The sequence below is a fragment of the Seriola lalandi genome, unplaced genomic scaffold (assembly GCF_002814215.2).
Source record: "Seriola lalandi dorsalis isolate HSWRI2012SDOR001 ecotype SW California unplaced genomic scaffold, Sedor1 jcf7180002054570, whole genome shotgun sequence".
Taxonomy (NCBI): Eukaryota; Metazoa; Chordata; class Actinopteri; order Carangiformes; family Carangidae; genus Seriola; species Seriola lalandi.
In genome coordinates, this window is record NW_019525123.1 from 4,560,887 (window position 1) to 4,672,527 (window position 111,641).

General features: G+C 39.6%; 6 protein-coding genes across 19 annotated transcripts in view; 2 read left to right on the forward strand and 4 right to left on the reverse strand.

Moving 5' to 3' along the window:
• Positions 1 to 1,307: 1,307 nt before the first annotated feature.
• On the reverse strand, positions 1,308 to 21,851 carry tlcd4a (TLC domain containing 4a). The gene is made up of 7 exons (XM_023417033.2): positions 21,527 to 21,851; positions 16,274 to 16,443; positions 13,085 to 13,174; positions 11,535 to 11,593; positions 11,140 to 11,234; positions 6,497 to 6,570; positions 1,308 to 6,184 (listed from the first exon to the last, which is right to left on the reverse strand). The coding sequence occupies exons 2-7, from the start codon at positions 16,432 to 16,434 to the stop codon at positions 5,866 to 5,868; spliced, it is 798 nt and encodes a 265-aa protein (XP_023272801.1). The 5' UTR covers positions 16,435 to 16,443; positions 21,527 to 21,851; the 3' UTR covers positions 1,308 to 5,865.
• Positions 21,852 to 26,746: 4,895 nt separating this feature from the next.
• phldb2b (pleckstrin homology-like domain, family B, member 2b) lies at positions 26,747 to 68,707 on the reverse strand. 6 transcript variants are annotated; one of them, XM_087176834.1, is made up of 25 exons: positions 68,378 to 68,707; positions 60,791 to 60,847; positions 60,417 to 60,540; positions 58,802 to 58,900; positions 58,013 to 58,096; positions 51,508 to 51,627; positions 49,284 to 49,468; positions 47,673 to 48,890; positions 43,826 to 44,203; positions 43,224 to 43,385; positions 42,824 to 42,961; positions 40,588 to 40,716; positions 39,241 to 39,396; positions 37,895 to 38,005; positions 37,664 to 37,738; positions 36,491 to 36,640; positions 36,133 to 36,333; positions 35,626 to 35,769; positions 34,903 to 35,002; positions 33,323 to 33,473; positions 31,019 to 31,109; positions 30,690 to 30,836; positions 30,018 to 30,237; positions 29,502 to 29,587; positions 26,747 to 29,231 (listed from the first exon to the last, which is right to left on the reverse strand). In XM_087176834.1, the coding sequence occupies exons 1-25, from the start codon at positions 68,408 to 68,410 to the stop codon at positions 29,091 to 29,093; spliced, it is 4,500 nt and encodes a 1,499-aa protein (XP_087032960.1). In that variant the 5' UTR covers positions 68,411 to 68,707; the 3' UTR covers positions 26,747 to 29,090. The 6 variants fall into 6 exon arrangements, with proteins under 6 accessions (XP_087032960.1, XP_087032961.1, XP_023272667.1 ...); XM_087176835.1 differs by lacking the exon at positions 40,588 to 40,716 and having other exon boundaries at positions 68,378 to 68,706; XM_023416899.2 differs by lacking the exon at positions 36,133 to 36,333 and having other exon boundaries at positions 68,378 to 68,705.
• A 3,281-nt stretch (positions 68,708 to 71,988) lies between these two features.
• Positions 71,989 to 87,672, reverse strand: plcxd2 (phosphatidylinositol-specific phospholipase C, X domain containing 2). Its single transcript, XM_023416804.2, has 8 exons — positions 86,814 to 87,672; positions 86,263 to 86,399; positions 85,983 to 86,102; positions 85,220 to 85,273; positions 84,948 to 85,103; positions 82,092 to 82,202; positions 76,112 to 76,242; positions 71,989 to 74,514 (listed from the first exon to the last, which is right to left on the reverse strand). Exons 1-8 carry the CDS (start codon positions 86,914 to 86,916, stop codon positions 74,355 to 74,357), a joined length of 972 nt encoding a protein of 323 aa, XP_023272572.1. The 5' UTR covers positions 86,917 to 87,672; the 3' UTR covers positions 71,989 to 74,354.
• A 187-nt stretch (positions 87,673 to 87,859) lies between these two features.
• Positions 87,860 to 105,225, forward strand: mak (male germ cell-associated kinase). 7 transcript variants are annotated; one of them, XM_023416878.2, is made up of 17 exons: positions 87,860 to 88,769; positions 90,638 to 90,842; positions 90,922 to 91,059; positions 92,322 to 92,376; positions 92,891 to 93,012; positions 94,125 to 94,207; positions 95,031 to 95,163; positions 95,358 to 95,529; positions 98,075 to 98,242; positions 99,316 to 99,579; positions 99,834 to 100,042; positions 100,713 to 100,852; positions 101,741 to 101,887; positions 102,649 to 102,747; positions 103,440 to 103,559; positions 104,104 to 104,199; positions 104,404 to 105,225. In XM_023416878.2, exons 3-17 carry the CDS (start codon positions 90,959 to 90,961, stop codon positions 104,559 to 104,561), a joined length of 2,067 nt encoding a protein of 688 aa, XP_023272646.1. In that variant the 5' UTR covers positions 87,860 to 88,769; positions 90,638 to 90,842; positions 90,922 to 90,958; the 3' UTR covers positions 104,562 to 105,225. The 7 variants fall into 7 exon arrangements, with proteins under 7 accessions (XP_023272646.1, XP_087032964.1, XP_023272650.1 ...); XM_087176838.1 differs by having other exon boundaries at positions 90,638 to 91,059; XM_023416882.2 differs by lacking the exon at positions 104,104 to 104,199 and having other exon boundaries at positions 90,638 to 91,059.
• A 34-nt stretch (positions 105,226 to 105,259) lies between these two features.
• On the reverse strand, positions 105,260 to 107,480 carry LOC111662886 (transmembrane protein 14C-like). Of its 3 annotated transcripts, none has more exons than XM_023416890.2 (5): positions 107,388 to 107,476; positions 106,775 to 106,859; positions 106,415 to 106,516; positions 106,194 to 106,281; positions 105,260 to 105,449 (listed from the first exon to the last, which is right to left on the reverse strand). In XM_023416890.2, the coding sequence occupies exons 2-5, from the start codon at positions 106,848 to 106,850 to the stop codon at positions 105,392 to 105,394; spliced, it is 324 nt and encodes a 107-aa protein (XP_023272658.1). In that variant the 5' UTR covers positions 106,851 to 106,859; positions 107,388 to 107,476; the 3' UTR covers positions 105,260 to 105,391. The 3 variants fall into 3 exon arrangements, with proteins under 3 accessions (XP_023272658.1, XP_023272660.1, XP_087032967.1); XM_023416892.2 differs by having other exon boundaries at positions 107,385 to 107,412; XM_087176841.1 differs by lacking the exon at positions 105,260 to 105,449 and adding an exon at positions 105,485 to 106,021 and having other exon boundaries at positions 107,388 to 107,480.
• Positions 107,481 to 110,905: 3,425 nt separating this feature from the next.
• Positions 110,906 to 111,641, forward strand: part of tfap2a (transcription factor AP-2 alpha) — a 14,100-nt gene continuing 13,364 nt past the window's right edge. Inside the window, exon 1 of the mRNA XM_087176842.1 lies at positions 110,906 to 111,010. Within this exon, the coding sequence (XP_087032968.1) occupies positions 110,978 to 111,010 (33 nt within the window). The 5' untranslated portion in view covers positions 110,906 to 110,977. The remainder of the gene's footprint in view (positions 111,011 to 111,641) is intronic.

Genomic DNA, 111,641 nt, shown 5'->3' on the forward strand with positions numbered 1-111,641 from the left:
ACTTGGTCGGACAAAGGGCTAGCTACATTTAAAGACCTTTACAATCAAGGGACTTTTATGTCTTTCTTTTCGATTCTTTCAAATTAGGCATTTTATTCAGAATCAGAATCCCAAGTTCCCTAGTCGCCCCCCAGAAACTCTATTGGACCGCCTGCTAGCTCTTGATTCCCCCCCCCCCCTTATTAATTATTAATTATTTATTTACTTATCTACTTATTTTTCTTGTTTTGGTTTTTATTTTATTAATTAATTAATTAATTAATTTATCTTCTTTTTATTAATTTTTTCAGTTTTTTCTGGGTTTTTTTTGTCTTTGTTTTTTTTTGTGTTTCCTTATTTGTATATTCGTATACTTGTATGAATTGATTGCTTGGAATTTCTACTTGTTTAAAGATAACTGTTCTCTCCTGAGAGGGGTGGGATGTTGGGAGGGATACATGGAGAGTAAATGGAAAAAAAAAAGGTTGGATCTACTTTTGTTAATATGTAATCGACTTGTGAAACTACCTCCAATAAAAAAAAAAAAAAAAAAAAAAAACAGAAACCAAAGGTAATGTCCTCTAGAGGCCTTACAGTGTAACACCTAGGGTCAAGTTACCAGGGGGCCAGGAAAGGCCTTTAGATGAATCAGCTAGTAAAACCTGTCCAATGTCTTGAAGTATTTATGTCCTAAGAGAATATACCTATAATCACAATCCACCCTTTTTGTCCCATTTAGTCCAATTTGTGAGGTTTAATTGAGGAACAGACACAAATTGTGACACATTTACTGTGTGGTAACAACAGTCATGTATGGTCTATGGCAAGTCAAGCAAACCTGCACTTGGACGTGTATTTACGACTATGGTAAACACATCACTGAGTTTACCCTTTTCATTGATGATGACTAGCAACCAAAACACCTTTAAACTACAGCCCCCTAATGGCAACAGATTTCTCAAGTGACGTCAGAGAGAGTAAAAGTACAGAACAATAATGCCCTCTAGTGGCCCATGTAAGACATTACGTATTATGGTAAAGAACATCTCATGCCAAGCCTTTTAGGTCCACTGGTTTTCAGGACATTTTCTAGGAAAAGTTTTTGAAAAATAAACTACAAGGACAACATCCTTCAATGTAAGCCACAGAAGGTGGTATTATTGTTGTGACCATATACATTTAAAATGGTAGATATCAATGGTGTTGTAAGACTTGGAAGTGCTTTGGTAGTCTTAAGTTTCCTTGAAATATGGCTTATAGAAATTCACCCAACTATGCACTGTAATAGCTGCCAGGAGAAAGTCAGTAATAAAATTGACATAGCAAAGTTCACTCTGAATATTTATTAACAGTGAAATGTTCCGACAGCCTGCTTTCTTCAAAGCAAATCACTTGAGCAAAAAAAAAAAGACAATGATGTCTTAAAGTAATAGTGTTTAAGACTAATTAGGCTCTTATGTTAACATTTCCCACCCAGATGTAGTGACTTGGTTGACTTAGCGCAGTGAAATCCACATAACACATTATGTACTCAAATGCGCCAGCAAACTTTTTTCCTGATTGATATACATCACATCAGTTAATTTGTATTTATTGTAATGAACAAATGAAAATGTAAATGACAAATATTTTATCATCTCCAACACATTCATAGAATGTCACTAAACACTCCACCTACTCATGTCTCTCCTCCATACAGAACAGAACACCAACAACAAACATCAGGTTAACTAGCTGACAGCAGCAACATGCTGTTACCATGACATCTGCTTTGTTTCACATTTACTTCTCTTGGATTAATAAATTAAAGACAATAGTACGCAGATGATGCAGGATGCTAATAGTATTAATGTTTATTTGCGCTGCCCAGGTTATGAACTGTGCTGATTAGTATTCAAGTATTCCCTTACTGATTACCTCTGTGCTGGATATTATACTAAATATCTGCTTTATGATGTTCTCATCACATCATCATCATCATCTGTGGATTACATTATGCGGCACAGTACAAGAATAACGCTTAATTAAACATTATATACATGTACTAAGAAAAAGAAAGCAAAGAACAAAACTTGTCTCGCAAATGTATATGCTATTTTGTTTATAGTGCAATCCCCATGCAATACCACATGCAGTTATAGAGGGTGCATGAAGAAGACCATATTGACCATGCATGACCTTGCATACAGAGCCACCCGATTCTAAGAGAGATGGTAGTCTGTGCTGTCCTGAAACCCTTACATGATTTCCAATCAGACACTACACCCTAAATCCTTTCTAAGATGTGTGATAGTGATATTTTCTTGTAATGTAGATGACTTACACCCATAATGAGTCATCCAGTCCACCCTGTTCCAAACACACTGCTCTGATGGCATAAGTTTTACCAAGGCAAAACTAATCATCATTACTATTGTGACTATCCACAGCATGCATTGTGAACAGAACTGATCTGAACCATTGAATCATGGTTGCAAGTTGGCACTATTGTATTGAAATCCTCATGGAAGAAAAGAAAAAACAACAAAAAAAAAAAAACATCATCCTATGACGACACCATAAGTTTTCACCATGGAGTAGTAATGACTGAAGCATTGGCACATATACATAAATTTTTGAAATTTTAAAAACTAACAAAAACCAAAAGCACTAAAACAACCAGCCATAACAAGCCTCTTGGTTTTACATTTGAAACCGATCAATTACAAAGGCAAAACAATCACATTAGACGAGCATCAGACATGGAAAACACAAGTAAATCACAGTGTTTTGATGAGTTTGGTGTATCATAATATTCACTGTGCAATCATAATTGGTTTTAAAAAGGCAACAAAATCAAATTCTGAACATAGCAAGGCGTACTTTAAAAACTAGCAATCCCTTCTCTTCACAAACATTTGACAGCTTTTGATGTACAGCTCATAAAAAGATACATTTACAATGAAAATTCGAGTACATGTTCTGGAAATCATTAATTTGAACTTTTAATTTGAACAAATGATACATCTGCTTTATATACCTTTGAGCTGAACTGTCTTCAGAGCTGTATGATGGTCAGTAGAATGATGCTTGAGAAAACAATTAAAACGTGAATTTTCACAGCTTTTCCATATATTCATACCTACCGAAAACAAAACACTGTCCTTGTATCCATCTGATGATAAATATGGAAGTGCACATCATGATTAACAGCTAACTGGAAATCATATATAACAGAAAGCTATTCTTATTACAATGCTCTTAAAGAATCACAAAATATTTTTGACATGAACTTTACCAATCCGAAACACAGATTATTGTCTTAGACTTTACACAAAACTAAAATCTGCTGCAACAAACTCATTCATATTTGAAATGAATATACTGAAATCATGTACTAAATAGAATTTCCTGGTTAAACTCCTCAACTCCTCCTTCACGGAAAACACACTATAGCAGCATGCAGCTTGTTGGCAAATGTTGCCCAGGGTAAAATTAACAGTTTGTGCCTAAAAAGATATCATAAATAGTGTGAATATTACATAAACCTCAGATCAACACCTGATGATGGAAAAAGAATAAGAGTGTCAGAATCCTGCTAACATCTCCCATCAAACCTCTTATTATGAATGGAACATTTGAAAGAAGTCATTCTGTAATCTGTGTTTAACTTTGTCAATGACACTGATTCTGTATAAGCACTCCAGGTCAGTTTCACTCCTTAACATGCAATGCACAATGTGAAATAAATATGATGCTGACTCCCATGTCAAAGTGTCAACAAAATATTTTTGTTTATGTAAGGTGAAACATTTTATTTGCATTCTTGGAAATATCTGGTTGTATACACATTAAATTGTGGATTTACAAATCAAATGTTAACAGTGTTAACTGTTCTTGCATTGCTTAATGTCAGAGTAAAAACACAGTATTGACATTCAGTTTCCCTTTTAGCACCTCTGTACTGACGTATCCTGTACATCAGTGTCCTGTTTAACTGTTTGTGTTTTTAAAAACCCATTTGCCTCGATCCCTGCAAAACCAAAGAAACATTCTACAGTGCATTCATATTATCCAGTATCCAGACCCCTTCACTTTTTTCACTAAAATTGTTTAAATTATTTTTTCCCCTAATCAATCTACACTCAATACCCCATAATGACAAGGTGAAAAGAGAATTTGAGAAAGTTTTGCAAATGTTTTAAAAAGGAAAAACTTCACATTGACAAAAGAGTTCAGACCCCTTTCTATGACACAGTTTAGCTCAGATGCCTCCCATTTCTCTTGATCATCTTTGCGATGCTTCTACACCTTGATTGGAGTCCACCTGTGGTAAATTCAATTGATTGATTTGGAAAAGCACACACCCGTCTATATAAGGTCTCACAGCTTTTGCATATTAGAGCAAAAACCAGCCATGAGATGAAAAGAACTGCCTGCAGAGCTTAGAGACAGGATTGTGTCAAGGCACAGATCTAGGAAAAGTTAAAAGGTCTAGGACAACCATCACTGCAACACTCAGCTGATCTGTGTTTTATGGCAGACCAGCCAGACTGAAGCCTCACCTCAGTGAAATACACATGAAAGCTGCTTGGAGTTTGCAAAAATGCTCGTAAAAGACTCTTAGATGGTGAGAAACAAGATTCTCTGGTCTGATGAAACCAAGATTTAACTGTTTGGCGTCAATTCTAAGCGTCATGTCTGGAGGAAACCACTCATCACCTGCACATTACCTTCCCAATGGTGAAGCATGGTGATGGCAGCATCATGCTGTGGGGATGGGTTCTTCAGCAGCAGGGAGAGTGGTCAGGGTTGAGGGAAAGCTGAATGCAGCAAAGTACAGAGATGGCCTTAATGAAAACTTGAAGACATCAAGGGTGCTTCAACTAAGTATTGAGTAAAGGGTCTGAATACTTAAATCAAGGTGATATTACAGCTTTGCCTTTTTAACAAATTTCCCCCAAAAAATTTAAAAATAAAAATCTGTTTTTGCCTTGTCATTTTGAGTATAAATTAATGAGGGAAAAAATGAATTCAAACAATTTTAGCATAAGGCTGTAACATAACAAAATGTGAAAAAAATGAAGGGGTCTGAACACTTTATGAATGCGCTTTACATACAGCATACCAATGCCTGTTCAACCCTACATTATTTAAATGAATCATTCAAATGTAAACGCTACCAAGATTCAGATATTCCAATATATTTCTTAAAGACTGGCTTTCTAAATGAAACTCTTCGCTGAATGACAGTGGATGAATGATGAATCGATTCATTCATACTTTTTATTCTCTGTGATTACACTTTAGAAGATCTGATTGTGACTCAATCAATTCCCTGCAAATTTATCTCAAGGAGGAAAAAAAAGAAGCTTGACCTCTCTCCCTCAACAGGCATTTGACATGATTTTATGGCACTAACCATTATTGTGGAATCACTAAATGTTTTCGTGGATCCCTCAAATCTTTGCTTTGTCATCAACATGAACTTAAATTTTCAAGTCTTTTGTTGAGCAATAAGTTTGTAAAGAACGGTAAACTTTTTGACAATTTGTGTTGTGGTTGGGATAACAGTCCACTGTCCCATGACAACCTCTTTTGTGTAGTGGTAAATTGTTCAAGAGAAAAATAATTGACCATGCACACAGAGTATTGCTAAGACATCATTTCATGGCTTAAGGATGGCCAGTTAAATGGTCCATCAGTACATCTCAGTGACTGTGCCCCCTTGCCAAAAAAATCTGTTTCCCTCATTACATACAGCCCTGTAATGTCACTAGTCCCAGGTGTGTTACTCCTGAAGCAGCTTGACATGTAAGGGTCCAAACTGCTGCTCACCAATGCACTGACAGTGATGTCATTTTGTCACTATTGTGGCATTTCCACACCACTGACACCCTGGTTCCCTTAATCCGTCTTCCCATTCTCCTGAGGTGTGCCAGCTTTGTTCCGGTGTGCCGAACGCAACACCTTGTAGCAGCCGCGGGCAATCTTATGCATCCACATAATGTTCATGATGTCCAAGCAGATACTGGAGCAGATCCAAGCCACACGGCCACCCCAGGGTACAAGGTAGAAGGCCTCAGTGCCATAGACTGCATACATACGACTGTAGTAGACTGGCATGACAGCGATGCGCACCATGAAAAAGACTACTGCCATGGCAACGCCATTTGCCATGTTGGGCCTGGAGGACTTGGGATAACCTAGTACCTCAAAGAACCAGCTGAAACACAACACATAGTTGAGAAAATTGTGTCTAGCAGGATGAAGATGTGAATATGAAAATGTTGAAACATACAGTAAATATAAAAACAGTTACATGACTATGTTAGGCATGACCAGATAAGTGGTTTAAAAAGGACTCAAAGAACCAGATTAAAACAAAGAACATGCAACCAGCAGTGGATTTCCTAAATATGATTAAAATTCCCAACAATTAACACAACCTCAGACAAATAATCTGCAGAAATGTTGTAGAGCTCCAACCATGATTTTAGAGACCCACAGCCCAGATCATTAGTAAGCTGGTACGTACCGCTGGTTCACACATGGTGTAGAAAACTCAGCGAGCAGACGGAAGTTAGCAAAATAAGGCAACATTCCTTCGCCCTGGAAGAACAAGGCAAGAACAGGAAGACAACAAAAAATGAAAGGGACAAAAAGAAGACACTGAGTCATTTGGATCAGCATGCATAAAGGTGATGCACCATCTGCTCCTCAGGGTAACACAAACAGCATTTCTTATCAATATCATAAAACAACAGCAGCAGTTACATACAGCAAAGATCTTGGTAAATCCCCAAAACTAAGGTATGTCTTAAATTCAATAAAGACTTTTTGGGACATAACCATATGATATTTCACATTTTATCACGCAGTTCAAAAAATTAAATTAATACTTTTACAGCATGGAGAACACAGGTCTAAAATTAGATGAAACCCCCTCCAAATTTAGAGCCATTTGGCAGATCTAACAAAAGACAGTTCTCCAGCAGGGCATATAATTATTCCTTCAAGTTTTGCAGGCCAAAATTAGACTATCGTCCCTAATTTCCTTTCCTAATGATTCATTCTCTTCATTTATTGTGAGCTGAAACTCATCCTACACTATGAGTTGGGTACAAAGAACTCATGAAGTACAAAATAATATAAATCTGGACAGTAACTATAGGTAAAAGCAATGGATAAATGGACTGACCAACCAACATATAAAGTGTCTCAATATCAAAGAGAATTAGCAACAAGCTGTTCATCATCTTCTATCCTTCAAAAGCGACAGTACAAGATTCAACATGCACATAAAAATAGGCTTTTTTGCATTTTATTGAAGTAATAATCCCCAATGCATCATCACAGCAAATATGCTAACTATTGCTAGGCTTTTCATCCTGAGAGCAGAAAAACATACTGTTAGGACCATACAACATGATAATTCATCTGAATAACATCTCAACATTAAAAGGTATTGAGCACATATCAACACAACACAGGCTTTGATACATATATCATACAACCATACACACATATATTCAGCCAGCCACTATTTCAAGGAGCAATCAAAAGCCATGCAGAGTAAAAAGTAATATGTTTTAACTGCCAAACATATTGCTGTTTAGAAGATCAGGGCCTGAATTCTACATCATCTCTTGTCAGGTATGAAATAAATGAATTATGAGTGCTTGAGACAATTCCTAATGAAACTAACAATACTGGCAATGATACCTGATTCTAAAATGTAGTTTCTGACCTGGAAAAAAGCTGTTATGAAGCCCTACTATAAGTGATACAAATATAAAATAACATAATTACTTTATTTCCATTCCCCTTAATAGAAATGCACAATTTTCAGCTGCTACTAAATATAATGATGAAATGAAAGATGATTTTAAAACGAAGATGCTTTCAGGAGACCTGATCTTAAACACTGTTAACCTGGCCTACCTTTCTATATAAACATTTAACACTGAATGATGCTGTTAAAATTGTGCCATTAGCCAAATAAATTTGAATTAAATGTTCTGACTGAAAAAGTGTAATAGTGAGTGCTGTTATTTGTATCTTAATTTGAATTACAATAAGATAGTTTTACTCAGGTGTTCTAAACTGAATTTTGTGTCTAACTCCGGACCATATAAACAAGTCAAACTCAAAATTAGGATAAAAAAAATCATGTATTAAATTTGACACCTACACAACATAGAATTCAAGGTTACTTGGCTTGTGGCCCGATTTATATAGAGCATGTAAAAGAAGACTTACCGTCAGGGCTGAAACAAAAGCTGTTCATTGAAACATACTTACTATATGATACAAACAGGGTACATCTGCATTGCAGTTTTTCTACCATATGATGTGATCTTTCCACCTAGCATGAGCATGCTAGTACCTCTAGGAACTGGTAAGTCCATACTGTGACTGGGCATCATATCTGCTCAGTGCAACACAACAGCAATAACAGCAGACAAGACAGGAATAAAGAAGTCCCCATCTAGATCAAGACCTGCGCTGGGTTTCTAAATGATACACAACCTTTTTGGTAGTTTTTGCATGAATGGGGATGACACAACCCAACTTTTTGTTGGTAGTTTTTGCATGTAGGGTTTAAAGAGGGTCTGTTTATGTTAAAGTCAGCGGAGGACACAGAGACAGACAGACAGGTACATTAGAAGAAGAAAAAAAAAAAAAGATGCCACCACAATTGGAAGCAAATAAGAAGCAACACTTACGACACTCAGAAGAAAGCATGCATCTAATATTTACACAGCATGTTTCCATTTTTTTGATTAAGCTATATTTGACTGTTAAAATGGACACAAAAACAGATTATGCTCCATTTAAAAAAATGTAAAATGTCTGACTAATCAACAATTAAAACATACCAACAAGCTCATGTAATTAAGCCGATTTGTATTTTTTTTTTTTAAATAGAAGTTTCCCAACTTAAAGTAAATTTAAGTAGGCCTTAATTTTGTTGTATGTCTCAGGGTTTAATATTGAATTTACTTTTTTGTGAATTTAACATGTACACTTCCACATAAAAACACTTAACACATTAATCAATAAGACTAAGACAACAAATGACAAGTTGACTGGGTACAAAACTAAAGAAAATGAAAATGACATCAAGGATTAGCCAATTTTATTATGGTTTCTACTGCAAATGTACCGTAATAACGCCTACAGTAATGTGACTCGTGATTCGTTTTTTTTCTATCACAGTTGAATAATGCAGAGCATTCATTCTGTTATCCCACATGAATTTGAGATCTAGTCTGAGGAAACCGTCATGATTGTCCAGTAACAGTATGGCCTACTTCATTTCAATTACCTAATTGTTTTAGATACAGGTGATTGCTCTGTTTCTCCAAATGAAAGGCTAGATTTATAGTCAGAAGTAAATTATAATTTTGTTATGACAATGTGACACTATTTAATCTCATTATTAATGTTTAGACACAGAAATGTGTGAAAGTTATAATCCTCAGTAACAATGCAGATATAGACCGATGCAAATATGATGTGTGTCACATTAAAGAAGAAATCTGTAAATCCAGCCACTGACTGGAGCGTTGAAAGGGGTAAGATGTAAATCTGGACTGCAGCATTTACACTAAACACATGGTTGAAACCAAACATCTGTAGTGCTTTACAGCTTTATACCAAGATTTTATGAGTTGCCAATTACAACATAAAACCAAATCTATAGTACAAAGCAATGTAAAGCATTTTTTTTATCCAAGAACAGTTGAAGGATGGTGACTCAGAAGCAGAGCAATGCGCAGTGTAAGTCCTCTTGCATTTTTTTATATAGAAAATATGGAACATTTATTGTAGGGGAACAAACAGGAATGACCTGTAAGTTTATTTAACTCAAATAAAGTGGGTATAAGGGAAAAGACTGTCTTTTAAGATCATTAACAACAGTGATTTCATCAGATACACCTAACAGAGTACATTCAACATGGTATTATAAAAAGCCTTGGCTAATTGGTGATGCACTTTATCATCTGAGGTCATCTGGATGACATTATCTGAGTGGCTTTGACAGTTTTCCCTCATCAGGGAGTCTCAGGAGGAGTGTAAGGAGGAGAAAGAGGAGGCAGCACTAGGCTCTGGCACAAAGACAGACAGGCTGAAGGTTCTGTAGATAGGCAGGTAAGTAATTAGGAGTGTTAAATACTGTTTGTTGGCATGCACAGTAACAAGAAAGGAACCCTGTCTTTATAGAACGCTTCAGAACTGCCAGCATGCACACAGTGGTTACAGTTCAGCATTCGGCTGTGCTAAGCTCAGAACAGCTCAGCTTATGTCACATTCACAAAACATCAAAAGGGGTCAGTAAAACAAACAGAAAGCACAGATATTGTAAGGGCAAGGTGAAGGGGGAGGGTCATCAGCCAGTATCATTATTGAGCATTCCATGCAAAAAATACCATAGTCATTCATCTCTATGATAATTATGCGACAGATCCTGGCGACCTAGAGGGTTTCAGATTGAACCAAGAGTGAATAGCACTGCCCATAAATGCTGAGTACACTGAACAGTCCCCATGTCTAGATAAGCGCCAACTGCATACTAGCAGTGGAGGAATAACCAATGAGTTACTAATTAGTACTTCAAACTAATTTTGAAATTATTATCAGGCTAAATGTTACAAAATGATACTAATACAGTCTTGACACCAAATAGCTGATTTGGTGTATGATGAGGGTCAACCATCATGTTCTTTGGTAAGAGTGCTTTCACAACGCAGCTCAAAAAAGTGCTAAACCTGAGTGAAATGTCAAACTAACTTGAAATCTACGGTTATCAGTCAGTTATCCAGCCATCTAAAAAATACAACCACAGAAGAGGCAAGAACATCTTAATACTCACACATCTTAATAGCGTAAGGGCAGGCACACTGACTGAGGATGATTTTAACCATCCATGAGGTTTCCCTCTCTGATGTGTTTGTACAGTTTTGGGTACATCCTTTGCACAGATACCGACTATGCTGACCTTGCCTTGTGCATGTTTAACTAACCTACATGAGCTGCAGGGCTATATGGGGATAGCCATGGACACTTATTGAATAATGGCTAAACAGACAGTTTGACAAGACACAGCTGTTCACCCTTGGTTGTCTCCTTCCCATCTTGCCTGCACGTTCTGCTATTGGACAATAGGGCACTCACCAGTACATAGTAGTAAGCATACAATGCTGCCAGATGGTGAACTACAAAAAACTTGTCGCCTATCGCCTTCCAATAGTAAAATATTAGCAGCAGATCTGGAAAACAAAAGTACAGGGGAGAGACAGAAAACATGTCATTGGTACATTCAAAACATTTAAAGAACATACAAAGTAATAAAAAAATATACTCTAAACTTTTAATACTTTATCCAAAAATTGTATATGTGTCTGGTTTTTATTTCTGACCAGGAACAGACACACAGCTGGGCCCAAACTCAAGGGAGTCATCTAAGCATCAAGTTTATTGCATCTTATTAACATATAACAAATTACATGCATGCTCTCTGGGTCCCACTTTTACAGATATTACCTGGGTAAACAGGATGTTTCCCTTACCAGATATGAGGTAGCCTGTTGTGATGGCAACATTAGTCTTCACCAGTGTAGGATCTCCCCTATTAAAAATACACATTTGGTTTGATTGAGTATGTGTGATTAAATTTTAAAAGAGGCTATTTGTAAGTTTTCTCTCAGGAGCGGGTGGTGGAGATTGTCGCTTGACAAGAACTTCAGCCATTGTGTTTAAAAGACAAGAGGTTATAATACACACTCTGAGCAGCGCTACATCTTCAGGGCAGATTGGAGGTTACAGTGAGTTGCTATTGGAAAGTGACGAAATGGGCTGGGGTTAGCATGTTAGCCGCATGAAGAAAAGAAATGATAGAAATAGTCAACATTGGAATTACTTTCCACCACTGGGGACAGCTCTTGGCAAGTGAAGGAATGAAGTTTGATGCTGAGCTTGCAGTGTTTCTTCTGCACTGGTAAATAAACAGCTAAAACTATCTATTTAGCAATAGCAAAACTTAGAAATAACTCCTTTAAAGTCATTATGTGTTGGTGTTGAAAATTTCTGACTCTGGGGATTCCTAGTGGCAGTATAAAAGTCAGCACCTGAAAAATTTATGGGGATCATCACATAATCAATTGAAAATAAAACTAATTTCCACTCTAGCATGACACATGAACAGTTTACATTGATAATGGTGGAAGACTTAACACTCAAAGCTCTTGCTTTTAGAAACAATGGGTATTTGATTTCAACACAATTAAACAAAGGCAGGTTTTTCATTTCTAATCAATTTGTCGCAGCTGAAATGACAACTGTGGTTAGCAAATTTTGTCAGCTCTAGTTAGCTAGCAAGGTAGAACTAACTCCTTGAGTTGGCTGACTTTACAATGCTTCTAGTTAGCTTATTTTAAAACCAGAACGATGTAAAAATATCCATGTGATGATTGCATTCTTATTATAATGACTAGAGACTATTGCTAAAGCTACATGTTCCTCAAAAGTTGATGATCCATGTATATGTAAATAAAGAGCAGCATTGTTGGAAGGATAGCTTATCAGCTTTAGTGTTATTCTAAATAAAAATGGAATTAAAATGGTAAACATATCCCAAACAAGGGAACACATTTTGAGAGTGAAGACAGACCTAGCTATCCTTACAGGCTTGGCTGAAGGTGTTGGGGGTGTTAAGTTCCCCAATTCCAATAAAGAACAGGACACAGCTGCTAATTGGCTCTCACACAAGTAACGGGTCATTCTTAAACCTGTTTTTTCTAATATAACCCGTAAACAACATATAGTAATAATGTTTTATGCTGTACGTTACCGCTTGGCCTTCGAAGTAATGCTATGTTACAGTGGGTAGTCAGCTAATTAGCTGGGCATGCTAATGTTTATAGCTTACCTTAAAGCAGGCAAACTCAATGTGTAATCCATTCCTCACACTTCTGCTGTTGTGTTTTTGGAAAGAGTAAAAAAGAGACACCAACCTCCAGACTGTATATACACTGCTTCAGCAAGACTGACATACCTGCCATGTGCACAGTTGCTAAGTATGGAAAATAAAGGTTAACAACAGGGGATTCACAACTCTCACCAGACAGGGTCTTCATTGACGGCATCATCAAAGAACAAGATGTGGAGACAGAAGATTCCCACCAACAGTGCGTGAAACGTTGACACCGTCCTGAAATGAAAACCATAACACACACAGCTGTGATGTTATTCTCCTGTCTTGACACATCAGAGGAATAGTGTATATTTATCTTCATTCATGAAAAGTGCCTTAGACCTGTTTTGTGGTAAAGCGCAGAATTTTAGTACTCACTGTGGATCAACTGATTCCCTGTCAGGTTGGCACACAGATTCAGACCAATTAGACTAAGAGATTAAACACTGCTGAAGGGTCAGGCAGAGCAGCACAGTCACAGTCAATCATTCAAGCAGTGAGACAGTCCAACAATTCTCATCAATCAGTCAGTAAGACAGAGTGACAGCCTGATTGTAAGATGTTTTTATCCCCATAGTCTACTGTACATCCATCTCTATTAATCATTAATTTTTATTGCTCATAATAAAACATGTGACTATATGAATTTCACAAGTGCTCTCATGAGTAATAAGCTGAGTATGCAAGAAGAATGAAAATGATTGATTCATTCAGGCTGGACCAGGCTGGTCTACCATCCTGGACATCCACTGTCCCTCAATCTATAGTAAAGCATTCACTGTTCTCATAGTGCTTTATGATAACAGCAGCCTGTCTGTCTCGCTCTACAAACAAATGCACTCCATCTTTTCATTCCAATCTAGTTGTTCTACCAGCATCTGCAATGTTCCCAAAACAAGTTAGCAGATAAAACAGCAACGTGACAACAGATGACATTTGGCTGTTGTTTGATCAAATTCATCAGTATGTACATGTTGGTTGAGTTAGATCCTCAGATGAGCTTGAAATTAAAATGGACAAAAATGAAACCAAAATCCCAAAATGTTCACACAACTATAGTAGCTGGCCCAAGAGGAATCTAGAAATCTGTGTATGTGTTATATCCTACAACTTCCTATATGAGCCCATGTACAGTATACAACAAAATGTACACCCGAGTGCAATATCACTAAAATGTTAAATGATCCAAAACTGCAAAATTTTACAATATTTGTATTATTTTTTTTAGTAGAGGTGAAGGGTATTTGACCTTGCGTATAATTAAAAACAAACAGGTAACATAGACCACATTTAAAAGACAGACCCCAAATCACAACCTCAATGCAACCAAATTGAGGACACCTGTGATCACTGCAACAAGTAAGTTTACCTGTGATCACTACAACAACGATTGCACCTTCCATCCATCCATTAGCCATACTGCTTATCCTTATATGGTTGCAGGGGGGGGCTGGATGCCAACTGGGCGAGGGTGGGGTACACCCTCGCCCAGTTGGATCCTCGCCCAGCTACTTACATGAGAGGAGAGGGCACACAAGCATCAATAGACTACTGAACATAGGCCGAAACACAGGTGCTGCAGTGGTAAGGAGATATACAGTAGGAAGAGCCTTACTATCAATAACAGAAGGCTCAGTGCCGTCCTTGAAAAATTATGACATGCACAATTTACTATTTACACAACCGGGCTGCCAACATGCAAAATATTTTACACTGAGCTTTCTATCCTGAAATTCAATGGTGCCAACTAGAATCACATTCATGTAACTCCTCCTCCTTAAAAGATTCTGATATGCCATGCCCACAGACTTAAACCCAAACGGTACACAAATAACCCAATAGTCATATCTACTTTAAGAATCTGGCAACAAATCAAGCAACACTTTGGCTGGAACACGCTCCCGCTTAACACCCCAGTATGTAATAATGAGCTCTTTAAACCGGCTAAGATTGATGCCTGATTCTCTGTCTGGGCCAGACAAGGCCTTAGCACAATTGGTTATTTCTATACTGAAGGCACATTCTCCAGCTTTGCTCAGCTATATACTACCTTCAATCTGTCCTTTTCAGGTACTTCCAGGTTCAGCAGTTACTCAAATCAAAAACACCCTCATTTCCAGATGCCCCTCTCTCTTCTGTAATTGATGACCTTCTGCAACCTTCTATATCAGCAAGGCAAGCAAATTTAGTCTCATTTGCCTCTTTAATAGCCCATCGTACAATACTTTTATTATGGAAGAAACCATTGCCTCCATCTCCAACCTCATGGCTGCGAGACACAATGTCTTTCTTGGAATTAAAAAAGATTCAATTCTCCATGCGTGGCTCGACAGACAAACTTTACAGTCATTGGCAACCCCTGATCACTTATGTTAAGAGTCTGTCTTCCCCTCCCCCAGATTGATTACATGGGTGTGATAGCTAACACAATGTAGCAGCTGAATCCTACATTTGGGCATAAAAACGAAGATCTCCCAGCAATCTGTTTTGCACCGCAAAGACTCATACATGCACACACTACACTTTGTTGTCATTTTCTTTTTTTTCTTTTTTTTCTTTACTTTATTTATCTTTTTTGTAATATATCTTGCTTTCTATTTTTGTTGTTAGTCCTTTTCTGTTTGTATTATTTCTCATGTTTGTCAAGACTGTAAGCACAATTCCTTTAGATTAAGAGCAAAAAGGGTCAAAAGGGAGGTGTTGGGTGGGTTAGGGTTATATAGGAGCATTTCATGGCATTGTTTGTTTTTTGTAATGTATTGTGATGTGACACCCAAAATGCCAATAAAATATATTCACAAAAAATAAATAAAGGTGGACCTACGAAATACTGTTACATTATACAATTAAAGAATGGAATTTAAGCTAATGATGTCAACAATGAAGTTGGTGAATAAAATATTTACCAGCATGTCATTGGGCATGAGGGTTGTTAAAAATAAAAGAGAGAGAGAAATATAGGGGGAAACCGTTTTGTATCAAGTATTCCAGTCCAGTTTTTTATGCTTTACAATTTGTAAAGACTAAGCAAGGTTTTACTACATCAGAGATAAAAAAGAAAATCACTCAAAACAGCATTCCATTGAGTTTCCACCATGTTGCCAGCACCTTGAAGCAGTGCCACATAGAGCAAACATAGCAAAACACACAATGCATCCTACTAGTGAGTCAGATACTATGTCACAGGAAATATGTGGGTTGACTGTCAGTGCTTATCTTTGGATCGAGCTGAAACAAATCCCCTCTGTCCAACATCTGAGCTGAGCTTACACTCCCTGCCATACATAGCATGTCAATATTTAGGATCATCATGATCAGAAGTTCAGTTCAGGTCACCTTGAGTTCCATTCCACCTTCTGCTTGTCACTGAGGCTGAGGAAGCCAGGGCTGATGCGCATGGACATCCACGGGCTGACTTTGTGGAAGAGCCACTGGAAGGTGAGGAAACTGGTCACAGAGATGGTGAGGATAAGCTGGCTGAATGGGTCCATGGCCATCCAACCCCACTGTGGGAGGAGGGACAGACGTTGGGTAAAGGTTAGAAAGAAGACTTGTAAAGTTAGTCATACTTAAAAACATACCAAAAAATCATTAGGTATTAGTGATTATGTTTTCTTTTCAGATCAGCTAAATCACAGTTGGTGTATTTGGTGACAAGAACTACAATGCAACTGAAAATCACAATTGTCAGTGGGGTGAGTTAAATTTTATTAACTTAGCTCCAGTAGGAGAGCTGCCACTGGCCTTTAAAAGAAAAGGTAGATAGGCAAAGTGTGGTAAACTACTAACTATCAATAATATTTTGACAGTAACTAGTCATCAACTTTACTCCATCAACTTCTTTACATCTTCAGAACCTCTACTAAATACTTACAAACTGAATGGAAATGTATTGACTTGATTTTTTGACAATGATAAGCTTATGTGCTACTTACTTGGTTTATGTTACAGACAGAAGACAAAAGTATCAAGACATGCATTCTGAAACCAGTCATTGTGGTTTCAGCTCACACAGCTTCTAAACCCACAGACACCTTCTTTCTTAGGAAGCTCTACAACAAAAATGAAGATGTACATTTACATGCCTATGCTGACTGAAGTGCTTTTCAACCCACTGTGCATTTGACCAATCAACACAATAACCATTTTACAGTGTCCTACTTTCCAACTTAAACAAGAGCCACAGTATGTGTACTGTAATTACATTCTGATGCAAAACCCAGTTTCCCTTAGTGTATTACAGGGCAGAGTGTATCTTCACATTAATAGAGGCTACATGCACTATTACCGTGTGGCAATTTAATGACATTTCAGAGCTACTTACAAGGAGTATCTTGAACACAATGAAGATAATATAGTCAACGAATAATAACAAACCATGAATAAAATCAGAGTTATAATGTCACACTCTACCATTGTGAGCGATAAACATTTGGTGGAACACAAAGAGGGTGATTAATGTGAGACATGGTGATTTTAACACTGCATGGCCTATTCAGTGACATCTTGAACTTTTGATAATTTTCAATCTTTTATAGTGGTTTTAACCAAGATCTTCTGCACCATATCCTGTCTACCCTGCTGATTAACATGCTTCAAGATTCTTTTGTGATTGAATTCTCTGTACTTGGGTTCATCATCATTTACAAAAATGTAGGCGTACAGCACATGTTGTACAGTGCTGTGCTCTCCACGAAATCAAAGCTGAATTAGCTTACAGTTGGGCCTGCATGAAAAATATAATAGTACTCATTTGTGAGAGCATCACTAAAGCTGCTCCATTATTTATATTGCATTAATTCCACAATGTAGAGATGGAAATTTTATAGAAACAAACTAAAGAGACCTTCTGTTATATTTAATAATAATACAGGTTAAAACTGGATCATTTTGACAAAATGAAGTGTCATACTGTTTTTGACCAAAAGTTTTCAGACCCATTCAATTTTCTCACATTTTGTTATGTTACAGCCTTGTGCTAAAATAATTTCAAAAATCCGTCATCAATCTGCACTCAATATCCCATAATGAGAAAGCAAAAAGATCATTTTTGAAAATTTTGCAACTTCATTAAAAAGGAAAAACTGAAATATCACAGTGACATAAGTACTCAGACCCTTTGCTATTGCACTTTGAAGGGCCTCCATTTCTCTTGATCATCTTTACACCTTGATTGGAGTCCACCTGTGTTAAATTAAGTTGATTGGACATGATTTGGAAAGGCACACACTTGTCTATTTAAGGGCTCACAGCTGACAGTGCACATCATAGCAAAAATCAAGACATGAGGAGGAAGGAACTGCCTGCAGAGCTCAAAGACAGGACTGTGTTGACACACAGATCTGGGGAATGCTACAAAAAAAAACAGAAGGTTCCCAAGAGCTGGTCTCCATAATTCTTAAATAAAATGAGTATTGAACAACCATGAGTCTTCCTAGAACTGGCCACTCGGCCAAACTGAGCAATCAGGGAAGAAAGGCCTTGGTAAGAAAGATGACCAAGAGATCCAAAGAACCTGTGTAGAGATAGGAGAAACTTCCAGAAGGGCAAACACTACTAAGTGTCATGTATGATTTCCTCCAGGCATGACGCTTATAATTGAGGCCAAACAGTTCAATGTTGGTTTCATCAGACCAAAGAATCATGTTTATCAAAGTCTGGGAGTCCTTTAGCTACTTTTTTGCACTGAGGAGAGGATTCTGTCTGGCCACTCTGCCATACAGCCTATGTTGGTGGAGTGCTGCAGTGATGGGTTTTCCTTTTCTTTTTTCTTTTTTTTTCCTTTTGTAGCTATTCCTAAATCTATGCCTCAACACAATCCTGTCTCTGAGCTCTCTGAGCAATAACTTTGACCCATGGATTGTTTTTTTCTCTTATATAAACAGGAATGTGCCTTTCCAAATCATGTCCTATCAATTGAATTTATCACAGGTGGACTCCAATCAAGGTGTAGATCATCTCAAAGATGAAGAGAGCTGAGCTAAATTTCAAGTGTGATTGCAAACGGTCTGAATACTTTTCGTCAATGTGATTTTTCTTTTTAATATATTTGCAAAACATTTCTAAAATTATGTTTCCACTTTGTCATTATGGGGTACTGATATATATATATTAAAAGGAGGCTGCAGCATAACAAAATGTGAAAGAATTTAAGGGGTCTGAATAGCTCCTGAATGCACTGTATATTAAGACATATTGACAATATTTTCAAAATGCCTACTGGTGGGATTTCAAGACATATACAAAAAAGTTACTTTTAATATGATCACACAAGTAGAAATCAACATCAAATTAATATGTTGAACAGCTGTACTACAGGAAATATTTCAGTTACTTTACTGGTATAACGGCTTTGCTGTAGGACGTCACCCCAGTGGTGGAAAATGAGAGCATAGTATAAATGCTGATCAGCACAGGATGGTGCAACAAAATCCATTTCCTATTCATACATGATTTACTTCAATATCTAGGCCTTAAATTAACATAATGTGCAGTAAAAACATGCATTATGCTCTAAAGCCATTGTTAAATTAAAAAAAAAAACTATCATGTCTATATTTGGATCAAAAGTGTGTGTCTTCTATAACCTCCTAAGACCCGAGCTCTATTCTTTGCTATATAGGCTGATTGGGACCTGAGAAAAATGATGTCCACATATGAGGACATTAGTTTTAAATTTCGATTACTGAGTGGTAGTATAATATCCTCATATTTGGTCACCAGGCCCTTGTTGAGAAAAAGTTAGTATTGTGGTCTAGAGAACCCAAAATGTGAGGTCCACATATGTGGACGCCAGGTCCTAGGAGGTTAAGACAACAAAGTTCCAAAATTAGCAGCTCTACTCATACTCTCACACGCTGGCTTGTAGCCAGTAAATGTATGTCAGTGACAGAGGTCCACTGCAACCACTGAGTCCACACCACTGAGCTGTTTTATGAGTGTTGCATTAAGCTATTTGCATATTGGCAAATTTGACTGTTCCAGCCGTTGGTAAGAGGTCAAGTCTGTTAACTTTGGAGACGTATTTACATCTCCCAAGTAAGAGAACAGGGTATCTTCCAGCACAGTCATACAAAAAACAAACATCTCACTCCCTGGAGCTCTGGCTTTGGTTTGATTTTATACCTGCCTTTGTTCCTGCGTTATGCCAAAGAAATGCTAGAGGACTAACAGTGTGCCTCATGGAAACACTGTAAACAATAAGAAGACACCAGGGAACTGAAAGGCCAATTCCACAGAGCCCTCTCCTTTTGCCTGCCTGTAATGCATTAGTGGGCAGTGTGCTCCAGTACTTAAACACAGCATGCTGCAAGGCAGAAAGACTTTTTGTTATTATAGGGACACTTCAAGAAACCATAAGGTGATTTTGACTCGGTAGACATCTGGGTATCTGGCTAATGCTACTCTCTGTCATGCTTACAAAGCACGTGGATCTGTTTCAGATACACACATACATGTTTGCGTCTGGTAAGTGCCTTATAGGACACTGCTGCCAAGGGCAAATGGTTACAGAAGTTGACTGAAGGCCAGGCTGCAGAAAGGAAACAGTTGAAAAACCATGGCAAACAACACTACAAGTGTATATAGCCTGTCTCATAAACATCTGCTTTTTAACAAGCACATCTGTGGAGTTTAGTGTGTTTCTTCTGCAAAGATTTATCTATTAATAACCCTGTAGAATGAACTGTGAATCGAGTTGAAATGAAGGCTGAATAAGAGACAGTGGTTGTGTCAAGAGAAATCGCAAAACAAGATGTGGAGCTAAAAGAAAGAAATCTGCTAATATACTTCCTGACACACCTGTTAACCTGTTAGCTTGCTTTTACTGGCCTCATTCACAATAGCCTTGTGGTGATAAAAAAATTTTAAAAAAGTGACTGAAACTAACCTCCAATCAAAAGTCAATTATTATGAAAAACACATTTTCCCTTTGCTACAACATACTGTACTCATAAGACATAAATTTGAGTGTAACAACGCGGAAAGAATGAGTTTACAAGAATTAACCCCAAAGTAACTCCATGGTTTAAGAGCAGTGTTATTCAGAGCCCCACTGATTTATTAATGTCTCAACCATTTGGATAGACAATGACATGCTTGGGCCCGCCTCAACGATAGACCCGGTCTAATTAATGTGGAAAGTGATGTCTATTTCCACTGCACAAGAATGAAACTGGTTACTTCCTGGAAGATTGTTTTGCCAGCTTCGTATGTTCCTATAACAACTAGCACGTACGGCTAAAATGCGCTTGCGTAAGACGGGTGGACCTTTTTTTTTTTTTTAAGGGGGAAACGATAACGTTTGATAGCCTCACGAGAAAATTGTTAGTTATGTGCATCACCGGACAGCACTTTACAGATGCTGTCCAGAATCGATTGCCCACAGCACACGCTATCAACCGAGTCATAGAGGTATTCTCATTTTATTTACAGCAAAAATGACCGTATAGAATTGCACACACACGAGGCCAATTCACGCCGCATTGCCTGGTCAGCTGCTATAATGTGTTGAGGGAAAATAACACTGGCCTGGTGGTGTTTCTGTGTACCAGCCGACAAGAGAAAATAAAAGATCCCAAATGTACTTACCTTATGACTTTCATTAAGATGATCTCACTCTCACTCTATCAAGTGGTTATGGTTTCCAGGGTCGCTCGCAAAGCCGTGTATGTTGAGTCAAAGCCACAGCCATATCGAGTCATTTTTGATCAACAAGACAGCCCGCCTCCTGCTCCACGCACACGCTATAAACTTGGGGGAGATGCCGAAGGGCTGCTGTTCCGTGCCTCTGCCACCTTTGCAGTGTTTACCGAGAATCCCATCCGACATGAAACGTGCATAATTGCAGAGGTGCGGATCATGAAGCTCGACGCTCGATTACGGTAACGATATGGGGTGTTGGTGTATGAGCTCTCTCCCTCTCCCCCCATAGGGATCAAATTTCAGCTGAATTCTTAAAGACACACACACAAACACACAAACACACATACACATGCACACTACCACAGTGTTCTGCCCAAGAACACTCACGGAGTCTATTTATAGCCAAGGCTTGTTGAACTGGTCCAGGATAAATCAGACAAGATAGCCAGTACAGCAAACTGCAGCCATGGCCTACTGGTCTTAATATCAATGAATCCGTTAAGGCTTTTAAATCTATCCATTAACTGAATCTTTAAAGCTTTAAATTAATCTCATTTTGCAATATCCTGCACTCTTTAAAATGCCAAATGACATAATGAGTGGCCCAAAGGGAAATGTACAAGGTCATTAGGCTACTACAACTGGTGACAAAACATCAGAGGCTGTAAATATGGTCTGCTTACTCCTTCTTATTCAATGACAGGATACATAGCCCATCCACTCAGCAAAAAAGAAACAAAAGATAAAAACATATCAGGACAGACAATTACAAAGGGGAGTATTAGACAACATACAGCAGCAATTTCAACTCCCAGTGTTAAAACACTGATGTTGTGGTCCGTGTCCTTCCCCAGATGTCGGCTGTAGTGCATAGTCCACCAATACCCATCCCAATACCCACATCTCCTATGAATTGAATGAAGCAAAGCCAGTGTATTTAAAGCACAGACATGTGGTTAGGTCTACAACATTGTGACCTGATTTGCAGTTGTGCAGACTACTGGTTTAGGGTGTCACTGATATATGCATAATATGATTCCACCAGTCCCTAATCTTTTCACTGTAAAAACAATTCAGCTATCCCCCTTATATCCTTGTCCTCAACCTTCTCACTGCTGGAAAACATTAACTCTGATAGTGTTTTTTAACAAGCATTTGTGGACACAGTGATTTCATAAGTTAAACATATAGGTTGTTTGTATGTTACATGTTTGTCAGGTCTTGCAGCTGTAATGAACAAACTCGCCGGGCAAAACCCAACAAAAGAGGCTCTTCATGTTACTTGAGTACATTGTTAACAATAGCTAATATTAGCTTACCACCTATGCTAGTAGTCCAGTAACTCCATCGTTTGAGCTACATTTTGTCGACTGCATAGCTGTGACCATTGACCAGCCTGTTACAATGAAGCAGAGGATTTTTTTGTGGCAGCTTCAGTCTGAAGTGCTGTGACTTCTCTGGTATGCACTTTCACTCGCAACCTGTTTGCACTTTCTCTTGTTCAGGTGTGCTGTTTTTTTTTATGTTACCAAACAGCCTTGCTGGGGTGTTCTCTTCTCACATCTTCTGACAGCGGTGTCGATAGCTAACAAACATCATGGGTATGGGCTTGCTACTTGTGGAGTGCAGTTTCCTACTGAGTTTTAGTTTTTGTGTTTTGTCCTACAACACATGGACAGCTGATAGGAGCTAAATAAAATTTGGGTAGCTGAGTGTGTCTCCCTGCAGCTACAGCTTTACAAGTAGTTAGGACAATTAAGCTTACCTGTCATTATGCTCACCATTTGCAAGTCCTGCTTGAAGCCCTCTCAACCCAGAAGATGGCCATGACACATGCCCTTCGTGTCTGGACATCGAACACTTGAGACAGGGACTGACATAAAATGTCTGTAGGCTACTAGTTTGAAGCTGCATGCCACTTCCAGAGAGGCCTGCTAGGTTTGAAAATGCCAGTACTATTACTGACTTGTATTCAGCTCTCCTTTGGGGTTTAAGCCCACAGGTCAACTAAAGTGAAGCTTCAGGGAACCTTTCTGCTGACAAGGAAATCAGATAACACAAAGAACAGGAGAAAGAGTTCTCCCTCCCTTCAGTGCTGCCACTGTGGAGACAGCTCCCTCTAGTGCTTTCTTTAGATGAGCTCCTCAGCCTACTACTACTATATCTATTTTTATAATTCATAAGTCTGTGCCATATATTGATCAACTTTGAAGGGGCTGGTCAGACTCAAACGCCACCTACTGAGCGACTGCACAGCTTTTGCTGCCATGCAGGATGCTGCCAAGTATGGCCTGGACCTAATGCCAGCCACAGACCTCTCTATTGCTTCTCTGATAGTATCACCAGATGAGGCCTTTAGACTAGTTGCTCACCGTCAACGTCCTTAGTGGTGGATAATAACTTTGCTGACCTACTGATCAAGAGCTATGATATAGCATCTCAGATGGGAAAGCACCCTTTTCCACCTTGCTGGAGTTGATGCCTCGGTCCAGACCCTGAGTGATGCATTGCTTCAAACTTTGCATTTATGACCAGAGGAGACTGTTTTTATTGACCTTGGACTACTGCCAAGTGGGGCTTGCTCAGTTCCCTTGTCAGATGGGTGCAGGACTTTGCACACGTCATCCCAGGCCAGATGTGGTCATATACCTCTGAATGTGGTCTAAGTGATCGGATCTCAATGTATCTTCACCTAAGACACATGTTACTGCCAGATCTGAACAGGGCCTATTTTGCCTAAAGTTGTTCTCATTGCTTTTTCTTTTAGTTACCAGTGGTAGGAGTGTTGCTGCTGGTTGCTACGACTGGAGGGACACCTTATCAGGTCAGAGCAAAAGATGTGCCCACTAAAGCAGAGCTGCAATCACACTACTAAGTTCTTGCCATATCATGGGGGGAAAGTGGGTTTTCTAGTTTAGGGATTTTGTTTTTGTTTTATTTTGTGTTTTCTTTTAGTTTTTTTGATACTTTTGTTTTTGGTTTGTTTCTAGATTATTTAAACTAAGACTAAATGTGACTGTTGTTGATGTTGTAAAGTTAGTAGGTAGTGTTTTTGTTAACCTTTTGTTTCAAAATGGTCTCATCAGCCACCATACAGTATATTGTCCCTTTTTTGTTCAGTTTATTAGGTTAGTTTGCCTTTGTTCAGTCAGTTTGGCCTGTTCAATTATAGTGATGGTTTACTAAGCTAGTATTGACTGAATCTAGTTCTGTTTATCTGAAATTTTGTAAAGTTTTAGATTCTTCATTTTGGGTAAATAAAGAAAATCTTACCTGTGATCCCTCTTCTCTGCCAACGTGTCACATAAAGTATACCTGTGATCACTCTGTTGTGAAGACTATACTTAATTTGAAAACATTCTCTTTGTATGCCAACAAGTGGATGCTCATTTCCAGTTGGTGCAAGCATCAATGTTTGTTGATGAGGTATGAGCCAGTGTGTTGTTCAGTCCCTGTATTGCTTATTTATAAATGTTGTTGGATCAGGGCCTCTCTGTCTCTCTTGGTCTTGAGATGTATTTTGCTGTCATCTCTAAATGTTTTAGATGTCAATCAGACTGTAGGGTGTCATTCTCTGGTGGGTTGTATTCTGAAAGTGGCTGAGCGTTTGTACTTACCACATGTTGTGTGTGTGTGTGTGTGTGTGTGTGTGTGTGTGTGTGTGTGTGTGTGTGTGCCTTCATGGTACCTGCCTATTGTCCTACAGGCATTGTAATGTAGGCAGTATTGCATCTGCAAAGTGAACTCTGTGCCTTGTCTATTGTCAGTAAGTGTTTGCATTGGAAGTGGCCAAACTCATCCTTTCTTCCTAAGAGGCTTTCAGGTTTTCACAGCAATCAGCCTATCACTGTGATAGCTTTCACTGTGCAACCAATGCCAGATGAGCTACGTCCTACTGCTTATATAATATGTCCTGTTGGACCCTGAGAACATATATAAATGTTTCAGCTGGGTTCCATAAGTCTGATGCATTGTTTGTTTGTTATGGAGGGCACCAGAAGGGTTGTGACTTGTCAAAACAGAGACTCTGCAACTGGGTTGTAGATACTATATCCCAGGCTTACAGACTTAAGAGTCTGCAAGACCCCCATGTTAACTGTGATTCAACCAGGGGTGTCTCCACCTCTTGGCCCACTCTGAAGCCTGTTCCATTGAGTGACATTCATGCTGCAGCTACTTGAGCTTCATTGTGTACATACTCCCACTACTACAGGCTAAACATGGCTGCTTCTCATTCTGTGGCAACAGCTGTCTTCTCTCTTGTCTGCAACTGCAACACGGTCGATGTTGATTCCTTGTGATTTTGTGTGTATATACACTGTATTTGGTAGCCTGTAAGAATGAAATAGAACAAGAGTTACTCTGTGGGGAAACAAGTGCTGGTATTAGCTTGCTCATGTCACTGAGGTCACATGTGACTTTGTTAGTATAAGGTCCCCTAGGACGCTTGTGATGCACTTACTCAAGTGGCTGCATCGTTTTGTATTGCTTGGTAGAGATACAGCAAATCTTTGCTCTCTGCATAAAATAACAAAACCCATTTGGACAATATACATGGCCCTGTGTTAAGAGTTAAGAGGTGGTACATCTTAATGAAAATCTCACTCTCAATAACATGGTTGATGTAGCAAACAGGAAGATCATTTTCTATGTCCTGAACTCCTTTTCTCACACCATGCACATGAAAGGGGACAGTGTTCACTACATGTCAAATTAAATTGTGGACTGCAGTATTTATGTCTGTGTCTTGGGTTCAGTTTATTATGGTAAGATAAAATTTTATAAAACCACAATATTAACATTTTAAGTGAGAAATTAGTGTGGTGTAAACTATGTTTAAGGCATTGACTCACACAATTAACAATGAGCTAACTGTTCTAACTTAAATTCTTCTTCACAAGTTTCCAAGTATATTGAATACATTTGCCAGAATTTTTGCATAAAATTTAAGGATTTAGAAAACGTTGTCAGTGCCAACAGTCAGAGGAGAACCAGGAGACTGAAATCCGAGTGTCTTACTTATCAGCAAAACACAGGGTATAGGACTCTGTCAACATACAAAGTTATTGATCAGTGTTTGTAAATAATTATCCCCGACTTCCTCAATGGCTGACTTGATATACATGTACTGATTCCTATGAAAAAAATAGCAACAAACAGCACCTGTTCACCTATTTCATGGCCTCCCAGATTTATTTTGTGCTCAGAATGCAATATTGGTAAAATGTAAGCTACTCAGTACAACCAGAAGGGGTCATTAAGCAGCCACTACAAATCACACGCAGAAATTTCCATATCAGGCCAATAGAATTAAAAGGTAGCAATAGCTTGTTAAGTGAAAGGTATAGTGGTATTATTCGTTGGTTAATGTAGAAATTCGACAGTCACCTGCTGCTGAAGAGATGGTTGTACATTTGACCCTCTAGTTAAAATGTAACAGCCACATCACATGGTAGCACCTTAGAGCACTGTAGTTTATTTTGGTACACAGGGAGGCAGTGTGCTCTTAGAGAAACTGGTGTCGTACAGTTTGGATAATATGAAAAGTAAAACTTATTTTTATATTATTCATATGGAAATACAAAAGATACATGCACTGATATTCACATAAATATAGTAGGATCACCATAAAAATAATTATTGGAAAAAAGGAAAAATTAAGCTCATGGGAGGTTCCACTGTAACATCTCATCTTTAGTTGGTGGGAAACAACCCTGTGCTCAGTGAGTTGTGTATAAACTGATGTAATATTGATCTTATTATACTTAACAAAGTGTGTGTGTGTGTGTGTGTGTGTGTATATATATATATATATATATATATAAAAAACAAAACAAAAGATGATAAATGCACTTGAACTGAATGTTTCTGATGTAGTCCAGATTACGATATACAATATAAAAGCAACTTTAGTGATCAATGTGGAATAGTCAGTTTAACCATACATTAAATTGATAATAATAAAAGCAATGCAATGAGAGCTAATGGACCAAAGCAGCACAACAATCTGTCTGTTTCAATTACTAAATGCCTATTAATTGAGCGTGTACCATAGATTTCATCTGCCTGACACCTTAAAAAAAACAACATAATCCTACAGTCTTTTTCTAACAAACCCACTCAGGACCAAATTACCACATTTGCATGTTTTCCACCACAGACAGTTCGGCATTATTAGATACATGTAGCGCTTAAAAATCTAGATAATATGCATGTCAAAATACTGTCACACAAATATGATAATAAAAATGCACAAGTTGATAATGGATAATTAACTGACATAACTATTTTAAAACAAACTACAACTTAGAAACAAAATGTACAAATATCACAATTCTGTGCCTTATTAAAACCATATAGTCCTCTTATTCCTTAAAAAAAAATAAGAAGTCGCCTGACACTAACATTTCATTTCTGAGCCTGTGGTGACATATAAATTCAGCACAATAATCCATTTTAAAGATGACTGATAATCACCATGTTGATTTTAAAATTATACCCCAATTCAAATCATATGTAGCATGGATTATTAATGTCATTCACCATGGAAGAATAGCACCTTGGAGCTTCATTAGAAGCACAAAGTAAATAGATATGTACATCAAGTATGTGCATTAAACTTTAAACTTAACTTCAAACTTTAGCACATATATATATATTTTCACACTTTTTATATACATTTTCATATGATGCATGCATTCACATCCATGCAAACAGTTAAGATATGAGAATGCCACAGTAATAATGCATGAGATTAAATCAAGATGACAAAAGTTGAAATTTAAAATACATTTGCTCAACTACCTTTACTAAATGAATATGGATAATTTATTCTGTACACATGAATAAAAATTATTATAACACATACGAAATGATCTAACAGTGATTAAACCCATCACAAAATCTGTTCTCAAATCACGTTCTTGCATGACTTTAAAATTGTTTTTTTTTTAGCACTTAGGATTTCTAAACACAGCTACCGATTTACTCTTTTGGATTCCTGATTAATGTTAATAATGAGATCTTAATAAAGACATAACAGAGCTCAAACTGTCTGGCTAAAAAAAGAACTACTGAGTCATAGTCTGCTCTTATCTTAAGAAAATGGGCTACAATAAGCTCATATAATAGTAAAGTCAGAAACAGCTTTTAACATTAATATCACAATTGAACAAATATACCTGAGCCCACTGTGACCCACTGTAGTGCACCATAGCACCAGCACAGATCTCCTGAACTTCATCACTTCTTTTGAACTGAACCAGACTACCTAAAAATATTCAAATTATCTCTTATCTGCCTACAATGTTTCACATGTAATCTCCAAATAATCAGATAAAATGTTACAAAGTTTTCTTGAGTAACTTTAGTAAGGCTGGTGTCAACAAAAACGGTGTTCATTCTTCAGCATAGATGCCAAAAATATCCATCCAGATGCTTAAAAAGTCCAAGGATAAAAATCAAATATAAAAGCCACATGTTGGCATATCCTGCCACCATAACCCCATTGCTACACCATAAACTGGGTGTATCCCTCAGCACCTGTGACAATTACATCCATCCAGATCCTCATGGCTTCGGGAGAGGGAGCAACCATGTAGTAGACCCTGTCATGAGTCTTAACACTGAAGGTCAGGGACGGGTTTGGACTCTGAGGGAGGTAAAGAAGAGGACTTTAGGATGAGTGAAAAGGAAGGGAAAGGAAAGTGATGAGGATGAAACAAGAATAAAAGGAAAAGAAAAAGAGCAAGATAGGGAATGAAGAAAATTAGTGTGAGAGAAAAAAGAGGGAGACAGAAGAACTTACAAGTGAGGATATTCAATGAAGAGATAATAAATCATACTTTTCAGGACAGAAGTTATTTGCATGCTTCACTTTTGTAGTAACATAGAGTAAATACAAAAGGTTGTAAACACATACCTTATGTGCATTCTTCAAGTGATCGTAATAAACTTCTTCAATAGCTTGGAAGTAGATGACTCCTTTCAGCTTGACTTCATGTTTGTCTGAGGTAGAAATAACATAAAAATGAAATGTATAAATGTGCACAAATACGCTTCAGCATGTTCAGTTTTATTTATGTTTTAAATGTATGTAAAGCACAGAAAATACAAAATAGATGTGAATTAATGCTATAATTACATTCAACTTACAGTGTTTTCAAAAAGTATTCAGACTTGTGTTTTAGTTTTATATCTTTTTTATTTTTGTAAATGTATTAAAAAAAAATCAAGATCTGAAATCTCTTTTTTTAATAAATCTGCAAAAAAATTCAGAAAAAAAATGTTTTCACTTTGACATTATGACATGACGATTATGCGAGTGTGTGCACCTATGTATGTGGATGCTCTGTCCACATACACTCTGTTGTCAGTGCATTTGTATCACTACAATTGTGTCTTGTGGTTGCAAGTGTGTGTGCATCTTTTGTCCTACCTGCATAGTAGGAGAGTGTGCGTCTGTTGCGGTCAAAGACAAACCAGCGTTTCTTCCAGGTTTTGATTTTGCCTCCCATCTTGACCAAGTAGCCTCGACAAGTCTTTTCAGAGATGGACAAGTGGAAACATGTGTCTGCGCTGTGGCCTGCCGACTCAATGTGAGCTCGCAGGTCAAAATCGTCCTTTCTCACTGGCAAGTAACGTGTCAATGGCCGGGACTGGGTGGAAAAGTGAATGGGGTCCATTGAAAAGGAAAGGGAATTGGTTCAAGTAACGGCCAATGATGCATTTCTCATCTCTTTTAGTGTTTATATCATTCATACAAATCATGAAGAGATACACATATATATATATACACACATATATATATATATATATATATACACACACACACACACACACACACACATATATATACACACACAGAAAGAAAATGTACAAAAGTTAGCTACAGAAACAAAAGAGCAAAAGGTAAATTCTCTAATAGGTGATATCAAGTTCCAAATTATCTTTAGGTAAAAAAGTACAGCAGTAAAAATCTCATTGGTTGCAGTAAGGGTCATACAATATATATATTGAATAATTACATACTGACAAACACTGCTGCTGTTTTCCAGTCCGAAATTAACATTTCCAAGTGGAGCACAAATGTCCCGTTTATCTTTCTCACCTGTGCCCTTTGTTTCTCTCGCAGTTTAACCTCACGGTCAATTAGTTTTTGGCGTCTGCTCGTCTCGTCCTGTAGCCTTTTCTCCAGATCCTCCCTTCTTCTCTTCTCCTCCTCCAGTGCCTGCTTTCGCATGTCCATCTCTCGCTCCTGAACAATAATTAAATTGTCTTTATGTTTGGGATTTATCACCAAGCAAATTTAATAATTTTGCAAGTAAAGGAAACACAGCCTACTGATTCATATAGGCTTTACATATTTGACCCGTTTACCATTAACAAACTAAAATAGTGAAAACAAAGGATGAAATGATTGTGATTTCTTATAGTAACCTTGTGTTCAAGAAGACGGTTCTTCTCTGCCTGAGCCTCCCTCAGCAGACGCTCCATCTCTTCTAGCTTGGCCACATTTGATGTACTGGCGCTGCAGCACACAAACACAAACAACAATCATCAGAAGAAATGTGGGCAAACTTTTTTTTCCTGTACTGTCAGCCACTTTTTCATACAGTCATAGAAAAACAAAAACCGAATCAACTTTAATGAAGCTGAACATTAAATGCATTGAAAATGTGATGGAACAGAGCAGCTGCCATAAAAACCTGCTACATCAGCAATAAACATGACAAACTGAATCCATTCTGACTTTTCCATGTTGTTTTCATATGTTACATTTTCTGAGACCTCTGGGTCAGTCCATCTATCTTTCCCCTCTCTGTCTCTTCATAAGTTCTTCTGACTCTTTGCTGTACCACTGTATCTTCAGCTTACACCAGCATGCCTCCTCTAGCTTCAGGTCTCCCGGGCTGCAGATTGATCTACGACATGATTTCTTGACCAACATCACAGGAAAGGGATTTGTGTGCATTTTTGTCATGTTAAACAGTATTTTCTCCTGCTCATTGTCTTGCTCAATTTCTCTCTCTCTCCCCCTCTGACATGCAAACACACAGAAATTCTCTCTTATCAGTTGCCAGAAGGAAATGGGTACCCCGTCTTGATCATATCACAAATTGTTAAGATGAATGCTTGACATTAGACTCAGTCTAAACAAATCAGGAAGAGAGGGAGGAGAGAACTAGGGGATCAGAAGTAACAGAAAACAGATAAAAGGGATTTGGAGGGAGATCATCAAAACATTAAGAAAAGACGAAAAGCAAGTGGAGACTCTAGTAATTTTTCATATTGAGTTCCAACTTTTTCCTATTTGATGTCAATCAACACCACAGCTCTCACTCTACATTCTTAGTTTTAACTGAATACCACCAATTACATACTAGTGGATTTTGGATGTGAATATCACCTTAAATTTGTTGACTGTGAAATACTTTTACTGATAGTTAACAACACTTTCATCATAAAAACTACTTAGGCAGAGATGAATATCAGCATGCCATCCAGATTAAGAAATACTATGGAAAGACTTAATTAAATCAGTACTTTTGACTACTTATCTGCAATATTCTAGTCTAGTTTAGTCTCCCTGTTTTCTTCTTATTATTATTATTATTGTGTTAGTGTTATTACTCACAAACATTAATCCAAAATGCTACAACATCATTGTAACATCCATCCTTTCCTCTCTTCCTCCCATTCCCCTTGCGATTCTTACCTCAGTCGATGAGAGGGAAATGCACTCATAGTCATTGTAGACTAGCCCAGCTCAAACCTTTTTATTAAGGCTTTGGTTACTTGAGAAGAAATTGTTTATCTAGCTCCAACACTTGTATCTCCAGAAAAAAGGGACACACCACTGACGATATGACAAGAAATCCAGTTCTATCATGAAACTACTACTTTTTTCACCCAGCATTGATCCAGGCTCCACAACACATCTTCCAATCCAATCTAAGCTGGTACAACACAATCCAAAGCAGCCTGTTACAGGAAAACTTACAATGCAGAGAGATCAATCTGCAAATGGTTTAGGACTGTGCAAAATCTATCTGCAGAAACAAGACCATACCATTCAGAGAAACAAGAGAAGGGGAGACAAAAGACAGATGCAACCACTGTAAAAAGGAGAGAAGGAAAGCAAGCACACATGGTTTTGGTCCATACGGGGAGCTGAACCCCCAAATGTACCTCCACACTAATACTGGTTCGCTCAGTTCGTCTGAACCTGAGGGGGTTGACTGAACCATGCACGCATACACACTCTCTCTTCCGTAACCTGACCCCAAGAACACTAATCAAGAGTTCCTCTGGACTCATAACACACACAGACACACGCACACACACACTTCTACACATCCTAGGAGGCACCATGAAAGGCGGGAAAGCACTCCACACACTTTTTACATTAACTCACTTTCTACTCTTGCTGCTCTTTCCTGCTGGCCATCCCCTTTCTAGAGTCAATGTTTCACATTATGAACAACAAGGGACATTTATTATATCTGTCTCATGTCATATTTCAACCTTTTTGTCAGTCAGTTTTCTCACAGCTCTGATTCAAATCACTTGAAAGTTTAAAGGTTATCTTCACCAGCACATACTTGACAATGGACATATTCAGGTTAAACAAATCCTACAGATAGAATCATAAATACACACTACTAACGTGTTTTTTTGTGTGTGTTATTGTAGTTAATATCCACAGTAATACATGTGTGAACACATGCCAGCGACACTTGCCTGGAGATATTGTCAGGAGAGCAAGCAGAGATGCTTGTTTCAATGGAGTCAGTACTATCCACACTCATTGTGTCAAAGGCCTGGTTGTCACGGTACCCAAAGGCATCGAGGTAGACGTTGGTCTGGGAAGCTGCTCGTGAGCCAGGCTGACCTGTAAACACACACACACACACACAGAGAAAACAAAAAGAAGTTAAGTAGGAACAAATGTTAGTTACTCGTATGCACACACACATGTGCTGTACCTGTTTGCGTCACGTCCTCTGGGACAACAGTGTGCCCAGACAGCTTCAATTTTGGATCACAATGCCCCGCCACTGTGAAACACGCTCCAAGACATTCAGTGAGAAATGAATCCACACCTTAATGGTGTAAGTACCGTGTCTTAACAGTAGGGCAAACAAGTAGATGAAGGAAAAAGGCTTCTAAAAGTAATTCAGTCAGCCCAAAGATGTCTGGGAAGAAAATGAGACATCTTCAGAACTACCAAGAATGATGACAAAATTACAGTCCAGATACTTGGACAAGAGACTAACTGAGCCTGTGGGTACAGGAAGAAACACACAAAAAACCTGATACCATCTGCCCCATGTAGCCGACCCACCCATCTGATGAGCTGGATCAAGGGACCAAAGGGAATGAGGGACAAAATACACGTGAAAGTATCAGGAGAAAAACAGCTGCATGATTACAACACAAGGCACACAATATTCTAAAAACATCACAGAGTACTAAATTGTTTTCTGGATATTTGTCTTGTAAAAGTGCAGTGATTAAACTGTCATCTATAAAAGATTAGAAGTGGTTGATGCTTGTGGCTGCACATAACTACATTTTCACTATAATTCAAAAGACCATATATACACACATCAAACTTGACATGGAAAAAAGGCACAGCTTCCTTGAGGTAACAGATCATCCTTCATCTTTCAACAGTAAAATGTGGGTTCAAAACCACATTTCAGCACACATCTAAACAAAGCAAAAGGATTATACTCTGTGGTGAGCGAACAGCAGGTTTTTTTAATGGTGGGAAATACCTGGTTGACGTTGGTGGTAGGAAGTGGATTTATATCGATATCCAAGTGTCTTTTTTGTAACGGTTAATTGTGAATACATATAAAACACTTCTACCGGCACATAGAGAAAATGTTCTTTAAGCCTCCACTGAATAATCAAACACAAACATATACAGTACTCTATGTCCCTTGACGGGGCAGCCTTCTGCCTCCTGCATTCCTCCACTATCTTCACCAACAGATAAACAAATGACAAACAGTGTAATCTGACAAAACACAATGGAGGTGCACACCCACATACACAAAACCTCTAACAGGGATATTGTTACCATATAAGGCATATTCTCATGTTGCAACCCAGAGTTGTGTTTGTTTATGCAAGAAAAAGAGACACACATAACTGAGAAAACCTACATATGAAGAGAATCCTTGTAGGTGAAGCTGCATGTACTGCCTCTGCCTACATGCTCTCTCTTTACTCCTATTTTTGGTTTCTACGCAAGAGTGTTTGTGGATGTGTGAGCTGATGGGTGTTGTGCAAGTGATGTGTGTTGCTTGCACCTTTATGCAAACGTCGAGATTCAGTTTCCTTGTTGGATAATGAGAGAATTCTTGGAAGAATGCTGCCACAACTTGTGCTCTGTACCAGGGGCTGATGGGACTAGGAAAACCAAGAAGAGACAAAACATTCTACTTATATTCAAAAAACCAATTATAGCTTTATCTAATATGTAATAATAAACAATACAATTATATGAGCCTGTGTATATTCTCATTTGTCCAGGTCATAGTATCCTAAAGGAGTTTTTTTAAATCGAAAACAACTGGACTAGGTTATTTGTCTGGGAAGACGTTTCACCTCTCATCCAAGAGGACGACTGTCGTTATAACACAATAGAGCACTAACGAAGTCGAAACCAATTTTCCACCAACGACAGTCATGCAAACGACTGTCGTTGATACTTGGAGCACAAAAGGGAACCAGTGACATCATCATCCTTGTGAACGCCCACAAGAGGTTAAATACCTGGGTCTCCACACCAGAAAGTAGGACCAGTCCTAGCCTGGTCAGATGCGTACACGAACTGATGAAGCCTCTTGGATGAGAGGTGAAACGTCTTCCCAGACAAATAACCTAGTCCAGTTGTTTTCGATTTAAAAAACTCCTTTAGAATACAATTATATGTCAGATTTGAGGAAATTAGTGCCACACAGACTAAAGGAATGGCAAAAAAAAATAAGTTGATTATTTATGCAGCAATGATCAAGTACGTGTGCGTGTACCTTATTAGGGAAACTGCGTCCGAGTGTTGCGCACGTGAACTGGCGGGTCATGGTGGGAGTGGCTTTCTTCCTGGGTAAAGTGTCACTTAAATGGGAGCCACTATCTTTCTCAGACCTCTTCCTCTCCTCCAGCAAACGGAAATGCTGATCGCACACAGACACACACACAGACACACAATAGAGGGAAGAGATGAACACAGTTAAATTACCAATTATTCATCATTACCATTCATATCAATCAAAATCACTGGTCAATATTATCCAATTTCATTTTACTTCATTGTCCTACTTTTTTTAGTGCCCCTATGTGCGGGTTGTTACTTTGGTGACATCTGGTGGTAGTATAAAAACAAACAAAAAAACTGTATGCTGAAAATTAAAGCCATATTACATATATATTTTTATTTTGATTGATTATCCATGTCAATAAATACTAATTTATTCACATAAATAGTCATTTATTCACATGGCTTATTCACATTATTTTTTATTTACAATTCACAATACCTGCCTGTGATGATGATGGTGTTTTTTGACAGGAAGAGGAGGTGGGGGAGAATCAGGGAGGGGAGAGGGGTCTCGATATGACACCATGTTCTCTGGCCAATGCACACAGGGTGTTTTGGGGAGGGGTCGGGGATTTAGATGGGAGGAGGAAGAAAAGGAGGAAGAGGAGCTACAGTCAGCAGGTGAGGAAGAATAATATAGCTTTGAAAAGAAGAGAGGAACATGTCAGAAAACTGAAATAGTGCAGAAGAAGAAGGAAAATTGAGGAAAATAACACTTATTCACACCTACACACTTTGCATCATCTGTGTCTATGGTCTAAACTACTCACACAAGCCCTTCACACCACTACACACACCTCATCCTCCAGTGGTTTGGGGTTGTCCTCAGGGGAGGGGTATGCCTCAGACTCAGGGGAGGCATTGACCAGAGCAGGGGCAGGGGTGGGTTTTTGGTCTCCTCTAAGCTGTGAGTAAAGCTCATTGATTTCACTGACTGTGACATAGCCCTGGAAAGTATCATAGAGAAATGGGGAAGAGAGAAGGGGTGAGGCATAGCATGAAGTGAGTCAGCCATATTAATATGTTATGGTAAATTAGTTGTTAGAATGATGCAGACTTTAATGGCAAATAGAGCAAAAAGTCTCGTCACTTAGAAACAAGTTACTTAGCCAGACACAGCACTGTTAACAATGATTGAGTGGAGTACACAAGACAATAAACATTCTTACAAGCTTCCCTCAATATTAATATATGAGCATACACTGTACATAGAATTAATTATATAAATCTCTCCTGTAACTTTGTCTCATCATGCATTAAAGGGGTGGTCAGTTAGAGCCCAACAAGAAACCAAAAGGGGACAAAGAAGCAACTAGAATGAGAGGAGGAACAGATGGGGAGTAGAGATGTCTTGAGCCGGTCTTAAGGATCGGGATCAGGCACGATCCGGGCATATTTTTGATGGATTGGTATCAGCTAAAATAATGCAGATCAAAATCTGATATTTTTTATTACTGTGTTGTGTTCACCTCAGCCTGATCTTGTTTCAGCTCCTCTCCTCTAAGACAACCGGGCTCAACAGTGGTGCATCCCACTGTATAAGCCATAAAGTAGGCTATTTAATCAGCATTCAAGTAGTGTAATATAAGTGTGGGATCGGACTTGGTCTCAACAGATAACCAATGGGACAGGGTTTGGATCATGATCAAGGCATAGGAAGAAAGATATGTTTAAACAGACAATTTAGACGAAGAGGTACCTCAGGATTCTTGAGAAAAATAGAGGAAAGGATTGATGAGAAGGTGTTCGGGTTGATTAGAAGAACAAAAATTGTGGCAGATGATTTGTCATGGCAACATTCGCTAAAAGACTGACACACATCAGCCAAAAAAGGCTGTATCCTTGCAAGCAGAGAAGGAAATCCTAGCCATTAAAAATAAGGTAGGTCCATGTCCACTTTAGGAATCATAAAAAGTTCAAAGAAGAGGCTAGTCATTAGTTCTCTTGTGATACCGCTCAATTAAACCTACCTCTCTTAGTGTGAAACCCCGGCCACCAGTGAGGTCAGCATGTTTTCCTTCTAGTGTGGAAAGGTTTTCTCTCTCCTAACAGACAGAAAAAGAAACAAAGATAGTAAAAAGTAAAAAAAAACATTGTTAAAAATAAAATTAACCATTTGTTGATGGGTTTTTAATGATCATTCAAATACAGAAGCAAAGAATGTCTCGTGCATGCACATGCAAACATCAATATCCCAGTACCCTTTGCAGCATTGATTCAAGGTTGCTCCTCTCCTTCAAAAAGCTCTCCTTCTCTCGCTGAGCCTGCTGGATAATCTGTGCTGCCTGCTTCTTCAGTGTTAACATTCGCTCCTGAAAGAAAAGGAAACATGTTTCTAGCTCACTTATAGAGCACGTCATTAACATTAGCTAAACCAAATGGGTTTACATGCTTTCAGACCATTTCTGTCATTTAAACTTTTTTTTATACTTTACTTCCATATTGTGATATTTACATTTGCATTTTTATAATATGTTTTTTTTTTTTTTAAATCATTTTTTAACTTTAAAGGAAAAGAAATCTGAAAGAAATAAATACATCCATTTACTCCGCTGTCTTGTAAATTCTGTCCCTTGATTGGTAGAGTAGGTTTTAACCAGTTCCTTGTTATATGTTCAGCAGCTGAAATTCTAAGTGTGCCTTTAAAGTATCGGTCTATTTCTAGAGTGAGCTAAGATGGGCATACAGTATGTCTAAAATAATACATTTTAGTTCAGGTTGTTGTTTAACTTGAAATATTTTCATCATAGAAATGCCAGAATATGGTGATCTCAAAGATTTTCATTTAAACCAATGTCCTTTAAGTAACCATCTATCGCTGAATGAGATAACACAATGATGAATGAATTGTATTTTAAGGTTTTATGAACTGGGTGTCTGATATGATATGATATGATATGATATGATATGATATGATATGTGTGGTTCAAGTGTAGTTCAAAACAAAACCTGGAATTACCATGTATCGCCATAGGTGTCGCCAAAGACCATGAGATTGCCAATGGTCAGGTGCCACAAGTATTAGGCAGTAAAAGAAAACACATTAATGATTCGCATTCTTTTCACCACATTGAATTGATATTGTAAATTTTGACTCTATTTTTGGTTTAATTTATTTATATATTTTATTATTTATATATGTCTTTATTACAAGTTTTAATCATGAATAATTTTAGATGTTGTTGCCTTTGGTTGCCTTCTCTTTTTTGAAAATGTATTATATAATCTCAGATTTGTACAGTTGTTATCTTATCTATCTATTTCATATTTTTTATGAATTTGTTTCCAGTTATATGAAGTAGCCATGACTAAACTTAAATCAGTGGTTCAAATATGGTGTGTTTCACCACAAACTTTAAGTAAAATTTGAAAAGGCTGCACATACATAGAAACACGATGTTTACTTTTTTTTTTTTTTTAAATGGATTTGAACACTGGATTTAAATCTAAATATAGCATTGTCATATTATACTGCATGCAGTTTTTGCCAAGGTTTGTAAAAAAAAAAAAACACACACACACACACACACAAAGAGACAGTGGTTACCTTGCGAGTCACTGTGCTGCGCTGGTAATCTGCAATCTCCCGCAGAAGCTGCTGGGTATGGGTCTCCTTCTCCTCGTCCTGCCTGCTCTCTCTCTCCAGCTGCTGAAATTCCAGATCTTCAAAACGTTTTGTCTCTGCATCAAGCACCTCACAGTCCTGACGGACACACACAAATACACAGGTAAACTGGCAAGACAAAGGAATGCATGTAAACAGGACAAACACAACCACACACTTCAATAGTACAAAGTATGCAAGTGTTCATAAACAACCTCACACACAGAAACCTGAACCTTTATTTGAAAATTATCGTAAAAATGTTGTAATGATTATAACTTTCCCTTATGTGGTTATCTATGAATTGATGTTCCAACTGCTCAGAGACAAACAGAAATATGCAAACAATCGTGTATTGACAAGCACTTCCTCATCCCTCAGTGCACTGACACAGACAGAGCAAACCAGGCTCAAAGTTTGTTTCATCTCAACAATCAAGTCATGAAACTGTGTATGCAACATGCAACGAGCATTTCCCCAAAATACAGATCAATGCATGAAAAGTTAAGAAATATTTTGCCTATTTTTGCTTTTATAGTGATAGTAACAGTGGAGAGACAGGTAAGGCAGGGGACAGAGACAGGGGATGACATGCAGCAAAGGGCCCAGGCTAGATTTGAACCTGGGTTCCTACTGCAAGGATTCAGCTTTAAGACATAGAATCGCTTTAATCAGGTGAGCTACTGGTGCGCCCAAAAATCTTTTCAAACAACATACATACATACAACAAAACAGGGTGAAGCCTTAGACCCTATGTCCAAATGTCAATGTATTTTTGTAAGAGCCAAACAGGTCTTAAGAATCTAAAGAGTTAGACAGTGAGAAGAGAACATGAACCACATAAAGATCAAAGGTGGACAAGGGGAAGAGAGCAAGTTAACACAGGAAAGAAAATGTGTGCATGTCCACATGCAAGTTCAAGTATGCAAGCATCACATGTCCCTTTCTATTCATGTGTGAGACTCTTCATGCAAACACTATATATCATTATTGTATGTTTGAGTGTGTGTGTGTGTGTATATATGTATGTATGTATATATATATATATGTATATATATGTATGTATATATATATATATATATATATATATATATATATATATACACACACACACACATAATTAAACACAAAAATTATGGTTTACTGCTATCAGTGTATGTATGCACAGCTGCTGCATTTCCCAGTCATACTTGCTAAAGTGTTGTGTTTTGTTTGCATGGATCTATGGCTTATGCACTTAAGTAAATATCTTCCTTTTCATGTGTGCGTGAGTTGTGAGTGTGTACTGACCCTGGCTAGCTGCTCCTGCAGGGGCTCCTTGGTGGCCTCAGGGCAGCTGTCCAGCTGGGAGCGCTGCTCACACACAATCTGAGCCAACCTCTCTACTCTGCCCCTTTCTGCCTGCAGCAACTCGCACGCCTGACATACACACACATAAACGCACACACATGCCCACACAAGGACACATATACCATGTACACGTTTGTTTATGTGTACATATAAATGCAAACACATTCACACACACCCAGGATAGAGAGAGGATGGTAGCGTTAGTTGGACTGGGAAGCCACAGTTAATTACTACAGTGACCAGGTCTGCAACATCACTCTAGAGGGAGGGGAGGGAGGGGAAGCTGTAGAAAAAGTAATAAGGGATGGAAAAATGGGGAGGAACTGAATAAAACTGAAGGCACAAAGGTGGTTTGAATATTGTCTTGCCTTTTTTCCTTTGTTTGTTTGAGTGGAAATGATTGAAGGTGAGGACTGATGGGTGAGAAAGGAGAGGGATATATGGAATGTCTCAGCAGAGGATTAATTAACACATTAATGGTTCTCTCTATAGATACCACACACACACGCACACACACCCACACCACACCCACACCCACACACACACACACACACCCACACACACACCCACACCCACACCCACACACACTGTACATTTGTACAAGGCCTCAACTTCACTTACTCTTAAAAATAATATTTTAAAACACTTATCTAATCATTCTGTGTCTTTCCCTCAGTATCATTACAGGGTTTTACCATGGACACTATCTTCCATCTGTGCGGTGCATGGAAATTTCCGAGTCAGGGGTAGGACTCCAACAGGGGAGGACGTGACAGTGCCAAACCAAAGTATATGCACGAAAACACACACACACACACACACATACATTGGCTTCAGTCCATGCCTCAACCATGCTTCACAATAGGGATGGTTTTAGCAGGGGATAAGCAACTACAAGCCAGATTGATGGGGTGCTGTTGAGATGGTCGTCCTTCTGGCATGTTCTCCCATCTTTGCATCGGACTGAAGCTCTGTTAGAGTGACTGAAGGGGTTCTAGATCTCCTCACTGGCCAAAGCCATTTTTGCCCAGTTATTGGGTTTGGCTAGATGGATAGTTTTATACCCTACCCTGATCTATGCCTAGCCATACTTTTGTCTACAGAGAGGTCTTTGGATTAGAAAGGTTGGATTTAAATTGGTATTTGTCCTGACATTCGGTGTGAATTTGAAATAGGATACATCCCCAATAAATCACTGTGCTGCGCACAGCTCTACACTAAAATAAGGTTCTAGCCATCTGTAAGAGTACAATATTTTCAGTTCATTATGAAACTAATTAGATTGTAGCAGAGCACTGCAGTTGAGTAGGCGGTCCTTCTATGTGGCCCAGGACACATTTTCATTCACACTAAAAGTATGTGTCCACATGTGGCCCGGACCACCTCCGAATGTGGTCTGAGTGATCAGATCTCAAATGCGTCCTTAATGCATCTTGGGTGTGTTCACACCTGTCCTCTTGAGATGTGATCACCCGAGAAGCCAGGTCTGAACAGGGCTATACACACGGTGTTCACCTTTATAAATTATGTCCAATCGATTCATTTTGCCACAGGCCACACATTATGGGTTCTTGAGCATAGACAAATGGCAATTTTATCAATACACAATTAAATTTACAACAAAATAAAGTGTGCAAAAAGGATTAAAATAGGAAGCCAATGTAAATACAGATGGACATACAGTACACATGTGCACTTTCCCCCACAGCAGTGTGTGTAAGATGGGATCATTTGCTGACCAGTGTACCCCATACAGTATTAGCAGATATATATTTGGACGTGACATAGCATGAGAAGGATTAACACCTATCAGTTAGTCACATGACCCCTAAATGTATGAGAGTCTGAGTAGCCTGTATATTTTCAATATCACAAACACACATACACCTTGGCAAGAGAAAAGCAGACTGCTTGCTAAAACCCATGCTTCTTCCCTCCGTCCAACACTAATAAGACTTACCAGCGAGTCAGAAATGAAATTCAAACAATTTGCAGAAGATGCCTCATCAAATGCTTCAGTCTGTGGATTAAGGCTCTCTACATTTTAAGTACACTTTTATTCTTGACCCACCAGTGTGTTAATAGGCTCTTGGTCTCTGTGTTAGCCATTATGAATCTCTGAAGAGTATTCCACACAATCTCAATGTTTTAGAATGAAGCGTAGCCTGTTTAATACCTTTTCTTTTTCCTGTTGGGACTTGGTTTCTAGGTCAGCCATCTTATTGTGAAGTGATTCCAGAGCCTCCTTTTCCTGATGCAGAGCAGCGACCTCTGACTCCTGCTCAGCCTCCACCAGAGCTTGTTCAACCTCCACCTTGGATAAACAAAGAAAGATAAATTAGCCATGTGTAGTGATTCTCTGGGTCTCATTTAGGTTAAGTTCTTTGTGAAGAGAGCTGATCTCAAAGTCCTGGTTTATCCTTACTTTTATTAAAACCTATAATAACGCCATTTAATATCTGTTGATAGTTGAAATTTTAATTCATCTTTAAAAGCAGGGCTTCTAGACTTAACATATAACTAAATTAATTATTACGATGGTTATTATTATCTATCTTTCTGTTTTCTCTCTCTACCTCTCGGGCAGATTCCTCCATTTGGTTATCAAGCTCTTTGATCTTTCTTTCCAGCTCCTCCATGTTGTTCAGCACCTGGATCCTCTCCTCCTCCACCTGCCTCACCTCCTCCTCTGAAGGTCTTGTGTCCCGTCTGTGGCGACGCGCTGCATCATCTATAGTCTGGCAACATCATCAAAAGAGTCATAGATTGTTAATGTGAACAAGTGTTAATCTAAGAGCCAATCAGAGCAGAGTTTATCTGAGTCAATACTGGAACTTTAAGGTAATTAGTTGTAATATTAATCACTGACACCACAGAAAAAGTTTTCTTTTGGTGAAGCAGAACTTTCTCTGGGCAATGACAATCTTACAGCAAACAAATAAGGGTGGACACACACACACACACACACACACACACACACACACACACACACACACACACACACACACACACACCTGTGGCTGAGTGAATTCAGGTATCATTCCCTTATTCGATGCTTGACATCAGCTAAAAGATGTGATAGCAGGGGCACTCCATGTGTACATACGTGGCATTTTTGTATTCACACAAAGCATCTGCATTCTAATTAGCATCCAAATAGACGTCCTATTTCTTATACCTCATTGTTCCTCTGTGTACGTGGAGAAGGTGAGGGGGCAAAGCTTCGCAGACTGATGGTGGGCGATTCTGCTCTATTGTCTCGGTGACTACTTCTGCACCTCTGTCGTAACTGTAGATCATCGTCATAGTAACCATTCTCTGATCCAGGGGAGGTCATGTGTCCATTCCCTGTTGTTTCAATAACAGCTGAAAAATCTGAAAAGACAGACGGTGTGTCGTCATCGTCATCGTTCAGTTGGAGTTTCTCAAGCTCTTGGTTGATCTTTTGGAGATCCGCCACAGCTGAAGTGGGACTTGTAGCTGTGGTGTCTCCATCCCTCTCGGCCTGGCCCAGCTCTGAACATAGAGACAGTATGGTCTCTAGCCGCTGTCGCTCCTGTGTGACACATATATAAACACAAGCACGTGTTACAGTATGTGCAAATGTAGTAGTGTCAACTACTTATTTTTGTACATTATGATGTTGTCTAGCTTAGGTTATTTAAAAAGGTGTAGTTATAAGTGAAAAGCCCTGAATTAATTTTTGTTACTTGTCCAGTGCCTCTTAGACACAGCATGCAGTGTTGCTGATGGGGCAACCAAAATAAATAATTTTATAAACCCCTGTAGTGGTGCTGAATGTGTGCCCTGAATATTTACAGTATTACAAGGTGAGATATCAAACAGACATCAAACAAGGCACTCATTTCAGAGCTAATATAAACTTAATTTACATTTCTATTAGTGTTAGATGTTAACTATTCAAAACCAGTAAATAATGCATTTTGCACATTTTCATACTGACTTTCTTCATGTACATGCATATACATTTTTAAAATCGTTAAAGAAAATGTACAAACTGAACACTCTGTTATGTTCCATAATAGAGATTGTCACAACAGCTCAGCTAAAGTATTATTTATTTCCATCATAAAATTAAGTTTCCAAAGCTCAGGTTACCTGAGGAAGCATTGCAGAAATCAGTCCCTCTTGTTATAATGTCCTTGTTTGGTCCAAAATATACTCAGTATTATCATTTCTTGTATGTCATCTAGTTTAATATATAATTTGCATATCCTAGAAAGAATATTTTCTCTCTCTCTCTGGGAATTCCTAGAGCAAGAGTTCCCCCTTCCACAGATCTGCCTGCCCGAACAGTTAAATGGGGAGCTACAGAGGCTGTTAAGAGTCAAAATACCCCCTTATAGGTTCAGCAGTAACTTCTCTGGAGGGAGAAGTATGTATGCCGCACAGGCAGCCTGTGCAAGTAAAATTAGAGAGGAAAAGAAGGAGGCTAGAAAAAAAGAACGTGAGGCAGGGGTGAGTATATGCGGGTGACAGAGAGAACGAGCAAGCTAATGGGAGGGTGGACGGCTGTCAACCGTGATCAGAAGTATACACAAGAAAAGCAATGACTCCAAACATAGGAATGTGTATGTGTGTACTGCCACTAAGGAAACAAGACACTTTCCAGGGAATTGTACAGTAGGAAGTAATCTGAACCAGGTGAAGTTTGGAGTGTGAAATTCTTGAGACAGTCTTCTGCCAGTTTGGAAACAGATATCCTATTTCGGAAAAGCATTATGGCTCTATACACATATTATATTGCTTATTATTTAACCTGTTATCTTAGAAATTAAATATGGAAATGTAATTTATTCAAATCAATATAAATAATATAAATGATCACAATATAAATCATTCAATAATGTACTTACCACTGATGTACACAGTGAGGTCCAAAAGTTTGATTTTTGGATCACTTTAAAGTGGGACCACTTCTATTCACTTCAATGAGAAAGTGGTCTCAGGCTTTTGGACCCCACTGTATGTGTGCAACTGTGCATGCACACAAACAAACATGCATAGCCCATTTAACGTGTGTAATGTGAACCAGAAGCTGAGAAACAAGACAGTGTCAGTTTGTCACCTTGATCTATTCTAATAGCCACAAGCCTCTGTGGAGCCCTTATAGTAATCAGCTGTCAACTAAGGAGACAGATGGAGAGGGAGACAGAGAACAGTGACATGGTGACTGGTATAAAAAAGGGTGTAAAATTAGTATGAAAAATAAAATGGAGGGAAGGACAGAGTGTGAGGGGAAAAAAAAAAAGAAAAACAAGTTGAGAAATACAGTATGAGCTGGTGCTGCTTTGGTCTAACACATAGTTGACTGAAAGAGGAATTCATATATTTAGCTTTTTCTATCCTGCTCCGCTTTTCAGATGAAGGAAGAGTCACGTTTATTCTAATTTTTCATTCTACCTCTTAATCTCTCTTTCTCCCAACCTGTATTCCCTTATTCCTCATGATTACTTGTCGGTGCCCCCTTCTTAGTAGCAACCATAGTTCTTCTCTTTTTACAAACTATTTACGGAACCAAGACAAGCTGCTGTTGATGGCTGGTTACAAGTTGCCTGAATGCAAACCTACAGATATGAACTGAGGCAATGCCATAACTGACACTTAATCCAATCTCACCAAATACATCTAAACTGTGTTATAAATGGCACAATTGGTACTCCATACTGCTGCTGTTATTGTGTTTCCCTGCAGGTTTCCTGAACTACCACTAGATGGCAGACAAAATTAAGACAATGAGAGATGCTCTCTCAGGACTGGACTCAAAGAAGCTCCTACTGGCTTGCTTATAACACCTAGCCATGTCTGATCAGAACTGCTTAAACAATTAATCCTTTTATCATTGGTTATTTAGAAACAACGTTATTTATTCAAAACATATTCAAAAGTGCTGATCATTTTGGCAATTATAGAAACTCAAATCACTGTTTGAATTTACATGCAAAATTTAATGTCCCTACCAGGTTGCAATCTGTTACATCAGGTCCAAAACTAAAAATAATTGGTTAAATCGTTAATAGTTGGTAAATCAAAGTGACTAAAATCCAGCATTGTGGGGTCTAAACAAATGGTTCATCTTGATATTGGGCAAAGTGCAAATGGCTCTCTACTCAGTGCAGGAGAGGCAGGTCCACAAAAATTCCATCTTGCTATCATAACTGCAATCCATGATATCTGGAAGCTAGCCAAAAGCCACTGTGAAGCCACTTGTGCACAGTTTGGTTTGTACAACATCCAAAAATCTATTTCTCAAAGTTAAAGAGGCACCAGTCTACTTAGCAGAATATGTCTGCGTGAAAGAGAGGGACATATAAAGGGAGAAAGGAGAGCAGGATTTTGAGTCCAGTTGTCATTATATGTTGAGCATCTGTTTGTTTATCCACCTGCTGCACAGTAACTCTGCTCTCTAATCTTCTTCAGTTTCTCTAACCGACATCTGACTGATGTGTTCTGTGGCTCCACAGTGGACTGAACCACACCGGGCGGTTCTCCAGATAACTGACATAAACACACACTACATATACACAAACACACAGACACAATCCAAGCACAGGGTTAAGAATAGTTCTGTTAGTATCGGTTAACTGCCATCTGTGTGAGTGGTAAACCTCACTTTGTGTGTGTGTATGTGTGTGTGTGTGTGTGTGTGTGTGTGTGTGTGTCTTAAGCTCCCTGGGAGAGTATGTTTGAGAGGACAAGGAGGAGGTTATTGATGAAGGGAGGCATTCCTAAACTCATTCCATTCCTTGCGTGCATATGCATGCAATCATACAAACTTCCACTGCAAATCAAAATGTATCTTCTTTCAGTAATCTTAACAGCAACAAACTGTTCACCTGTCAACAGTCTGTCCATCTGTAAGCATAACTAATTTACACTTTGCCCCACAGGATGCAGTCTGTGTTACAGTTTATATCTACATATCTATACACTGACACATGCTGGATGACATGAGTGGTGTTCTCTGTACAAATGGAGACAAACAAACACACACTCTAACTCACCAGTCTCTCCACTTCCTGCTCACGTAGTCTCTCCTCTTTTTGGCGCTGGTGGTAGTCAGTCAGTTCCTCCTTCCCACTCAGTGAGCTGATACTTCCCCTTCTTTCCCTGAACCCCCCTGGTGGAGTCACACCTGCCTTTCCAAATGATGACCTCCTCTCTCCCAACCCCATCCCAGGTTCCAGCCCTGCCCTCCCAAAGGATGACCTCCTCTCTCCAAGACTAAAGCCCGGGGAACCAGTGAGTTCTAGATCTAGCCCTCGCCTCTCCTTGTCCCCCAAAGACAGCTCCATTCTTTGGGAAACACCATGGCTGGCCAACTGTTCAGGGTCTGGAGGGCTGGAACCCATGGAGCTAATGGAACCCACTGAGCTAGAGGAAGTAAGGCTGAGTTTTTTGGCCACACGAGGGGAAGAGGAGCCCCCTGCTCTGGATGGGATGGTCACATCAGGTGGGGCTGGTTTAGAGGAGATGGACGGAGTGGTAGAAGGCAAGTTTTTAGTAGAAGAGAGGGAGATGGACACAACACCTTCTCCCTGAGTTTTGGTCTGGATTTGATTCCTGTTGGAGGTCTGATGGGTAGAGATACTAGAGTTGTGGTTGAGGTCAGGGCTGGTATTATGGCTGTTCTGGCTACTAAATTTGTAACCCCCAGCAATATCGGATCGCCGTGGGGGCAGTGTTGACAAGGTCATCACTCTGTTGTTGTTGTCATGAGGAGATGGGGAGTGGCAGAGGCGTGGCAGCGAACGGCTGTGGCCTCCTGCCATCATCCCACTCAGTGAGCCTGCTGAGTACTTCCTGGTTCGACTGCTAGGTGATGGCTCTTGGTTCCCACAGCTACGACGACCAAGACGGGGGCTTGATGGCATGCTAACTGCACCTCCTGTAGATGGAGTGCGGGATGAGGAGGAGGGAGGAAGAGAGAGGAGGGAGCTATCGCTACAAGCAACAGAATTTGAAGAGCCTCCACAATTCCATGTGGACAGTAAAGGAGAGGAGCCCTGGTTGTGCAACCGCCGGCTATCACCAATAGCCAAGTTGTCCTGGTTGGAGACAACTGAGGTCCGGGTCAGGGGGTCAGATCGACGTCCAGGGGAAAGAGGGGGGGCAGATTTCAAAGACATGGGTGGACGATCAGAGCCATAGAATCGCCTTGCCTGTTCCTGATAGGCTGATGAGGATGTGGTAGGACTCATTACAGGTGTGGTGGGGGGAGACTGAGAGACAGAAATAGAGAAAAATATATCACAATTAGAAATACTTAAAAAATCTGTCTCATCATAAATATCTAATGCACATAAAATGGTTTTAATATGACAGAAGTAGATGAACAGACAAAAATACACATAAGATAAAAGTGTAGCTTGACTAGATTTATGTTTATGACTACATATTGTGTTGCCAGTTGAACAATGTTGAACAATGTCACAGAGGATAGTGGGTAAACAAGGTTAGCCATGTTTGGTCTTACAGGTAGGAAGTAATTAGTTAGCCCTGTTTAGCTCTAAGGCAGATATCAAGGCTACCTGCACAGACTTCACAAGCCTTGTTTGAGTGTGCTATAGAAAGCAGGATAATAAACCCTATAGTGGAACTACATGATGGCTGACCTGTGTCACGCTGAAGTAAGAGGGGTTAGCATTCCCGTTGGCTCTCAGGCTGTTCTCCAGGGCAATCTTCTTGCGCTGCAGCGTGTCCATCAAGTCCCGAAGTTCAGAGGCTGATCGCATGCCCCTCGCACTGCTGGTGCCACCCGCCACTGCATAGCTATAGTCACTGCTAAACTTCAGGTAGTCTGGAGGGGAAGGGAGATAAAATGGAAGAGAAAAAAAATGGATAAAATGGGAAAATGATAGGGTAGATACAACACAAAAAAGCTGTATGACTGGAATAAGCAATACCAATGAATAAAGAGATGGATTGATTTTAAATTATTTTCAGTCAGAAAAAAGAAAACCATTAAAATAAATTGAAGATGTGAAAAGAAGGAAAAGGGGGAGGGGCAAAGATCCATAAATGGTAGCAGAAAGAGGAGAGAAAGTGTGTACCTGAAGCTGCAGCTATTCATACATGTGGCCCTTGGCAGAACAAACCCAACCCAAACAATCCTTAACTGGCAGAAAATCCCCCAGAATAGGAGTCAACACAAACGCTCTATGCAAATACACACTTGCACAAAACCATCCATCTGATCCAAGACAAACAGCTCAACTCTAACTTAAGTTCAGTTCGTTAGTATAGGATTTGGGAAATGAAAAAGACCACAAAATCTTCTGGAATACCCTCAAGAGGCCCCCTGCCCTTCCCAGAGCCTTTTATTTAAAAGGAGTTTCAGCAGTGAGGGGGTCTTTTTCCAAACCTCAACTGAGTCAGTTTTTATTTCCCCCTTGCTAAATTTAACTAGGAAATATCAACCAAAGACTATCCTTTTACATTTTAAAATATCACTAAGATCAACAGAAGTTAATTTGATTGATAGCTCTGGTTTGCTTCCAAAAGGCCTATATATTATCCTGTCATCAGAAATGTAGATAAAAATACTTGGGTAGGGGGAAGCAATATGTGAGAAACTTGCTCAGTTTTTTTAATCATCTGTGGCATAATGTGGAAAAGGAACTATTACAATGTTCAAGCTTAGACCACCCAGAGTTTAACTGCCACACACACCCACACACAAAAGCTTTGGCTCTACCTGAGAGCAACACACAAATGTGTATGGCACATGTGTACATATGCCAAGAGTGTACATATATGTTAAAGACTTTAAGCACAACTGCTCAACTCCTCCTGCTTAGTTGAGTTATATTGTAAGAGAAACTAAACTAAACTAAAGAGTACCTAAAGGTGCACGTCATAGCTGAATATAAGCCTGGCAAAAAGAAATGGGGCAGAAAATGAAAAACATAAGATCTAGAAACGCACACACACACACACGCACACACATACACACGCACACGCAGGGTGTTTGTGTCCATACATGGGCAGATTTATACTGGAGGCCTGGTGTGCATCAACTCTCCTCTATCGTGACTATTTTCTTCTATGCACGGCCACTGTGAGAGTCCTCACTTTAAGTTCACATGTAAGAGTGAGCGTTTTGGCAATCAGAAGGGTAGCAGTAAAGATTTTGGATGCGTGTGTGTGTGTGTGTGTGTGAGAATATATGCGTAAAAGAGATGCAAGTAGTTACTATGAAAACTATGAAAAGAGGCTGGGGGGAGAGAGAGGTGCATTCCTTGTGTCTAGGAGTTTAAAGAGCAAGGATTCCACTTATGGTACACACACATGCACACACACAACACACCCACCTTACTCACAGCCAGATAAATCACTAAGGAGACAACAGGAGTCCAGCTGAATCACCAGGGCAATGGAGGGGCACCAGATGACAAAAACATTCCATTATGCTTTGAATTTAAGTTTTAGCATGTGTTTGACAGTGAGAGCATGTATTTAGGAAAGACATATGAAAGAGCCGAAAGAAATATCTGGCCTCACCTGTTTCTCTTTCTCACACACACACACACACACACACACACACACACACACACACACACACACACACACACACACACACACAGGACTAACATCCAAGTTTCTCACACCTGTTTGCGTTGTCAGACATCACATCAGGAAAATAAGGTGATGGAGGACTACAAGTGGAGAAGAGGTGAAAAGCAGCTAAGCAATGATGAAAACAGTGGAGGTGGAAAAAAAGATGTGGCAGAACAAAGGAAGAGAGGAGGAGCAAAGAAAAAAGAACAGGTATTGCAGTTGTAGCACAGTTCAGGGGTCAGGGGAGGGGTTTACCAGACACCCTGTATGTGTGTATACCTGTGTTGTAGGCTAAAGCTGACACAGGGCTCTTTTGTGGAAGCATGCTTTTCATTCTGCTTGCCTCCTCAGGATGGTTGAACCGGAAAAAGTAGGATTTACCCAGACACAAAGAATAACCTGGAGAGAAAAAACACACAGACACAGAAGGTAAGATACAACTAAAAATGTCAATTTAACTGCAAGTGTGGGAGTTAGTATAACACAGACAGAACAACAATCTTGAAGAGCACAAAACAAACTACACCTTGGTGACATGTATATCAGGTATACACATCATACACGATGTATGAAGAGATAGTCATGAATACAACTTTAAATAGGTACAAGCCTGGAATATTTATTCACAGCCAGACACACACTTGCACAAAACCAGCCGTTCCAGACCATAGTATTTATTCTGGCCATCAATTAAGCTGAGAGGGCCAGGTATTAAACAAGATGTCAGGGTCACAACCTCTGTAATACACATGGCCAGCCACAGCTGTCCAAATACCTCAGAAGGGAAGGAAGAGAGACAGAGCTCACACACACACACACACACACACACACTTCAAACAAAGTGTGTGTGTGTAAGAAAAAAAAAAAGGAGGAGGAGATAGCAAGAAAGAAATGAAACGACTATACTGATGCACATTTTGAGGATTGAACAAAAACAGACAATAGAAAAATCACAAGACTGACTGAAAAACAAAGAGCCCCTCACTTATTTGTCAGTTTTCTCATACTCACATGCAGTATTTCTGCTCTCTTTGTTCTTTCAACCTTCATCCCTTCGGATAAGCATTACAGTAAACCCCCACAATGATTAGCATGTGTGCAAAAGGCTAAAAAAGCACCTCCTTAATAGCTCCATTACAGTTACATCAGATTCCTTGGACCTGAAGCTAGACACAACCACTGAAGCAAGAGGGGGATAGCGAAAGGGTGAATGGAAAAAGACTGAATGGAAAAATGTAGAGACCATTTTTCTTTTGTTTCCCTTCTCTCATTTTCATCTTAACTTTGCCCTTTTCCCTCTTGCTCTACTGTTTCATCAACAACTTATAAATAGTTGAGCTAAAAGACGTCATACTTTTCTCGACATTGCCTTTAGAGAGCAGATTTTTCTTGCTTTCAAAAGCTGCAGTGTCTCAGCACAGGGGGAGACCTGAATGCAGCGGTGGGATGGTGCTAACACCACACACACATGAAAACAGTCTAAGAAATGTTTAGACTACACAGCTAAACTGTAAACCTCTTAAATATACTTTATGTAAACAGTTTTGCAGGTATAGGCACAAACTGTGAGGAAGTGGCATCATGACAGAGAGATCAAAAGATGTGCGTCTCTGTGAGGAAAAAAAAAACAGAAACACACATACACATTAACCTTGTCAGCTAGTGTGAGCAAGACCTAATAATATGTGTTTCTTATTGCCAGGCATGATTAATGTGAGTGCATGTCATCAAAATGCTCTATGTAGCTGTGTGTGTGGGAACATGTCTTGTTACAGTGCCTGCCTAAGGACTCCCAGTAGCTCAGTAATTTGCACAACAGCAAACACACAGGCATGCGCGTGCACACACACACACAGCCAGCTCTTGTAAAAATCTAATTTCCTAGCCTCAATTGCCTCGCCATGTGCAACCTTTAAAGTTGAGGCTAAAGTGCATCACCCTGATTTGTTCACAGCAACCCCGCCCCCGCCTTTCTATGTCTAACCCTAACCCTTTCTATTTCTTCTCAACTACTTAGCTAACAAATAACTATTAACTAATCCTCTCCTCCCTCCCATCCTAAAAATCCATCTGTGATACCCTTTCAAGAAAACACACAGCATCCTATCACAAAACTCTCATCGTAACTGCTTACACACAGACTAACTTTAAGCCTGCTGTCCTAAATAACTTTTTGTACAAGTTAGGACACACACATGCTCACTCCCCACAACACAGTCACACACAAAGACATACTATCCACAACAAAACATGTTTAATCTTATTCACGCGTTTACTCGTTTACCAGCAAATTGAGTTTGCCTCCCATGTGGAAGCATGCCCCCCCCAAACAAATACACATGCACAGACTGTCTTTAACAACAATAAAACTTGAAATTAGCTTGTATATACATTTATAGGATAATTGAAAGTTTGTGATCTACAAAGTCAGACCTCAGAGTCTTTGATGACACAAATGTCCCCTACATCTGTATCACGTCTGGAGTCAATTTCTGTCTCTATATAGATCAGAACGAACCAAACTAGTCTCACCACAATGTTATGGGAGAGGAAACTTCAAACTGTTTCTCTATTTGGTTAACATAAGTGGAGGAACTGCCAATTTGAGACCAGCAGGTCAGAATGAAAAATAAACCAATTACAAAGATCACATGACCTCCTAATTGGTCACAATTGTGTCCTAAGTGATCACAATCAAAAAATTGGAAATTATCCCCCATTTATTTTTTCAAATTGCATGTAAACGAGTTGTCTTCAAAATTTTTCTATGATCCTGAAAATATACATGGTAGTAAACTAAAGCTGAATTTACTCAGTCATAAAGATGTATACACAGACAGGTCCCAGTGGAAGTGTAAATTGGCCTGAAAACCACAAATTAACCCTCTCTGGGGAACAGAGGACCAGCAGTAACACTATAAACACAATTTTTCACACACTCTCTCTCTCTCACACACACACACACACACACACACACACACACACACACACACACACACGCACACACGCACACCTCACCTGCTCAGTAGCCATCTTCTCCCTGTTCTCTCTCAAATCTTACCCTTTAAGCATCAATCCAACGTCCCACCCAACTTCTTTCAAGCAAAGTTCACAGGCCAGGGGACAACCACGGGTAAAGACAACAACAACAACTTCTTATCTATCAGAAAGAAAGGTAAACACAAACTGATAACGTAGGACTTATTTCTCATTTGTCTTTATAATATAAGAGGGGAAATGTGCAAGAGGCAGGCTGAAGAGAGACTTATGAACACAATACATCCAGAAAATTGAAGCAGGTTTTGTTTTCAAATGTCAGGTATCCGGACGACTGAGCCTGTCTTTGTGGCCTTAGGCTAGTTCTCTTTGTCACATACACTCACATCAGTCTTTGAACCTGTCAGCTAATATATGACCCAAAGGCATGAACACCAAGGTTATTTCCATCAAAAGGTGCTGGCAAATTCCAACAACCAACCGTTTGTGATGGTGTGCTTCCAGAGTTTGGCTACAAATAATAAATTCAACTTCCTTGAGAGGGTTGGATTGCATTGAGTATCTGCACTGATTCACAACTCCAGCCCTGCTGAAAGAATATGCCATGTGAAACTGTGCTTTACAGACTTATACCATTTTTAAAAAGTCAAAAAGGTGTTAAAAAAAAAAAAAAAAAAAAAAAAGCATTAAGTTAAAGAGTAAAGGCAGATACACCTGAATTCAGTGATTTTAATATTAACAGCTACTAAGCAATTGCTGTTTATCCTGGTTGGTAGTAGAAGCTTACCCTTATTTAAGTGTCAATTAAGACAATCTTCAAACAATGGTATCGACTGATGATGACAACTAGAAAATGTAAGATTGATAACCTGTTCAAAGAGCTTGTGAGCCTAGTTTGAAAACGTTACCACATACAAGTGGTAAGTAATACTGGTGTGAAGGTAACATATAACATCGCAAATAGGTACAACATAATATTTACTTTACAAAAATTGTATGGTAGAAGGATAACGTAGCATAAAACGGATACAGTCCAGTAGTAGTAGAATTGCCAAAGTAGAAGAGCGTCAAAACCATGCCTGAGTAAATACAACGCTACTTTGTTACATTTGTTAGAGATCACAGAAATCAGTCACAAACCTTTTTATTTCCATTCAGTAAGCACTTATAACGAAAGAAAATCAACGTTCTTCCCTTTAACGTCTCATAAATTAATATAAAGAGCTACTCAAAAGAACTTCTGGTAAGAAAAGAAAAAAAAAAACTATGTAGCTACACCGCTGACGGTCTGTGTTGTTGTCTGGCTCTTATCTCCACGGTAAAAACGCCTCTTCAGTCGTCCTTACTCCGTGTAGAAGAAAGTTCACAAATTTACCGTCCACAAGCCAGAGTCTGGGACTGTACCACTTTTTGGTTAAAAGGGGTTGGAGGCTCAGGATTTACGAGAGAGAACGTTGTAAAATACTGTCGAGAAACCCAATATCACAATTAAAATGTACACCTTCAAAACAACATGCAAAAGAGAAGAACAACGAGTGTAAGTAATTAAAAACCACATGTAAACTAAGAGCAAAATACGCCATCACCCCCTTCTGTAATTGGCAGGTTTAAAGACGATTCGATAGTGAGGTATTTGGTGGACGCCCCCTCAGCTTTTCTTTGTCTACCTACCAATTTTTCTTCTTTTCTTTGAAATACATTGGACCAGTGTAACGCCAAACCAGTTGGCCCATAGAAACCGACTGAAAAACCTTGTAAAACTGGTGGTTTGTTTTTATGCAGACTTTGATCTAATTCATTTAAGAAGTGATTAATTAGACTTCTAAGATAGCTAGAGAAGGAGCATGTAAAGATTTAAGGGTATGTCAAACATATTGACTGGTTAAAGAAAGAGTGGAAGAATTTAGGAGGGAGAGATAACACTGAAAAGCAAATAATAAACTTTAAGATAGAACTTTGCCCCATGGCCAAAGTCTTGTCTTGTCTAAACTGTTCCTTGTTTCTTTCAGATGCTTTGTTATTTGCAACCATTCAAAACATGAACACACAACATGAACCCATTGACAGTGTGCAGGCTGTGTATGTGTGTAGAGGAAAAGAAAAGGAGAGTGGCCATTAGAGCAGCTGTGTTTTGTTCAGCAGATAGATTTGCATTTGCTTTATACCGGTGTGATTGCTGGGAGATTGTATTTTGTACTCAAACTCTACTGACATGTGAACTGACAAGAACATCATGTAAAAATAACTGCAAGATGCAATGGATATAATACACAGAAAGAGATGTTAACCTTTGTAAACTACATTAGAATTAAGAAGGCCCATTATACTGCCTGTTTGTCAGTGCTGTTATTGGGACACAATGACTGTCATTGTCATCATTGCTGTTATTATGCTGTATAACATATTATTATTCTATTCTACAAGTGACTTGTAGCTGTTAGGAGTGAAGCTGATGTGAGTCCAGGTCAAGTCCTAAATACAGAACAGATCACTTCCTAAACATAGCTAATCATCTCCAGACAGCCCTCCAGTGTGTATATGTGTGTTTGTGTGTGTGGTTAGACTAACTCAACCCAGAGCTTATGAGACCAGCATATATTAACAAAAGATGCTGCTCTCTCTCTCTTTCTCTCTCAGTCTCTCTCTGCATAATTTTCCAAACCATGCCCTTTTAACTTTTTTAACCCTTTCAATCTTTTCCCCAACCCCCACCTCATGATCCCCTGGCCTCACGTGATGTCAATATTTGAATCAGCCAGGCACAGCGGGAAGATAAATAAATAAATAGGCTTGTCAATATTTAACTGAAAACAGCCAGGCCAGACGGGACACAATGAAAAGGAGAAAAGAGTACACAGAACAGATGGACACATGGGGAAGGAAAAGTCACTGTGCTGCATGTTCTATGAAATAAGAATGGGAAAGAAAAAAGAAGTAACAGAGGGGGAAGTATCACAGAAGGAAAAACATGTGAAGCAGGAGGAGCTCTGCAGTTGCAAAAATCAAGGGAAATTGGGAGAAGAGAGAAGAGGACAGGCAGACAAGAGATAAACAGATCAAGATACAGGCAGACACAGGCATGTGGCAGGGGCAGAGAGAAAGATAAGAATGCATTAGAATTTGTTATTGCTACTCTGTTTGTGTGTGTGTGTGTGTGTGTGTGTGTGTTTGTGTGTGTGTTTTGCCAGTTTTCTGCAGTCTAATATAATAGAATTTGAAGAGTAGTGTAACCACTTCAGTTTCTGGAAGCTGTGACTCATTGAAGCAGCTAGCTGTTCCAAACCATGACAAATTAAACCAAACCAGAACCAGAGGTGCACACGCATGCACTCCATTAATCAAAACATATACACAAACATTTGGAAATGCTCTCATACACATAAGCCCATACATTTATGTGCATATACTCACAAACACACGCACGCACGCGCACGCACGCGCACACACACACAGACACACACACACACACACACACACACACACACACAGTGGAAGAACATACAGTTGTTCCCATGCAGAATGTCAGCACAACGTTAAATGTGCCCATATGACTCATACACCCACTGAAAGGAATGCAGGTTAACCAAACCACAAACTAACCACTCACTCTCTTTCACACACACACACACACACACACACACACACACACACACACAGACACACACACACACTATGAAATAGTGGAAGAACATACAGTTGATGCATTGAAATTAACTTTAGTCTACCTCTTTACTACTATTAACCAGTAGGTGGCAATATCTCAAAGCTTATACACTGCAGCTCTTACCCTGTGTAAGCGGTGTAGGCACAGTGATTTGGACTCCATCCAAACTGCAGAGGTGACCACAGGGGTCCAGGGTCACCACCCCTCCTGTTATATTGGTAATGAGAAGAGGGTCAGCTTTAAACATACTTTCATTCATACTATCCACTATTAAGATTTTGAACTACAGCTGAAAGATGACTTCTAAAGAACTATCAATTTTAATTATAACATACACATGAAACCACCATCATTAAAAGGCTTTTAGTCTGAAAGCTTCTGGTAAAAAAACATATAAAATGTGCCGCAAAGAAACATCAATTGCATTAAAAGCAAAGATCCTTTTCTTTCAACCACCTAATACACTGTACAGTATGTGTGCAGACAGATACCCAGCTAAATAGTTAATTCAATCCCATATTTATCTTGAAACATACTTTTTCTTAAAAGATTATTCTTATCCAGTGTATTATGGTAATTTCATCTGATTCTGTTGCAGTTTTGTTGTACTATTTAATCCTCTTAAAATGAGACAAAAGAGCCCAGCATTTATTACTTACTGAAACGGTAGCAGATCAGCTCTTTACAAGTTTGACGAAATGCTTTCAAATATTATAATCTCACTTCCCTGGCAGAATTGTTTTCAGTAGATTCAATAGTTTTACCAAAAGTAAGATTATATACTAATATTAAAAGCTTTGTTGATTAAAGGATGAGGCACTGGACTTTCTACACTTAGCAATGTAAAGATGTTTATTCAAGAGGCATGCCAGTTTTATGAATTAATTTCAGAGAAAGTGAAATGACACTAACCTTCATTGATGATGAGACAGTGCTCTGCCTCGATACTAGGCCCCTGGATGGTGATATCTTGAGGGGTTGGAGCATCCTCTCGGCCTATGCGGGTCACCCCTGGAACATCAAGACATACACGTTATAATCAGTAGAATAAGAAATGTAGACAATATTGAATTAAAATCAGGCTTTAATTAGTGAATTAAACATCATGTAGATCCGCATGTCTCTGTAGTATCAAATACTCTTTGACAGCATCTTTACAAGTGAAACTTAAACTGATACCCAAATGCAACTATGTCTTTTTCAACTATATTTGTGGCCTGTGATAAAAGGAATACTGCAGTACTATGAATTTGAACTGGTGCTTCTTCAGTGGACTCATTGTGGAGCAAAATAGAACCCTAGTTCTCCTAACAGGGCTTGCTCACATTGTTGGCATTCCGCACTGAAATGAAAGGGCACACCAAGACGGGATTGTGAAAGTGTGTGGCAACGGTTATGCATCGAACAATGATAAAGCAAGATTTAAAATGTCCCAGTGCTGACTCTGCTATTACATTCAGCCTTTTAACTGTATTTATAAACTTTACCCCTAATTTTAGCACCATTTATACTGTGACTGAAATCACACTTATACTTATAAAGTAAGCAACCGCTATGGACAACAATTAATGTTCTTGCATCCTGACTTTACCTCTAACATTTTAAAAAGTATAAAACTAGTGCTGATATGGTTTTTTCATTGCAAAAAGGACAAAAAAATGAACTTTCTCTGTTTCTGAATTAGAAATACAATGAGAGTGCTGTTATCCATGCAAGACATGTTAACTCTAGAAGTATACATGAGTCTAACAGTGGAAACTGTTATCCAACTAAAGACAGATAATCCCTTTATTTTAACGTTTCTAATCTGTTGTCAATGTATTCGTGTGTGTGTGTGTGTGTGTGTGTGTGTAACATATGAGAAAACAGCTTGAATTTATTTGAATATTGCATTCCAACGGAATAATGTGGATTTCAGTATTTCAATTTGTTGTAGTGGGTGATTTCACTCTGTGTATAAGACACTGTCCTGAAACCATGCAGTGTGAGTCATCACTGTTTTAATATGTTTGGGTTATGGTCTGTTAGCACAGTATTGTCATTTTTGGATGGTTTACTGTGTGTTCAGGCTGTGCATTAAGCAATAAGTGGAATAATTCTCACTACAAGTGAAAATAAACAGAAATTACTGTGTGGATGGTGTAACTATTGTAAATATGGGTTTTCAGTCTTCCTGTGAGAGATAGTAGTATTGGCTCCTTGACTTTACTGTGACCCAGTATAGAGTATCACTTTCCCCAATCACACCATTCGACTCATGCCTCTCCAGGACTCATGAAAATGAAGCGATGGGAGGGCAGAGAGATGGAAAAAGAGAAGAGAAGTACAGCAGAAAAGACAGGGAAACAAAGCAATGAGGGAGGGGACTTTCAGGTGACAGTTTTACATGACTGGTGAAAAATTACATTTGACGATTCCATGATCCATGACATTGGTGTGGGAGTTGAAGATGGATGGCTACTGTTTGACCTGGTAATCCTACCCCAAGGACTATATACTATATATTTCTATACAGCATGTGTGTTACCTTCTTTCAGTGGCAGAAGGGTGATTGCCACACTCAGCCTTCCGCTGCCCAGGCTAACTAGATGAGGTGTGGCTGTCTGGACCTTCAGCCCCTTCCCTGTGTCGATCAGATCTAGCGAAGGAGACTGCAAGCATCAGAGTGGAAAGGTCAGTCTTGCACACAATTTATTTATTTATTTAGTAGATTCTTTGTCCTCTGAAGACTTGAAAAACATAGACCTCCGTGAAATCCGACCCTCAAAAATATTCTGAAGAATGATAATTTATTTCATATTGATTTGGCTCTTTACCTTTGAATAAAGGGTTTTGAAATACATACATTACATAATTTGTTGATGAATGACATAGCATGTGTGATTGTGTATATTCTCTAACCTTGGGTTCAGCTGCAGACATCTGGTCTGACTCTGGTTGAAACATCATCTCAGAGTCCTGCAGTAAATATGGAAAAAAAGCAAATCATGTAAAGTGGCTATGCGGAAAGTGGTAGCATATACACACAGACACAAATATAGTATACATACTGTATAGTACATGTAGAAAGGCAAGAGTAGGGTCACATAAGTACAAATATTTAACACTTCTGCTCAGATGCCACATGAGAGGAATTATCTGTGTGAAAGGGGAAAATACCACACACGCACACACACACACACACACACACACACACACACACACACACACACACACACACACACACACACAACCAAAGCTGGTTAGCAGTGGGAAGAACTGGCAGAAATGTTCCATGAAAACATTGTTCCCACAACTTGTTAATTATGGTCTGCCATTACACTGCCTGGTGCTTTGAATGTGCATGTGTTTTTGTGAATGTGTGTGTGAGAGAGAGAAGGCAACATATGAGGTGTATGGGGAAAGTGTGTTTGTGTTTACATATAAGTCAGTGTCTGTGGATATGTATGTGTGTGACAGATATAGGGAGAGAGCACATGAGATACAAGATGAGGAAACAATAAAAATTAAATATAAACCTGATCATGCCATCCCAGTAAAATGGCAGCTTCGGTTTTTAATGTTGCTATGATTCATCTAGGAACTGTCAGGCAATAATAGAAACTCATATCAAATAATACACAATTATATTGAAATTGATTTTACTATAAATTGGGCAATCCTCTTTTTCACTGGCCCAGTCAGTTAGTTTTGTTTCTATCCAACTGCCTGTAGGACCAAAGGATAGCAATATCCATTAGTTGTATGATGTGTCTGTTCAGCCAGAGCAAGATATCTTGACAACTACAGATCATATTGCAATTAAACATTGAAGAGATATTCCTTGTCATCAGGGGATGATTCTTATGAATTTGAATGTCCCCCTGACATCTACCACCTTAAAACCAAAATTTCAACAAGAAATATCAAAATCCACTTCTAAATTTTCCAAGTGCTCCACAGTTCTGCTCTACATAGGATGAACCCCTACCATTTTAGATACTCCATTAGCTTTCCTCTTATGCCACAGTTCAAATGTCAAGTTATGTCATGACCAATCAAAACATGTTACAATGTAACAGGAAGATGTTAGAAAATTCATGCTCACAAGGAGATAAACCTTTGATTTTGGCATTTCTCTCATACATCCACCTCATGAGAAACTTCTAGCTTTGGTTCTATGACTATTTTTATTTTGTATTGATTGACAATGAGGGTCCCTGATGAAGATAACGTCAAGTTAAAATGTTTGAGTTGGAAATATTGAGGGGACAGTGAAAAGAACAAGACTGATAAACCATTAAGAGGAATTCAAACAGAGCAAAATAAAATTAAATTGAATCAAAAATGCCTTAAAAATGTGTGAGTAAATACAGTGAGATCCAGTGTCAAGGACAACCCCCGCCTTACTCTACAATTCAAAAAGCTTAAAACAGTCCTGCTAACTCCGATTTTCATAAACACCCATTCAATGGCACAAACACATTCACACACACACCCAGCTGGATTAGTAAAATGCTTCTCTCCAAAACACAGATGATTGAAGCATATGGGAAACCACCCCTAACACTTCTCCTTTTGTACTTTCTGTCATCTCTTTCCTTCTTTTCTCTTCACTCTCCTTGTTATCCTGCCCACAGTTTTTACCATTAGTATCTTTTTTTTAATGTTTCCTTCCTTTTCGTAAAATGACTTTTCTCTTTCTCTTACTGTTTTTACTGTCTTCTTTTCTTTTCTATCCTTCTTCTGTATTTTTTCTCTCCTTGCCTCATTCTCCTGCCTTTTTAGTGTTACTCCCCTCTCTTTTCTTTCTTTCCTCCAATCACCAGCAGAGGAAGCGCAAAATCAAAGTCAGCTCCATACCACTTCCTCTAATTCAGTGCCAGCTTCCTTTCTGAGCTCACTTCCTCTACTGCTTTGACACCCCTATTGCTTTTAAACACACGCACACACCATCCTCATACCCTTATTACTCTTAAAAACACACAAACATCCACAAATAAAGTAACACATCAGCTCTTTTTGTTATCACATGAAGATATGAGGCCCCACATTCCACAGATTTTTTTTCCATCACTGGTGTAGACAAAGCAAACACACCATGTATGATGGCAACATCAGCTAGACAAGTGTTAGGAAAACCGAATGAGAAATGGAGGTCAAAGTCATATTTCAAATTCAAGGGAGACTGTTTTTAGTGCAGTGACAAGATTTTATTCTTCTCCTTTCTCCTCCCGCTTCTTCCCTTCCTGTATTCCCTTTTCGGCCTCCTTGACCCTCCCCTTCCCTCACAAATAGCCTCTCCTGTCTTTACTCCATTGTTCCTCCTCATTGTGTCTTGGTTGTTCTCTTTCTTTGTATAGACTCCCTGCTCCTTCTTTCACCAGGTGAGCTCCAGTATGGGCAGGTCAAAACAAGTCTTTGGCCTTGTTGTGCTCTAGTTGAAGCAGAGCAGTGAGGTGTGTCGAGCCCCCTTCTAGATTTCCAGATTCCAGTTCTGACATCCTAAGATTCTCCTCAGTCTAAGATCAAAACACCAAACCTGATGCTATAATGTATTCTGGACTACTAGATGGTTTAGGTAATTGTAGGTATGTAGAATGTAATGGTAAACACAAATAATATGCTTATAAAGTCTTTTGCGGTTATAGCCTTTATCTAATAAACATCTTAGTCATACTTTTCAATGGCAAATTTTTCCTTTTATGGGAAAGCTGACCAATGTGAAAATATCCTAAATAGGCAGCCCTGACCTACTTATAACCCTTGAGCTGGTGTACACCTGAACTAATACTTTAAATAATTGCAGACTAGCAAAAAAACTTTGTAAATACACAAGGACTCAAGAAGAGACAGTGCATGGACACACAATCTCTCTTTGTTCCCATCTGTAGAACAGCTGAGTCTCCCCAAAATGCTTTGTTTACCCTGGATCTGGGGACAGAGATGGAGAAAGAGAGAAGGCGAGAGATATATGGACTGATGGAAAAAGGGAAAGCAATGGAAGATAGAGAGAGGAATCATAAAAAAGGAATCATAAAACAAGAGGGAAAGACCCAGCATTCCTGGACTGTTTTATCTTATCCTTTCATTTTCTTCATCCTTTGCTTTCATCCCTCTGTCTACTCTCTCCTCTCTTCTGTATTTCCTCTCCATCTGTTTTGCCTTTTCTTCTGTTTCATTTATCTTCTGCATCATTTTTGCTGTCTGTGTTGCAGACAGCATTCTCATAACCACATCACAGTACAATTCCCACTGTTGTAAATGTCACTGATTTGGAACAGAATTTTTTGGCGCACTAGTTGGAATGATTGAGATACTTTTTTTAACATTAATTCTAATAACTCATTGATTATATGAGATATCAGCTTGACATTTGAATCTGGAACCTTGTTTCTAGCCACCAGAATTGTTATTTTTGCAATAGCGCCCCTTAGAGGCAAAATTGCATGAAACTCAGCAGTTTTATTCAGGGTGTCAGTCTGTTCAAGTGATCCAAATTTGATTGCAATTGGATAAAGCATTAAAGAATTATAGCACATTGAATTAATTTGTCCATACCCACAAAAAATAGTTAGCCAATCATGAAAAATTATACATGATATCGCAGATCTAAGATAAGAGCTGTGGTCAGTGTCATCTAAACACGATATGTGTTTGGTAAAGCTTGGATCAATGATGAGGGATAGGCAGACAAAAAAGTGTTAATAATTCAAAATGGTGGGAATTTTTTTATGACACAAATGGGCGTGGCCTATAGCAATCTCTTCTGCATCATGTACTGAATCCATATTTTCTTTGCCTAAAGTTTCCCAAGATATTAGCAAAAGTATTGTGAAATATTTAGTGTTTTCTCTCTACATGGTGGCGCTATCGCTACCATTTTTATGCTTTTAAGTTTCCGTGTTTTAGCGTTTTAATTTTTGAGATATTCTTGATACATCATGTTTTCATTATTTTATCTTTGGAACCAGCTGCAAGCGTGAAGGATTAGTGACGTGCAATTACACAATAACAATTACAGAAGGTAGTAAGCACAGAAGAACATGCAACAGGCAAATTAGCAGTATTGTTCTTTTCTACTTTCATTGCAGATATTTAATATTGGCTATCTGCTTTTTCTGTGCATGTGACACACAGCCAAACAATTTACAGCAAGTTTGTCTATTTGGTTGTGATGTGAGTATTAACAGTGTGTTTGTCTATTTGATTATGTTGTGTGTATTTGCAGCACATGTGCTGTCAAATTGATTCATTTGCTTGTCTTTTGTCTAATTGCACGTTCCTTAAGTTGTGGTGGATTAGTAGGTGCATTAGAGAGTGTTTCGAAGCAAACAGCTCCTCAAGATGATGGCTAGGAGCTGGGGTATGATCAGAGAGAATGGATAAATATGTATATGGGTTTTTAGATTGAGGGACTTCAGCTGGCTGTAGACCTCTTTATATACAGTCTATGCTGAAGACATACTACAGAAATAAAATTTGGCTGGTTTCATACACTTGCTTTGCAAACAAAGCAACCCATGTGTTCAATGTGCTGAGCAGTGTGTAGACTTATTTATTGATATGATTAACCTCTCTGCACACATTTTGCAAGACGACAGGACAAACTGACACTACATCTGCCTGAATATGTAGTGCCTGTGTATTTTGTAGTGTTCATGTGTGTGTTAGGTTGTCATATACAGTATGTTGTGTGATTGTGTATGTCTGCTCCTTGGTTTATGAGTAATACAGTTTCCCAAAATGTTGAGCTGCTCTTCATAATGTGAGTAAATGGAGTCACAGGATTGATTGTCACAGGATCTCCTTGCCCTTTGTCTTTATCTTTCTCTTTTTATTGATCTGAAGCCAAAACAACTCTTCTTTCTTCTCTTCTTTCTTCTTATTTGCTCCGTCTCATCTCTGTCCATTTACTTTTGAATATAAAATGAGTTTCATCTGTTCATTGAAGTTCTGCTGTGTCTTGCCTGTTTTTCTGACTTGCCAAGCTGTACTCTTCTTTCAGTCTTTATCTCTCTCTTTCTCCATCTCTCTGTCTCTCTAACATCCCCTCCCCTTACATTCCAGCGTGACCCTCTCCTCCCACCTGACAAAGCCAGTATTGTATCACAGATGCTGTTTAATATGAAGTCTTTCTCTGAGTGGCCCTCATATGGAGCAACTCACTACACTCTCTGTTTTGTTTGCAATAATGTCTTCAACAAGACTTTAATTAGTTTGATAAATGCCTCAGTCACAAACACAACATACACTCACACACATGTAGGCTATACAACTCTGTATTTTTCAGGAACTGATACCATAAGAAACTCTTAAATTTACTTTGTCATGTGTGTGTCTATGTTTGCTGAAAACTTTGCACAACTGAACCTTGAACCCCTGCTGAAGCACAACAAATTTCCACCAGGATTGTTCAAACCAAACCAAACCAAACCAAACCAAACCAAACTCTCTCACACTTTTCTTTCATTTACCGAAATGCAAGATCCTCACAGGAAAGAAAGTCCATTGTTATTGCAGCTGAGTCAGAGTTGGAGGAAATCTAACTTGAATTTCTATTGAGGATGTGTGTGTGTGTGTGTGTGTGTGTGTGTGTCTTTGAAAAAGCCCAGATTACCTTAGCTGATGGCAAGAGATCAACAAATGTTTGGGTTTCCAAGGGGCTGGATTTGACAGATAGACAAGGAGGGACAGTGAGGGAAACATAACCCACATAAGTCACATAGTTGGCATGCTGAAATGAACTGTGACTTATGTAAAGAAAACAAAAGAGGAAGGCAGAAAGATGGAACTTTAGATAACAAGAGAAACAAACCAAGTGTGTGGCTGAGACTGGGAGGCAAAAGAAAAGGAAATGAATGAAAAAACAGACAGAAGAATCCAGGGATGACAGAAAAGATTAGTAGTGGACCAAAAAAAGGTTTCCCCAAGTTGCACCACTGGTCTTCAAAAAAAATGTGGTTGTATATACTGGAATGCTGACACACTGAACCAAACATTTACCTTCATACATCAACATTAAAACCAAAGATATGTTACTACTGTGTTGGACATTTTAGGCAATTTGACTGCAGCCACTGTTCATTCTCAACAGCCAGTGACTGCGCATAACCAAACCTTTTACTTTCTCCAGCTGACACATGCAGGTAAACACACAAACAGTACCCACTCTTGAGAAAATGCTGAAGAGGATTTTCAGTTTGCAGAATGCAAATTTTAAATACTAATAATAATATTACAAATTAAGTTTATTTGAATATCTTTAAACTATCAAACCAATATTGAAACTCCTATTGTCTTGACAACACAGGGTAGAAATATGCATTCCCGACTGAATAGTTGAAAGATTTGTAAGATGGTTTATTTTAGTGCTGTTTCATCTGGCTAAATTCTATGTGTACACGCATATGTGCACATACCACATATCAGATGTTTTCAGTCTCGTATCAGTCAAGTGGTTATGATGAGTCCTTATGACGGAACAGTTGTATCCTCCTGGTTTCCCCATCATGGCCAGAACCAATTTTACATAATGGTTTTAACATGAGCTAATTCTGATGCAGTAATGTTTTTATAAAAACTAGTATAACAGTTATGTTTTGTTAAATGAATATATAAACAGCGAGTTTGAATTTGACTAAAATATCTGATGGTTCACCCTCTGAGGTAAGATTTTTATGTTTCACTCTTTTAAAGATACTTAAGACACAGATGTGTTGTAGTCTGGGTATGGTACAGTGGTTGGACCCATCAAAGATAAATGCACAACCTAATAACAACCTAATATATCTATCTTGCATGCAGACAACTTGTTTCCACTTAACTCACAGGACCAAGATAGATAGGCCACCAAAGATACACATATAGACCAACATAGATACACAAAGGCTGATTTAATGCCACACTCCTACAGACACTCACACACCACAGACATGCATATTCTTCAATCTATACCAATAAATATAAGATGTTAAAGAGGTGGAAGGTGGTAAGACTACATCTCTTTACGTTGTCCCTCAGTCAGATTTCTTAAATTTGTTGGTTGATGTCCATGTTAGGCCACATATTGTAATTCACTTGATTAATTGGTTCTCTTCTGGGTCCTATAATATGTCTGTTTTACTCACTAGTGGTATTTTTGTAATTGTGGTCAACAATAATATAATAAAACATATAATTTCTAGGTCATAATCTCGTATCTTTATATCTATTCATTATCTTTATTTTGTATGTTTGTCTTCAGTGGAATCACGTAGGATAATTCTGCTTTTGTAGGTGGACGTTTAATCAGTAGCGCAGAAAGAAACAAAACTTACCATTTCATTTTCTTACAGCAAAATCTGTAATTATAGTCGGATAAGATTTACCTTGTTGTTAAACAGCTCATTAAGAAACAAACACTGGCAAGAACCCTCTGAGCTGTCGATTAAACATTAATGACATCATAAGCATTTTTTTTTTAAACTTCAAAAATCACACATTTGGATCATTAAATATTGGACTTACCATTATTGAAGAGGGACTGGCCTCCTTTGTCATGATGCCGAAAACGACACAATTACGAAGCTTCTCCACGATCCAGGATTATGTCGCCTGAAAATATTCTGTCACTTTTCCTCTTTGTGATTACAGTCTCCTACTTGACAGCAGATGCATTTCCTGTGCCTCGTGAGAAACCTCTGGATGTCTAGGAAAGACTTCTAATTCCTTGTCATATTGCATTGACACACACACACACACACACACAAACACACACACACTTCAAACATAGCACATACAAACGTAAAAAGCCGGCGGCCTAAGCCAATATCGGCGTGTAGAGGAATGCAACAACAGCTGGAAGTTGAGCTGGAGAGGGAACAAGGGGAGGGAGTCTCTCTCTCTCTCTCTCTCTCTCGCTCTCTCTCGCTCTGTCACTCACTCACACAGAGAGCATAGGGTGCAGGTGTTAACCATAGACTGTTAACAGAACAACTACACTTGATCTCTCATTCTTACAGGTTCAAAGAGAGAGGAAGACAAGAGGAGAGAGGTAGTAAAAGAGAGGGACATAGAAAGATAGAGAGAGAGAGCAAGAGAGAGAGCAAGAGAGAGAGAGAGAGAGAGAGAGAGAGAGAGAGAGAGAGAGAATTCTTTTCAGACCTACTTGGCAGCAATGATAAGAAACCATGATAAGAAGCATGTTTAGCTAATGATATTACAACAGGAATGCAGACTAGTCTCCTTTCACAGAAAACAGTCCAGATCTAATACTGTAGGTTTTGATTCATTCAGTTACATGGAGAAAGATCCAGACTGTTGAGCAAACACCTCATAAAACTCATATCACGCAGCAGTCAAGGGTATGCTGATAAAAGGTTCACAAAATTAAAGCACTTGCAATGAAAGACTATAATATGGATATATGGATATGTCTGTGATGGGCCTATTAAAACAAATGAAGTCATATAGTAACATAACAGGTATGGATATATGCAAGGGAAGAACCAACAGTATCTGTCACTACAAAATCAACTTTTTAGAACCACACTATGCTCACAGCAAACAGATGCAGTTCATAATGATCTTGAAGAAAAAGTAGGTTGGGTAGGTTTATCCCCTAAGAGGATATTAGCGGGATTTCAGTGAGAATAAATTTGAGGGAGAACATATTCTTCAGCCAAGTAAAACTGATGTGGCCTTTAATTTCATCACAAATAGCCCTTATATACAAGAGGAGCTATTTATGTAATTGTATCCTACAGGAGCGCAGGTGCAAGATAGATCTAACGTGACCACCCCCCTGACAAGAATGAACATTTACCCAAGAGATCTTGCAGGTAATGAGCTAAGTTTTTTGGTTTTCTTCAAACTTGCAGCTATATGAGCAAGGTGAAAAAATCATTATGATAAGTAAAGATATAAAAAGCAAAATTCAAGATGATAAATGATCCTAGTTTTCAGCAGCATATCCATATTACCTCTCTAACACATATTGTCATATTTCATGTGTATCTGCAGGCAGTGGTAAATCGCTCTTTGATCTTTTCTAAGTCATATTTGTCATCTGAAAAGTCTCAGCTACATGCACCATCATGCATCAATCTGAAGACATGATATAGGCATGCCAGCAGTTCTGCATCAGAAGTAGGTAACTTTATTTGGCAGAGGTCCATGCATTTCCCAGTTCATAACAGAAGTTTCATAAAACAACAACATGCATAACACAGAACTGTATACTATCTGTGTCCTGCAGAACTTTGTTTAGGCTATGCACAGAGACCATAACTAAAGTAATGTACCATCCTCGATGTCTGTACTCATTCAGGTGAGCTTGGCATGAATAAAAAAATGGATGACATGCAATATAGGCCAGAACTATAGTGCAAGTTAACAATTATGATGCATACATTTTTGTCAACCAATACAACTAACAGCACCTCATCTAGGAAAGCCTCTGAAATTTGCTTCTGTGTGGCAAAATGTCTGCCATGTGGTCATTTTAGTTCTTGACTCAACCTTTACAGATATATCTCTGGAGTCAAGTCTTAAAAAGGGAATAGCTCCATGTCATCAGGATAATACTACAAAATTGTCTTGCAGTTTCTTGAAACTTTCTCTCTTGTCAAGTGTTTCCAGAAGCTATTAAGCTATTATGCCTCCTTGGATGCTTGCCGGCAAAGAGAGCTTTAAGCTTTCCCAATGACATCATCCCAGAGCCTGTGGGTTTGAGAGAGCTGCCGAACCTTTGACAGCATTCCCGAGTCAATTCCACAACTCCCATGTGATCCCAGGAGGCTGAGCAGGAACTCTGGAGCTGTTTGGATTAAGATTCAATTGTTAGGGAGACCCTACTGTGAGAGACAAGTTTCATTCAGATAAACCCTCAAACTTACATTTTGAATAGGTTTTTAATAGCCATTGCTTTAATGCTCATATTCCTTCTCTTTTGAAGTAATTTTTCCAGTCTACAATGCAGAAAATTCTGTGAAACAGTATCTGAACCACTTAGTATCAATACTTTAAATTGAAACCAGTACAAATTGAATTCTATTTCATTGTCTGACAGATCATTTAATCTCAGAGGAATTCCTCATATTGTTGATGTAAGGCTTCAAGCATTTGTGTGGATAGAACTATTCAAACCATTTGCTTTGAATACCGTCTTAATGACAGATAATTGGATGAACCTGACACTGTTTTTGGCTTACAGGTAAGTGAGGTGTGTTTTTTATCTGCCTGCAGTGGTCTGCTGCAGGTCTCCACATGTTTTGTCATGTCTATCTCTTTCTTCATTCCCCCCACCCATAGGATACTGCCAGTTATCTTTACAGCTGTTGCAGTACTCTATTCATTGTGATCTAAACGAGAGCACAGAAAGCACACAATAAATCTGTGTGTAATGATGTTGTGGATCTGGTTGGCTCTGGCCATTGACATCACTTAACACCAGGGATATACAGTGACTTCAGAAAGCATGCAGATCAGGAACATCCTGTTTACTTTAATGAAATATAGAGATGTATCTTGAGATATATCTAGAACTTGAGTCCAGCTGTGGCAAATTGAATTAGGTGCACATAGTTTAAAAAGGCACACACCTGAGTATATAAGGTGCAATAATTCACACTGCATGTAAGGATGAAAACCAAGGAGGTAAAAGGACTTCTGTCTGTTTGATCTCTATGATAAAACTGTGATGAGGCATACATCAGGGTAATGGTATGAAATAATTTCTAAAGCTTTGAGTCCAGGAGCACAGTGGCCTCAGTAATCGTGAAATGGAAGAAGATTGACCATCCAGCCAAAGTGTGTAACTGGGCATGAAGAGCCTTGTTCAGGGAAGTGACCAAGAACCCAACTCTAAGTACTGAGTTAAGAGTTAAGTCTACTTTTGTAAATGAGAGATTTCAGTTTTCTGAGTTTTCTTAAATTTGCAAAACTTTCTAAATCAGTCATTAAAGGTTATTGAGTGGACTGACATAAATGGCTTTCAAATAGCTGCAAGTCTTTACAAACGCACCATACAACCAAAGTATAAGTGTGACAATATTACTGCCACTTCAATGCTAAACATTGTTATTATTTAAGATTGGAAACTGCACCATGTTTGGCTGTGATGAAGGAGGAAAAAATGATACAACTGGACTTTTTATTGTAACCTGAGGTGTAGATGGGGTGTAGAGGGGACTGGAGCACACTCAGGTTAGAGAAACTGCAACTGTGTTTAGTTGCTACTACAACATCTACTAAAATTACTTTGTGCAGAAAATGTTTGTAGAGTTACAGAGTTTTGGCTCAAACACATGTACAAGTGCATTTTGATTCATTCAGGACTTTATTCTTTATCTAGAAAACCAAACTTGAGTTGTTCTCTTCTCCTGTGAAACCTGGGAAGCACGGAGAGAGAGAGGGAGAGAGAAATGCTCTCCATCAGTCAGAGCTGCTTCTCTCTGCTCTCTCACTTGCATGCCACGGTATGTGTAATTACTGCAAAATTAAAGTGTCTCTCTCTCACGTTCTCTCTCTCTCTCTCTGTGTGTGTGCTCCATTTGCGGTGCTTGGAGATCACGCTCAACTGTGTCACACAACAATGTGGCCTGGACTGAACAGGCATTTCACACTAGTGAGTCAAACAATGAAATAAAGGACAGGGTTGAAATGAAAAAAATAATCTCTATGTCCACTTTCTATCAGTCCAGCTAAACTTAATCTCATTCCTCGTCATCTCTTATGGACTAGACAATTAGTCTGTCATTTTTCTTTGTTTCATTTCTTTCACTCTTTCCTTCTCTCTGCTCAGTAAATGCCTCTAACTTTGTAAGTTAATGTCATCTTCCTCTGCTGTCTCTATCTCCTCCTCTTCTGACCACAGGAATGCAGGTCGCCTGTCGCAGCACTGCTGTCATAGTAATCACTGGGCCCACTGTAACACACACAAACACCATAACACACACTAACACATGCACACACCCAGAAACACACACAAACTACAGTATGCTGGCCATTTCTTTCATTGCTCTTTCTCCATGGTCTGTGTTATGGAACCTTCTACATACTTGACACACACTGGACATGGTCATATACTGTGGCTCTTCTATGCATTCCCCCACATTAACAGGAGAAAATTTCTATTTCTGTCCAGTAAAACAATGGAGGTGAAAAAAAATACTGACCAAAGCATTTATAGCTGTATATACTGTACGATGGGTGCATATTTTACGGGAATTGTGGCACAGGTATCACACATATTTGGCTTTAACTCTGTAATTATGCAAGTCTGTGTATTGTATAAAAGGTGTCAGTGTTTGTCAACTTCAAACTATACAGTCAAACCATAAGTTTTGACACAGTGTTGGCACAGTAGGCTCCTCTTCCACAATTTGTGACTTTGCTTAACATAGAAAAAAAAAAATATCAAGAAAAACTACAACCACTACTTTTGTCTCACGCTCATTTCATTATTGAAAAACACCAAGTGCACAGTTCAAAACCAACTTTATCTCTCGGGCCGAGTGTTTACAATTATAAATATGTTTGAAATACAATAAACAAATTCCATTCCGTTCATGTCCGGTCTTGTCTTTCATAGACTCTTAATATATAACAATTTTGGATGTAATTAGCTGTCTGAATATTTTTCGGAATACCTTATGTGTACACAAGTTCCTATGATGTTGATGCCTAAAATACCTAAATATAGTCTTTTAATATCTGATCCAGGCTTAAAACATAATTCAAAATTCAATGTGATCAGTAATGGGATAATAACCTTTGAAAAAGGAACAAAAGCAACTGTTATAATATTGATATCAATGACTGGAAAAAAAGTAAAATCTAGAACCCCCTCTTAAGCATCTGAGATGTTGAACCTTAAAAGTTAAATCATTGTTCATCTTACAGGTAGCTGAGAATGTGGTGACCTGTGTGGCAGTGCCATGTTATAGAGGCAATGTGATATGTTTCCATTTTCCCTCAAAAGGGAATGTATGAAAAGAAATCCCCAAATGAAGTCATGGCTGTGGTCTAACAGGATTTGGTTGGCATCATGAAGATGGTAAAAAAAATGCAACTGAACATTCTTGTTCTTCTCTGACCTAAGCTCTGGCTTCCTTCGCTTTTTTGGACTTTGTGCATGATATTGTGGCAGAAAGTCAGCTGGAACCAAAACCGTGATGTTCAAATTGCCAAAGGTTAGTTGATGAGTTCCTGGAAGCTTTAAAGGCTTCATGTCATTCAAAACATGTAGAGGTCTCTGGCTCATACAGTACCTGTGTATCTTACTGCTCAAGTGTAAGACAATGAAACCTTGTCAGCTAAAGGACGGTCTGTTTACTAGCTGATGATAACAATCCTTATTTGAGTCACTGGTGTCATATAATTTATTGTTATTAAAATTAACCTCGAAGAATGTTTTAAGAAACTGATTGCAGGGACTCCAACCATCCACTGTCCAACCTCCAACACACCGTGAATCAGCACACATTAGTCCCGTGCAAACGTGTCATCTTGGTTTGCTGTCCCGTTCAGACAATAGCTGGTTATTGAGTTTGATGACAATGTTTGCAAAGTCAGTGAGCTCCACAAAGTCAGAGGTGATGATGTTGACCCCGTCCACCCCGGGCCTTTGAACCTCAACCCAGGATATGATTGTAGGCAGGTTTCTAGAGTCACAAAAATGAGAGATGGAGATTAGATTTGGTTAGATAGTGGTGAATTTAGAAAACAGGAAGTACAGAAAATAAGTGTGTGAATGAAACAAGCTGCACTAGAACGCAAACAATTCTATAAATTTCTGTTACCCCCAGAATTCTGTCACGCGAATTTTAATTTGAACGGATTTCCTCACCCTGAAAACATGACCAAAATTTCTAGTGACAAATTTGTGTCTCTATTGGTTTCATAGTTATGGCTACAAAGAGTAACTGAATTACAGCAGATATCCACAATCCTGAATCCCCTGTCCACCAAATGCTGTTGATGAGGTTTTGAAATATCTTGATGACTCACAATGTGCAAAAAATTGACCTGATGGAAAAAGTTAAATGGAGTGATGATCAGTCAGTGAGAGGCCACTGTGCCACTATTGTCTCCAAATCAAGTATCCAAGTCACTTTCTGGGCGGGCACACATACACACATACACACACACACAAACACGCACTGAGGAACACACGCCATGACTCTGTAAGTGTACCACTTCTAACACCCTTGAGTTCTCTGCTATGTTTGAGCTGCTAGCAGAACAAAACCAGGAAGTCAGAATGTTTATCCAGCAGTGATAAACAATCCCATTTCCTCGGAAGTGCAAAATTAGGGAACCTCCTGTCTCGCCAGAGCCTCCATTCAGGAATTTTACACCTCAGAATCAGTGGCTGGTTTTCTCACATTTAAGGGCATGGTGGGTATGTGGTTTACTCAAGTCATTCCACTGTTATTTCCGCTTAAATGTCAGACTCTATGAGCTACATGACTGAAAAGGTTTGTGCAAATAACTCAGTCCTTGCTTAGGAAATTAGATCTCTTATCCAAGTGATGACATGTGTTACTGTTTGAGCCTATGTGGTTTGGAAATTAATATAGAGGATTAGAGATGAATCTCAGTGGAATAAAGCAGTGAAGTGACCGAATATTGTAACAGAGAAGCTAGACATAACAGTTTTTTTTATAATGGTAGTTAATCTTCTATAAGTAAATGAAACACAGTCATCCACATTGGTGTTGCTGCAACATTACAGTACATCCATGTAGAAGACAGGGTAGAAACTGTAAGAAGCCGGAAATTCATTTCACACTGTGGCAGCTCTACCCTGCCATGACACTGTGTTTTCCTTTCCTTTTCAAGGGCATGTGAAAAACTGGAAATCCTCTTTGTTGCAGGCATGTGTTGTTGTTGCCACTGTACTGCCCCCTACTGACCACAGATTAGATTATATAAATGGAACTGAGCAGTAGAGAGGATTCTGTGTCGGTAAGCATTTAATTCCAATGAACGGAGAGTAGGCAGAGATAACTAGTTGGAGTTAGGGTATGGTTGAAGTCAGGTTAAGCATCATAAGACATAATTGGTAAGGGTGAAAGTGAAGGTTAGGTTCAGGTTAAAGTGATTGGAAACACTTAATTTAACCAGAAACAGACTACACTTCCTGCAGAATCTACTCCCAAACCATCAAATTAAGTTATATGTAAAATTTATATATAAAAACTGACAAAGCAGTTGACATGCTATATTTTGTTTATCCACAATAACTTAGTCACTGACCTTTCCACCAGGTAGTTACGTAGGCCCCAGACCAGGCCCTTGGCCACAGTGTTGACCCTGGGCGTGAGGATGGCCTGGGACACATGGAAGGAGCCCTGTTTTGCTCTTTCCTTCAGTGTAGTTTCCAGGAACTAGACAGGATAATGTTAAATGGAGGAAAACTCATCTAAATATTACTTCAATTAGGAAATTTTTACAGTTTATGTAAGTATATTACACATGTGTCAGAGGAAAAAACTGTTCACTTTTGTACACTTTACTAACATAGTGAACCAAAGAATTCAGAGGTGTGAATCTTGAAGTGATTCATGCTCATATTAAAGAAATTATATTCATTATTAAATAAATGGTTAATGTTAGAAAGCCCATGTTGTTATATGCTGTTGCTTGTTCATGGTTATCAGTCATTCATTATGTATCATTCACTGATAGTTTGTTTTCATTGTGATTTGTAATGTCCCACGTAATAGAATGCACCAGAGCTGGGTGTAAATGACAAAAGGTGAGTTGGACAATGTTATATTACAGATTAAGTACTAGAATGTATATTTGTTCACTTTGTGTTTGAGCTGAGTTGGGCGCCATGTGGGGCTGTGTGCTGGAATGCTAGTGATGCTAGTAAGCTAATTTATGTTGCTTATAAGCCTCGTGGGAGATGACCGCAGCAGAATAAATCAGTCATAACTGAACTGGAAGTCCGTCTCTGTGTTCTCTAATCGGGACACACAGCTGTACCTTCTCGCTCTAAACCAGCTAATTTCCTGGAGACCCCACTCTCCGTTTTATGGTCCTTCGAGCCGGATTGGAGCATCAACCAAGGTATGGAACCTACAGATACGGATGACCAGGCTGAATCTGCTCCCCAAAGTGCTTCACAGAGAGAACGGCGCCATCCAGCGTATCTGGCCGACTATGTGGTTGCAACTCTCCCTTCTGAAGGACAATCCCGAACCACTCAACTGGCTCCCTCCTCCCAGCATTCACACAGTGAGCGAACGCGCTCATCCCGGAGGAGCCACAGTTCCAGAACCATGCGCTCAACACGCTCATCGATTGGCATATTCCCCTCTAATGTTCTCTCAGAGCTGGAAACAGCCCAGCTTGAAGAGCGACTGAAGCAGATGGAGCTCGAGGAGTTGCAGCAGCAGCTGGAAGAGGAGCAACAAGCCGAATTTCAATGTCAACGACTCCAAGCTCAAGCCAGAGAGGCCCAAAAGCTACAAGAGGAAGCCCTTAGAGCCCGAGAGTCACTAACCAGACAGCTGGAACAATGACAACGACTAAAGCAGAGAGAGAATGAGCTGGAGATGGCAAAGATGGTCACTTCTCTCCTTAAAAGTAAAGTACAGGAACCTAATGACCGTCCTACGGTGTTCCAAAAACCGATGATCCCCTTCTTTGACAGTGGTAAGGAGAGTAACTTTGCCTTACTGAAGATGGCCCTTGACAACTAAACAGTCATCAGCACCTAAACGAGCAGTACAAGTATCAGGTGCTCCTCGGACATCTGAAACTACAGAGTGCACTTCAACTTGCTAAGGCTTACATGCACGACCTGAGGCCGTACACGATGGCCATGCAAGCTCTCCAGGACAAGTACGAACAACCACGTCAGCTTGTCCAAAGCGAACTGGGTGCCATTTTGAATGCTCCAGCCCTCAAGTTTGGAGACTCCAAAGCCTTCGATGCCTTTGCCTTGTCTATCCAATCATTAGTAGGCATGCTTAGGACTCTGGAGGGACAGAATGGCTACGAATTAAGATGTGGATCCCATGTCGACTGACTGTTGAGTAAGATGCCGCAAAGTTATCGCGATGGGTTTGTGGAACACTGCCTGAACCAAGGTATCCTTCACACGGGTACCGACCAAACCTATACCTTACCTGTCTTAGGGTCCTGGTTACAGATGAAATCCCAGGCGAAGCGAATAGCAGGTAGAGCTGCCGCGCTCTACTACCAGGAAGCTCCCAAACCAACAAAGAAAGACCAACGTACTTTCAACAAACCAAAGGGGAAATCCGAAGGGACGGCCTCCACAACCTAAGTCCTCAGCCAAACCTAAACCGTACTGTCCCTACTGTGACAATAAAGAATATTTCTTGAATGCTTGCACCAAGTTCAAGAAATTGAACACAGGACAGATCGTGAAGTGGCTAACTGATGGACAGCGGTGTTGGAAGTGCGGAAGATCTCACAAACCTGATATTTGCACCCTCAAGCGACCTTGCAATACCTGCCAAGAGCAACATCTGATGGTACTGATGCAGTCCAGCAAACCGAGAAGAGTGTGCTCATGGTGACTGCTCCCACTGTGAAGGTGTACTTAGATAGGCCGAATAGGTCCCCCAAGGTGATGTTGAAGGTTGTGAAAGTCCTACTTCACAATGAAGACCGAGTATTGGAGACTTATGCGGTACTTGACGACGGCTCAGAATGAAGCATCATCTTGCCACAAGCTGTGAAATGCCTGAACCTCACCTTGCAGCCTGAAACACTCACCCTGCGAACCGTTCATCAGGATGTAGTGCAGCTTCACGGTGCTTCAGTTGCCTTTCAGGTGTCCTCCCTGCCTAAACCTGGAGAGAAGTATGATATACGTCAGACATTCACATCTGACAACCTCTGTCTCTCCGAACATTCCTACCCGGTGACAACTCTCCAACGGAGATATAAGCACCTCCGCAACTTACCTTTGCCTCCTGTGGACCACGCACGATCTCTGCTGCTCATTGGATCTCACATGCTGCATCTCCTGACACCTATAGAGCCGGTGCAGTTGGGCCCCCTATGGAGACCCGTTGCAGTCCACAGCAAGCTTGGTTGGTACATTCAAGGTCCTACCAGTATCGACCAAGTCCCTGCATCTGAGCAGCAGTGTCTACTCACAGCAACAGTCTAACCGGCCTGCGAGCTCTTCAAGAACGTTGAGCGTCTCTGGCAGATTGATACGCTGCCTTACATGAGTGAGAAGCAGGTAACCAGATCAAAGGAAGATCAGCAAGCCATGAACCTACTTGAGACATCCACTGTCAGGATCACTGTTGATGGCATACAGAGATATGCTACACCGCTGCTTCGTCGAGCCAACTCCCTGCTATTCGCTTCGCCTGGGATTTCATCTGTAACCAGGACCCTAAGTCAGGTAAGGTATAGGTTTGGTCGGTACCCGTGTGAAGGATACCTTGGTTCAGGCAGTGTTCCACAAACCCTTCAGGCTCCTATGGAAGCAGTGTTGCCGAATCTTGGAAGCACCTAGCGGAGGCTTGGCAAAGACCCAGATCGTGCCAAGGTATACTGCCAGGAGATCAAGAAGTTGGAGAACATAGGCTATGTAGCAGTGGTGCTACCTGAGGTAGCTGCATCAACACCAGAATCCTGGTTTATACCACCCCATATGGTGCGGCATAACAACAAGGACAGGATTGTCTTTAATTGCTCTTTCCAGTGCAAGGGGAAGTCCCTCAACAAACTTCTCCTGCCTGGACCTGCCCTAGGTTCATCGCTGTTGGGAGTCCTCATTCTATTCCGGCTGTATCCAGTTGCGGTGAGCAGTGACATCAAGAGTATGTTTCACCAGCTACGCCTTTTGCCAGCCGACAAACCAGTTCTGCGCTTCATCTGGCGGGACATGCAGAAGACTGAGGAGCCAAGGATTTATGAATGGCAGGTTCTGCCATTTGGCACTACGTACAGCCCTTGCTGTGCCAGGACACAAGTGAATCCAACAGTGACCTCGTTAATTGTGTTGAGCAGTCCTTCTATGCATCCACAGCACCCATTCAGAGGAAGAAGCTAAGGACCTTGTTAATGGTCTGCGCCAGTTGCTCCACATCGGTGGCTTTGAGATACGCCAGTGGGCCAGTAACGTTCCGGCTGTCATTGAACATCTTTCACCTGATGCCAGATCCGAGAGCAGTGAGCTATGGCTTTCTCAATCCAGTATGGACCTTCAGGAGCCAACACTTGGACTAAGTTGGGACTGCCTCCACGACTCCCTTAAGTACAAGAGACACAGACCAGTGGAGAGAGCTGAACCCACATTGAGGAATGTGTACAAGGTACTTGCCTGTCAGTATGATCCACTAGGCTACATTGTACCGTTCACAACCAGAGCCAAGATCCTTGTCCAGGATCTTTGGAAGGAGCAAATCGGCTGGGCTGACCCGATCTGGCCACAGTGCCTGCGAGACAGATGGTTTGCCTGGGAACAGGAGATTCCCGACCTGATCCAGATGGAAATCCCCAGATGTTATACACCAGCGTCCGCAGACGCACCAACATCAAATAGAGATCTACAAATCTTCTGTGATGCTTCTGAGAGAGCATATGGTTCTGTTGCTTATTTATGAACAGAAGATGCTCAGAATGAAGTCCATATCTCCTTTGTCCTGGCCAGATCTCGCGTGACGCCAAAGAGGCAGCTCTCCATGCCTCGGTTGGAGTTGAGTGCCGCTCTCACCGGTGCTCAATTAGCCAGTGTCCTTCAAGCTGAGCTCACTTTACCCATCAGAAATGTCATCCTCTGGTCGAATTCGACTACCGTTCTTCACTGGATCAAGTCAGAATCTTGCCACTACATGGTTTTCATTGGTACACGTGTGGCAGACATTCAGAGCCTTACCAATGTGAGCAACTGGAGGTATGTGGATAGCACAAACAACCCCGCTGATGATATCACGCGGGGCAAGACCTTGAAAGAGCTGTTCCGACCACACCAGTGGCACCAAGGCCCAGACTTCCTGATCACCCCGAGGGTCACTGGCCGACCAGCCCATTAACCTATCCAGAGCCAGAGGATAGCGAATTGAAGAACAACATCCTTGGAAATCGTCGATGGAGGCATAGCCAAGTCCTCGTCGACCATTTTTGGTCTAGATTTGTCAGTCACTACCTGCCCAGCTGACAGGAAAGACAGAAGTGGTGGAAAGACGGGAAATACCTCACGCCGAACCAAGTGGTGCTCATCGTTGATCCTGAGCTCCCGCAGGCTTTATGGCCAGTTGGTAAGGTGACAAATACTTACCCTGGAGTGGATGGACGCATCCAGACTGCTGCCGTGAAGGTCAAAGATCGGACACACATCAGACCAGTAGCCCGCCTGGTCCAGCTCCCTAAGTTCGAAGATGATGAAACCGGGGATCCACCTACCTGAGAGGTCTTTCTACCTTGGCTCTGACTGTCCATGCAGACAGTCGGGGGCGGCTGTGTCAGAAAGCCCATGTTGTTATATGCTGTTGCTTGTTCATGGTTATCAGTCATTCATTATGTATCATTCACTGATAGTTTGTTTTCATTGTGATTTGCAATGTCCCACGTAATTGAATGCACCAGAGCTGTACTGACGCCCCTTGAATGCACCACCTGTCGTGTGTGTTGCGGTGTTGTGAAAGCTAATTAGTTTCCCCCTCCGTGTGGCTGCTGATTGCTGGAGGGTTTTCCCTGGCCAGTAGGGGTCTTTTACCTGCATTACCTCGATTTATTGCTGTGTGTAAATGACAAAAGGTGAGTTGGACAATGTTATATTATAGATTAAGTACTAGACTGTATATTTGTTCCCTTTGTGTTTGAGCTGAGTTGGGCGCCATGTGGGGCAGTGTGCTGGAATGCTAGTGATGCTAGTAAGCTAAGTTATGTTGCTTATAAGCCTCGTGGGAGATGACCGCAGCAGAATAAATCAGTCATAACTGAACTGGAAGTCCGTCTCTGTGTTCACTAATCGGGACACACATCTGTACCTTCTCGCTCTAAACCAGCTAATTTCCTGGAGACCCCACTCTCCGTTTTAGTTAAAATTATGCCCAAAAATTATTTACAATCTTTTTTATCTTGAATTCACAAAGTAATAGTAAGCCATAGATTTCTGGATTGATTTTCCCCCGAAGAACATTTTTTAAAAAGTGTAGGGGGATTTCATGTTGGTATGCCTTTCAACCCAAGGGTTAGGATTAGGGATAGACTGTTTGATTGTGGATGTTCTGACCTGAATGAGCTTGTTGGGTTCAGTGGTGTTTGCCCAGGGAGCGGGGATCTTGCTGCCAGGCCACATTACAGGGATGCCCTGAGCTGAGGGATGATGGTAGAACACTATTACCTGAAGAGAGGAGAGAATGAACGACACTGAATATAAAGCTGAAGTTTGAAAGACAGCAAAGACAGGCTTTGACTTTTAAGTACATAGAATAAACTACCCACATTTTACATCCAAAACTGCTATAGGTTGGTAGGTAGCACTTGGGTCATGAAAATCAGGTGATGAAAATGATTTTGCCAGTTCATTGCATCTACACACATTGTAAGCCTAAAATGTCCATATTTGCAACCTTTACACCAATCTCATTGTATGAATATCCATAACCCAGTATTTACAGTCATATCTACACACCTTCACACTATTGTCCACATTATGGTCCAGTATGCGGTAGCCCGTCTGGTCTACGATCAACCTAAAAGGGCTCATGTCACTCTGCAACTCATCTACCTCCACTGGCTACCCATGGCCGCCCAAATCAAAATCAAGTCATGAATGCTTGTCTTCAGGGTGACTTCTGGGTCTGCACCCATCTTCTTGAACTCAATCATACAGGCTTATGCTCCTCCTCTGCAACTGCATTCCTACAAGGAATGTCATCTGGCATTGCCATCCCTACACACAAGACAATGTGTGACAATGAGTGTCCCTCTCTATCCTCAAGAATCTTTTGAAGACTCTATATTCCAAGAGCACCTCCTCTCCTAACACCCTAACTAGCACTTATTATGCACTTTCGGTGCCCTTCTTTACTGATCTCCTTGCACTTATGGAATTGATGTAGCACTTAATGCTTACACCAAGGTCTCCTACTGCACTTAACCTTTACTGTTGTCCCTCACTTTGAAGTCACTTTGGAATTAAATGTATTGTATAACTGGAAACATAGATTATTCTTATACAGTACTATGTACTCAATAGAAAACTTTGTTAGCATCGGTTGCTGTAATATCACAACACAGAATGTGCAACAATTCTGTTAAAAAGACCACTCCTTACTACAGTGATTTAGCAGTGAGACGATATGAGAGCAGGTTGGATGATATGAGAGCAGGTTGGGTTACAGTGTCTTTTCCAGTGACAAACAGAGCAAGGAGGAAGGCTGCACTCTGCAGCTGGTAATTGTGCAAATCTATCTATCTCTCTACTCTATTGCTATTCTCTGCCTGCTCTCCTCTCTTTCTTTTTTCTTTGCCAACTAAGCCAGTCACAGATTAGGGTCATAGGAGCAGAGGTTTAACTGATAGCAGACAAATGACACAGACAAACTGTCACAGCCAGTGTTTTCCACTCATCCTGCCTCTGTCTCACTCTCCACTCTGCCACACCTCACTCTCCTCACTTGTTGCCCCCAGCTGCACTCCATCTCTAATCTAGCCAGTATATATTCATCCCCGGTTCACTCGCACTTTGCCAGATTGTTTTAGTATTATGCAAGACTTTCCAGCGTTCATCTCCGGACTGGCTTCCCTGTATTGACTCTGCTTCTCCCTGACCATCCTGCCTCGTCCCTGCCCCAGTAAACGCCTCAGCCCTCTGTCCCCGACCACAAGTTCTGCCTGTGTGCTTCCTGGTCCCTGTCTGCCTGTCCCTGTAGCTGTTTGGCATTCTCCAGCTCTGACATTGCAACGTGAGTGCTTCCCTGCTGGTTTCCCGATTCTTCGTCTGACTCCGAACCCGCCTGCCTGCTCCTTCCTGGTTCGTCTCCCCCGCTGACTGCACACCTGGTTCCGATCCTCCTGCACCCTCGACTACGTCTCCAGCCTGCTTCTTAACGGTACCCTTGCCTTCCTACCAACTCATCCCTGTGTTTGTGAGCCTCCCCAACCCGCTCCACTCACCTGCAACGCATCACGGCATCCCCAGCCCCGGACCCCTTCCTCTATCCCCTATACCCACCTGTGTGCAATATCTCTGCCGGTTCTTTAATAAAAGTCATTACCAGCTATTCACCTGTTTGGTTGTGCTCCAATTGGGTCTTACCACACCCCGTTACACAAACAGGACAAAGTAAACACAATGTCACACTATCTGCACCTAAAACAGGAAGCAGGCCACATACACACACAGGCTAAGATGTGTGTGTACATGATTGCTTGCTGAGCCTCTCATCTCTATACATATGTATGTATACATAAAAAGAAAAAGATGGAGAAATAAAATCAAGACTGTGTGAAAGTGTGACAAGATAAGGGAATGATGAGAAATGTAAGAGGTAGAAAAAGAGAGGGGGTGGGTTTAAGTGGAGGAAAAAGTGAGAAATGAAGACAGGCAAAAAGAGACATGAAAGCGAATGTGAAGACATGATAAATGCTAAATACAATGAAAGAAGGAAGGCGGGTTAGATGGTGGAACAAGTGTTAATAGGATGACGCTCACCACTAATTCCTGTCCTGGAGAGTTACAGGCTTCATGGATTACCTGACCACAGGAGTTAAGTGGACCATCCAATACACACCTGTAAACTTCATACTGTATATACATGCAATGTATTTTCATGCAGCCATTCACACATGCTTGTAGTCAACAGAGAGCCCCCTTCCGTCCTAGGTTGCAGATGATGATGATGGTGATAATGATCTTCTATCCTATACTAAGATCTGCAAATTCAAATATAAATAATTTTGATGATATGATTAATCTACTTTAATCTACTTTAAATTCTCAGTAGTGGCACTGAAATTATTACTGGGAAATCTGGTTGAGAAAAATATTTGTTTTGAAATGTTTCAGGATGGTTTTTATGTAATGTTGTACATCCACGTGCAAACTTTCAATGAAAGTTTCATTGATGCATCCAGATCTCACCTGATATTTCTTCTCCCATAGATAGTCAAGAGTAATGCTCTCCACTGCACAGTTGTTACAAAGCTTGCTGCCAAACACTTCCTGGAGCATGTTGATGAGGTAAACATGATGCTCTGCATCCATTGCATAGTAATGGTTGAAGTCCAGAAACACCACCTAAATCCACATTAACTTAGTCAGTTAACAGTCCAAGACTCTCTCCACGCTCATAGTTATGTATCAGTGTTTTTATTATTATGTTGCATAAAAACAATATCAAAAGTCCTTCTTACCTCTTTCCTGTGTCTGCCTAGGAAGGAGTTGATTTCTAACAGACCATCCCTCACCTTTGGGGCAGAACAGCACAAAAGTTGGAGGCCATTTTCAAAATCAAACCAAAAGGTTTGTTGGTCAAACTCTAATTAAAAGGGACAGAGTTTTGGTCACAATTTTAGATCCCCAAAGGTTTCCCTTAAGTACATTATACGTCATGTCCTGCAACACAAAGCAGTATATTGCAGTATAAAATAAGGGATAAAGAAAAAAAGGGAAAGACCAATTGTATTGGCTATGTAATTACAATCTGTTAGAGTGCATGAAGTTGTTGTCCCTATAATCAACAAAGCCTGTATCTAATGTTTTACAGCCACAAGTCCATCTCATGATGCACTATTTGTAGCAAAACACTGTGTCATAAAGCAGACAGGCATGTGTCAGAGTGACCCATGTCAGAGGAGGGATGTTTACAACTAAATACACAGCCTTTGATCCAACAACAGCTGGAAACAGAACACAGTGCTAGAACAAAACATTTACTGCTCACTCATGAGACAAAAAAAACATTTAGACTAGCTGAAATATTTGAATCTATATTCAGATGTAATTTTGGTCATTTCTGGGATGGAGTAAGCTAATCTAGAAAGACAAAATCATTCGGCATTGAGGGATAATACTGGACTGTGACAGTTCAAAAAGAGAACTATGACAATGAATTGTAAAAGACTATACAAAAGGATAGGGAGACTATCGTAGTATGTCTGTATTTCCTATGCTCACCTTGTGTCCAAAGAGGCCATGGATGAAGTAAATCTCCTTTCCAGATTCGCCTGGTTTGGAGGAGACCCTGAGATCAAAGTAACGAATTCCTGCATCCAGCTGCTCCTTAAAAGTCAGGTTCTAGGAACACAGATCAGGTCACATTATACATTACAACTGGCTGCAAAACCCAACACACCTGCTGCACTGCAAAACACACACTTTCAAAAGTTGCCCAAAATATGTCTTCTTATAAATCATCTACAAGCAGCTGGTCTAATCACTAATTTCAGATCTGTACCTGTGTCATGGACCACTTCACCATGACTTTCTTGGCTAAGACACTGAAGACAGTGGCCAGATATTTGACATAAGCCTTCTGATCAGGGCCCACAGGAGCATGCACATCTACCCAGTAGGTGAAAGAATCATGGGACCCTAGAAAAAAGATGATGATGGGGATAGAAAATAAAAACAGGAAAGGGAAATGACAAATAAATAGGCTATGCACAAGGGATGTTAGAAGGGCAAATAACAAAGATGTAGTTACAGATGTTGAGGGGAACTGAAAAAGGTGAATGTGAAGTATGAGAGAACAAAAGACAGCAGGCCAGGACATGCAAGAAAGAAAACGATGTAAGATAAGGCAGCATACACATGAAATTATCAAGATGGAACTAAAGCTGCATGGGAGAAACACACACACACACACGCGCACACACACACACACACACACACACACACACACACACTAACATTTTGACGGAAAGCACAAGATGCGATTGTTGTGCAGTCCTTCAAAAATTTAGGCTATCCATACAGTGGTGGCATCTTAACGCACGGCAGGCTCACCTGGCACAGCGATGTGTTTTAGTGGCATGGCACTGAGCTTGGAGGGGAGCGAACCCATCCAGTCAGCATTGAAATTCCCGATCCCCGCGGGTCTCGTCTTCATGTCAGAAACAGCCTGTCAACAACCAACCCCCCTCAGGAAACCGCTCTCCGGTACAGACGCACTCCCAGTGAGAGATCCCCGTGCGCTCCCAACAGGTAGAATCCACCATAGGTCATCTTGGAAAGTCAGAATAAGTTTAATTAATTTTCTACATCTATCTTGGCATCTGTTCAACTGTGGCCCGTTTTCCTCCCTCGGTTTCCGCTAAGCTATAGCATGGCTTCGCGGTGCGTTGTGTTCCAACTGGCAAACAGAGCATCCGTTGACAAGACTGGCGGGTGGTTAACGACTGCGATAATCCTCTTAGAGCGAAATCCCACTTGTTATCCCCCTTCTCTTGTTTTTTGGTTTAACCTGCCTAATTTGTGTGCGAAGACTACCCCGTGGACACACACAAACACGCACATACAGAAAGAGACAGATAGGAAGGTTGGTCTTTGTTGTAAATTATTGTGGTCCAGAGTCAGCAAATGACGTTGCATAGGGAGACCAATTCGGAACTGAGGGGACAGTCCAGGTCCCGGAACGTTCCAGTTAAATAATGTGAGTACAGTGCTCTTTAACGGCTGTAGGGCGATTTACCAGACGTGCATGAGCAAAACCAACCAGTTTGTCCTCATCCTGAAAGTCTTTTCTCTTGCTAAACCGAAAATAATCTTTGAAAATATTTTATATGAAGCATGAATCCCATTTATGCGTCGCTTGACGTTTACTTGCGAGCGTGGAATTAGATCATCGTTGCCTCTTGTGGCCGATGGGTATAAAGCGCCCACCACAATCATGGTTCTCACGATTAGTGAAGTACCAGCGGGCCTCCGGCCGTAGGGGGCAGTAACGAGTCCATTAGTGCTCGATGCACCAGAACGGTGCGAATGAGCTGCCGTACTCGAAAACATACTAGGACAAGTTAAATAAAGGTGAGACTTATTCTTTGTTGGAAGTGTTGTCAAGCAATATTTATTTTACTGTTACAGGAGACACTATGGATGAGGGTCAACTGGTTGGGTTTGCTAATGTGCGTCTGAATAATCGCCCCACATCAGGTAAAAAGCGGCGCTTAACCTTTTCCCGGCTTTTTCTCTGGGAGGTTTGTGAACGCCTATAAAGCATTAGTCAGCTCTTATTTGTCAAGATATTTGTGACTGCCGAGCCGATTTACATGACATGACTCTGACTCTACATCAAAACATGTGCGCCGACAACAACTTGTAATTGTGTGTTCTCAGTTGTTCATTGGCCGAACAACCATAACACTACAGCACCATCCATTGGTACAGCACTTGAACTACCACAGACGAAAAACCATAACATTACAGCTCGAGGTATTGGTGTAGTACTTGAAATACCAGAGGTAGTAAACCGTAACACTACAGCTCCATCTTTTGGTATAACACGTGAACTACTGTCTCAGGTGGTAGGATGAAGAGCTCAAACTCTGCCACTGTCTCAGACATCCCAAACATTAGTGTTGTGAGTGCTGGAAAATTCGGGAGAAATATTTCAGTTTGACCAGCTGTGTGTTTGGAAGTAGCTATTCATCTTTGTGACTTTGAGTCTGAAATGGGCTGATAAATATTTTATAAATATTTATCGATACACTTCCGCAGTATCGATCACCGATCCCAAGGACAACAAGTCCCACAATACATTGCCCCCGCATGGATGCGCTACTTGTCACCTGGCAGCTTAAAAAAGCGTTTGTGTGTACGTTTCCATAGGGAGCAGTCACGCGCGCACACACGCTCCTTATGGTAAGAGCGAGGATTAAACACTACGAGAATTTTATCTGAAGAAAGCTGGTGTTATCAGCAGGCACAGACAACGGCCGAGACAAAGAACTACACCCTTAAATGGTGAGTTTAAAACTGAAAGAAAGAAGAAAAGGGGCGAAAGGCCGGTACGAAGTGGTTGAGGAACTGAACTGTCAAAGCTGAGATATTGACAAAAAATGTCAACTGTGTGTTTTTTTTTTTACTTTTACACAGCTTATTTTACAGTATTTTATCAATCAGAATATAATGTTTTTGTTTTATGGGTTGCTGTGGTTAAGTGGGATGTGTAGGCTATGTCAGTGGAGTTATGGAAAGCAAAGGGCACATTTTCTTTACCAAGACATTTCACATGATCAAATGTAACTGTTTCTTTTCCACTGTCAGGTTAGCGTCAACGTTTGTTTTCAATATAACTGACCTTGAACAGCTTCCTAATGTCATGTTGCCTGGGCAAATCTTAATTCCCTTCAAATCCCCCCACAGCAGCTTGCCATATGTGAAGGCTGAGTGCAGACCAGCAGTCCCCCTGGCCGGCCTCTCTCCTTGTCTTATAATTATTATCTGAGTGAGACTTGGATATCAAAAAGGTTTTTTTTTTTTTAGAAACATAACATTTGCAGTGGAAAAAAAGATGAATTGAGAAGTCTATATGCAGTCTGCAAAAATGACAACTAAATTTCTAATCTTAATTAAATTCACCCAATAGATGATTATCAGGAGTCATAGAGGTAAATCCAGTTTGGACATTCTCTTTTGATGGGAGTTCCTGGCCCCATCCAATGAAATAAACACTAATCTCATTTTGTTTAGCTGCCCTTGATTCACCTGCAACTGTATTTCCTTTATCCTAAATACAGCAGGTCAGAACTCAAGCAGACAGGTTCTACTTGCTTACCAGCCTTTACTAAAGTTTCATGAAAATAGCTCACAGATGGAATTCAAATCCTTACACCATAATACTCAAAGGCATTAGGCTTATATTGCTTAACATTTTGGTATGCATTTCATTATTATTTGAAACCAATATATCCATTAACCTTTCTTTATTAAAAAAAAATGCCTGGTTTTCCTTGGCATCTCCTCACCCGTCTGAATATACATGCAGTTTTTCAGTCAAGCCCTGCAGCTGCACACTTGACAATTGTTGTTTAACCAGCTCCACCTGTGTCAACTGGCTTGCTCTAGAGAAACTTTACGTGAGTCGATGAAGAAAGGAAGAGTTTTTCTCTTTTGGTCACAGTCTCACTTTTATAATATTTCATCACCAGAAAATGTTATTCAATAGTGCACAACTCACAATCACAATTAATGGGTTTATACCTGGAGGGTAGTTGAAATGGCCAATGCAACTATTGTTTTGTGGAATAAATTTGAGAACACTTTGCATTGATTTTATTTATGTAATTCTGCATGTACTATAAGAATGGGATGTATGCAACACCATATCTAAAAGCTGTAGTCTATAGATTTATTTTTAAGGGTGTTCCCTTATTTGCTTGTTATTGCTTCTCTGAAATTTAAAGAATCCTCATAGAGATTTATATGGCTGAATATACAATCCAACAGTGAGATCAGAGTTGCCTGTGGCGTCAATCAAATCCTCTTGCCAGGCAGGGGTGCTTGGGGAAGGTAGTGGATGTCGGTAAGCATGACAGTGATGTAACAACCTATTTACATCCCTGTTGGCCTAATCTGACCAGGGCTGCCTATGTCATCTCCCTTGGGTAGTTATGTTGGAGCCTCCTACTAGTGTAACACGCACCTACTACTCCTCATCAAGGAAAAAACAAGAAGTGGTTCTAGCTTGTCTTTGCCCTCAGATCACATAAGAATCCTGTTTTCAGGGGTAAGACAAATACCTTGTATTTTTTGTGTGATTTTGTGTATTTGTAGTTAAAATGATTGCGTCCGTTGCTGATGATGTTTTTTTCTTTCCTGTCACTGCAAAGGCTTGCAAAGGTGCAGTTTTGACTGTTGACTGATCTACATCAACAGGATCGGCCCTTTACAACAATGGATCAGTTTCTGCAAGATGAGTTTTGACTTTCAAGAATAGGTTAAACACTGGGACATATTGGCCAGATGAAAATTGCCCTAGGAAAGAACAGTTGAACTGTTCTTGAGAAGAGGCTGGTGAAACAAACATTTGTCAAGGTGAATAGAACAGGAAATTTGAAATACATTTTGATGAATGAATCAGAAGTGTGTTTCCACAACTTGTTTCACAAATTAGGAAAATCAAAAAGCTGATGAAACCATCTTAAGAGATAATGAATCGCTACACCACCCTGAAGCAGCTCGGTGATGGTACCTATGGCAGTGTGCTGATGGGGAGAAGCAATGAGTCTGGAGAACTGGTGGCTATAAAGAGGTGAGGATGATGATCATTAAAAACATTTCTTTTACTTTAAGATTTAAATATTGTCTCTATTGTCATTTTGAATATTGTGATATAGTTAAAGTGTCTTTCTTCAGTTTTAAAGGCTGCTTTACATTATAGTGATAAAATTCAGTCAACCTATTAAAAGTCATGTGTATATGAACAAGCTTGTTACTAATTTTGTCCATATTGTGTACCCTTAATTTATATTAAATATTGCATAAAAAGCATCAACAGTCACCCCCAGAATGTCTTCACAATATATATAGTGATGAATGGAAAAATGTGATGTTTGAATTTCCAAACTCACCTACAGAGAGTGTATTATGTCTTTATTTAAGTTTCCATATATACACTTAGAGAAGTGATTCTGCACTATATTTTAAATGTAGGTTAATTTTGTCTCAGCCTTTTTATACTAATGTGTATTTAATATTTACTACCTAACTAAACAGTTTTATAAGGCAGGTATGATAAATATTCAAAAACTTGAGCTTACTTAATGAATTATACTTTGCCTTGGATAAATATCATACTAAAGAAATTCAAAGTGATGTTTAGGACTGTGAACTACTGGTTTCCTGCCATCACCAAGGCAAACAAACTAGCTTCCATGCCTTTGTTTCAGCAGCATGGCAGCAGTGTTCAATAATAGATGAGAAACCGGGGAGATGTGTCCACTGGTTGATCATTTGGTTTCTGTGCAAGACAATACATGTGGTGACGGTGAAAAGGAGTGAAAGTAGAGGGTGTGTGTCAGGTTGCTGACATAGTGGAACGAACGAACGAAACTGGCGGGCACCCAGAGAGTAGAAAAAGATATGTGCACATTCTGTAACTCTTACATAATTCCACAGGGAGGTAACACTGATCAGGGTAGATAGGCTATGGTAAAGATTTCCCCATATACCGGCTGGGTACTTTTAATGAACATAGCAATGCAAACTGTGATAAGACTGACAACTTAAGGCATCATTGTGTCAACTGTGTCAAAAAACGATGGTGAAGTTTAGAATATCAATTTGTTTCACTTTACAATATATAACTTGCAGGTTTGCTCATGAAATGAAATGATCCGTAGAGACACCTCAAAAGAACTGAATTATTGATGTAGACACACAAAAGAATTTTGCAAAGATAGTGACAGCCCGTGCATTAGATGTAACAAACTGCATCATCATATCTTCTTTTTCTTTGAACATATAAACAGTTGATGTAGCTTTTCCTTTAATGGCTGTCTTTGTGTTTCAAAGGATGAAGAGGAAGTTTTATTCATGGGAAGAATGTATGAACCTCAGAGAAGTGAAGGTAAGGATGGTGATGCTTTGAGTAGGTTGTGGAACAGCTTGAAAAAACAGCACTCCCAGTGCCTGGCAACAGTGAGAGCCATAGGGTGAAAATTTGTTGCTGTGGGATGCAGCAATAATGCACAACAACTCTTTGAACACTATTGCCAGTCACAGTTGTCCAAAAAACTTATTTTGTGTATAGTCATTAAAATTTTTACAATCTAAATGTCAAACTCTCAAAAAAGGATCAAGAAGGATAATTCATTTTGTACACATTAGTAAAATTTGTCTCTTCATTTTACCTTTACCACCTGAAGCTTATACATAACTACAGTATCAGTTACTACATTACTCTCAGCTGTTTGACAGTATTCCTGCTCTCTGGCAATTTGTCTCTCTTTGCAATTTGTTAACATGGAATGCCATTACAGAACAAAGCTGTGCAATATCTCTGTTATAAACTTGTCATTAAATGTACATAAACCTGTTATTACATTACATGAGCACTGTCTTTCTTACCTGTGTCACACCAGTCACTGAAGAAGCTGAACCATGCGAATGTGGTGAAACTGAAGGAGGTCATCAGAGAGAACGATCACCTCTACTTTGTCTTTGAGTACATGAAGGAGAACCTCTACCAGCTTATGAAGGACAGGTAAGAAGTGAAATATCGCACTTTTTGATGCAACACAGTGGTCTACATTTATATCATTACCACAGCACATAGTTTCCATTTGTCAGTATCTGGCCAGGAGCTTTCCCATTGGGTCACAGGCCTGACGTGGCCAATTTGCCAACAAAAGCACACACTGAAAAGGATAGGATTCAATGGTTTCAGTTAACTATTTTATATATCTGATACCACATTATGCTCTCAAAAGTTTGCACTTACAAGGCTTCCCCTTGTACAGTGCTGCCAGCAGACTAACACTTTCTCTGGGAGAGGCCCTTGTGTTTTTTGCTAGTTTGGAAACCCCAGGTGTGCATTCTGCATGTATACACCTGGATTTGTTGTCTGGGAAAAGCAAAAAGCAGACCAATCATTGAAGCTGCTGATGTTTTACAGCTCATTAGTTTAGTAGTTAAATGTGGTTTTTTTTTTCTTTTTTTTTCTTTTCATGTATGCTTTATTTTTTAGCATAATTTTCCAGAGTAGAATATAAACAGTATGCTGTTTATGTAATGATGCTTCCACTAGCAAGTTCATGAGGATTCTATCAATTTTTATGTTTACAGAAAAAAGTTGTTCCCTGAGTCAGTGATAAGAAACATAAGCTTTCAGATATTACAAGGCCTGTCCTTTATTCACAAACATGGTAGGTGTACCGTGTTCTCTTCATGGCTTACAAATGCATGAGAGTGGTTGCATAATGCAAGATTCAACAAGAGTCAAAATAATGTGAGAACTTTAAACCTATGACATTTGGAATATTTCAACCAAAATCCTGAATCAGCAAAGTGGTGGTTAATTGATCAGAATCTTGTAGTTTGTGAACCCTCCACAACTGTCTCATGTAACTTTTTGGTCTGCATTTCTATAAGTAATGAATGTTTGGATACCTTGTATGTTGGGTTGCAAGTTTTCAAAATCTTACTGAAACTTATTTATACAAACATGTGCCATACATACCCATGCTTCCACACATGCAATAGAAGTGCATGCAACTTTTCTTCCCTCTAACTTTTAACTGCTTTTAACTGCTTTTCTTCAATTTATCATTTATCCCTATTTCCTTTCTTTTTCTGTCTCTTTGGTCTGCCAATTAGAGAGAATAAGATGTTCTCAGAGAATGAAATTAGGAACATCATGTTTCAAGTGCTATCTGGGTTGGCTTTTGTACATAAGCATGGTAAGAGGCTTTACTCTGTCTATCCTGTTGAATTCCTTGTTGAAAAAGTAGCTTGGCCTTTAGTGTGGGTGGTGTGTTTTGATATTGCAAAAAGTCAGTGTGAACCTCAGATAGACCAATAATAGTGTATATTGCATGTGCAAATATGCTTGTTTTATTGTTTATGGTGTGGTAATGCATTAGGTTAGATATACTGTATTTTATAGAGATATAATATACAACTATATTTGTTTATGACATCAAATACTGTAGCTCCTTGAGGTCTACTTGATTCATCAAGAGTAATTTACTTTAATTTTACTTAAAAGAATGATGGGATTGAGCTCCCAGGTCTCTTCATGAATAGAATTTGGATCTACAATTCACCTTCATATGCAACTATTTTGCATTGGCAAAATAGATTTTTATAATGTCACCTGGACTATCTTTTTCTTAAAAGTATCACAAATAAAGTTATTATCTAGTGTACCTCCAAAATGCACTGTCAGTGTGTGACAGCTGAAGTACTGTACATTCAAGGTTTGTCATCTAAAATAACTGGGTTAAGGTTAGGCCAAGGTTAAAGAAGCAATGTGGCCCTGGCTGTAAATAATGAAAATGTTGTTGTGAAATACTTACGCAGTGAATACACAGGCCTTCAAACCTGTTGCTGTTCCAGGCAAAGGCAAATATAAACCCATTCACCGGCTCCTCAGTTTTTTGTGCAGTTCTGTCTGAAATTTGTACAGCATTTGCACTAAATGTAAAATGCTACTGCACAGTAATTGTGTATTATTGCAATTTGAGTTCAATGACTAAAAGCTTGATATTAACTATTGTACAGGTTTCTTTCATCGAGACATGAAGCCAGAGAATCTGCTGTGCATGGGTCCAGAACTGGTCAAAATAGCAGACTTTGGACTGGCCAGAGAGATTCGCTCCAAACCTCCTTACACAGATTACGTATCAACCAGATGGTGAGAGGAGTTTCTAGACATCAATAGCCATCAAAAATGAAAAGGAATGCCTATGCTTCAATTACAGTGTGTTAGAGCAAGCAAGAGAGCTTCATCCTTGTAAAATTCACATTGTGATATGCTTTTATGGTCATTGGGCCATACAGCTTGAGTTTTTGTTTATTTAAGTACTGTATTGTATTTTCTCTTTCAAGGTATCGAGCTCCAGAGGTCCTGCTCAGGTCATCGACCTACAGCTCTCCGATTGACCTGTGGGCTGTGGGCTGCATTATGGCTGAACTCTACACACTCAGACCTCTTTTCCCCGGGAACAGTGAAGTGGATGAGATCTTTAAGATCTGCCAAGTCCTGGGCACTGTCAAAAAAGTGAGAAGAAACTGAATGGAGAGGTGGAAATGCTTGACTAGTCAGGTTTTTAATTAATGATTTTCTCAATGACAGGAATAAATATATATTTAGAGTAAATGTGTTGATCAGAAAAAGTGCATAAGTAGGCTAGAAGCAGTGTTCCTCTCTCTGTGGTGTAAAGCAGCTTAAGCATACTCCATGCTCAACAGGGTGCCACTTCATTTCAAAGGCTTTCCCCAAATCCATCACTATTGACTCTGATTGCAAAGCAGAAATCCTTTAGAGCCTTTTTTGGTATGACCAGGTACATTGGTCATGGGTGCGTGTGCTTTGAGGCTCTGGGTTTATTTTTGTATAAGAGAGGTCTAATGTAGGGTTATACATTTTTATGATGCGTTTCATAATTACATCAGAGCCTCTTTCATCAAATTAGTTGTTGGTGCTGAACAGATGTGTTAAGGTGGTGTTGGATTAATTATTAGGGCCCGAGCACTGACGAGTGGTGAGGTGCGAGGACCCTCGAGCATTGACTAGGGGTGCGGTGCGAGGACCCTATTGTAATTCGTTTGTTTATTATTATTCCTGAAAGAAAATGACATTTTTGAGAACTTTCCCATGCTCAAAAACTCATGAAACTTTGCACATGCGTCAGGTCTGGTGTAAAGTTCAATATTTTATAGGTTTCCCCCATGGTCGTGGGCAAAATGTCTGAATAGCACCACCTAGTAATTTTTAAAAATTTAGCCCCCGCTCTGTGTTTCAGATACATACACGAAAATCGGTAGTCACACGCATCATGCCAAGCCTCACAAAAAAACTCTCATGGACCCATACCCTAAACCAAACAGGCAGTGAGTGTTTCTGTGTTAATCAGGACCTGTTGTATTTCATGTTAAATAAAAGAATGAAAGGACCTAACATTATGCAGATCCATATAGTCAGGATATGCCAGAATAATAATATGTAGAATCCCTATGGCCCCTGACTTTGCAGATTAAATTTATTTTCTTCTAACGAGTAAGAGTTGTAGCAGAGAGTAACAGTTAATGGAGAATCCGATTGTGACAGTTTGCATGGACATTGACTGTATCGTGGTCTTGTGCAGAAAGTTAATGTGCAATTTTGGTGCCGTTTTTGCAATTTGGGGGTCACGTACTTTAACGAACTCCTACTAGGGAATTCATCTGATCAACATGATGATGGGTGACTCTCATCTCAAGACCTTTATGAAGTTAAATTGCAAAGCTTTTGCGTTTTTGTTGGAGGACCCACCTGCAGCGGAAGTGGAGGAAGTGGCTTTATGTCCATGACATAATGTCCAATTTCATTGATGGTTTATCCTCATCTTCTGACTGAGCAATGCTACACTTAAGAGCTTTTGAGTTTTCGTCAAAGGACACGCCCGTTGCGGTGTTGCGAAATTTCGATAATTCACCATGAAAATTCAACTCACTCTCATTCCAACACACATGTTCCAAACTGCCCCCAAACCTTATAGGTTTGACAAGAGACCCACCCTGAACACATCTACATGCTCATATTTGGTAATATTCATAGCGCCACCTCATGGTAATATGCAGAATTTTGAAAAAGGAAGTGGTTATAACTCATAACATACTTTTCCCAATCTTCTCCAGAAGTGGTCACAGTATGCTGTACACCTAGATGAGGCCTACCTGTTAAAATTGTGAGTTTCCGCTGAAAGGTGTGGAATCCATAGTACATTACATTTTGAAGTGTGATGTCCTCTGATCTGGCTGGGCTTTTACACACGCCTGCTTGTTGCATGGTCTCTGCCATCACCAGGTGGACGTATTTTAGTCTCACATTGTAGACATCTGCATAGTAATATTAATAGTCACAGCGCCACCTACTGGAAACGGGACTTAATTCTTGTGTGACAATCATTTAACTTACATGACATTTTCAGTCTAAGGTATGACACAGACCCTCATGTGTGCCTATTGCGTGGTCTCTAGCTCCACCAAGTACACACAATTAAGAATGCATAAAAAATGCTTTAAACCTTTTCTGCTGCTGCACGGTCTGTGCAATAAGTCTTGGCCAGTGAGCGCGGTGTACGGCAGTCATGTGCGACCACTTCAAATGGTGCACTGTGAGCCCCCCCCCCCCGAGGTGCACAGGAGTGCGAGTTCATCACTGCTTGCAGCTTTAATTCTGTATTATTATACATGATTTACACGCAGGAGGTGTTTGTCATGTACTATTAAAGGGCAAAATGACACAAAAATATTCAATCTAGACATGCAATATGGTCCATGAACTTTCACACCACCCACCATTTAATACATTTGATTGAAATGTTCTACAGTGCAGAATAAGTTATTTGTTTTATTGAAACAATGATTGCCTATAGTCCCATATGCTCATGTAACCATGCAAATGATACATGTGCCTTTTTAAAACTTTCAAAAAGTAATATAAAACATTTTCAAGTCTGAATTATAAACACTGGCAAAACAAAATATACTGTGTCAATCTCTATTTCAATCTGATTAATGAATATAATAATATGTAATCATCTGATTTTCTCACCCATTAGATGGATTGGCCAGAGGGCTACCAACTAGCTTCTGCTATGAACTTTCGCTTCCCACAGTGTGTGCCGACCCACCTAAAGACGCTGATCCCAAATGCTAGCAACGAGGCTATCACCCTGATGAAGGACCTGCTGCAGTGGGACCCCAAAAAAAGACCCACTGCCATACTGGTAGGCAAGACTGAGCCTCAAAGTCTGGATATGACAGTCAAGGCTTTATTTGTCATGTCTGTCCAATGTAAATGCCCTTTATTGGGAGTGGAAGTATTCTATATTTTAAGTATATTAACATGTAACAGTCAATGTCAAGCTTATAAAAAATGCATAGGCACTATATCTTATCATTCCTTATAACCAGCCATCGTGATAATTTATAAACTTGTGCTTGTGAAGATAACTTTCAATTATCTTTTTAAAACATAGTATACCTGTCCTCAGAATGAATTTTCATTACAGTGCAGCATTCACCACTGTATGAAGATGCAAAAACCCCTGTGTGTGTGTGTGTGTGCTCCATGTCACGTATAGCGACTATGCATATGATACTAAACACGTGATGGTTACATAAGTCCCTCATTAAACTGAGATCCTGCTATGTTGCTGTTAAGAAAACCCTCCATTGTGTCAGCTTTGCTTGTTTACACTGAGTCAAACAAAGCCAGCATAATGTCGCCCCTGTGTGTGATTTTTAGAAAGCATGCCAGCATTTGCATAACGCAACAGCACCAGTGTCTGTCCCGCAATACCGGCTACCTCTTTTACACAGACATAGATCTGGCCCTGTGACTACCTCTTTTGCTGGCTTAAAGGTTGAACAACATGTCGACCTTGAGTAGGAAACCTTTCCAGAGCTGACAATGCTTTTCCATTCTCCTCTTACAAAGCTCCCAGGTGTAGGGTGCACATCTAATTTTAGCATTTTCTTGCTTCTTGTCAAACGTAGAAGGTAAACATACATTATATAGTAATGGAATAACTGCACTGCTTATTAGTCATTATAACATGCTCCTGGTTTCAAGTTATTATATTTGTTTTGTGTCTATCAGGATGGCATGTGCATTAAACCTCCCTGCAGGTTTTAGCCTAAAAAATTACACAATGGTTTGATTCATATTGTTTGTATGTACAGGATTTCGATACATCTTTGATTCTTGTGTTATGGAGTTTATAAAAGCTTGATAACAATCGTCACAGAATATTTGGAATAACAGAATAGCAATCTGTATTCCTTTCTCTCTGGCTAGGCCCTGCGTTACCCGTACTTCCAGGTAGGCCAAGTACTGGGGCCTCGTCCTCAAAGCCAGGAGGTCAAGAAAGTCCAAGCCGGGCCAGTGGCCCAGAAGCAGTTCTCAGGGCCCAGGACTGATCCCCAGCAGTTTTCCTCTGATTCCAAAGCCTCCACACCCTCATTGAGAAATCATCAGCAGCAGCTGCAGCATCATCATCAGCCTCTTCAGCAGATCCCCCTGCCCCAAGTTGAGAGCAAACCAGGAGGTGTCAGCCATGCAGTGAGTGTTTCTGTGCAAATCAGGACCTGTTGTATTTCATGTTAAATGAAAGAATAAAAGGACCTAACATTATGCAGATCCATACAGTCAGGATATGCCAGAATAATAATATGTAGAATCCCTATGGCCCCTGACTTTGCAGATTAGATTTATTTTCTTCTAAGGAGTAAGAGTTGTAGCAGAGAGTTACAGTAAATGGAGAATCTGATTGTGACAGTTTGCCTGGACATTGACTGTATCGTGGTCTTGTGCAGAAAGCAGCATTGCTGGGCAGCGAGAACAATGTTGGTGGCGGTTCGATGGGGATACTGAAGAGCAGTCGTCGTCGCTGGGGCCAGACAGTGGCCAAGACCTTAGATAGCTGGGAGGAATCCGACCATTCAGAACCCACCGCTTCCAACTCCAAGAAACCTAGCCTGGGGGACGCAGAGGAGGAGAGAAGCCCTAAGGAACACCACTCACAGTAAGTGCTGTAAAGAACCAGTGTTTAGGATTTAGGGGGAGCTATTGCCAGAAATAGAATATAATATTCATATCTATGTTTTCATTAGTGTTTAATGACCTGAAACAAAGAATTGTTGTGTTTTCGTTAGCTTAGAATGAGCCCTTCATATCTACATAGGCAGCGGGTCCTCTTCAGAGCATGTCATGTTGCAACTGCATGTTTCTACAGTAGCCCAGAATGGGCGAGCCAAACACTGGTTCTGCAGCGGGCCTTTCATGTTTAATGCTACCTGAGGGCCACCGAAGGTTCTCCTATATGCTTTTAAAGGGAGGGGTGAGGGGAGTGGTATTCAGTTGGTGCCACCAGATCCTACACATTTTCCTTTAACAAAACTGGATTGGCAGTTTCACATTGTTAGATTTATCTGTTTCATGCATCATGCATTATTTGAATTGTTAATTGTTTATCTGATTTTGAAGCATTCTATCATTATCATATAATTATCATATAAAAGTTTACTATATGTATATGCAATATTTTTGGCCCTATCTAAATTATTTAATACATTTTAAACCCATTACACAGATAGGAGTAAGACTCGCATTCAAGACTTATTGTGATTTGTGATTTAAAAAAAACAAGGTCCTTTTTGGACGCAGACCTTTAAGTGTCTGGTTTCTGTTTTCAGGCCCAAGGAGCAGAAACCTTTGTATACCTTCAGCACAGTCACCAAGCTACCCAACAATGTTAAGACGGGCCAGATAGACCAAAATCTTCCAGGATCTGCTGCGCGGCAGCACTATCTCAGCCAGTCACGGTACTTGCCTGGTAAGACAACATGCAAGCCAATCAAGTCATTTTTATCAAATAACAGCAATTTTGTTTTATGGCAAAAAAATGTATTTATAAGGCTTGTTTTTATGCCTCCATGCTGGATGCAGCCAGGGCCAGAGGCATTATGTTTTTGGGTTATATGTCTGTCCGTCCCATTCTCATGAACGAGATATCTGAGTAACGCCTCAAGGGAATTTCGTCTAATTTAGCACAAACTTTTACTTGGATTCAAAGTTGGACTTAGATTAGATTTTGGTGGTCAAACTTCAAAGTCAAGGTCACCTCACATTCTTGTGAGTGTGATATATCAAGAACGGGAGAGAATTTCATTACGTCTGGCACAAACATTCACTTGGACATGAAAACACAACACATGAATTCATACACTAATTATGACACACTTCAATTCAAATGTCTGATAGGATAAAATGATGAATGATGATGAACTAATGACATTTTATATCCAAATGCTCCAAACTCAATGTCACTGTGACATCATAATCTGCAAAAATACTTCTACCTGAGTTACAGCATTGAATAATGGCCAGGAGAGATTGTGACTATACTCCTTGTAATTTGGCTGGTTGGCGGAGCCATACAACCATGAGGTGGTAATTTTTTAATTCTTTGAACGGCTCACCAGCTGTTCTTTCACTCAGATGCTCTCTAATTGTGTGATGAAGGCCCTTGCTGCTATTTTGAGATTTATCTTAGTGAATTACCACACATCCTACACATCATCCTCATATCAAGTAAAAACAATGAAGCGTTGTTGCATTTACATGGGGTCAAAAGAGTCAATCTGTTTCATTAGGCACAGCAAGGCAGTTTTAGTATTTGTACCCTTGATTTTTTTCATCACATTATTTCTGTTGCTTTAAGGGTTAATTGGAAAAAATCAGACGTCCTCTGGAGGTAAGGAGCTGAGTGGTATGACGCTGCGGGATCTGTGGGAGAACTCCTCAAACACTGTAAACAAACCACTTGCTCCTATTGGTGGAGGATTATCTGTCACCAGAACTAATGCTGGTAAGCACTGCTGATATCTAATGTAGAGGTGTTTGATGGAGTGTGCAGTGGAGGGGTCTTGAGTTTCAGGAGTTCACAAACATGTTAAAGAAATCAAAGACAATCTATAACTATATAACTATAGCTAACACATTATGTTTGACAACAAAATTACAATAAACCCAGTTCTTCAGTGATGTAAATAATGACTACATGGCGACTTGTGTAAACCTGGCAACTGTCAGTGTCATCTACTGTTACATAACAGGAGGCTGTCTTCTTTGCAACACAAAAGCTCTAAATGATAATGATGCAGCTAATGTCTCCTGAGCAGTGTTAGGAGTTAGCCTAAGTGTCTGCGAATTTAGAGATGGGAGACCTCTAAAGATCATTTGTCATGTAGACAGACACACAATATGGCTCCCCGCTGTGCTCCCTGCTTCCCTTTCTGCTTCTGTGTCTTTCTTTCACCTTGTCTCTCCCTCCCTATGGCTTATTCATGAGATTAAGACTGTCAGTATAAGATCAAGTGTTTAAAACTGCACCCCCTGCTCATTTGTCCCATCCCACGTCATTTACACACGCACACACACACCCCAATGTTTGTTTTGATTCTACTCACCTCTTACTCATGAATATAGTTTTTCATTCATCAAGAAATATTTAGCCAAGATGCAACTTCATTTGTGCTAACCTGATATTTGTTTTCTTGTCTTCTCATCCAATTCTATTTTTTTTCTCCTTCTTTTTCTCTGATTGCATGCTCTGATTCAACTTTTTAGCTGTGAGAGTAGAAGAGAATACCTCTAAGTCTGTGGATAACCCACCAGAGAAAACTGTTGTTAAAGAAAGAATACTGGAGAAAATTGATCTCTCCAAAGGTACTTAATTGAAACCACTCCATGTGAACTGTTTTGCTGTGTTTTACACATGAAAGCAATGGTATAAATTTAGATATCTGATACCTCTTGAGGCCTCCTGAAATCTCTTTTGTGTAAAAAACTTGTTAGCTGTTGTAAGAATAGATATGAGGCTAAAATGAGATAAACTAACAACCAGCATGGCGGCTGATGCAACGAGCTTCAGGTATTCAGCCATCGACTTAACATGTGAAAGGAGCCGGCTGCTAAAGGCTCTGCAGGAGACAAGGTTGTAAATACACAGTTTAACCTGAGAACTAAGAACTCCAGTTGCTAAATAGATGGTACATTGCACTACAACCACAACACCTTCACCATCTGTGACTGCTGGTGAATCAGATTGATGTAGTCACATGAGAAGTTGAATGACTTGAATCACTTAGCCTTATTCATCTGTTTGGGTCCTTTGTAGTTTTTGCATATGCAGTAGCTACTACTACACACAATCTCACAAATTATTAACAATATCAGTGTGTGTGAGACCTATTTTATTAGATTTTCATTTGTATGTTTTTGTGTTTTTCAATGATACACATTATTTTAACTTATGTTAAGTTGACTGGAAGCCCATGCTTGGTAGGTACCAGAAGGGTGTCACAAAAAAATACCCCAAAAAATACAGACCCATGCGCTATGTCATTCTTCTTTTTTAGGGAACTTTGTAAGCACCAAGTACAACCTCTCTGGTGGTTACATCCCATCATTCCAAAAGAAAGAGGTGGGCTCAGTGGGGCAGAGGATCCAGCTTGCTCCTTTGGCTGGGCAGCACACAAGTAAGGAATTAATTCATTTATGAAAAGCCAACAAAATGATTCTAGATACATTATCTCAGAGCAGCTTGAATTTTCAGTTATTAAGTTAAGTCAATACAATTTCCCTCCTATCTGAAACAAAAGGTTGCACTGCTCCTCAATTCTTACTCTTTTTTCTTTTTTTTTTTTTTAGTATATATTTTTGGGCTTTTGTGCCTTTATTGGACAGGATAGTAGAGAGAGACAGGAAATGGGGAGGCAGAGAGAGGGGGAATGACATGCAGTAAGGGCCGTCCGATGCGGGACTTGAAGCGGGGCCAACTGCAGCGAGGACTGTAGCCTCTGCACATGGGCGCCTGCTTAGACCACTTCGCCACACGATGCCCCACTCAAATCGTACTCTTAAGAGAATACTTTCTGTAGTCTGTAAACATAGCTGCTCCCTGCATGATTGTCCTGTTCTTGACCATTGTGCCTTTTCTGTATTCATTTTCCACTTTCTCAATTGCAGTATTTACATTTTCATTCACTGTTACTACTTTCTCCTCTTTCTTAACTCTTTCAGTCAATCTTTCTTCTTCTCCTGATAATAAAAAAGACAAACCAAAAGCTGCAAAGCCCAAGCCCATATCCAACTCATCTTTGAGTGAAACCAATGAAGGTATTTTAATTGTCTCATGTAGGTTTTTTGTGTTGTTATTTTATGGTCTTAGCTTTAATCATTGTTGACATTTTAGAATTGAAAAAAAGCTGTCCTTCATTGTTTACTATTGAATATATTGCATTGAATATATGAACGAAGACAGACCTGGTATACTGTACATATTGGTGACAGACAAACTGACCAACTGGCATGTTCCTCCAGATTACGAAGGCTGGAAGAGGAGGAGAGACGGGACTCAGATGAAGGGGAGCTACTCGGCTCTGGGGAAAGCCTCTGGGAATCTCCTGACCAGAGCTCCCACCGTACAGCCCGTCCACGGCAGGGTGGACTGGACATCCAAGTATGGTGGAAATCGGTAGTTCAGTGAAAAAGGTCCAACAACTTCTGCTTGTTGGGCACGGTTCTCATAGATACACAACTTTGGCTGGAAAAATTAATCCTGAGCAGACCACATTTAAACTCAAATCTGGAGGAAATATATTAATGCTGTATTTTTCCTGAGACAAACTACATCGACTACACATTTATACTGAGACATTTCTCATAATGTTTATGCATGTAAGACCACCTTTACATGTGCATGGAATCTCTGTTTGGAGATTAAGGATGCCATGATGCTAAACCAACACTGTCTGCAAGACAATCCCACTGTATTCCAGAAGGATGCCGTGTGAGCCAATTCTACTGTTAGTGTTATACTGCTTGAATACTCTGAGTAGAATTTAAATGTAGCATAGCTTCTTTTTTAAACTCTAGTTTAGTTTTATTGTCAAATATTGTTTCACTACCCATTCGCAAAACAATAACAGCCTTTTATCAGCTGTTCCTGTTCTGCTGCATTCTCTCTGCTTTCTTCCACCATAGTGTAGGTGACTGATACAAACATCTTCAATGTAATGGCTACAGGAAGGATTACATCAACTCTCTCTGAATATTGTAAAGCAACTGCAAATATCTTTGTGTTATACAATGCATAAACTGAACATTTTGTAAAAGTTTTATACAAATAAATATTGAATTTCACAGTGGATTCATTCAAGAAAGGACAAGACAGCTGTTCCTATTATATAAACGTACTATATTTCAGCCTCATACTTTCAAAAATGACATTAATGTTCAACAGTAAATGACAAGTTGACGGGTTGCTCTTCAAACAGAAGATACGATACACATCAGAATCTTCACTCCATCAGGACTTGTGGGGTTTCTGGAACAATGCCACACCAAGCTTCCCCACCATCAGGAGACTGGAACGAGATAACAGACTTACACAGCGCTGGAAGTTGTATCACCACCAAAACAGGTACTTCCTTTTTTGGTGGTGATACAACTTACAGCGCTGTATCACCATCAAAAAAGGAAGTATTCAGGCCCCTTAAATTTTTTCACATTTTGTTATGTTGCAGCCTTAGGCTAAAATTGTTTAAATAAAAATTTCCCGCATCAATCTACACACAATATCCAATAATGACAAAGTGAAACAAAATTTTTAGAATTTTCTTTAGCAAATTTACAAAAGGGAAAAACTGAAATACCACATTGACATACGTATTCAGACACTTTTCATGGCACTTGAAATTTAGCTCAGGTGCCAACCATTTCTCTTGATTTAAAATGTTTCTACACCTTGATTGGAGTCCACATGTGTTAAAGGAACAACCTGTGGTAAATTTAATTGACTGGGCATGATTTGGAAAGGCACACACCTGTCTATATAAGGGCTCACAGCTGTCAATGCATATCGGAGCAAAAACCATGCCATGAAGAATAAGGGACTGCCTGCAAAGCTCAGAGACAGGCCTGTGTCTATGTCAATAGGCTGCAATATAAAATGAGAGAAAAGTGAATGGATGTGAACACTTTCTGAATGTGCTGTATTTGCTTCCAAAGAGCTAACGTCCTGTTAGTCATCCATCATTAAGATCATTGTTACATCACCCAGAATACAGTATGTTCCGCGTGCAACATCACTTCAGTCATATGAACAATACCTTGCTCCAGCCATCAAGCCAGCTGGCATGAACTTCCTGGATCCATAGAACCTCTTTCCCATTACACCAGTTAGAGCTCCTGATGTAGCTGGAAGACAGCATGTGACATATTGGTTAATGTTGGAAAATGAAGGATGGATTATGACCATCACAAAACACTGACACTCTTATTCAGAAACTCTTTATCCCATTTACACACACACAGAAAACAAAGTACCAACCGAGGGACACCCAAACGTTATTGGGGTCATTGGAGATCTGGTAAGCACCAAAACCTGCAAAGCCCCCGAAGAGAAGACCAGCAGCCAGGGACGGGACGCTGCCTGAAAGAAACAACACACAGCAGGTTAACACCTGCACTTGACATCCACAGCACTGAGGAGTATCTATAAACAGGTGTGTAAATTTTATATAGCAAACAAATTTAATTTACATGGGCAGGGCAAATTTTCATCCAACAAGACTGAGTTTATCATCCTAATTTTACTTAGAAAACTAAAATATATTTGCCGCCAGAGATCAGGAAAAGCAGGTTTAACTTTAAACTTTCACAGCAGTTTCCCATTTAACACAACACATACCTGCTTTCACGTAACCAATAACTCCGCCAGATGCGATTAGGGCTGCGTATCCATATCCTACCCAATCCACAGACATGTTGGACACCTGTCAGGGCCACAGCGTGTGAATGATTGAACTAACACATTTAAGCTACTGCACCGTAATCGCTGAATGCCGACGGCTTCCTGTTGGAAATCTAATATTACTGACAGAGCACAGAGTGTGTACGCAGTCACTGGCTAAATACCTTAAAGGACTGTCTGAGTGCTGTTATAGAAAAGTAGCTGAGCCAATAGGAGAATCGAGAAATTTTCCCGCTGACACTCAGCACTCGACTGTTTCTGATCAGAAATCGTTACATTGTGGCCCCACAGAGAGTGTGTGTCTGTCTGCTTTAGTAGATAAGACGAACTGCTTTACAGAGCCTTGGCAATGAGCACCACAAGCATGAACTAGCATCACTGTTGTTACAGCACACGCAGGGCTTACACGAAATGTTACAGAATATAAGCCGCTGAATCCACTGGAATGATAAAATCAAGGACTATACGTCATTGTTTGTATAAAAGTTAGAGCTTTAGACAAGTTAGAATAACAAATATGAAACTCAACACAAATACAGCTACATACGACCTTGCTCTTGCTGCTTCTCCTCTGTCACTAGGAACGACAGCCTGTTTTCCGCCGAGCACAAATGAGTGGTGCACAATTCATACGGCCGGATGCCCGATGGGAAATGTAGGCCCTGGTTCCCGAGAGGCGGAGTCTCTAATACCAGTCAGAACATATTATATATTATATATATATATGTACACACACACACACACACACACACACACACACACACACACGTATATATATATATATATATATATATAGCCCAATACATAATATGTATAATAATACCCCATAGAATATGTATAGGCTATATAGTCTAGCCTATAATTTATTATAGAATTCTATTCCATAATAAGCCCAAATCTTATACGTCTTTATGTTCATCTTTTCTGAGAGAAAACAACAGGAGCAATTGAGAGTAGTAATAGACAGTGTGGTGTAGGCCTGTGTAGCCTAAGATTAATGATGAATGTCTGACATACTGACGATTTTTTATATGTAATTTAACACTGTCTCCTCCTAAGACTGACCAGGTGACAGTGTCCCTGAGAAAAGCTTCCCCATCTTTCCCCACAATGTCGTGCGTTGTACCACACACCACCACTTGAAAAGAAACATCCAATAATCCTCATTCATGAGGACTGTTGTTGATTCATATTCTCTTATAAAATATTCTGTAGGAGTGGAATAGAGGAGAGCCCTATTTATAAAAAAGGCAGTCTTGCCACCTTATGTGCCAACTTTTGAATGTATAGAGGCCTCAGTTTACTGAGAACTCCTAGAACAACTTCAAAGACCGGTAACAGGCCTCCGCCACAGAACAGGAACTAGCTTTATTATGTTCGACCACAAGATGGCACTCCAGGATTAGATTATGCTGTGTTTAAACACATACCCCCAACATCTCCAAGCCTTCACTTGATTTGATTTTTTACCCCTCTTTTCTTTTTTCTTTTCTTTTCTTTTCTTTTCTTTTCTTTTCTTTTCTTTTCTTTCTTTTCTTTCTTTTTTGTCCTCAGTGCCTTCCAAATGTATTTTATTTTACACTCAGATAAATTGTCTGCACAGAAGCAGGACTGGAGCCGTGTGGGGTCATCAGACTGCCATGTAGCCTAAATGTGCAGGTTTAGTCTTAGAAGTGTGTTTAATGGTCATGAGTGATAGGTGGATGAGAGTCAACAAGACGTCTTCACCAAACCCAATATCACAGTCTATTGAAGTTTTGGTGAAATTATAAACATTTCTGACATTTTTCTGAATTCTGACCGTATTTTCGACCATATTTTACATTTCACTTATTTTGAAAATGTGCCTTTTGATCACCTGCTTATTTGCTTGGCATGGTTATGGCAGTTTCACTCTCTGGAGCTGTGCACACATTCCTCGTGTCCTCGCTCTCCTCTCGAAGAAAGATGGCGCTAGAACACAATTTATTTTTTCTCTGAGCAGCAGCGTTTCAAACCTCACTCATCATTCACCAAATTCAACAATTTTTACGAGGCCACATGGGACTCTTGCACCTTGAGAGCCGGTGACGGGATAGTTCGTCAGTAGCCGGGCACATCCAGCGGGAGCCGGTCTGCAGCCAAAAAGATCTTTGTTGCAAATCAAACTGGGAATCTTTTTTAAAGATGATATTCCAACTTCTTCTCCATATATTGGGGCTAAGGAATTAGTGCCATCACCGATCAATATTTGAAAAATACAAGAGATGGAGCAGAGAATATTCATTTTTGGCAACGCAAAGGACGCATAATACATGCAATACGAGCGAAGATGTGCTTGTGTCTCAGCAATTTTACATTTTTGAATAAGATGCGGACCAACCAGTACCAGAAACAAGCTTCCATCAATAAAAAAAAAAAAATAATAATAATAATAACGATAATAATAATAATACATCTGTGTAATTTGTTTAAATGTGAATGGCTGTACAAGGTGTCTGGTGCAACCGTTGCGACGCCTATTAAAGGCAGCTAGCAGTTGTGGGAAGCTGAACGATGCCGGAGGCCCGGTGCCACGGTGGAAGTGGTTGAAACCAAGCCCAAGACAAACAGGCTGGATATTCAAAAAGGACCCGCTCTTGTCTGACACTAACCCACTCTTCGACAGCTCTGCTTTAAAACTTACTCCTCCCTAAGTGCGCAGAGCCCCAAACAATATGTCTGATCCCCCACCACTACCACCTCCCTTTCCTTTTGTCCAGGCCTGGTAGCTGCAGGTACTGTCTGTGCAGTTAAAATGTGTTCACCTTTGAAGTCAAACATGAAGGCTCGTTTTAAACATTAACACCACAAAAATCTATAGATACTGTGTGGAATTATGTATTTAGGGGAAAAGAAACTAAACTAGTATAAAGGAAAATAAAAACGGAAAATAAAAAAAATTGAGAGTATTTTTCTGTGAAAAGTTTGTCCAGTATTCCCAGAGCATGCATGAAATATGTTTAATCTCAGTGTCTAAAGTAGTGAGAGAAGCGTTCGTCTGCCAGAGACCTGCACCGCAACTCTGTACGCCCCGTTTTCAGCCAGCCTGCATATGAGTCTCCCCCCAGAAACTTGAAAGAAGAGAGAAGGTTTTTTGGACTGAAGCTCAGACCATTATCACCTATGTGAGCGCATGTTGCACTCGTCTGGGTGTGTGCGTGTGTAAGAGACAGAGAGAGGGAAAGCTCATTCGCTCTTGGCCTGAGGGGTCTACGTAAGTATGTATTAGAAATAAACAGTGGATAAATAAATAATGACCCTCACAAAAGCATGGTAGCTTTCTGTGCACAAGTAATGATGTTGGCAGTTAACCTTCAAGTTTTTAACTTGTCACAGTTTCATTTGCAGTGAGAATTCATGTTTTCTATCAAGACAAAGTAGTGAAGGAAAAAACGGAAAGGTTAATTGGCGTATAGAATTAACAGATATTTTTATTTTCATGTCAGGTGAAGACAAAACATAACCTACCTAATTTAGTATATTTTACTTTATTTCATGCTCTTTAATTTGCGGATAGTTTCAGCATATTTTCAAAAAAAAAGTAATCTTTATTAATTATTTTTAACCAGGAATTAAGTGAAGTGTAAACCCACTTTTCATGTGAGCGATACACTTTGCTCACTTTCTATAAACGAAATGAATCTTTAATGTAAATTCACCTCATGCAAAGAAGTCACTCTATAAAATATGGATTTTATGTGGAGAAAGTGTAAATTAACACATAGCCTATAATTAGTGATTTTATTAGAGGCTGTGGTTAGTACGTGATGTGATTATATCACTTACATCAAGTAATTTATAAGATTTTTAGTTCGTTATTTTATTCTATCTATTTTAATAAAACGTATTTAGTTTAAACTGGAGATCAAAGTATGACAGACCTCTGTCGCACAAAGATAAATAGGCCATTTCACTTTTTCCCATATAGTTTATCCTTTCTCGTCCACACCCGCAGCAGTGCGCATGCGTCACCAGGTGTCCTCGCACCGTTTTTATGGCCAGGTGAGGCGATCCGGTCCAGATAAAAAGTAAGTTTACTTTGGGACCGAAGGCTCAATGAGATAGACACAGCGACGGATCGACTAAAAACAAAGCACCAAAGGCAACAGAAGACAAAGAATGTCAATTATGGGCAAGATGGGGGAATGGCAGGTATGTGCTGCTTACTTTTAAGACAAAGAGACGGCTGTGAAAATCCATGAAGACTGTCAAAGTGTCGACTAGTTGTGGGATGAGGCTGCATAAGCACCGTAAAATCTTTTGTAGTGAGAGGGGGTACAGGTCTTCTGCGTAGACGAGAGGCTTATAGATTGTATCAGTCAGGAGATCATACAAAGCAGTTAGAGATATTTTATTTTGGAACCCCAAATAGTTCATCTCAATGCTCAGCTATGAAAACCTGAGGATGTTGTTCGTGTTGTGAGCTGTAAGGTTTCCTGCGCATTTCAGACAGACTCTAATATACAGGTGTGCTTTCTTATAAATTACAAATAGGTAGAAACGACATGAGAGGGTATAGTTTTTTATCAAAGTAAGGTATTGACGAAACACAGCCTTTATTCAAAATGGTGTCGTTGACTCTGATGTAAAATGTAACTTTTCATAAAGGTACTTCACATATATTCATAGCTGTTCTAAATTCGGATGTCTTAAATTCATAAATTTTACAACATCCCGTAATGGACTTTCTATTCAGTCTTAGTCTTTAAATCGTCTGTGCTTCATTGAAAACCTGGTCTCGCCTTGTAAGGTGTGTGTGTGTGTGTGTGTGTGTGTGTGTGTG

Bases quoted from the DNA above. Each gene is read 5' to 3' on its own strand.
- plcxd2 (XM_023416804.2), bottom strand. From the start codon at position 86,916: ATGAAGACGAGACCCGCGGGGATCGGGAATTTCAATGCTGACTGGATG. The intron at 86,400-86,813 runs GTGAGCCTGCCG...TCTTTTTTCTAG, and splicing joins AAAACACATCGCTGTGCCAG to GGTCCCATGATTCTTTCACC. The intron at 82,203-84,947 runs GTGAGATCTGGA...TCCTCTCTTCAG, and splicing joins TATGGGAGAAGAAATATCAG to GTAATAGTGTTCTACCATCA.
- mak (XM_087176838.1), top strand. From the start codon at position 90,959: ATGAATCGCTACACCACCCTGAAGCAGCTCGGTGATGGTACCTATGGC. The intron at 94,208-95,030 runs GTAAGAGGCTTT...ACTATTGTACAG, and splicing joins GGCTTTTGTACATAAGCATG to GTTTCTTTCATCGAGACATG. The intron at 100,043-100,712 runs GTAAGTGCTGTA...TTCTGTTTTCAG, and splicing joins CCTAAGGAACACCACTCACA to GCCCAAGGAGCAGAAACCTT.
- tlcd4a (XM_023417033.2), bottom strand. From the start codon at position 16,434: ATGGCCATGGACCCATTCAGCCAGCTTATCCTCACCATCTCTGTGACC. The intron at 13,175-16,273 runs GTGACCTGAACT...TTTTCATTTCAG, and splicing joins AAGGTGGAATGGAACTCAAG to GACGGTGTCAACGTTTCACG. The intron at 11,594-13,084 runs GTGAGAGTTGTG...TATTTTTAATAG, and splicing joins GTCAATGAAGACCCTGTCTG to GGGAGATCCTACACTGGTGA.
- LOC111662886 (XM_023416890.2), bottom strand. From the start codon at position 106,850: ATGTCTGTGGATTGGGTAGGATATGGATACGCAGCCCTAATCGCATCT. The intron at 106,282-106,414 runs GTTGGTACTTTG...GCTGTCTTCCAG, and splicing joins TAACGTTTGGGTGTCCCTCG to CTACATCAGGAGCTCTAACT. The intron at 105,450-106,193 runs GTATTGTTCATA...ATCTCGTTCCAG, and splicing joins GGCTTGATGGCTGGAGCAAG to TCTCCTGATGGTGGGGAAGC.
- phldb2b (XM_087176834.1), bottom strand. From the start codon at position 68,410: ATGACAAAGGAGGCCAGTCCCTCTTCAATAATG. The intron at 60,541-60,790 runs GTTAGAGAATAT...TGATGCTTGCAG, and splicing joins TGTCTGCAGCTGAACCCAAG to TCTCCTTCGCTAGATCTGAT. The intron at 43,386-43,825 runs GTATAAGAAATA...TGATGTTGCCAG, and splicing joins GTACACAGAGGAACAATGAG to ACTATAGATGATGCAGCGCG.